This window comes from Quercus suber, unplaced genomic scaffold (assembly GCF_002906115.3).
Source record: "Quercus suber isolate HL8 unplaced genomic scaffold, Cork oak 2.0 scaffold_759, whole genome shotgun sequence".
NCBI lineage: Eukaryota > Viridiplantae > Streptophyta > Magnoliopsida > Fagales > Fagaceae > Quercus > Quercus suber.
Genome location: NW_027070195.1, coordinates 7,302 through 151,480, shown reverse-complemented (window position 1 = coordinate 151,480; position 144,179 = coordinate 7,302). Strand labels below are relative to the sequence as shown.

Sequence of the window (144,179 nt, the reverse complement as noted above, 5' to 3'; positions counted from 1 at the left end):
CGCGGCTTTACATCAGATTTTGGGCCGCGGTTTTAAAATGGGGCCATAGCTGGTCGCGTTTAAAATGCGGCCCAATTCCAAAAGGACCGAGGCTGGAGGATAGGCTATGGCCGCGTTAATAAACCGGGGCTTCAGGTTCGGTCTTTAAGCCCCGTTTTATGAAAACGGGGCTGTAGCACATCTATGGCCGCATTTTTTAAAACGCGGCCCAAGAAAACGCGGCCCAAAGGCCCCGCGTTTTGTAGTGTGCACTAGTGAAGAACAGTCTAAAAGTGAAGATTTGTTAAAGTCTAGCTCATAAGGGGATTAGTTTGTTAGTTTCCTTTTCTTATTTGTTTTAGAATCTCACGTTGGTTTGGAGATTAATAAAAATTTAAGATTGAAATTTATTAATCATCTTGTTGGCTTTATTCCGTGCCAATTTTCTTGTAATTTAAGCACTTAGTAACCCTGTATTTATGTGGGATTATTGTAAGGGTAGTGTGTGAGAAGATGTGAAGAAAAGCTCAAGAAGGTGCAAAGAAGCAGAGTTTCACGGCTAGGACTCGCGGGTGGCTCGCGGGTGCAAGCCGTCAAATGCTAGCACGTGAGATGTACACAGGGGAGCTGAAGGGTCACGCCAACTGTCGCACTACAGGACAAAAGGTCCAGACTGGCCAGGCTGTTACGTCGCGACTTGAATTCGCAACTTGGACAAGCCACAAGGTCAAGCCACGAATCAGCCCTGTTTGGCAAAAACTGTCTCTTCGTATTCCTTTCTCACCTCACTATATATAGACCCTTATACCCACTAAATTGAGAGAGCTTCCAGAGAGAATTTTGTGAGAGAAACCCTAGAGAAAAACAAGATTGCCTCATCCCCAATCTTTACCTTAGAGACTCTACAAATTCCTCTACTCTCTTTACCAAATCCTTATCTCACCACACCCACGTCTGTGAGAAGGTTCATTTGGTGCTAAGGGAAGCAGTTTGGAAAGAACCAATATACATTGATTGATGCTATGGTATAGTAGCGGAATCCGGGAAGCTAAAGAAGAAATAAGTTCGGCGTAACTTCATTGGAGCAAGAAGCTTGGAAGGCTTAGGTACTTGGGTAGATTAAGCTCGGAGGATCTTCTGCTGTTCATATATCCCAACTACATTGTTTAGTGGATTATTTACCGCTTGGAGGGCGGCAGAGAGGTTTTACGCCGAGGACTTCGGTTTCCTCTTCGATAACACATCGTGTGTTATCCGTATGTTTGCATCTTCCTTTCTTTTATCTTTGCCTTATATTTACTGTTGTGGATATGTTTAGATTTGGTTTAGATTTGTTATCAATTCTGTGATTGGCTTATGTTCATATTCCGCACATTAATTGTTTGATTATAAACTTGAATTGATATTTTATAATTTGGGGTCAAAACATTCAAGGGTGTTTTATACACATTTTGAACTTGCAAAAAAGATTGAATAATTCCTATTAAGAGTCAAAGCATGGACGGTAGCAAGAGAACTATCTCAAACTTGAGTTGAAAAATTTTAAAATGTTACAACCTAGCCAAATAAACCCTTAGCCCCACATCAAGAACAAAAGAAGTAGAGTGATATGATAGTCTCTATCAATATGTTAGAGAGACTAAAGAAACAAGGTTTTGTCTAGTCTGTTAGAGTGAGAACGTCTTTGGGTGTAGTGTAGTAGACTTTTGGGTTTTTTAGGTTTGCGAAAATTTATAAGTGTGGTTGTAGTCCTTATATTTGATAGTAGATTTTAATTGTTGTTTTCCATGAATGTAACATTGTTATTTTTTTTTTTTTTTTTGCAACACTTTTTTTTTTGTTGAATGTGATTTTTTCTTCTTAGTGTTATTGTCTTATTGATGAATTTTCCTCCTTGACAAATTTCTTCTACGTAGAATATAATATATAAATGACCCTACTATATAAACCCTCATTTGTAACTAACCTTTTAGTTTCAATAATTTTAAATATAAATATTGGAGAAAGTATGATAGGGTGGCATCTCATCAAAATTAACCAGGCCACACTTAATATATTATTATTATTATTATTATTATTATTATTATTATTATTATTATTATTATTGTTTTAATTGTTACAGAAGAATACCAGAGCTACTTAATTTGACTGATGAGGAATTCGTTGATTTGTTTTCTAATTTAATTGTATTCTTTTTCTTTACTTGGGTAACGTAGTTTTGGTGGATAACTTTAATTGTAAAATTTTGTGATTTCTTGAAAACAAACCTACGACCCAACAGATAAGACAAAGTGGCCATGATAAGTATGCCGGGGACTGATGTTTAAGCATCAAGAAGAAATTTACTTAATTTTGGTCAAGTGGCATCTCTATATATTATATTAACCACTCAGTTAAAGACCCCAATTTGTTATCTCTCCAATAATCCCATTTAATAAACGAAAATTTGGATCTACATATGAGAGAAATTGTTAAAATATTAGTTAAATAATTAAAAATATCATTTTCAAACAGTCTAACTTTTAGGGACAGACAATTATTAATCTTCCAAGGAGAGAGTAGATATATAAAATGTGTCCATTTATAATTTTTAAAATAGAGGTTGTCATTAAGCCATTCAAACAATTACATAGGTAAGTAAATCTACATAATATCTATCTATCAAAATTGTCTAAGAAAGTGTATATATTCCATTGCAAGGTTACTGTTAGGTTTTAAGACTTTAGGAACTAAATGTATTAGAACTTCAATATATAATGTGTTAGCAAACCATGATCAAAACTTAGAGTCTAGATTTAGGCTGCTCAAAGTATGGTTATGTGTAAAGTTGGAATCAAGTTATTGCAGAATGTATTAGACTAAATCTGCAAGGCTCAATCGATCGAAAATTAGACTTAATCAATCAAATCTCGTGCAGATTTTTTTTTCTATAGAATTTTCAACTCAGCCTAAGTCCATATGACATGTAGGGTTTTATATTTTGCTTCAAGTATAAAAGGAAAAACCCTAGTCACGTTTTAGAGGTTGTTGATATGCTCTGTGTGTGTGAATCTTCTATGAGATCAAAATGTGTTAACCTTCATACACACTTAGGGTTATCAAGATCAAGATTCATATCAAGAGCTTGGTGATCATTTCAATTGCTGCTTAAAGAACTTAAAGAATATCACAAGTGGGAGAACTTTTGATTGTAGAAGATCAAAGAAAGAAGTAATCCGTAGTCTCGAAGCTGTCACATGGTCGTGATAGTAACTTTTCTACAGATGTAACAATAAGATGTTAGTGGTCTAAGTCTTATTGTACAAACTTCAATTCTTTCATAGTGGATCTGTGTTACCTTGAAGATAACTAAGTTAAATCCTTCCCAGGTTTTTTACCAGTTTGGTTTTCTTGAATTATTATATCGTTGTGTTATTTACTTTTCTGCACTATTCATATGATATGATTTGAATGTATTTAACCTAAATCTTATTAATGAACTTGTTAATCAACTTGGCTTAATATTAGGTTAAACAACTTGTGTTTTAAGGGGTTTAAAAACGTACAGTTACATTAGGAACTGAAAAATTAAAACAAAGGGATTTGAAGAACAATTAGAAGTATAGCCACTTAATATTAGTTTAGCAACATATGATTATTTGATTTTTGAAGATTTATCTCTAATTTATAAAACCTCTTAAGGATTTGAAATCACATATTTTTCCTTATCATTTTAATATAATCGTTGAATGCTTAAATTTATAATTCACTAATTAATAATTTAGCCTTTTGGGATAGACAGTAGTTTATGATAATATTAAAGTAGATGGTCCTAAATTCGAACTATATCACTAATTTACCTCCCACTAAAAACATAAAAATTCTATGCATTAAGTTTCTGTTATCAATAGTGAGTCTAGGCGACTTAAAGATAAGTATAAACTCACTCGTATAAGTTTTTTAATTGATTTAATTCACCGTCTACCAACTTAAGATTTTGACCAACTTCTATAATGTTAGGACCGAGTCTTCTTCTTTCTTGGAGATTTTAGACTGTCAGGAATGTGATTGAATCAATATAAATCTATAATGTTAGGACCGAGTCTTCTTCTTTCTTGAGACGTACCAACATATACATCGTTGGTTGGCCAAGGAGAGACAATATACAAAATGCATCGATCTTATTTGTAGAAAAACTGGATTTTTATTATTAAAAAAAGTGATTATAATCTAGATTAGTGATAATCATTCAAAGTGAGATAATGACAATGATGGGGAAATGTATGAATATTAATTTGTATAAAACTTCAAATGTCAGAAAAGAAGCAAACGCAATTACTGGAGAAGGCTTCATTGTAAAAGATCTTCATATATATTCAACGTGTGATATATAGCCAAGGAACGTCAGCTGTAGACGTCAAACATGCATGCATCACTGTGACCAGTGGCAATTCCAAATTTTAATTGTATATATAAGCTTCATGGAATATGAAACCCTAAGCCAGGCTGGCTTAAACTCAGTTGGACCAGGTTATAACCCAGAATAGACAGGTCTTAAAAATTATAAACTAAATTGTAATTTAAAACAGCCACTTGAAAACACAATGATTTCTCTCCTAATTTCAAAATTGTTTATTCCTTTTCTATTTTTTTTTTTTTTTACCTGGTGTTTTTTTATATAAAATTTAAAATATGTGCATTATGTGAGAGAGAAAAGTATTAAATTGTGATGTGAAGTGTTAGCCAATTTGTAGTGGTGGAGTCAAATTTTTTTTCTTTTTTATTTTGTTTTGGATGCTGAATTATGGTATTGATAAATCAATATAGATAAAGTAAAAACAAACATATATATGTAAGTTCAAATATTTATTCTTGTGTATAAAAAGATATAAATATTAAAACATTCTCTAATACTTAAAAAGTCATCAATCATAAATATAGTGTATATAAAATTATAAACTTATGTGTGTGTGCCCTTAATATCTTTACCAACTCCGATTAGTATACAAAGTCAGTCTTCCATAAACATGTACAGAAAAATTCCAAAATACAAAATAGTCAATAATTCTCAGTTTTTGATAAATCCAAACATAATATATGATCCTTGTGATATATAGAAAATAATAGTTATATTGTTATAACAAAAGCTGAAATGGTAGATTTTTTTGGTTAAAATCATTAAATATTTTAGGAGTTTACTAGACCCTTTTTTTTTTTTTTTTTTTTGTTTTAGTCATTGGTTCGGCTGGCCAATGCCCTAGCCTTTTTCTTTTCTAAGAAGAACAAATACCAAAAAAAAAAAAAACACATATTATTACAAACAAAATTAAACTTTTCCAGGGAGGAGAGGAGGGGGTTAGATTATTTTGAATTTAAACTCACAAGCATTAGAATTTCCAGGGTTGACATTGATGTCGTTTAAATATAGTTGAAATTCAATTTATTATCACATTTTAAACAATATTATAATTGAAAATATAAATTTTAATTACATAAACCAATCTTATATAAACTTTTCGTTTAGCCACTTACATATGATTAATTTAAGCATAATGGAAATTTTTCTAGATGATGAGAGTACTCTTAAACCTTTATAAAAATCTTATTTGGATGAAAATAAGAATTTTATTTTATAAAATTAAATTTATGTAATTAGTTAATTTAAGGATAAAATTAGTGAAAAAGTGAAATATAAGTTTCTTATATATTCTATATCTGTATGTATTACAGCTGTAATACATACAGATATAGAAAATATAATAGACATCTACTATATAAAATGTGCAAGTTAGTATGGCACGTTTGACGTCGGAATTGAAATAGGGAGAAAATTGGCAAATGCCCTTTTTGCGTAAATTATGTAGTATTTTACCCCTTTTTCCAAATTAATTAGGAAAATGCTCCTCTTTTGAAATTCGATTTGAGATAAATCGACTTAGGCCCTATTGTAGCGTTTTTAAGGAGCTTATAGCGACGTTTTAAGGACTTATAATGGCATTTTGTAACTCGACCTCCGTGAACTTAAGTTATACGTAAAAAAAATTTTAAAAAAAAATTACCTATAACTCGAATTCATGGAGGTCGAGTTACAAAACGCCACTATAGATCCTTAAAACATCATTATAGGCTCCTTAAAACACCACAATAAGGCTCTAGAAATTTTTTTTTTTTAAACTCGATTTATCTCAAATCGAGTTACAAAAGATAGACATTTTCCTAATTAGTATGAGAAATGAAGCAAAATGCTACATTTTTTCCTCAANCCTTCCATTCTGCAGTTTGGTCATGAAGATTTTTCTTCGTGAAGGTGTTAGCCCTTCATCAGATGAGAAATTCGTGTCTCGTCCTCGACCAATATCTTAATACTCTCTAAAAGCAAGCCAGAGTCACTCCTCCAAGAATCCTAAGAGTGAGCCATTCACTCATGCTTTTCCAGTTGCTCATACTATTGCTACTCATGTACAATCAACCAGCACCCCATCCGTTCCTCTTGGATTCCAAATTCCAAGGCAAAGTTACTTCACTGAAAACGTACTTCAGCGGATCTCTGATTTGGAACGGCTTATCAACTCCTTTCACAGTCAAACTCAAATGCGTCTCGGAACCATTGAGTTACAGTTAGATAACATACAAAAGAAGCTGGAAGACAGCCTTTAGCTATTCGTGCCAAAAAGGGGGAGAGCAGCATAGTAAGGGAGAGTGAAGGAGCGAAGCTTAAACAGGAAAAGGAGGGTGCATACTGAAAGGGGGAGTGTTTTTATAGATGTTTATTCATACTTTATAGATGTTTATTCATGCTTTGTTGTTTTAGAGGTTTTATCTTTATTAATATGGTTTTATACTTTATACTTTTGGAAAACTTGTGGGTTCTCTAGTACAATTAGTTAAGCATATATTGATGATGTTTATTCAGCATATGTTTTGTTTAAGTTTTTTTTTTTGTACCCATGTTGCTTATGTAAGTTTTAAGGGTTTGGTTTCATGCACTCTTGTAGGCCTTTGTGGTTTGCGCCATGCTTTATGCAGCCTTTGTGCTTTGTTAAATCAGTACTTCTAACCTAATGCTATGCATTCTTTGTGAAGTATTGTCACTCTTGTGCCCGTGTAGAATTTTTCCTAGATGCACATACTTCATGTATTGTGCATTGGTTGAGTGTTGGTCATTCAAGTGATTTACCTTGTGTTTGTCAAATTGAATGTCCGGATGTTCATTCTAAGTGTGAATGAGCATTGTGATCACTTGGTTATAGTGATTGCATGTTTTGGTCTTGCCATGGTTTATTGCTTTACTCCATTGCGCTTGATCGTATTATGCTTGTTCCATTTGCATTACAAGTTTTCTACATACAATGAACTTATTGTGTTGTTATGTTTCAAGAGTTCTTGTTCTTATGGTTCTAAAGCTTCACAGATTTTAGAGTTAGGTGTGAGTGAATTTTCCAACTGTTCCCAACTCACGCGTTAAGTCTAGAGTTTGTTTTAGGGTTTTGTCACAGAATAGCCAAAGGGGGAGATTGTAAGGTTGAAATTTATCAACCATCTTGTTGGCTTTATTTCGTGCCAATTTGCTTGAAATTTAAGCACTTAGTAACCCTGTATTTATGTGGGATTATTGTAAGGGTAGTGCAAAGAAGCAGAGTTTCGCGGCTAGGACTCGCAGGTGGCTCGCGGCTGCAAGCCACCAAATGCTGGCACATGAGATGCACACAGGGGAGCTGAAGGGTCGCGCCAACTGTCGCACTACAGGACAAAAGGTCCAGGCTGGCCAGGCTGTTACGTCGCGACTTGAATTCGCGACTTGGACAAGCCACGAGGTCAAGTCGCAAATCAGCCCTGTTTAGCAAAAACTGTCTCTTCGTATTCCTTTCTCACCCCACTATATATAGACCCTTATACCCACTAAATTGAGAGAGCTTTCAGAGAGAATTTTGTGAGAGAAACCCTAGAGAAAAACAAGATTGCCTCATCCCCAATCTTTACCTTAGAGACTCTACAAATTCCTCTACTCTCTTCCTCTCCATTGTTACATCCTTGAGAGGCCATTGACCAAATCCTTATCTCACCACACCCACGTCTGTGAGAAGGTTCATTTGGTGCTAAGGGAAGCAGTTTGGAAAGAACCAATATACATTGATTGATGCTATGGTATAGTAGCGGAATCCGGGAAGCTAAAGAAGAAATAAGTTCGGCGTAACTTCATTGGAGCAAGAAGCTTGGAAGGCTTAGGTACTTGGGTAGATTAAGCTCGGAGGATCTTCTGCTGTTCATATATCCCAACTACATTGTTTAGTGGATTATTTACCGCTTGGAGGGCGGCAGAGAGGTTTTACGCCGAGGACTTCGGTTTCCTCTTCGATAACACATCGTGTGTTATCCGTATGTTTGCATCTTCCTTTCTTTTATCTTTGCCTTATATTTACTGTTGTGGATATGTTTAGATTTGGTTTAGATTTGTTATCAATTCTGTGATTGGCTTATGTTCATATTCCGCACATTAATTGTTTGATTATAAACTTGAATTGATATTTTATAATTTGGGGTCAAAACATTCAAGGGTGTTTTATACACATTTTGAACTTGCAAAAAAGATTGAATAATTCCTATTAAGAGTCAAAGCATGGACGGTAGCAAGAGAACTATCTCAAACTTGAGTTGAAAAATTTTAAAATGTTACAACCTAGCCAAATAAACCCTTAGCCCCACATCAAGAACAAAAGAAGTAGAGTGATATGATAGTCTCTATCAATATGTTAGAGAGACTAAAGAAACAAGGTTTTGTCTAGTCTGTTAGAGTGAGAACGTCTTTGGGTGTAGTGTAGTAGACTTTTGGGTTTTTTAGGTTTGCGAAAATTTATAAGTGTGGTTGTAGTCCTTATATTTGATAGTAGATTTTAATTGTTGTTTTCCATGAATGTAACATTGTTATTTTTTTTTTTTTTTTTTGCAACACTTTTTTTTTTGTTGAATGTGATTTTTTCTTCTTAGTGTTATTGTCTTATTGATGAATTTTCCTCCTTGACAAATTTCTTCTACGTAGAATATAATATATAAATGACCCTACTATATAAACCCTCATTTGTAACTAACCTTTTAGTTTCAATAATTTTAAATATAAATATTGGAGAAAGTATGATAGGGTGGCATCTCATCAAAATTAACCAGGCCACACTTAATATATTATTATTATTATTATTATTATTATTATTATTATTATTATTATTATTATTGTTTTAATTGTTACAGAAGAATACCAGAGCTACTTAATTTGACTGATGAGGAATTCGTTGATTTGTTTTCTAATTTAATTGTATTCTTTTTCTTTACTTGGGTAACGTAGTTTTGGTGGATAACTTTAATTGTAAAATTTTGTGATTTCTTGAAAACAAACCTACGACCCAACAGATAAGACAAAGTGGCCATGATAAGTATGCCGGGGACTGATGTTTAAGCATCAAGAAGAAATTTACTTAATTTTGGTCAAGTGGCATCTCTATATATTATATTAACCACTCAGTTAAAGACCCCAATTTGTTATCTCTCCAATAATCCCATTTAATAAACGAAAATTTGGATCTACATATGAGAGAAATTGTTAAAATATTAGTTAAATAATTAAAAATATCATTTTCAAACAGTCTAACTTTTAGGGACAGACAATTATTAATCTTCCAAGGAGAGAGTAGATATATAAAATGTGTCCATTTATAATTTTTAAAATAGAGGTTGTCATTAAGCCATTCAAACAATTACATAGGTAAGTAAATCTACATAATATCTATCTATCAAAATTGTCTAAGAAAGTGTATATATTCCATTGCAAGGTTACTGTTAGGTTTTAAGACTTTAGGAACTAAATGTATTAGAACTTCAATATATAATGTGTTAGCAAACCATGATCAAAACTTAGAGTCTAGATTTAGGCTGCTCAAAGTATGGTTATGTGTAAAGTTGGAATCAAGTTATTGCAGAATGTATTAGACTAAATCTGCAAGGCTCAATCGATCGAAAATTAGACTTAATCAATCAAATCTCGTGCAGATTTTTTTTTCTATAGAATTTTCAACTCAGCCTAAGTCCATATGACATGTAGGGTTTTATATTTTGCTTCAAGTATAAAAGGAAAAACCCTAGTCACGTTTTAGAGGTTGTTGATATGCTCTGTGTGTGTGAATCTTCTATGAGATCAAAATGTGTTAACCTTCATACACACTTAGGGTTATCAAGATCAAGATTCATATCAAGAGCTTGGTGATCATTTCAATTGCTGCTTAAAGAACTTAAAGAATATCACAAGTGGGAGAACTTTTGATTGTAGAAGATCAAAGAAAGAAGTAATCCGTAGTCTCGAAGCTGTCACATGGTCGTGATAGTAACTTTTCTACAGATGTAACAATAAGATGTTAGTGGTCTAAGTCTTATTGTACAAACTTCAATTCTTTCATAGTGGATCTGTGTTACCTTGAAGATAACTAAGTTAAATCCTTCCCAGGTTTTTTACCAGTTTGGTTTTCTTGAATTATTATATCGTTGTGTTATTTACTTTTCTGCACTATTCATATGATATGATTTGAATGTATTTAACCTAAATCTTATTAATGAACTTGTTAATCAACTTGGCTTAATATTAGGTTAAACAACTTGTGTTTTAAGGGGTTTAAAAACGTACAGTTACATTAGGAACTGAAAAATTAAAACAAAGGGATTTGAAGAACAATTAGAAGTATAGCCACTTAATATTAGTTTAGCAACATATGATTATTTGATTTTTGAAGATTTATCTCTAATTTATAAAACCTCTTAAGGATTTGAAATCACATATTTTTCCTTATCATTTTAATATAATCGTTGAATGCTTAAATTTATAATTCACTAATTAATAATTTAGCCTTTTGGGATAGACAGTAGTTTATGATAATATTAAAGTAGATGGTCCTAAATTCGAACTATATCACTAATTTACCTCCCACTAAAAACATAAAAATTCTATGCATTAAGTTTCTGTTATCAATAGTGAGTCTAGGCGACTTAAAGATAAGTATAAACTCACTCGTATAAGTTTTTTAATTGATTTAATTCACCGTCTACCAACTTAAGATTTTGACCAACTTCTATAATGTTAGGACCGAGTCTTCTTCTTTCTTGGAGATTTTAGACTGTCAGGAATGTGATTGAATCAATATAAATCTATAATGTTAGGACCGAGTCTTCTTCTTTCTTGAGACGTACCAACATATACATCGTTGGTTGGCCAAGGAGAGACAATATACAAAATGCATCGATCTTATTTGTAGAAAAACTGGATTTTTATTATTAAAAAAAGTGATTGTAATCTAGATTAGTGATAATCATTCAAAGTGAGATAATGACAATGATGGGGAAATGTATGAATATTAATTTGTATAAAACTTCAAATGTCAGAAAAGAAGCAAACGCAATTACTGGAGAAGGCTTCATTGTAAAAGATCTTCATATATATTCAACGTGTGATATATAGCCAAGGAACGTCAGCTGTAGACGTCAAACATGCATGCATCACTGTGACCAGTGGCAATTCCAAATTTTAATTGTATATATAAGCTTCATGGAATATGAAACCCTAAGCCAGGCTGGCTTAAACTCAGTTGGACCAGGTTATAACCCAGAATAGACAGGTCTTAAAAATTATAAACTAAATTGTAATTTAAAACAGCCACTTGAAAACACAATGATTTCTCTCCTAATTTCAAAATTGTTTATTCCTTTTCTATTTTTTTTTTTTTTTACCTGGTGTTTTTTTATATAAAAAATTCCTTTTCTAATTTTTTTTTTAATTTTTTTAATTTTTTTATATAAAATTTAAAATATGTGCATTATGTGAGAGCGAAAAGTATTAAATTGTGATGTGAAGTGTTAGCCAATTTGTAGTGGTGGAGTCAAATTTTTTTATTTTATTTTTATTTTGTTTTGGATGCTGAATTATGGTATTGATAAATCAATATAGATAAAGTAAAAACAAACATATATATGTAAGTTCAAATGTTTATTCTTGTGTATGAAAAGATATAAATATTAAAACATTCTTTAATACATAAAAAGTCATCAATCATAAATATAGTGTATATAAAATTATAAACTTATGTGTGTGTGCCCTTAATATCTTTACCAACTCCGATTAGTATACAAAGTCAGTCTTCCATGTTTCTCCAAAAAAAGTCAGTCTTCCATAAACATGTACAGAAAAATTCCAAAATATAAAATAGTCAATAATTCTCAGTTTTGATAAATCAAAACATAATATATGATCCTTGTGATATATATAAAATAATGGTTATATTGTTATAACAAAAGCTGAAATGGTAGATTTTTTTCGTTTAAAATCATTAAATATTTTAGGAGTTTACTAGACCTTTTTTTGTTTTTTGTTTTAGTCATTGGTTCGGCTGGCTAATGCCCTAGCCTTTTTCTTTTCTAAGAAGAACAAATACAAAAAAACACATATTATTAAAAGCAAAATTAAACTTTTCCGGGGAGGAGAGGAGGGGGTTAGATTATTTTGAATTTAAACTCACAAGCATTAGAATTTCCAGGGTTGACATTCTGCGGTGATTCGCTTGTTTACTTTGACATTTTCTATTTCTCCTATAATATATATCTAAAAAAAAAGTACACCTAGCCCCAAATTATTTCTTTTTAGAGAATAATACAGAAAGTATACCTAACGACAAATTATTTCTTTTTACAGGAGAATACAAGAATACAAGAGCAGCTTTGACTGAAGATGAATCCGTTGGGCCTTAATCCTCTTTTGTTGGGCCTTTTTCAAAGATTGTTTGTGCAAAATATCGTCTCTCTGCTTCAACAGCGAAAGCATTTGTTCCTGCCCCATTTGTGAAATAACTTGGGCTATGATATCACTCATTCGATAGATAAATATTAGGGGGTTTTCTTGAATAATTAATGTATGTTTTTAGATTTTTTATGAAAGTTCAAAAAAGGGTATAAAATATCTTTGAACGTTTAGACCCCAAATAACAAAAATACCAATTCAAGCTTTATATCAAACAATTTATGTGCGGAATATGATAACAAGCGTATAACTGAATTGATAAAACAATCTAAGCCAAATATAAACACATCCACAGCAGTAAATATAAGGCAAAGGTAAAGGGAAAGAAGATGCAAACACACGGACAACACACGATGTGTTATCGAAGAGGAAACCGAAGTCCTAGGCGTAAAACCTCTCTGCCGCCCTCCAAGCGGTCAAATAATCCACTAAAGAATGTAGTTGGGATACATGAACAACAGAAGACTCTCCAAGCCTAATCTACCCAAGTACCTAAGCCATCCAAGCTTCTTGCTCCAATGAGGTTACGCCGAACCTATTTCTTCTCTAGCTTCCCGGATTTCGCTACTTGACCATAACATCAACCAATGTATATTGGTTCCTTTCCAAACTGCTTCCCAAAGCACCAAATGGACCTTCTCACAGACGTGGGTGTGGTGAGACAAGGGTTTGGTAAATGACCTCTCAAGGGTATAACAATGGAGAGGAAGAGAGTAGAGGAATTTGTAGAGTCTCTTTAGATGAAGATTGGGGATGGATCAATCTTGTATTTCTCTAGGGTTTTCTCTCACAAAATTCTCTCTAGAAGCTCTCTCAATATGATGGGTATAAGGGTGTATATATAGTAGGGTGAGAAGGGAATGCAAAACGTCAGTTTTTGCCAAACAGGGCAAGTTGGCGACTTGATCTCGCGGCTTGCCAAGTCGCGAAATCAAGTCGCGACGTAACGGCCTGGCCAGACTGGAACTTTTGTCCTGTAGCGTGACAGCTGGCGCGACCCTTCAGCTTCCTAGTGTGCCTTTCACGTGACTGCCTTTCGCAGCTTGCCAGTCGCGAACCACCCGCGAGTCCTAGTCGCGAGACTCTGTTTTTCTTGCACACTCTTGAGCTTTTCTTCACATCTTCTCACACACTACCCTTACAATTTTCCCACCTAAATACAGGGTTACTAAGTGCTAAATTACAAGCAAATTGGTCACAGAATAATCCAATTAGATGATTGATTAAATTCAACCTTACAATCTCCCCTTTGGCTATTCCGTGACAAAACCTACAACAGACTCTAGACTTAAACGTGAGTTAGGAACAATTGGAAAACTCACTCACACCTAACTCTAGATTCTGAAAAGCTCTTGAACATATGAATAAGTAACTCCTGAAACATAATAACATAGCAATATCATTGTACGCAGAAAACTTAATAAGCATATGGAGCAAAATAAGCATGATCAAGCAAAAATGAACATAGGCATAAAAGCAATAATTCATGGCAAGATCAACACCAGTAGTCACTAAGCAAAAGTGATTACTATGTTCATTCACATAAGGAATGAACATCTGGACATGCAAAATGATAAACTCAATTGAAGAGAATCATTTGTGAAAGTTCAAAAATGGTATAAAACACCTTTGAACGTTTAGACCCCACAATAACACAAAATACCAATTTAAGCTTTATATCAAACAATTTATGTGCGGAATATGATAACAAGCTTATAACTGAATTGATAGGACAATCTAAGCCAAATGTAAACACATTCACAGCAGTAAATATAAGGCAAAGATAAAGGGAAAAAGATGCAAACACACGGACAACACACGATGTTATCGAAGAGGAACCGAAGTCCTCGGTGTAAAACCTCTCCGCCACCCTCCAAGCGGTCAAATAATCCATTAAAGAATGTAGTTGGGATACATGAACAGTAGAAGACCCTCCAAGCCTAATCTACCCAAGTACCTAAGCCTCCAAGCTTCTTGCTCCAACGAGGTTACGCCGAACTTATTTCTCTCTCTAGCTTCCGGATTCCGCTACTTGATCATAGCATCAACCAATGTATATTGTTCCTTTCCAAACTGCTTCCCAAAGCACCAAATGGACCTTCTCACAGACGTGGGTGTGGTGAGACAAGGGTTTGGTAAATGACCTTTCAAGGGTATAACAATGGAGAGGAAGAGAGTAGAGGAATTTGTAGAGTCTCTTTAGATGAAGATTGGGGATGGATCAATCTTGTATTTCTCTAGGGTTTTCTCTCACAAAATTCTCTCTAGAAGCTCTCTCAATATGATGGGTATAAGGTGTATATATAGTAGGGTGAGAAGGGAATGCAAAATGTCAGTTTTTGCCAAACAGGGCAAGTTGGCGACTTGATCTCGCGGCTTGGCCAAGTCGCGAAACAAGTCGCGACGTAACGGCTGGCCAGACGGAACTTTGTCCTGTAGCGTGACAGCTGGCGCGACCCTTCAGCTTCCCAGTGTGCCTCTCACGTGACTGCCTTTCACGGCTTGCCAGTCGCGAACCACCCGCGAGTCCTAGTTGCGAGACTCTGTTTTTCTTGCACACTCTTGAGCTTTTCTTCACATCTTCTCACACACTACCTACTTTACAATTTTTCCACCTAAATACAGGGTTACTAAGTGCTAAATTACAAGCAAATTGGTCATGGAATAAAGCCAATTAGACGGTTGATTAAATTCAACCTTACAACTCCCCTTTTGGCTATTCCGTGACAAAACCCTACAACAGACTCTAGACTTAAACATGAGTTGGGAACAGTTGGAAACTCACTCACACCTAACTCTAGATTTTGAAAAGCTCTTGAACATATGAATAAGTAACTCCCTGAAACACAATAACATAGCAATATCATTGTACGCAGAAAACTTAATATGCATATGGAGCAAAATAAGCATGATCAAGCAAAAATGAACATAGGCATAAAAGCAATAATACATGGCAAGATCAACACCAGTAGTCACTTAAGCAAAAGTGATTACTATGTTCATTCACACAAGGATGAACATTCGGACATGCAAAAATGATAAACTCAATTGAAGAGTATCATTTGCAAGTCAACACTCAACCAATGCATACAAACATATATGCATCTAGGAACAATCCTACAAGGGCACAAGAGTGTTGTACTTAGGGTAATGCAAAGTATTAACAAGTACCAAAACACAAAGCACAAAGGCTGCATATGCAAAGTTTTTGCAAATACATGGCATAAACCATAACAAGCCTATAATCATGCAAAAGTGCTAGAAACACCCTCAAAGCTTATAAAAGCAACAATGGTACAAACAATAAAGTACTTCCTATCATATCACTCCCCTATCATGAATCATGGGAGCTGTGATGAACTTGGAACATATATACTTGTAACCTGAAACACTTGCACAAAACACATTAGACCCTCAAGGTAAAGCAAGTAATAAATAGACAAGTATAATGTAACAAGTACAATTGCGAAATCAGTAAACATGATGTGAAACATGTGAGTAACTTGATCATACACCAAACATCAAAACAAAGTTTTCTTATTAGCTCAATGTCTTCTCCTCCTTAGTATATGCATCTCCCCTATGGAATATCTCTCTCCCTACGAATGTGCACGAGAAATGGAATTTCTCCCCCTAAGAATGTGCACAAGAGTCATATAGAAATGACAAAACTTTCTGGTATACTGCCTCTAGAGTTTACTCTCCCCCTTTTTGACACGAATAGACAAAGGGGTCAAGGAGAAAAGAGGGCAAGAGATGAAGGTATGAACAATGACAATGATGCATGAGGGGTGCAATGATGCATGAGAAATGAAGCTCAATCCTAAGACATGACATGCTAGGATGAAGAAACAATGTATGAACCAATGCATGACAAGGATAGCAAAGGTGTGTGCAAGAGGTGGCAAGTGCAATGCATGACCAATGTATGGAAAATGCACATGTGGAGCAAAGTGTGTAAAATACACAACCAATGAACCAAACATGTTCCTAATAAGGAAACATGAAACCCAAAGTTTGGTACTCATCAGAGTCCAAAAGTGAGAAAATGCCTAAGAGGCATTTTATCAAACACTAGCTGATACAATGAACAACAATGTGAAACAATGCATGAACATCATGAAACCACCTTAATACATGCTCTTTTTGCCACAAGGGGCCAACAACCAAAGCAAACAACAAAAGAAACCAATCCATACAAAAATTTTGAGAGAAATAAGTTTTCCCACCTATGATGAAAAACTCANAAAAACATTTGTAGGATAAAATATAGGGTTCAATTTTTGTTTATTAATTTTATTTTATTTTTTGTAATTTTCTAGAATATGACTTTATTTGTTATCTTAGGAGTATTTTAGTCGAAACTGAGTTCTTATGTAGAGAGTATTAATTAGGATCTCTTTAAGAATACTTTTTTTAGGTGATTTTTTGTTCTTTATCATTTTTTTTTAAATGCTGATTTTATTCCTGAATTTTTCCTAGCTGCCAAAGACATCTTTTGTGTTTTCCTATATAAATTAATTGTGTAGCCCCAGTGATACAAACTACAGATTAATAAAATATTAGAGAGGTTCCCTTATTCTTTTCTTGTTGATTCATGAATTTTTCTTATAGATTCAAGAAATGAAGGATTAATGGTTCCTTCTTGAAATAGATGTGTTATATATTTCTTATGGCTATTCCTATGCGTCAATTTGTATAAAAGCGTTGTCCTTTTCCTAGTCTTGTGACTAATGAATAGGATGGTAGAGTCTTCGCCACGGAAGAGAAATCCTTACAAGGGGAAAAATCCTTCAGTTTTAATGTGACCCCCAACAAGTATTATATATCATGCAGCAAACACTCACAACTATCTTTAATAGGATGGAGACAGACATTGAAGACATCTCAGAACCAGGCTAGGGTAACCACAAGCAATGCTATAACAATAATGAATAACAAAATTTGCTTGTTAGTCCAAAGATTAACAACAATAGGAGTTTTGAAAACCATACGGAGAAATATTGCTCACCAACAACCTACTGGCCGGTAATGATATTTCCTTTCATACAATTCATAAGGGTTATAGATCTTATGAAAATATCGAAGATTTTAATAGCTTTTATAAGAAGTTTTTCTTGATTGATAACTTGATCGTGAATATTTCTTTTACTGTATGGATATTTTTAAGGAGAGAACGGTTAAACACGCTTAATATATGCTTAGTTGTATGCCTTAGGTTAGTACGAACAAATATAATATTATAGAATCCAATGAGTAATGAAAATTTTATTTTATGCCAAGGATAAAAAATATGCTTGCAATTTAAATTTTCCCTCCATTATAATGTATTGTTGTCACATACACAGTAAATTTACTGACTAAAAAGTTCATACTCAATAAATTATATTTATGAGCTCTATATTTAACCAGAGAAGATATAACATTAGAGGTCAGCCATATAGGGCCAAGTTTTGAAGGAAATCTTGAACTGGTTGATAAAAATCAAGTCTTATAACAAGTTGATGAATTTAAGACTTGAAAATGATACTTTTGAAGAAATTGATGAAAATGTCAAAGAGAAGAAGTATTGAATTGATTCAAAAGAATGATGAAAATTAAGAGATGGAAATTGACAAGAATACTGTGGAAGAATAACATACTGAAAATAATACTTTTCCTGAAGATTTAAAGGTTTCTTTTTGAAATAAACATGTTCAATTTTTTATAGGTTATCCCTCAGCATCAAAGATCAGGGCAAGGTTACAGAGGGATTAACTTGAAATATTCATAATTTTTTGAGAACTAAAAAGAAATTTATAAATTTTGGAGACTAAAATAAAAAATGACAGAAATTTAAGGACCAAATATATATTTTTCCTACACCAATTGTTCAATCCAATAGTTGTACAATTCAGCTCCCTTAGAGCATTCTCATCAGGTGTGTCAAATGTGTCAAATGCCAAATATTTGGCACATTTGACACACCAAACACCAAAAACACTCTCATCAGATGTTCTAAATCTCAAAAAATTTGGCACACATGAACAATACGCTCTCAAATATGAGAGCGTACGGAGAGATGTGCTATAATTTTTTGGATTATTTTATTTGCTTTTCTCTCTCCTCCAACACACATCTCTCTCGTTTGCAACAGAGCTCTCCCTCTCTCCTTTCTGGTCTCCATCTCTCCGTGCTCTCTATTTCTTTCTCCTTTTTTTTTTTTTTTTTTTTCCTGTCATGAAGAAGAAGGCGATTCCGATTTGAAGCAGAGCTCGCCGATTGAAGCTCGCCAATCTGAACCTCTGCTCGTCGATCTGAAGCTCTGCTCGCCCAGGGGTAGTCGCCGATCTTTGTTCGTCGTCCTCCATAGTCGCCGATCTTTGATTCTTGTCACGAAGAAGAAGGCGATTCTGATCTGACGCAGAGCTTGCCGATTGAAGCTCACCAATCTGAACCTCTACTCGCCGATCTGAAGCTTTGCTGGCCCAGGGGCAGTCGCCGATCTTTGCTCGTCGTCCTCCACAGCTCTCGCCGCCGATCTCTCCGCCGATGGTTGGTTGAGTTTGGTCAGTGATTGATCTGTTGGATTGCAGTTTTGTTGAAGATTTTGAGTTTTTTTTTTTTAATTTTTTTATTTTGTTGAGGGTTTTGGATTTGGAATTTGTTGGAGGATCCAGTGATTATGGTTGTAGTTTGTGGCGGTGGTTGTAGCGGTGGCTGTTGTTGTGGCGGTGGTTGTAGCGGTGGCTGTTGGTTCTTGGGTGGTTGCGACTGCCTCTAGCTGTGCATTTATATATTTGCTAGGTTTTGGGTAAATATATTATTTTAATGTGTAGTAAATATTATTTTAATGTATAGAATTGAAAAATAGAACACCTGATAAATGAGATGTTGTAAAATGATGTGGTAAAATAGTAAAGTAGGTTTTTGGTGTGTTAAAATGGCATTTTTTATAGAACAGCTGATGAGAATGCTCTTAGGAGAGCCATTGACCTGTAAAAAAACAATAGTTATTGTTTGTCACAAGTCTTTTTTTTTTTTTTTTTTTCTGAGATTATTGTTTGTCACAAGTCACAACCTGGAAGAATGAGTTTGTCGCAAGTTACAATCCACAAAATTATATATATAGAAGAAAAGTCCATTCTCGAGCGGTCAGTCTCACAGACTTACCGGTGCTAAAAGTTAAAAAGTTGTGTAGTTTGTTTTAAGTCTTCGAAGAGTATGAAAAAAAATATTGTCTTGTTTGACAATTTAATAATATTCCAATTTGGAACTAACTTTTATAAAATATATAAAAGAAGAGAGTTCAGCTAAAAAAACGTTATGCTCGGAGTTGCAGCATATATATTATGTAATATTTTAACCATTTCATAATAATAATAATTTTATCGAATATATACATTCTAATTTTAATAAACCATATAGGATCTGCACTCTACAATATGAGAATACATTGCGTAAAATATTTGCAAAGACTATATTTTTAGGTTGGCAATCATGAACAAATTGTAACCTTTAGAACTATGTTTTTGTCTAGTGTTTAGTTTAGAAATATTCAAAAACAAGACAAATGAAGTTCCGCACAATTGAAGACTCAAGGAAGTAAGAAAAGATAAGTGCAAAAATAGCCTCACTTATCTCGACCAATCAAGATTCATGCAAATCTAAAATCTCACTTTCTTTCCTAACTATTGGATCTAGGGTTTTGATGGATCTTAAGGGTATTTAAATGAAAACCCTAGCGCATGTTTTGAACAATGCAAGAGGGAGTGTTTTGTACATGTACAATCTGGAGTTTTCCAGACCCTTTTAAAGCTACAGCTGGAAACTTTGTGCAAACAACAAATCTGGCTTTAGAAAAAAGTTGCTGAAATTAAATCAATCATAGTTGATCTAAACCTTTGAGTAGAGTCTCAAAGCCACAAACAGGTGCATTTGTGTGCAACAATTTCACAATAAAAGAGTCTATGGATTCGAAACTATATGTGGTCACGCCAGTGAGTACTACATGAGGTAGCGGTAGATTTAGGGTTAAGTTTATTGTATAAACTTCAATTCTATTAATGAAATGTTGCCTTGAGAATTATTTAGATTAAATCTTCTCCAAGTTTTTTACTTTGAAATCATAGTTTCAAAGTTTTTTTTGGGTCATCATTATTGGTGTCAATGTGGTTTTTGCTTGTGTGATGTTTGTTAATTCAATTCTAATTGCTTAATTAATCATTTTAATTAATTGGTTAGAAATCTGTTTTGAACTGAGGTCTAAAACCCTAACAATATCTTATCAATATTCAAGGTGTCCTAATAGAAAATAACATCAAATTTGCAATATATGTAAGGTATGAATTATGCTTATTTAGAATTTTGAGGGTAACTTTACCAAAGATTTTCCAAATTTTATTAGGGAAAAATGCCAAGAGACCCCCTGAACTTTGAGGTAGTGGTCATTCATCCTCTAAATTTTTATTTTAGCCAATTTACTCCACAAGCTTCACTCAAATATCAAATCAATGCACCTATTACTTGCTGTTTGAACTAACTAACGTTGCTCACGTGACACTCACATGCAACTAAATCACTAAAGCCAAATGCCCAAACTGATGGATAATCTTCCTACAACAAAGCCTAATTCAATTCAATTCACGAGAACCACTAAGTGAAATATCAGTAATATCTTCCTACAACAAAGCAATCATGCATTAAAGCAAGGAAACATTATAGTTGTGAGCATAGTTGTCAAAACGTGAATTGTATCATGAATCTTTTTTTTTTTTTTTTTCTGTATTGTGTATCGTATCATATGTCGCAAGATACATAAACACCTAAAGAAATTATAAATATACATATATAAAAGGTATATTCATTATAAATTCAAGATATATTCAACTAATACATAATTTAATCATTACTTATGTAATAATATTTAACAAGCTAATCAAATAAATCAGATTAACATATGCTTATGACATACATATTCAAATTAATAAATTCAAAAGTGATAATACATGACATATTACCCAAAATAAAAATAAAAAATTCACCATAGTCATCATTTTGCCTAATCAACTCCATACAAGTTAATGTTATCATCATGTTCATCATCTTGCAAATTTATTTCTCTTCCTTGAAATTTTATTCGCATCATCAACATTTACTATCTCTTGTTGTCCTAATTTCTTCTTTGCATTCTAGTTTCTTAGACTTATAACAATAATGACAAAAATAAAAAATAGCTATATTTTCATTTAATACCTTATTCATAGTATATTAAAAAAATTGCAAATATGAAAGTGAAGTTTCAAGTGTGTAATCCAAATTTTGAAATATATATATATATATATATAATCTATATCTATATCTATATAATAACTAATAGTCAAAACGTCGGACTTTTTGTTGACTATATCTCATTGCGCCATATGGCTACACAAATTATTGACACGTCATATTAAAAAACACCAAAACAAGATGTCTCTTCGTTTGGCCAAATGTACAACACGTTTCCTTTTAAAAACACTGAACAAAACAATTGTATCTATCAATTTTGCCTATTAAGTTATATATTAGAACAATAAAATAAAAAATAAAGAAAAAAAAAACTGCCAGAGAGATATAAACGTACATATGTCAATCAAGATTAGAGAGCACCCGTAAGACAAAAAGAGAGAAATTTGATAAGATGCAGAGACAATTGGAGAGAGAGAGATCTAAGGAAGCCACCGTCTTCACTATCAGACCGGTCTCCCTCTATCTTCCAATTCCACACAGTCATCAATAAATTTTATTTTCTTAAAATCTTCCTTATTTGAATTGGTTTTGGAGTAGGCTTAGATTTGGAGATGTGATTTTTACACCTTATTGTAATTTCTTTTATTATTATTTCGTTGGATTGCAGAACTACCGCACAACCATAGTACATAACATAAGCACGTTTATGACAAATCCTCTTCTTTCTCCTCAGTCCCACTAAATGCAGAACTCCCTCTGCCCTTTCACTAATTCGCTTCATGGTTGATTCAAGCCTTTGCACAGCCAAATTATTGTCCAACCTCCTGCCAACGTCAGACCCCCGAATGTCATCAGGTTTTTTTTTTTAAAAATTATTTTATTTAAATTTGGGAGTTTAATAGAATTTAGTTTTGGGTATTTTGGTTGGTTGGTTTTGATTTACCTAATTGGGTTAGATTCGGTTTTAATTAAGGTTTTCATTAGAATTGGCTTTTATCAATGGATGAAAAATTCTAAACCCTAATTTGCATTAGTCTTACACTTTGTTTGGTTGGACTTACCAGGTCTGTCTTTGTCTCTCTTCTTCTAATTTTTATAGGTCCTGTTCTATTTTTTCTTTTTCTTTTTCTTTTTCTTTACAAGATCTATTTTTGATGGTGGAATTCTTGAAATGAATAATAGAAACCAATAGGGTCTAATAGTTCTTCGTCACATGAGAAAAGAATAGAGGCAACCCCATTACCCTCAAAGTGTTCGTCAAAGTGCTAAAAGTGCTAAGGTATAATCTATACTCTATAATCATTTCTATTTGTTTTTGGCTATGTGATAAAAAATTATGATTTTAATTATCAAATATAAAAGTTGAACGCTTGTGTTAACTGTATATGATGGCTTATATTTATTTTATTTGATATGCATTATTTGTTTAAAGGGTAGTATTTGTAGTTTGTGGGGGGGGGTGGGGGGAATAGAGAGATATTATTACTGGAAAAAAAGGTCCATGTTTCCCTATAACTTATAACACGAAAAACTGTAGTGGTGACTATCACAATTAGATTGCAAAACTAATTTATTACTAGTGCCGAGTATGAGTAGATGGAATCCACCACCTGCTATATGATTTAAAGTATATTGGGTATATGACTTTCTATTGACTTCATGATGTATTGACACATAAGCTTTGTTGCTCTCATAATTTTACACATCATTTTATTTTTTTATTTTTTTTTATTTTTTAACTAATCCCCTACACGCAAGTTTTGAGAACCCGACTAAAAAAAACTAAACCCTACACTCATGTTTTGAGAAATTGACTACAAAACCCTTCACGCAAGTTTAGAAAACCTAACTACAAAATTACATCCATGAAAAACACGCAGAAGAAGAGTATAAGCATCCTAAGCATTGGGTATGACTCTTTCATTGTTTACCACATTGGTTATGCACTTGTGTAATAACATAGAAACATTGATTTCAGTTGCTGGGTTTGTTTTATATGATTTTGATATCCTGGTGAACGTGTACCCAGTAAATTTTACTTACAGTTTAAAGGAAAATCTATGGGAAGCAATGTATTCGAACGAGTGTGAGAAATTTTTTGTTAGCAATGGGAAGTGGTGTATCCCCTGATTATGGTTGAGGGTGTATGAAATTTTGTTTATACAAACCCATGTGTTTGTACAAAGACATAAAAATCTTGTTTTGAACACATTTATGACAACTGCAAAAGAACTGTTGGCTGAGTTCATCAGGTACAAAGCCAACTACATATCACACGAACTAACTCTATTGTTTTCATTGTTGCACATATAGGGGTAGAGTCCCTGTTGTACTTGCTGCATCTCTCTATAATCCTGATTTGATTTGACTGAGTTTTGGATAGATTTTTTATTCTTTGATGATGAACTTTTATTTGTTTAAGTCTATCTACTTCTCTAATTAAAGAATGAACTAATGATGGACTTTTATTTGTAAGCATATTCTCATAGCATCCCTGTTTTTCAAATTTATGCTTTGTTCTGTTTTGATATGCTTGTATTCTGCTGAAGTGAGTTGAAACATCTATTTTTTGAACATTTAGATTTTTTTTTTTCCCTTTATTTCTATCCTTGCTGAGTGGTTTTCACTATTTTTCATTTGAATTGGAATTTTTTGTTTTTCTTTATGAAGGAACTTGAGCATGCAAAAATACAAGGTGCAAAAATCTATGCAAAGATTCATGGCTATGGGATGTCAGGTTAACTATTAAATCTCTCATTATAATGCTTTTGTGGATTATTGGTTTCTGAAGATTATAATTAATGTAGTTTAGGTGATGCATATCACATTACTCAATCACATACTGATGGAAGGGGTGCCATTTTGGCCATGAAGCATGCCTTAATTCAGGTACAATCAAATTGATTGCATTAAACCTTTTATGTAATGTACACTAATTGTTGTCATGCATGTGTATTCTTGTATATGCATATATTATCATTAGCTAATTGTGCAAATGATATATGTAGATCAATATATGTTGTACCTGATCAACCAATTTTATTTTCATTTTGGTACTCTTTTGTGGTGGCAGCACATATCTAGGGTGTTGCAGACTATTAGTGGATATGTATTCAAATCTAATAAATTGTTATGTGCCTACAATTGATTTAAATGATTGTTTTAACCATCCAAATCTCATGTGATCAATTTCACATGAGAACACAAAAAAATTGGTGGATGTATGGTCATAATGGGTGCAAGGCTAATTATCTTGGGGACTAACTTCATTGCTGTTTCGCTCTTTTCATTTGTCATCTTAGTATGACCCTTAAAAATAGTTCTTTTGTAGGATTGATCTAATAGTTTCCTCAACAAAATGCTTCTAATTAAGTTAAATTTTATGTCAATGTGAATTAAAGGATAATTGGGGTTTGTTATAATATGCTCACATTTTTATAACCTGCAATCCAGCTTTCATCCTAACTAGGTTGATTATGTAAATGCCTATGCTACTTCTACACCTTTGTGTAAATCATATGGCCCTGTCTTTGAATCCCTTATTCAGGTGATGTGATAGAAGCCAATGTTATCAAAAATGTATTCTCAGAACATGCAACATCAGGTGCTTTGGCCCTATCCTCCACAAAGGTAATTTTTGGTACTTCAAACAGGTTGATAACCTATACATGATATCCATCCATTTTATTAGCTTAATTTATGTTCAGAATGTTGGCTGGTCTCCACAAGTTTATCTTTATTTTTATGAGAACTTTTATTTTGAATAAATGGTTTTATTTTCATATATTTTCAAGTTAATATCCTAAAGAATGTAATTATATTTAATTTCTATTTAACTATTCCATGTATCGCACGAGTTAGTGACTAGTAATAACTAATGGCCGAAACGTTTGATTTTTTGTTAACCACTACACAAATTAATGCCACGTATACATTTAAAAACATCGAACAATTGTGACTTTTCATTTTTCAATAGGCACCTTTTTCGGTTAATAGGAACATTTTCATTCAAGAGACACATTTTCAGCCAATAGGCACCTTTTCGATCAATAGGCACCTTTTGACTTTTTGTTATCCACTCCTTATTGTACCAAATGGCTACATAAATTAATCTATATCTATATCTCATGGCTATACAAATTAGTGCCTCATCTACATTTAAAAATACCGAAACATTATACCTTTTCGTCTAGCGGAATAAAAGCAACATTCTAAATAACTTTTTTTTTCGAACTCCTCTAGAAGTTGTTTGGTCTTGTAGATCCCTCTAGGTTTGCCCCCAAGCCTATAACATCCAAAAATCCCAAGTCAGAATCAAATTATTCAGAAGAGTTTTTGGATACATAGAATGTACTTATCAAATCTAACCGCATCATACCTTGAAAGGAATGCTAGCAATTCCTCTCAGTGAACACTGACGGTTTCATTAATCAATTCCATTGCTTCTGCGTGTAATAAACCTTTAAGCATCAACAAGAAAATAAGAATATTGATTAACTCTAAAGAAGTAGCCCAAAGAAAATAGAAAAGAAAAAGAAAAAAAAGACTAATCAAAAATGGACTGCAAAGAGATAAAGAAAAACCAGAGAACTCACAAGAGAAAATAGAGTTTTAGAGAAGAAAGGAAAAGCAATGGAGAAAAGGCGGGTAAGAAGGCCTTGCTTGAGTGAGTTTATATAGAAAATCTATGGTGTTTTTAAGAAAGATGAAAGAGAAGAAGTTGAGAAAAAGTCACCAAATGAAGAAATCATTCAATATTATTGTTGCTACCGTTTGTGTGGCTTGATTCCTAAACCTTTTCACTATTTAATAATAAAAAAACCTGATTTACAAATAGCAATTTTGGAAAATACCTACAGGTTTTTTGTGTTTCTAAGAAAAATGAAAGAGAAGAAGTTAAGAAGAAGTTACCAAATGAATATGAACCATTATTTATACCCAAATGATTATAACCCTTCAACAAGCACATTTTCATTCAATATGCACATTTTCGGTCAATAGATACATTTTCATTCAATAGACACATTTTCATTCAACATGCACATTTTCGGTCAATGGACACATTTTCATTCAATAGGCACATTTTGTTATATATACCACAATCTATCTTGTATATATTTATATATACAACACAAACTAAATTAGAGACGCAACATTATATCTCTTATTCATTCCCATAAAAAACTAATAAATAAAACATTGCTTTTTTTTTTTTCTTGAAACTCATCTAGTAGCTATTCCCGTGCATCTCACGGGTTAGTGACTAATAAATAAATAAAACTTATGAACATGTTATTTTATTGGGGCTCAATTAAGTAACCTAATAATTTTGTGTTTAAAACGAGTCTAACAATTTGTTGGATTCAAATAAAAGCACAAATTTTAACCCCCCAAAAAAAAAGAAAAAAAAAAATTCATTTTAGAGTCACATGTTTATATATTATATATATTATATGATACATATAATTTTAACTATGATAAGATACTGTTTGTTTGTTTAGACTACTATACACTCAGATTTTTTAACTTAATTATATATCAAGTTATTACTTAGTTCATTTAAACAGATCTAGGTTAAACACAAACAATCATATCACTTAATGCAGAAAAGTAAAGAAAATAAGCGATATGATAACCCTGGAAAACCAATAAAACCGCCCAGTTTCAAGGTAAAAAAACTGAGGAGGATTTAACCTAAACTATCATCAAGGCAACAAATTCACTAAATAGAATGAAAGTGTTTACAATAGATTTTTCCCTAAATTAAAGCTACCTCTTGTAGTACTTATTCATGTGACCACACGTAACTCCGAATCCACAGACTCATCTATCTGAATTTGTTGAACACAAATACCCACGTTTGTGACTTTGAAATCCCACTCAAAATTTTAGATCATCAGCAGTAGTTGATCTTGTATGTAGTAACTTCTACAACACCAGATCTTGAGTTTCTTCAAGGAATATTGCCGGTAGAAAGTTTAGAAAGATTTGGGTATAAAAACCCTAGATCTACAATTTAAGGCACAAGAAGCACTCTTCTCTCACTAAAAACCCCTAAAACATGCCTTAAGGTTTCCTTTAAATACTAGGAGAATTAAATCTAAAACTCTAATCACTTAATGGGTTTAATGAACGATTGGGTTGAAATTAAATTCTGCAAATCTGTGTCTCAATCGGTCGAACTTGGCATGTTTCAAATTCTTTGAACCTGCAGCTTCCTAATTCTTGTATTTTGACTTGTAATAATTTGAGCATTGTCTAATATACCCTATAGACTTAAAAATCTATATCTAGACAAATTTGTACTGACGGTTCGCCAATTGTTCTAAATTTTTAGAACCTAACAAATATGAACCACTATTTATGAGCACTTATGATACAGAATTTTTTGTACAAAATACGACATGTGTCATATATCATATGATAGTGACAACAATGATTGTGAATTCAAAAACAAATCATCATATATACAAGCGCAATGTTAAAATTTCAAATTTCAAAATGCCATGTCTTGCGTATTTCCCTCACAACGATAGTCACTCCCATGAATTGCTCCTATGGGATCGTATATTGCCCCCACGGTAGGGTTACTAAAAAGTAAATAATCATAGGCACGGTCACTTAAATTATTTCATAAGAAATGATTTTATTAAGGGAGTAGACAGCAACTCCAAAGTTATGAATCAAAAGGGTCATGAATATCAATAATACTATATGTAAAGAAGGATATGTCTTTCAAAACTTATGAAAATAGAACATCCAAATGGGTTTATTAAGAATACTTGTTAGGTTCTAAGATTTTAGGAACTAAATGTATTAGAACTTCAATTTGTAATGTATTGGCAAACTATGATCAAAACTTAGAGTCTAGATTTAGGCTACTCGAAGTGTGTTTATTTGTAAAGTTGGAATTGAGGGACTGCAGAATTTATCGAACTAAATCTGCAAGGCTCGATCGATCAAATCTCGTGCAGATTATTTTTTTCTGCAGAATTTCCAATACAGCCAAAGCCCGGTTTGACATATAGGGTTTTATATTTTACTCCAAGTATAAAAGGAAAAACTCTAGCTACGTTTTAGAGGTCTTTTGATGTACTGTGTGTTGAATCTCTTGTGAGATCTAGAGGTGTTTACCTTCATACACACTTAGAGTTATCAAGATTAAGATTATGTCAAGAACTTGGTGATCGCTTCAGTTGCTACATAAAGAATTTAAAGAAGATCTGAAACCTTTGAGTGGAGTCTTAAAGTCACAAGTGAGAGTATTTGTGGTTGCAATAGATCAAGGAAAGAAATAGTCCGTAGACTAGGAGCTATCATATGGTCATGATAGTAAGTTTTCTACACGAGATAACAATAAGATGTTAATGGTCTAAGTTCTATTGTAAAAACTTCAATTTTTTCATAGTGGATCTATTTTACCTTGAGGATAGTTAAGTTAAATTCTCCCCAGATTTTTTTACCGATTTGGTTTTCCTGGGTTATCATATCATGTGTTCTTTATATTTCTGCATTATTTACATGATATGATTTGAATGTGCTAACCTAGATCTGAATAATTTATCTAAGTAATCACTTATCTAAATAACCAGGTTAATCAACCTGCGTTTTAAGGGGTCTAAAAACGTACAATACTGATAACACAAAGGGAGTAGTGTGTAAAGTCTCCATATAATTAATTACCTCAATTCGCAACAAATAAACAACGCTTACTTTTGCACTAGTTTCATCTCCAAGATCCTTAGAGAGAGAAATTAGCATTGAACAAAATATACAAGCTCAAGAACCTCCCAGCAATATAATGGAGTTCAAATTTATTCGTTTACATTTTACAGATTCAAAAGAAAGCAACAGAAAAGCTTAACAAAAATATACAAACTCGAGCACGTCCCAGCAATATAATGGAGTTCAAATTTATTCATTTACATTTTGCAGATTCAAAAGAAAGCAACAGAAAAGCTTGACTAGTTGCACTTGACTGGCCATTGCGTGCTAGTAAAGTAATCGATGTCTTGCCTTAAACAGAGAGCTAGAGAAACAGGTAGATCGGACTATATCAAATAATAGGCGGTACTTCAGCAACACGTATAAGATCGGTACACAGGCAAATATCCCAAACACAACAGCCATCAATGGAAATCCCTGATGATTATGATATTTCAAATTGAAGGATGCACAAAATGCAACTATCATGCTGGCAATTGAGATGAAAAGTGATGCGACTCCAATCATCAACTTAATAGGTAATGACACAAGGAAGTCATTGTATGAATAACGTGAGGTAAGGATGGACAAGAACATTATTAGGGATGTTGATGAGCAAAATAATGCTATTGCACTTGAAACTGAAAAGGCCAGTTCAAGATTAGAATTCTCAGAACTATGTTTTATTCCATCAGTTGTTTGGCCAGAGAATATTATAGAACAAATTAGTGTAGCAACCACCATTGATGAGTTAGCTGTCTTCCTCATCCAACTCTCTCCATCCTTCCTTAGCTCCTCGTGCATCGTTGCAAATAAAACATACGGTGTTTCCCCTGCTTCATTTTTCATTTCCTTCAATGACGATTTAACAAACTTTTCCACCTCCTTTCCATTGCGAATCATGGGAAATATCGCATGAGAGACTTGTTAGTACTAGAATGCTTTATGTAGAAATTAAATCTAAATGTAAAAAATTGAAAAGACTAAGTGGATGCAGGCGAGAACTTTCTATGAAATGGTTATGTATAAATAACGAAGAGGAAAGAGAAAGAACAATGTTGTGAGTAAAAGATCCATATTTCTAAATACAAAAACATATGTACTGTATGTCTATATATATAGACAGAACAGTTAACGAATTCAAAACGAAGCAAATTATAAGTACCTCGAACCATAATAGTTCTTGTTGTAGTTGAAGAGCTGCTCCTGATATTGCATTGAGCTTATGCTGAGGTGCCAATTTTGCAGCTAAATGTAGCATGTTGTTTCCAACATTGGTTATATTTTCCACTATGAGGTCCTTAAATGAGCCTATTTCATGTAGTAAATTGAAGATGCTCTCGTGGCGTTCCTCAACAGCAATATGAAATATGCTTCGATTGGTTTGATCGGTTTTTAATGCTAGCTCAAGGTCAAAACGAATAAGCTCAATTAAGAATTCAACATTGCCTACTTCAGCTGCAACAAATAGTGATTGTGATAACTCTTGGTTTTCACTTGAACTCTCAACGTCATATTTGTAAGCGCGAACACATATTTCTTTAACCAGTTCATGGGCTTGAATTTGTTTTGAGTCCTGTTTTAACTTCATCCCTAGAAATGACAGTGATCGAAAAATTTATCCATACCTGAATAATAACTTATAAAAAGAATCGAGCAGCTAGATCATAAATAGATATATTGTTTGTTAAACATAATAAAAATGATGCGGCCCAATAGGGTAATGTATACTGTAGACACAAGTACCTGTAGAGTAACTAAAGTCTATTGTTAGCTCCTATATATTCAATATTTAGGGTTCATTTGTAATACAATCTTATAGCTAGTAAAAGTGAAGCCCTTGAAGGACTTTTTCTCCCCCTACATTATTTTTATTTTACTTCTCTCTTTGTTTTGACGAAGTATTAAAGTTATGTTTCAATAACTTCAACCTGGTATTAGACCCTTTTTTTTCGCCTTCAAATAGGATTCTAGGAGCCCACGGTCAATCATCATTCGTTAGCCCTAGAGTCTGCCACATGTCTTCTCCTCGACAAGCCTTGGTTCTCAATTAGTGCCTTGCAAGTACTGACTGTCTACCATTGTTGTTAACCATTGACCACCAGCTTTGATCATTGGCCATGCCTCTATTTGACCATTGACGCTGTCGTCTAATCATCGACCATTGTCATTTGATTGTTGATCATGTTGTCATTGATCGTTGAAAGTTGACCTCCTTTGTCAAGGCACTTCTGGACATTTTTTCTCTATGGGTAAGGCACTATCCTACTCCGTTTCCCAAGTAGATTTTGATTTTGGGACTGGTTTTCTCATTTAAGGCTCCAAAGTCACATTAATAGGTGTATCACTCATTCTTTTTTTGGTTCGATCTATGTGAAAATTTTCAACCTGCTAATGTGCTTCATGACGACATCTTCCATTGCCAATATTCCTCAGGCCATAGGCCACAGTGTTGTCGTCCTCAAATACAGTAGCCACTCTTTGGCCTCTAGTTTAGTTGTTCTTTGATCACAACCATTGTTGTTCATTGACATCGCTAGTATTTTGCACAATTCATTACAATTGTGACTAATCAATTTTACATCCAGTCCGTTCACTCGTGTCTATATTCACGACATCTCAGAAATGTTTATGAGCTTACATTCCAAGCTCAATGCATCTTTCAGATTCTATCTTGAATTTGAGAAGTGTCAAAGATGTGGCTAAAGCCCAAATACATTGTAGGCCCATAGGCTTATAAAACAAGCAAAGCAACTTATATCATACTTGTAGCTCAACTACTCAAATACTAGGGTTAGTCTAGGTTTGGCCTAGTCTTAGTTCCTATAATTAGCTCCTATATATACCTTATGGTTCATTGTAATATGAAATTTTTATAGTAAATACTTTCTATTATAAATATAGGCTGTTAGTACTAACCACGTTAATGCCTACTTTCTCTCTATTTCCCTTACTTTCGCTTAATTTGTTTCTCTATATTTTTTTCCCTATTTTAACGTTGTACCAAAGCTATGTTTTAGATACTTTAACAAATCACTTCAGCCTTTTCAAATCCTGTCTTCTATTAGAATTATCCTAATGTGAATTTGGGCTTAAGGGTACACAGAACATTTATAAGAAGTCTGTTAAAATATTAGTAAGCATATGATAGTTCATTCTTTCTACGTTTGATACCATTTGGTTGCCGAGGGAAGAAGTGTCTTTTGCTTTGTAACTGTAGTGATTTGTTTGAAAATATAGTGTCGATTAGTAAGAACTTTTAGTGCTGTGTAATGTACATTGTATTGATGTGCTATTTTTGTTTATCAATAAAAATCATCTCATTCATCCAAAAATTGAGTTGGAATAACTCACATGAATTGATGTGTCTCCTTAAAATTCCTTGTTGACTTCCGCTAACAAATGCCGAATGTTTGCGAGCTAACACATACAATGCAGTATCATTGAATCTGTTTTTAGCGGTAGCTAAATTAGAGTTGACCTCCATCATTTCCAAGGCTTGACCTGCATAAATTTTACACCAAAAAGAAATACTCAAAGCAAAGAAAATCATGACGGATTTTCTTCTTGCTTCTGGGTTTGTGTTCTAGCATTTACCATTTAGTTATACATTACTGAGAAAAAGTATTCTTGAAGGAACATTTTGATTATTTCTCTTTTGAAAGTTTATACCAGACAAAGAGAAAAAAGTAGTGAACTTATTTTTCCGTCATGCACTCAGTTCCTGTTAAACCAGCTATGCAACAAGACGAGCTACAATTCATTTGACTCATCATTTACTGAGCTACAAGTCATTCTGGATCATCTACAAGTTGCTGTGTATTATATATAGTACTCTCCTACTATACATGTCGTCCCACACTATGTTATAACAATTTAGTGGTATACTTGTTAGGCCAAATATTATATTTTATTAATTATACACGTAGCAAGACGAGGATAAGCCAAAAGAAAGACATTCTTAATAAAGTTTCAATGTCATTAGTTAATGGATAATTAAGAGTAAACTGTAGGTCTTAAAAATTACAAGTAGTATATCACTGCACACTTTTATCAAGATGGTCACTCTACAAACACAAATTCTTGTAAAGGTGGAGCACACGTATATACTTATATAGAGATTAAAGTAAAATATCTATCTCAAACCCAAAAAAAAAAAAAAGTTACAAGTAGAGTCAAGATATTGGGAATTAAATAATGACAGTTATTCCAAGAGTTATAGTTATGTCAAGTAATTCTTTTTAAATGAAGGGTAATGTTTCTTACACACACCATATTAAATACTCATTATTTTTAACCTAAAATCATGAGGTAAAAACATGATTTGAGTTTAACAGAACGTGTATAACAGGTTTTATCCTTAAAAGAAAACATATGATGTGTGATTATGATTTTTTTCTCATAATAAATAAATGTCTAAAAAGTCTTTTTAAGATTTTTTTAATCTCAAAAAAACTTTTTTCATAATTATTAACCTATTAATTTGTAAATTTTATATAGCAAAATTTTTATTACTCACCAATACGACTTAAGTAATAATAATAAGAAGAAGAAGAAGAAGATAAAAACCAAGGCAAGAAATAACTTATACTTACCGTAGTACCCAACCCTGGCATAAGTGACAAATAGTTCAGTCTGATCTATTATATCCCACTCCCAAGTCCTTGTCGAACGAGAAAGATGTTCCACCATTTGATAGTGTTCTAATAAAGCAGCCATGAGCAGTGGTTTCATCCCACTACCTAGGTTTGGCAGGTCTCTGTTTTTCTTCAGCATTGCCTTGGCAATATTCACATTTCCAGTTGCAGCAGCATAGGCCAAAGCAGTGCTCCCAACAGTGTTTACTGATCTCAGTCTCCTCTAAAGATCAACTTGCAGATATCTTCACCAAGTCACATCCTAAGGGACGCCTTCGTACTTTGGTTGACAACCTCAAGTTGGTCTCACATCCACCTTGAGTTTGAGGGGGGCTGTTAACATATATAGTGTTGTGGGCTTTAGGCCCAATTAGGTTACTTGTATAGCACACATATTTACTTGTACTGCACACATATGCCTCCTATATAAAGGCATCTATGTACATTCTTTTATACATGAAATACAGTACTACGTTTCAGTATTTCTAACACTTAATAAAGTTTCAATGTCATTAGTTAATGGATAATTAAGAGTAAACTGTAAGTCTTAAAAATTACAAGTAGTATATCACTGCACACCTTTAGCAAGATGGTCACTCTACAAATACAAATTCTTGTAAAGGTGGAGCACACATATATACTTATATAGAGATTAGAGTAAAATATCTATCTCAAACCCAAAAAAAAAAGTTACAAGTAGAGTCAAGATATTGGGAATTAAATAATGACAGTTATTCCAAGAGTAATAGTTATGTCAAGTAATTCTTTTTAAATGAAGGGTAATGTTTCTTACACACACCATATTAAATACTCATTTTTTTAACCTAAAATCATGAGGTAAAAACATGATTTCAGTTTAACAGCACGTGTATAACAGGTTTTATCCTTAAAAGAAAACATATGATGTGTGATTATGATTTTTTTCTCATAATAAATAAATATCTAAAAAGTCTTTTTAAGATTTTTTTAATCTCAAAAAAACTTTTTTCATAATTATTAACCTATTAATTTGTAAATTTTATATAGCAAAATTTTTATAACTCACCAACACGACTTAAGTAATAATAAGAAGAAGAAGAAGAAGATAAAAACCAAGGCAAGAAATAACTTATACTTACCGTAGTACCCAACCCTGGCATAAGTGACAAATAGTTCAGTCTGATCTATTATATCCCACTCCCAAGTCCTTGTCGAACGAGAAAGATGTTCCACCATTTGATAGTGTTCTAATAAAGCAGCCATGAGCAGTGGTTTCATCCCACTACCTAGGTTTGGCAGGTCTCTGTTTTTCTTCAGCATTGCCTTGGCAATATTCACATTTCCAGTTGCAGCAGCATAGGCCAAAGCAGTGCTCCCAACAGTGTTTTCAGCTGTTATGTCATCACTACTCATCCCCTCTACTAAATTCTTTACAAACTCTTCCTGGTTTGCTGCAGCAGCAATATGAAGAGTGGTTTCTCTTTTCTTAGTAATTTCTCTTTGAATGTTTGGCATGTCCTCGATAGAATTCCAGTCACCTTTCAACGCAGCCAGATGAAGCCTTGAACGCTCAGCATGGGCTGCTTCATGTTTGAAATTGGTGATATCTTAATTAGTAAGTAATGTGCATTTTGTTAAGAACTCAATGAATGACTACACTATTAAACGATGGGAAAGTAAAATAGTTACCGTCGTTTAAATTAACATCATGTGTTGCCATTGCAACTTAATTATCAATTAGCTTTTATGTACCCTGAAAATAAGATTTCAATATTAGATATAAATTGTGATGCAAGGCGCCATTTATGTGCACTTTCTCCACAGAAGTTAAATCAGCACGACAAGCACAGAGAGAGAATATTAAGGTTCAGCAAAAGAAAAACTATTCCCATCAATTTTTTCAACAATCCTTGTTTTGTTAACAAAGCACGTATCTTATTGAAGCCATGATCATTTTAGGTTGGCCTGAGTGCCATGTCGATGTGGGACCTTAATTATGTGTTTCAATTGTTGGACCTTAAGCCCAAAATTCTCCCTAGATTAATGGGCATGGAGTATTTACATCCAACAATTGCCACCCCCACCCTCTAAAGTTGGTAAAAGCTTGAGTGATACTCAAATCTTGCGGACAAGGCTAATCTGCTGAGGTAATCATTGAACCCCACAATCCTTTTTCACGCAAGATTATTGATCCTTCTCTAACTACCACATGTGAGAAGGCCTACTCTACAAAGTGCGGGGTTTAACTCGTCATGTGACTTGCTCTCAAGATTTTGCTTTTTTATTCAACAAAAAAAATATATGGGTTTATACAAAATAAAAATAGAAATATTAGAAGAAACAATCGGTCTTAATATAAGCCTACGTTCACAGGCAATATCTAAGAGAATATTCCACTAAGAAAATAGAGAGATTACACATGTAGCACAAAAATACTCTCACAGAGCCTAAAACCAAGACACACTTAAAAGAGAGTGACTCACAAAACACATAGCAAGACTATGAATTTAACCTCTGCCGTAGCTCGAACTACGTTTCACTCACAATTAAACATAGCTGGTGTTATAAGTCAAGACAATCACAAACCAATTCTCGTTGGATGGGGATTTCTAAGGCGCTTTGTGTGGCAGAGGATATGTGCTTTTTATAATAAATAAAAATAATAATAATAAAAATTGAATAGAATATGTGCACTTGGTGCACCGCATATTGAAACCTTTTTTTTTTAGCCACCCCCACCCTCTAAAGTTGGTAAAAGCTTGAGTGATACTCAAATCTTGCGGACAAGGCTAATCTGCTGAGGTAATCATTGAACCCCACAATCCTTTTTCACGCAAGATTATTGATCCTTCTCTAACTACCACATGTGAGAAGGCCTACTCTACAAAGTGCGGGGTTTAACTCGTCATGTGACTTGCTCTCAAGATTTTGCTTTTTTATTCAACAAAAAAAATATATGGGTTTATACAAAATAAAAATAGAAATATTAGAAGAAACAATCGGTCTTAATATAAGCCTACGTTCACAGGCAATATCTAAGAGAATATTCCACTAATAAAATAGAGAGATTACACATGTAGCACAAAAATACTCTCACAGAGCCTAAAACCCAGACACACTTAAAAGAGAGTGACTCACAAAACACATAGCAAGACTATGAATTTAACCTCTGCCGTAGCTCGAACTACGTTTCACTCACAATTAAACATAGCTGGTGTTATAAGTCAAGACAATCACAAACCAATTCTCGTTGGATGGGGATTTCTAAGGCGCTTTGTGTGGCAGAGGATATGTGCTTTTTATAATAAATAAATAAAAAAAAAAAAAAAATTTGAATAGAATATGTGCACTTGGTGCACCGCATATTGAAACCTTTTTTTTTTTAACATGATTCAAGGCATGTATTACACATATTTGCTTTTTCTTTTTTTTAAATTAGATAGTTGGGAGAAGTAGGACTTGAACCCTAATTGTCTATGTTTGAAATATTAAGACATACTAATCTATTGAACTATAAAGTTCTTCACCCATATATTTGATTTTTCCATTATTGGGTTTGAGTGTTTGAAAAATTCAAAGCAGAGCTAGAATATGGTTTGTCATTTAAAAAAAATGGGGGGGGTGGGGTGGGGGAGCGCAATGGTTTGACCGCTCGACCACAGAACAAGAGAATTACAAGGCATGGCAACAATATGTATAATCCAATACTCCCTTCATATCAAAACAGATTATTACTTCTTTTTAAAGGAAAATTATTATTTCTCCTCTTAAGCCATATCAAAATATATTAAAAGTATAAGTTCATACTTATCTTCAATATTATTACTCTCATCTTTTAACAAAAACAAACAATTTTTTTAGTTTCAATGGTAATCGAGTTATTTTAAAGGTTTAATTTATTAAGAAACGAAAAGAGTGTCTTTTTTTAAGTTAACTCTTTCTTTTAATTACTATCATTCATTCGTTCCTTCTTTTTTACAAACAAATTTTTTATCATTCATTACTTTAAAAAATAATTTAAAAAAAAAAAAAAAAACAAACAAACAAACAAACAACCAAAAAAACAAAACGAAAATCCATTCCCCCTTGCTGCTTCATATATATACAACTAAAACTTAACACCTTCACCTTAAATAAGAGAAATACAACTTAGCCAAGAGATTCAAAGTGCATATATAAAGGCAATATAATCTTTCAAAAAACATATATTTATACAAAACCAAATATTTTGAGAACCTCTCACCCAACAAGCTACAGGCCGAAACACCTGGCCAGGGAGATAAAGATTTTTGGGTGTCAACGCTATTGATGAAAGAATAGGGTTCAATATCCTGGAATAAACTGCAAGCTATTGTGATTTGCATTCGCTTTTATGAATAACAAAAGCATTGAGGTTGACATAGTGGCACAAAATAGTAGTAAATGTTTTCATGAAACAAAATATGAAAGAAGAGAGATCAGGAGAAATAAAAGAGAATGCATGCATAAATGTAACGCATGTTATGTATACCTGAAGAATGATCAAGCTCAAATGGAGTAAAGGAGTTTCTCTCAGGATAGACCCCCAAATAATGTTAAGGAAAATTACTTCGGACAAGAAGAGTGGAAATTATTGTTGAAGGGAAGAAAAGTTTGTGAATCAATTGAACGGCAGATGATTATTTTATAATGCCCAAGTTTAGTGAAATCTTCTGTAGCTAAAAAAAGTGCAATCATTTATTTAGTCAAGAAGTCCAAAAGGAGAATACGAAGACTAACTTTCCAAAAGGTGGTGAAAAAATTCAAAAGAACGTAGAAAAATAAGAATTTTCTAAAGCGGAAGTAGGTACCCATCAAATATTAAAAAACCAAAAGAGGCGCATTTACGTTGCAATCCAATTGGAATTAATGTAAATGATGTAACTTTGGAAACTTCCCTGTGAATCATCTCGGAGACTCTTTTCCTCGTTTATTCTACGTTATCCCAATGATCTTTGACTCTGGTCGCAACTCGCAAGTTCCTCCCCATTGCAAATATCAACACTATTAAATACACTAAATAAAATCTAAATCTAAAAATGATAAAGTTTTGCTAAAATTTGAGCCAAGAGCTATAACTCCCGCTAAAAAAATTAACATGACTGCATATCTTGAAATATTAACTATTAAATAGACAAAGTTTAACTACAAAATGACTTGTATTACATAATATATTTTTATTGAAAGTGAATTTTGACAAATCCATCATTAGATTACATCTTCTTCTTATATCCTCCATACTTGCAAAATTTCAAGAAAATTAAAGATTAATAGCTATGTCATCAATAAATTTTTTAAATTGCAAGGTTTTGTAATTTAAAATTATGTACAAAATATAAACTTATAGTTCATATAGTAAATAATATTCAATAAACGCAAAATTTAACATGTATATTAAAAGCATAGAGAATATGCAATTCAACGGTTAGATTTTTAAAATATGTTATAATATTTATTTCATTAAGTGAGTTTGTAGACTTAAGTTACAACCAATTTTGTAGATAAATTTTGTCCAATTTTATTGAGTGAGTTTGTAGCATATTCTTAACATATATATCAAATTTTATGTCATATTCGGATATTATTTACTTTTCGATCTATAAACTTATTTTTTATGTATAATTTTAGATTACAAAAACTTAAAATTTAAACATTTATTAATGACATTGTTATTAATCTTTAATTATTTTGAAAATTTTGCAAATATGGAGAACATTAAAAAAAAAAATATTATCCAATGGTGGATTTGTCAAAATTCACATCTAATAAAAAGATATGAAGTAAAATTCCAGTCATTGTCTACAACTAAATTTGTAACCAAACTTTGTCTATCTAAAAATACATCATCTTCATTTCCTTTAAAATGAAAAAATCTTTTAAAATGAAAACATCTTGTTGTGAAGACCATAGTCTATCCGCTAATCCTATAGAAGATGGATTTTTTTTCCCCCGGCTGGTTAGAATGGAGGGAAATTTTGAACTATGATAAAAACATCATGAAATCTTAGTTGATCTACAAAACTCTAGACTACAGAAAAAGAAATTACCCTACTTGTCACCGTTAACTGTCACCAACAACTATCACCATTATTTCTTTTTTCTTTTTCATTTTTTTCTTTTTTTGAGATTAGACTTTTTCTTTTAATACAAGAGATAAAAATTTTACTCTAACCTAATCTAAGGGTATATGTGTGTAAAACTCCTTCCTAAAAACTTGAACCTCAGCTTTTACCCTCTCATATTCCACAAGCATTTATACTTATACGCAAACAGTTTGATCACACTAATAGCAAAAGTAAGCCTAGAGAAAGCCATCAATACGAGCTAATCAGCACTAACAAAATCATTAAAAAAAAATTAACCTAGCCAACAAAAATCCAAACTATTCTTCCAAAAATTACTTCCATTTTACAAGCTGTTCTTCTTGTCCCGGTAGAATTACCCAAGACAATTCAATTCTTACTCATGCGATGCTTCACTCCATGAAATTTATTAATAATGGAAAAAAAGAATTTGTGGCTATAAAAGATCACATAGAACATGCCTTTAAAAATAAAAAAAAATAAAAAAATAAAAAAAAAAAGGAGAATCATGGGGTGTGGCTCACATCAAGTGCATTAGATGCAACACAATACAAACACGTACTCAAAATTAGCCATGTGTTTAGCCATGTGTTTACGTTGTGTCTTGTCTAATACAATGGAGAACTTGACAGAAGCTTTGCCCAATTTATTGCTATAAAATCTAACATGGTAGATTAAAAGCTTTGACTCTTCATAATATCAAAGAGCAAGTTAAACACAAATTTAGTGACATTAAATTAGGATTACAACAGTAACAACTAACAATACAAGTAGTATTAGAATTTCTTTACTCGCACTTTGAGTAAGATTTTTCTTTTATCGCACTCCAAGTAAGATTGACCACCATGCAGATTCGGAATCTAATTAATAAGAATTGGATCTTGATATCTTTAATGGATGGAAAGCTAAAATCCTTTGTCAAGCAGCTAAAAAAAACCCATAAAGTCAGTGGCCTTTGCATTTCCCTCATATTTGACGTCCTCATTCTTATATAAACTTTCTGTGATGCTTTTAACACCATGTTCCGTAGATTTTGGTGGGTTTTAAACAATAATATGCTAGATGTTCTGGCCCCTTTGCATAGGACAATGTAAAACAAAATTTCTCTTTAAACTAGTTTGAAAAGAAACTTTTCAAACTTCTCATATATCTTTATATTAATTGTGAATTTTGAAAATCTAACCATTGAATTGCATGTTCTTATCATCTCATTCATACTTGCAAAATTTCAAGAAAATCAAAGATAAATTACTATGCCATCAAAAAATGTTAAAATTTCAAGTTTTTGTGATCTAAAATTATGAATAAAAAATAAGTTTATTGATCAAATAGTAAATAACATCCAATTTGAACGAAATTTGATATACTTATTAAAAACATAAAAAACATAAAATTTAACAGTTAGATTTTCAAAATTCATACAAAAAAAAAAATGAGAAACTTAAAGACTTTATATTTCCAAAATAGTTTAGGAAGAAATTTTATTCGGCAAAGTAAGGGGGTTAAGCCATATCCTAACGACTTGAAGAATGGGACTAATCAAAGTTACCAACTATGACAAATCACTATCAGTTGGATAAGGCAAAGAATAAGGGAGATCATCCTACTGGTATCATCACATTATTAAATCCCTCGCCTAGAATGAAGTATCGACCGTAAAAGATAGCAGTCATCTTCACATTTATTGTGCCCCAACCTCTCATCACATTTAATGTGATGTGGTATATTCCCTCCGCCTTTTAAAGCAAGTTAGAACATTGAGCCACCAATTATCACTATTGTTACCTAACTGGGATGACAATTATCACTATTGTTACCTAATTGGGATGACAAACATCAAATCAATTAGAGAAAGCCGAGCTTTGAAATCCAATGGCGGGGAGAGAGAGAGAGAGAGAGAGAGAGAGAGAGGGGGAGCGATTGCTCTAACCAAGGAAAACAAAGTTTAGGTGCAAGCACTTCATGCAACGTACAAAAAGAGGCAAATCACCCATAATGCAAAACCAATAAAGAATGCACAGCAGGCCCAACATGAAATGATAAAGAACAATTTTTTGAATGGACGGCAACCTTTGCCTTATACGACATTTTATTAGCCCTTCATTGCCAATCATATAGTAGCTTCAACGCCTTAAAAATTAAGGCTCCTTAATCCTCACATTAAATTGACATTGAAATATGTTAAGTTGTGATTTTTTCATGTTAGTTTTGTTGACTTTATTCTGTGTCAATTTCTTTGTAATTTTTTTAATCATTTACTTGTATTTTGTAGGATTTATTGTCTATGGATTTAGTCTCAAGTTGGTGAAGATTTTCTCAAAACAAAGAATTTTCGCAACTGGCTCACGAGTAGGTCGTGACTACAGCACCTATGAAAGATCATGTGAGCAGCACATGTTAGAAGTTCAAAAGTCTATTGGACAAGTTGTCTTGCGAGTAGGTCAACCCATGAGCGAGCTGCAAGACACTCTGCCTGCTGGTTTTCATGTGGAGTTTTCTCTCCTTCACCTACACTATATGCCCTCATTACCCACGATATTGTAATTGTGAGCCTTGAGAGTAGATTTCATCCAAACACAATTCACACGCAATCTAAGTATTGAGAGTGTTTTGAACCTTGGGAAACATTGGAGCTTAGCCATGAATTCAGCCGATAAAGCGTGGTGGTGCAATCAGGCATATTGTGGGATTCAAAAAGCTAATGAAGACAAGATTTCGTCAAGTCTATTGGTAGTAAGAGCTTTGAAGGTTCAAGTATTTTGGGTAGTTTAGGCTTGGAGGGTCTTTGTGTATTCATGTACTCCAATTGATTTACTAATGGATCATTTCGGCTTGTCGAACCACTATGAGGATTTTCTGCTAGGTTCTTTAGTTTTTCTTTTCGATAACATATCCGATGTTATCTTGAGTTTGCATCCTCTTCTTCCTACTTCCCTTGGTTAGTTGCTTTAGTTAATTATGATTGTTCATGCTTTAATTGATAGTCTCAATGTTAATTACATATATTCCACTTTCTATATATATAATATATAACAAAAAAAGGTTCATTCGTACAGATTGTAATATTTAGATCTTTAAAATATTGTGTGGATAACCACTTGTTTAAAGAAGTGCATAAGGTAATATACATTTTTTTTTTTTTTTTAATCTTATCATGTTATTCATTTTATTTTACAACAGGAGACTCCAATCAATTCTAAAAGGAAGTTGTGCACCTTTTGTTCTCTAACATCAAAGGCTATTTATGTGATACTTTTGACTTAATATAAGTTTCTCATGAGAATTAGTATTTTTTTTTTTTATTCCATAAGAATTAATAATCTGATTATCTAATATATTTGTTATCACATTAATTTATACCTAAAAATTTTAGTGCTTATTTAATGGATTAAAAATTATATTGGTTTGATGCTAGACATATTATATACGTCTGTTTTATGTCCTCTTTCATGCGGATTAATAAAATTTATGTTGAAGATTTAGAACGAATATTGTATTGCTTAATTAGATTTTACATTATGTAAATACTTGTTCATTTAATGCTACCATTATATCTTTGTTATAAATTATGTCTAATCTTACAAAACTTGAATTCATCGCCCTAGATATCTCAGGCAATAATTATTTATCTTAGATACTTAATTTTGAGATCAATCTTGATGCAATGAACCTTGAAGATGCTAGAAAGAATGGTAAACTTAGCATCATATCAAAATCAAGTAAAAATAATGATTTTTATTCTCCATCATCACCATGAAGAATTAAAAAAATGAGTACCTAATATAGTGAAGGATCCCCTAATTTTATGGAATAATTTAAGGTTACAAATGGAAAACCTTGATAGGAAAAACCCTACAAATAATTTGCAGCTTACGACCAAACCAAAGAATCCACTAAGTAAATGGAAGACATCACAATACAAGAATATCCTCAATCCTGATATTGCTACCTGTGGTAGAAACCTACTTAAATGATCGCACTCAACTCCAACTCGACCAGACTTTCATACTTTACTTTCTTCAATACAGAAATACCCAATTTGTGTCTAAACCTACAACAACTTGATTGAAGTAGGTTCTTGACACACAAACTTCACTTATTGAAACAGTCTTTGGTCTTCAATTCGCTACTAAAGGCTTCACTTGGTGCAAACCCTTGGCACACAAATGTCCCAGCAACATCTCCCTGTATAAGTGAATCATGATTAGCTTAAGGCGAGTGGGGAGACAGGCTAGAAATCATTTATGCCCTTGCAGGGGCATATCTTGCCCTCACTGCTATCTATTGGATGGGGGGACCCCGATCTATCCGTTGGTCAAACATGGAAGTTTTCTTTAGATCCAAGCACATAGACAAGACTTGTGTGCAAAACACCTTTGCCTTTTCAAATTTTAAACATAAGATCAATGTCAAGACCAATTGAATCTCATTTGATTAAATGTTGGGCACTTATATTATGAATTTTAGTAAGTAGCTCAGAAAACTAGCAATAACTTAAAGGTATAATTAGTTGTCCGTATGCTTGGTCGAAGGGAGATTGAGGGAGAAGAGAGAAGAATAGAGGAAAAGGTGCTCGGAATGTTTTCCTTTTTATTCAAAACATACCCTAGAGTGTCATCTAAAATAAAAAAATAAAAAATAAAAATTTATGCACTGTAGCCACCACAATCACCATGTGCCAGTAATAAAATTACTTAGCTAGTTTATATGCTGCATATTGACAAATTTAATAGTAACTGGGAATGCGGTTAATCCCTAACCACTGAAACCACCATTAGTTGATGTCTTCCGTGAGTGTCTTACTTGATACTATATATCTAAGAGAAAGAAAAATAATAATGGTTATTTAGAATGAATTCAATACTCTCACCAAAAATCTTATTTATAAATAAAATATGACTATTTTGTTAGAAATACTGAATGCGAAAGTATTGTATTTCTTGATGAAAGAATGTACATAAGTGTCTTTATATAAAAAGTATATGTGTGCAGTACAAGTAAATATGTGTGCTATACAAGTAACCTAACTGGGCCTAAAACCCACAATATTATACACGTTAACAACTCCCCTCAAACTCAAGGTGGATGTGAGACCAACTTAAGGTTGTCAACCAAATCACGAAGGCGTCCCTTAGGATGTGACTTGGTGAAGATGTCAGCAAGTTGATCTTTGGAGGAGACTGAGAAGAGCTTGAGAGCACCATAGACAAGATGATAACGGATAAAATGACAATCAATCTCGATGTGTTTAGTCCGTTCATGGAAGATATCATTGTGAGTAATATAAATGGCACTCTGATTGTCACAATAAAGAGAAGTAGCAGAAAATGTAGACACACCTAAATCCTTAAAAAGTCATCGTAGCCAAAAGAGCTCAGATGTGGTATCAGAAAGAGCATGATATTCTGCTTCAGTACTGGAGCAAGCCACAAAAGTTTGTTTCTTACTTCGCCAAGAAATCAAAGAAGAACCAAGAAGAAAACAATAACCCGTAGTGGACTTGCAATCAGTGGGATCTCCTGCCCAATCAACATCAGAGAATGCACGAAGTACAAGAGGAGACTGAACTGAGTAGAAAAGGTCATGGAAGAGAGTGTCTTTCAAGTATCGTAGAATGCACAGAACAGCAGCATAGTGAGTTGATCGTGGAGCAGACAGATACTGGCTCACCTGATGAACAGCATAGGAAATGTCTGGACAAATAACTGTGAGATAAACTACGCTGTCAACCAATCGTCTGTAAAGAGAGGGTTAGACAATAGCTTCCCCGCCGAGGGTGTCAGATGCGCATTAAGTTCAACTGGAGTGTCAACAATCTTGCTATCAATGAGTCCAGCTCGAGACAAAAGGTCAGATGCATACTTGACTTGAGTAATATAAAGACCATCTGCGGAACGAGTGATCTCAAGACCCAAGAAATAGCTGAGATGTCCAAGGTCTTTCATCTCAAACTGCTAACTAAGGAAATCCTTGAGTTCTTGAATGCCACTAAGGTCATCGCCAGTTATGATCATATCATCCACATATAGGAGAAGCAAAATGGTACTTTTATCATTGCGACAAAGAAATAAGGCAGAATCATAAGGACTGGCAGTGTACCCCAAGTGAAAGATGGTGGAGCTGAACTTGGCAAACCAAGCTCGTGGAGCTTGTTTAAGGCCATAAAGTGCACGTCGAAGGCGACAAACCTTGTTTGTTTCAACAAAAAGATCAGGAGGAGGTTGCATATAGACTTCTTCATGCAGATCCCCATTAAGGAAGGCATTTTTAACATCCATATGAAAAATGTCATATTTACTAGCAACGGTAACAACTAAGAGGGCACAAACAGATGAGATACGGGCAACTAGAGCAAAATTCTCTTCATAATCAATCACATACTCCTATGTAAAACCTTTTGCAACAAGACGAGCCTTGTAGCTCTCAATGGACCCATCAGAGCAAGTTTTGATCTTATAGATCCACTTACAACCAACCACAGACTAACCAGGAGGAAGAGTAACCAGATCCCAAGTATAGTTTTTGGTTAATGCATCAATTTCCTCTTTTATTGCAATCTGCCATAAATGGTCAGTAAAGGCCTCACGATAGGTTTGAAGTTCATGGAGTGTAGCAAGGTCAATGTAACAATAATAGTCAAGTAAATGTGCAAGAATAGATCTTACCTGGGTTGAGTGGCGAGGTGGAATGTCTTGTGGAAGATCTTCAGGCGGAGCAGGAGTAGGGGACCCAGGCTCAAGGTGGGGTAGCTCGTCATCAACCTGTTCATCTATAACCTGTCTAGAAGAATCATCAAAAATATCTGGAGATTGGATAGAGAAGTCCAAGGGAGGAACAAGAGTATCTGTAGAAGGAACAGGAGACTCATCTGGAAAGATTTCTAAAACAAAGGAGTTAGTCAGGGAAGAATGAAAGTGAGAGAGTTCAACAAACAAGCGGTGTTTCCAAAAGACAACATTATAAGAAACATGAAAACGATGAGAGACAGGATCATAGCACCGATACCCTTTTTGAGTTTTGCCATAACCAAGGAAACAACAAAGTCTAGATCGAGGCTCAAGTTTGTTGTGCTCATGAGGCTGAAGAAGAACGAAATAAGCAGATCCGAAGAAGCGAAGGTAATGATAGTCAGGGGATGACCCAAAAAGGCACTCATACGGAGTCTGATTATGGATGACAGTGCTTGGAATGCGATTAATGGCATGAATAGCATGAAGCGCAACTTCACACCAAAATAGGGCAGGAATTTTGGCAGAAAGAAGAAGAGCACGGACAATGTCAAGAATATGACGAAGTTTTCTTTCGGCTCGACCATTTTGTTGAGAGGTACCTGGACAGGTTAGATGATGTACAGTGCCATAGGAATGTAACAGAGCTTGAAAAGCATATTGAGTATATTCAAGAGTATTATCAGATCAAAAAGTTTTGATATGTTTGGAGAATTGTGTTTCAACCATTTTTGCAAAGTTACTGTATATTGGTAAGATTTCAAAACGAGATTTCATAGGAAAGATCCAACTATAACAAGAATAATCATCAATAAAAACAACAAAATAATGTGATCCACCAATACTAGTAACAGGAGAAGGTCCCAAAACATCAGAATGAATTAACTCAAAAATACTATTAGAGATAGATTCACTATTATTGAAAGGTAAAGCTGGCTGTTTTCCTAAATGGCATGAAGTACAATCAAAATTATCTTTGAACACAGAACCCAACATACCCTTAGAAGCTAATTGTTGTACCCGAGAAGATGGTGCATGACCAAGACGAGAATGCCAAAGTGTGAGAGAAGGTAAGGAAGAAACTGCAGCAGCTGCAGCAACAACAGAGACAAGAGCAACAGGTGGAAGATGAAGATTGTCTACGGGAAACATATGCCCAACCCTAGGACCGGTCCCAAGCTCTTACTCCGTCCTCGGATCCTGCACAATACACCCAGAATAGTCAAAAATAAGGCAATATCCTAGTTCAGCTAATTGTCCCACAAAGCACAAATTATAGGATAGGTCAGGTACATGGAAGACCCCAGGAACAGAAAGGTTAGAGGTCGAAACAAAACCTAGACTATTCCCATGCATAGTGGAACCATCAACTATATGAATATTAAGAGGATGTGGTGCAGGGTCAAGTTTGGAGAATAAGAACAAGTGAGGTGTCATGTGATTGCAACAGGCAAAATCAAAAGTCCAAGTTTGAGACTTACCGGGTAGAACTGAGAGAGTAGTGGAAAGATATGCATTACCAGCCATACGAACAACCTGAGCTATGATCTCCTGTAGTTCAATGGGAGAGAGGTTGATAGTGGATCCAGAAAACTGGGACTCAGCTGAAATAAAAGGAATCGGCGGAGTCGGCTCAGTATTAGCAACAGCAACAGTAGATTTGTTGCGACAGTAACAAGTCTCAATGGTGTGGCCAGGACGCTTGCAATAATTGCAAAACTTTTTATTGGTCTGCTTGCGACGATTGCTAGAGCCAAAGGAATCACCTGATTGCTGAGGTTGCTCAATGGGAGGAGTAGAAGGAGTAATAGCCAAAACATTGAACTTATTCTGGGCTTGAAGGGTTGCAAGTCGAGCTTCTTCTCTAACCAACTTGTTTACAGCAGTATCAAGAGAAGGAGGAGGACTGCGATTAAGAAGCTGACCTCGGATGGGCTCAAAGTCCTTGTGAAGTGACATTAGGAATTCAAAGAGACGAAATTCATCTCTAACTGTAGCATATTGCTGAGCATCCTTTAAGCATGCCCAAATTGGATCAGAAAGGTCAATTTGGTCCCAAATGAAGCAAAGCCGATCATAGTAGCCATTGATGGATTGCCCTAGTTCTTGTCGAAGTTGATGTAATTCGACCACTAACTGATATTTCATGTATCCATCAGTAGTGGAGTACCTTTTGGCCAACATATCCCATGCAGATTTTGCATCATCAAAGCTGCCCAACAGATTGGAAATGGAAGGAATGGAAGTGTTCTGAATCCATATGAGGATCATGTGGTTGTGACTATCCCATTCAATCATGCGATTGAGGAAGGCAGCATCTTCTTCACTTGCCCCCTTGATAGGAATAGTAATTGCACCAGTACAATAATACCAGAGCATGCGACCCTTAAGAAAAACTGCGCATAGCTTGAGACCAAGATAAGTAATTCTTATTCCCCTCCAATATAGTATTGATAAGGCGAGAAAGAAAACTATCATTTTTATCCATTTAGAGACATAATATGCAAAAAAAAACAGATTGCAAAAATGAAATCTATGCGAAAAACTGGATAAGGAGAACCTGGACTACAAAGTCAACCCTGTGGAAAAGTCAACGGTCAAAGTCAACCCTCGGTCAAAGTCAACTCTAGTCAATGGTCAACGGTCCAGTCAACGATGATGTCAGCTGCACGTGGTGGGTGACTTCAGCAAAAAGGGTGGATGATGACGTCAGCCCTAAGTGACGTGGTAATATGACGTCACTGATGACGTCAGCAGGACCTGAGGGTGGCGCGTGGCTGAGGCGCAGCTTGTTTGGGCGGCGCGTGCGGGCTCTGATGCTTGCAAGACTTCCACGATTGTGTAGATCGAGGCAAGCCGATCACTGTGGTACCTGCAAAAAGGTTATCGGAGCAATATGCACGGTGAAGACGGTGATTGCAGTGGTCTGTGTGGTGCGGGACTCCTCAACGACGGCGGCTGCAGGCCCGAAACCCAAGGACAATGGCTGAGAGACGTCGGAAGTTCAACAGTGAGTGGTTGCAGCAGCTGTTATGACAGCGGAAACGATAATGGTGGAGTAACACCAAAAGAGACAAGACTGCTAAGAGAAAGGTCAGAGCAGTGGCTCTGATACCATGTTAGAAATACTGAATGCGAAAGTATTGTATTTCTTGATGAAAAAATGTACATAAGTGCCTTTGTATAGGAGGCATATGTGTTCAGTATAAGTAAATATATATGCTATATAAGTAACCTAACTGGACCTAAAGCTCACAATATAATACACGTTAACATATTTGATGAGGGGTACACCTATTATGTTGATCAACCCTCATTTCCATCACTGCTTACAGTATATTAATACCTGCAAGTACACATCTAACATTTCTGTTAATGTGAAAAGCTGAGAAAAGAATGTCAGTTTGTCCTAAATTTGTGAAATTGTTTTGTGTTGTGGGACTGTAAGAGCCAATATATATATATATATATATATCCACCAGGACCTAGAGAGCTAGACTAAAGTTTTCAAGTTGTAACGAAGAGGAACTGACACACACATACTTAGAGAATCAGTGGAACATAGTTGCTAAAAGATGATTGATGGTGGGTCAGTAAGAGAAGTGTGAAAAGCGCGAACAAGCCCGATTGATAAATATACATGCATGGGGCCTGTAAAATTAAGAACAGAAGCATGTGATTGTGGAGAGCGTTCTGGGGGTGACGAGACCCTCCGTCTCATCCACATAGAACTTCGCTAGAGTGGGCAAAGAATAAGTGACTCGTATGAGCAAGAGAAACTCAAATAAGATAACTTTATGCAAAGGGTTAAACTTTTTACATAAACTGTTTTACACAGTTTAACACACCTCCAAAAATAACTTAAATCATTTATACAATAGACGAAAACCCTAAAATGCAAAATCTTAGATTATTAACATCATCATCACCAAGAATAAGTATTTATCATCATCGTCGTCACCACCACCATCATTATTGAGATTATCATTAGGGTTGTCCAACCAAACCTACCAACTGACCCACCCAACCAATCCGATTCAAGAACCAACTGACCCAATGCCAGTGATAGTTAGCAGCAAGTCTCCACCCCAAAACTCAAGACCAATGGGTCAGTTGGTGGGTCTGAGCATAAAAAACTGATTTTCAACTAACCCAACTATATACACATTGGAAAGTAGCCATTCTTCGCCGATAGGAGTGTTTTGCCAATCAATTTTGTCCGATTAGTCAAAATCCAATGAGATCTCGCCAGATCCAGCAAATTTCATCAAAATTCGGCATAATTTCGCACATTCCAACTCTGATCAAGGACCAACCTGTACCCGAGGAGATCTAACCACCCGAACTAACTCTTTTTACCGATCAATAGCTGGTCCGAATATGGGAGACTCAAAGTGATCAGGTTGATTCTAGGTTGAGCATAAACCCAACCCATACCAACCCATGGATAGCCCTAATTATCATCACAAATCTACCATGAGTAAAGGAGTCACTTTTGTAGCTAGTGACGACTTGTTGATCAACGCAGTCATGAACATGTATGATAAATAATATTTATACAATAAGTTTAATACAAACTCAATGATAAATTAATGATTACATATAATATATAGTGTGTAATTTAGGTTTTCCAAATAAATTTAAATATGTGGTTGCATGAAACCAATAAAGCATATATGGTGTTTTTTTTTTTTTATAATAACAATTAAACTCAATACAACTATATGTTCGTACAGTAACATTGGACGGCAACTTCATCTTGGCAAAATGCTCATGCCAAGGTCCCAACACCCCCCCCCCCCCCCAAAAACACGACAAAATCAAAAATAAAAACATATGCCAGGAATGAAAACCACCATTAGTTGATTGATGTCTTCCGTGAGGGTATCTCACTTGAGACTAATTGTTGGAATGAAATTCCTTCCTCTTCAACACGTACACCTTCGTTAGTGTCCTAACAAACATTGACTATTTGAGTGGTTGCGTCTGTTCAGTGTATGAGGGTTCACCTAGCTATTATGGTGATCAACCCCATTTCCATCACTGCTTATACATATATTAATACGTGCAACTAACTCTTTCATTCCTGTGAATGCTGAGAAAAGAATGTGATAATTTGTCCTAAAATTGTTCTGTGATACTGCAATTATGCTCAATTTTTTTTTTTTTTTTTTGGCTAAATAATATTAGTATATTTACAACCATACAAGAAAATATCCACCAAGGCCCACCGTTTCTAAGTTGTATCGAAAAGGAGCACCAACATATATAGAGAATCAGTTGAGGGGAAAATGGTTATTAAAAGATGATTGATGGTGCATATGATCTTATCCACATTAAAGAACTGTTAGATTGAGCTGAGTTATAGCAAAGAAGACTGCTTTCACCAAAGCATAGTGTGTCATAACTTTGAAATTTAAAGGTATAAATAGCTTGATATGTATGGTTTAAATCTATTCACAAATTTCATCAATACAAATAAATAAAAATAAAAACTTGTACTACATTTCTTGTTTCTCTCCTAAAACGAATTAGATCACATCTAGTGTCATGTGACTATCCTAAAGGATATTTTATTATAATTAACTAATATAAATAAGTTGTGAAATTTAAAAAATAACCTAGATAGAGATAAGAAGTTTTTTATATCAAGCACTATTGAGCAGCTTGAAGCTGAGATGTAGAGGATGCTGCAACCTGAAAATGACAACAAATGCAAAAAGCTATGGTTTCATCTGCAAAATCTGCAATGGTTAGAGGAAAAGAATGAACTCAATGTAAAGGACGAAAAACCTCATATGCAAGTCACCACCACCAAATAAGTACCAATGGTAATTATCATCATTGTCACCACCACCACCACCATTGAGATTATCATCACAAATCTAGCATGAGAAAAGGAGGCAGTTTTGTAGCCAGTGACGACTTGCCGATCAATTCATTCAAGAATGTGTATGATAAATAATATGTATATGATAATTTTAATATAAACTCAGTTATAGATTCATGATTATACGTAATAAGTTCCTTAATTTTGCCGGCAAGTCATCCTTGGCTGCATTACATAAACTCCTTCCCACATGCAAGACTTTAGATGAAAAATACCATGACAACATAGGTCCAAATTATAGAGCAGCCTTACTCACCCATCAATGCATGAAGCTACAAAAGAATCAATCTTTTGTTCCCCAGAAAAAGACAGACACCCAACAATTAACCCAACCAATCAAATAGAACCCAAACTATCATATACTCAAAGAGGGAAAGAGATAGGAAATTTCCCAAAAGAGAAGGGCAACATTCCCTAGTGAGATAAAGAAATCAAGCCCTCCCCCTTTATTTTTCACAAAAAAACAAGCATTGTCCCAAAGAGAGACTCTGTAGAAATAGTCAAATAGGTAGTGGGGAAGAAGCCTATTGGACTGAATACCCTCTTGGCAGGGAATGGACGAATTGGGTTTGAAGCAATCAGTGAACCTACAGTGGTAGTTTTATAAGGAAATTTACTCACTATTGGCAATGGCACATGGGAATCCTAAGTAATAATGAGGTTTGAGTTTGCTCAGAAGAGATACGTCTTAAACCGTCCAACTTCTGCTCCTCATCTAATGGAAGTGAGAGAAAAGAAAAAAAGATGAATAATTTGTAGGGTTGAGAGTGTTAGATGTGACACTGCATGGGTCCAAGGACCAAGAGACATTAAACCTATAGGTTCATCCCTATCAACTTAGTTCTGTTCTGACTAGATTTTTGAGATCACCCGCTTTCACTAGTCATTTAAAACATGGCAATGGCAGAGCTTTCATTCAATTACTAGAATTAAATGTTTGTTTCATCAAAACGTACCATTTGGCTAAAGGAAGTTGAGTTAGGTGGGTGTAGTTACTACATTTGTGTGAGAATGTGTCGTTCAAAGGGAATTTCTATCATCTAACATTCTTACCTCTACTCAATCCTGGGTTTGGTTAGGGAGAGACAAGAGTTCTTTTAAATAAGAACATGACCAACTTTAGGTATGGCTTTTTAGTTTATTGTACCTTAAAATCCAAATTAAAATTAACAGTAAGATTTTATTGATATCAATACAATACTTTTTTTATTTTTTAAGAGGTAAAGTTTAGATATATAGCCTCCGTTGTTCATGATTGACTTTTATTATCAGACTAAGAAACCAATTAATTTTTAGTGTAAGCTAAGATAAAAACTCAGATCTCTTATTTAACAATACAAAATTTTACCAGTTAAATTAACTGAAACCTGCTATATCAATACAACACAAACAACGCATTATCTCTATCCATTGACAATTATATTAAAGAGATTAAATTATGTAAAGATATGGTGTAAAACTCATATTTTACCACTCCAATCCCAGCATGCCATATCATCTTATCGCATATTTAAAAATAAACACAACCACGCCTAATCAATTCTAATATCCATATATAAATTCAACCAAATTGAAAGTTTATTAAGATATTATGTGTGGTAAGATATGTTGAATTTTAATTAAAATACCGATATAACAATCTCGTATTAAATAGTGTAAAACATAGGTTTTACATTCCATCTTTATTAAATTTAGACTCTATATTAAAACATATGACTTATTAACTGTTATATGATTGAATTTATCAAGTAACCAAAAGTATAGCATCTAAATAAGTAGATAACTATATAATGTAGTTAGGTTTTACCTATAAAAAGAAAATTGCCTCCCTACCCTCCCACAAAGCTTTTTATTTAAATGCATTTTTTAACTTTAAAATGAAAAAAAAAAAAAAAAAGGTATAGCATCTAAATAACTATATATTGTACTTAGATTTTGTTATAAAAAGAAAATTGCCTCCCTACTTTCCCACAAAATTTTTTTATTTAAATGAAGTTTTTAACATCAAAAATGAAAGATTAGTGATACCAATTGTTTTCCTTTTTTTTTTTTTTTTTGGCTGAATACCTTTTTTTTTTTAAGTTGCACGTGATAATGTAAAACTTCATATGTAAAGTTAAACAATAATAGTATGGCAGGTGTATTAAGCTCAATTTGGATCTCCTCATTCAACAATCCTAATGCTCTTTTGGTTGGGGAAATGGAAAAGGGGATAGAAAAGTTTTCCTTCATGTGTTTAGTTGGACTTGGAAGTACAAAGAATGAAAACCTTTTTATTTTGTTGAAAAAAAAAAGGAAAAATATAGTTTATATAAATTTACTTATATGTCTTTGTTACATAAAAATAGTTATAAATATTTTTTTTTTTTTTTAAATTTAAAAACCCTTAACTTTTCAATTTAAAAAATAAATAAATAAATAAATAAAACTTTTAAATGATAATGTGTAGGGAGGAGAGGGAGGTAGATGGGTAATTTCCCATCCAACCTCCTTTCCTCCCAGCATTTTCTCTCCAAATCAAAGGAGGCAAGATTTTGGTAAGTCGTGGAGAAAAAACACGTAACCCCACCAAATCTCTCCCATTATTTCTTCTCAACTAAACACCAAAACATACCATTTTCTCTTATTCATTTTTCATCCCCACCAAATGCACTGTAAAGTTGCAGGAAAGTAACTGCATGGTCCAGGATAGCCAAGGTCAATCGATTAAAAGATTCTCTAGAGCAATGAGATGGACCAGAGTGATTGTTGTGGGGTCTTCTTGAGAAGTCTCCAAGTAGCTTTAACCATAGGAATGGAAAGTTAACAAGTCAAGTTGGATATGAACGTGGTCGTCAATTTGTTAAATTTTTCCCATGGTCAATGATCGTAGCCAATCTATGCTGCTACGAACTTCTTCATCAGTTCTTCAGTGAGGTAAATCATTGCACAGATATTTGGCTAAACTAGATTGCATCAAGCTCACCACTTTATTATTTATGACGTATTCTCCGTGTATTCTTCTAACTCACAACGGCTACAATTATTAATATAATTTGTTGTAATTTTTTTTTCAGAAAAATATATGTTGTGATTAATATATATTAATTAAAAGTAGTATCAATATAAGTCCAATGATATTATTCAAATCACAACTTACTAACTAAAGAAATTATGAAAAATTGTAATATTAATATGCCTATGTTATGCTAGAGAGAAAAAGTTCACACGGCAGAATTAGCAATTGTAATTATCTCTATAAATAAAATAAAAAAAAAAATAAAAAGACGTTAATTTTTTTGGAAAACTACTAATTTTAGTTGATTGTAATGCCATGCCCTTCTGAAAAGAATAAATGTTAAGCCAGAATATGCATATGTTAACTTCTTAAATTATATGTAAGTAGCTTTTTCTTGTTTTCTTTCTTTCAAGCTTTTTTCTTACTTCCTTTATTTTTGTTTAATTGTATTGTACAGTCCAGAAGTGAAGAGTGAGGGCAAAAATAGAAAAAATCACAATCAAAATCAAAACAAGAAAGTGGAAAAATGATTTAGGAGTGAAGAGTAGTCAGACATCAAATTTCTGAAAATTATTCTAGTATGTTACCATAGATTTAATACTTTCACGTGGATTTTTTGTATCTTTAAATTTATACTTATTTATTTCTAGTTTTAAGTTTTATTTTGATTTTTTTTTACCATTATTTCTAGTTTTATAGAGTTATAGACTACAATAATGCATCCATCCTTTTTATTAGCTTCTTGATAATGAGTAAGTCATCCAGTGGCTTTAAAACATGAAATGTCCCCACATGAAGCTGATGGGTCGGTCCACATAGAGTTACAGACTACAACAATGATCCCTTCTTCATAGCTTGTTGATAATGAGGAAGTCATCCAGTAGTTTTCTCTTGTGAGACGGACCACACATGAAGCTGATCAGCCTTCTGATCATGACATATCAAAATACTTCTTGACTATACCTGGAGCCTGGAAAAGAAGGGCTCTACANTCCTAATGCTCTTTTGGTTGGGGGAAATGGAAAAGGGGATAGAAAAGTTTTCCTTCATGTGTTTAGTTGGACTTGGAAGTACAAAGAATGAAAACCTTTTTATTTTGTTGAAAAAAAAAAGGAAAAATATAGTTTATATAAATTTACTTATATGTCTTTGTTACATAAAAATAGTTATAAATATTTTTTTTTTTTTTTAATTTAAAACCCTTAACTTTTCAATTTAAAAAATAAATAAATAAATAAATAAAACTTTTAAATGATAATGTGTAGGGAGGAGAGGGAGGTAGATGGGTAATTTCCCATCCAACCTCCTTTCCTCCCAGCATTTTCTCTCCAAATCAAAGGAGGCAAGATTTTGGTAAGTCGTGGAGAAAAAACACGTAACCCCACCAAATCTCTCCCATTATTTCTTCTCAACTAAACACCAAAACATACCATTTTCTCTTATTCATTTTTCATCCCCACCAAATGCACTGTAAAGTTGCAGGAAAGTAACTGCATGGTCCAGGATAGCCAAGGTCAATCGATTAAAAGATTCTCTAGAGCAATGAGATGGACCAGAGTGATTGTTGTGGGGTCTTCTTGAGAAGTCTCCAAGTAGCTTTAACCATAGGAATGGAAAGTTAACAAGTCAAGTTGGATATGAACGTGGTCGTCAATTTGTTAAATTTTTCCCATGGTCAATGATCGTAGCCAATCTATGCTGCTACGAACTTCTTCATCAGTTCTTCAGTGAGGTAAATCATTGCACAGATATTTGGCTAAACTAGATTGCATCAAGCTCACCACTTTATTATTTATGACGTATTCTCCGTGTATTCTTCTAACTCACAACGGCTACAATTATTAATATAATTTGTTGTAATTTTTTTTTCAGAAAAATATATGTTGTGATTAATATATATTAATTAAAAGTAGTATCAATATAAGTCCAATGATATTATTCAAATCACAACTTACTAACTAAAGAAATTATGAAAAATTGTAATATTAATATGCCTATGTTATGCTAGAGAGAAAAAGTTCACACGGCAGAATTAGCAACATATTGTAATTATCTCTATAAATAAAATAAAATAAAAAAATAAAAAGACGTTAATTTTTTTGGAAAACTACTAATTTTAGTTGATTGTAATGCCATGCCCTTCTGAAAAGAATAAATGTTAAGCCAGAATATGCATATGTTAACTTCTTAAATTATATGTAAGTAGCTTTTTCTTGTTTTCTTTCTTTCAAGCTTTTTTCTTACTTCCTTTATTTTTGTTTAATTGTATTGTACAGTCCAGAAGTGAAGAGTGAGGGCAAAAATAGAAAAAATCACAATCAAAATCAAAACAAGAAAGTGGAAAAATGATTTAGGAGTGAAGAGTAGTCAGACATCAAATTTCTGAAAATTATTCTAGTATGTTACCATAGATTTAATACTTTCACGTGGATTTTTTGTATCTTTAAATTTATACTTATTTATTTCTAGTTTTAAGTTTTATTTTGATTTTTTTTTACCATTATTTCTAGTTTTATAGAGTTATAGACTACAATAATGCATCCATCCTTTTTATTAGCTTCTTGATAATGAGTAAGTCATCCAGTGGCTTTAAAACATGAAATGTCCCCACATGAAGCTGATGGGTCGGTCCACATAGAGTTACAGACTACAACAATGATCCCTTCTTCATAGCTTGTTGATAATGAGGAAGTCATCCAGTAGTTTTCTCTTGTGAGACGGACCACACATGAAGCTGATCAGCCTTCTGATCATGACATATCAAAATACTTCTTGACTATACCTGGAGCCTGGAAAAGAAGGGCTCTACAGCTCCCTAAAATTTCTTTCACACTCCCTCACCATCTTAATGAGAGTTAAAGACTCTGGATATCTCTAACTACCAATATAGGATCAATAGGTAGTGGTTCAAACATCAGCTTATTTCCAAGACTGTACTCCTTAGCCTAGGACTAGGACTTTGATTGGCCGTTCTAATATTGAATTATTGACCACACAATTTGAGCTATGAGATCCAAAAATGAACGAATGCTCTACAGACTCCTAGCTTGTACTCTTCTGTTTCTCTCTTAATAAATTTCTTATAGTTTCCCTTCAAAAAAATCAAGTGCTCTACTAACTCCACGACCCCACGCATATCAAAGCTTGAGTCCTCTTCCATTTCAAATCTTTCCTTAATTTTTTATTGAGTTCGAATAGCATTCCATGCAATTTTTCGCAAGAAGATCTTGGAACGTTCATGGATATTTGAAAGTTGAATTCCATTGTCGATTACAATCTGCTCTTTAGCCGGTTGTTTAGCCATGTTTTCTCAATTAGAATTCCAGGTCTAGAAATAGTGTTGCCGAAGTGTTGTTTGAAATTTGGAATACTATACAACCAAATATGTTTTTATCATTAGTTGATGATTTTTATACAAGTTATCTTTGCTTGCATAGGCTCATGCAAAACTCCGCAAGTGGACAGAAAGTTTGGTAACAGGCATTAAATGTAAAACACCCAAAACACGTGAAACCAATAAGATATACTTTTAAAGCTGGAGATTTATGTGGAAAATATTCTCAAGATCCCCAAAATCAGAAGATGCAGAAAACGGTAATTATATTTTGTCCACTCCAATTAAACACATGATTTGAGGTCACAGATCTTTGTAGGTATAAGTCCACATGGATACCAGTATTACTCCAACTCAATTCCTAGATTGAGAGATACGTATTATAGATTTGCTTTTGCATGGAATAACCTAAACCTCTTTTACCAATCACATTTATTAGAGATTTAATTTCTATACGGTAAGCGTCTAAATTCATTTAATTATATTACTAAAAAGATCATTAGATAATAACCATCTTTCACATTTGGGATAAGGGAAGCTTTCCTTTGTATTTTTTTTTTTTTCTTTTAAAGACTTATGGGAGAGAGCTTTGTGACTCGTGACCTCTCATTATAGAGAAACAATCTTAAGAACAATAAAATAAAAAAGAGAGCTTCGTGACCTTTTCACTTAAGCAAAGAATCTCTAAACTAAACACCGTGCTTTCATTATTTTAAATGCTAGTTTCAATCATTATTGCAAGCTCAAAATCTTGATTGATTGAGGTTCGAGCGAGCAGCTAGGCTAGAGGTCTTGCTATTTTCAAATCTCAATTTTCAGTAATACACACTAAGACCAATTAGCAAAAATAAATGTGCAGATGTTCTAAATTGAGAGCTTTTAGTACTTTTTCTGGCCACAGGGAAATACACTCCTTCCTTCATTTGCAATGCACTCGTGGGATTTTTAAATTTAACCACAAACCGAGAAAAAACAAAACAAAAAGTCTGGAGACACTTGCATAAAATCACAGATTGACAAATTTTTCAAATGGTGAATTGATTAATTTTCACGAGTGCCAGTGATTGTCCAATTGTATAAGTGATATAATCCAATCACAAATTGACTAATGTTCAAGTTTGTGTCAAAGTGGCAAAAATGTCCCTAGAAGAACCGCTGTGTATTAACTCAATAATGACAGTAAAATTAAAGAAGTTCAAATATAAAAGCACCCCCATTTCTGAGACCACTCCCAACGTACTCCCTCTAGTCCTTTGGATCAATATGAACCAAACCCAAACATTGTCACTGTCAGGCAGGCAAGCTCAATGGGCAAGCCTACCTTTTTACTTAAATAGTACACCATGACCACTCTCAACTCAAGACCTCTCTTTCTTAAAATTAAGCTGAGAGTTAAGAAAATAATAATTTAAATCATAAAACTCATGCAGTGAGACATCTGATACTATATATCCAACATATGTCCCCAAAATCAATAAATATCAAGCAAAAACAATAGCGTGTAAGATTACAAAAGTATACACCATCACCAATCAATGTGAGATTCCATCACATTCCAACCCAGATTTGCACCCCTCTCTGGCATGGCTCATGACACGTGTGGCCCCACCAATAACTAGGACACTGCTTTGATACCATTTGCAACACTAAGGTCCTTCAAGCCTAAAATGCTAGCCCAATGAGGAACAAGTGCTCAAGAGTCATAAACTTCTCAACCTCAACTAGTGAAAAACTCTTACACTCCTGCATTGGGCTAGCCTTTCGGCCTTGAAGGACCCTGTTACAAAAATTCATATATGCGCGCGTGTTTGCTTCATTCCCATCATGAACATCAAATATAAGATGCTCGACTAACAACTTCATCTATAAATTCTTTAAAATTTTACTTTGAAATGTTTTTAAAATAAAGTAATCCATGAATATATTAACTCTTTTTAAGTAAAAATATAAAAACTCATTTATGTATAGGATAGTAAATGGCATTCAATCAACATGAAATTTGCATGCATGATAAACATTGGTAGGATTGAAAAAATATATATTAAGGCTAAATTAAAAATTAAAACCTAACTTTGACATGTTTTCCATTCAGTGCTTTCCCTCCATCTCAGTTCTTTAAACTTATATTCATTTCCAATACAGTCCTTCCATCCATCTCCGTCCAATCCACACCGTTAGGTCCACCAAAACATCATTTGGAAAGTGAAAAGACCTAAACAATCAACATGATTGGACAAAACTAGAGGAAGAACTAAACTGAAAATAGAATAAAGTTGAAGTACGGAGATGGGGAAAAACAAAACCTGAAAGACTGAATTGAAAACAGGTCAAAGTTAAGCGTGTAATTTGTATTTTAACAAAATATTAATCTATCTAAAATAAAATTAGAGAGCAGCGTATAAAAATGAAATAAAGATAATACAAGTAACATGCATAAAGTGGAAGCCAGTTTGAATTCTCTCCAAACTAAAAAGGAACTTGCCTGCTTAAGATGTTCTTAGCCAGAGATTTTACCTGCCTCCTATGAAGAGGATACTCATAGAACCTGCCAAATGAACTGCACATGAGACTTAAATAACATTCAATAATCTAGCCCACACTGTGTGTGAAAAGAAGTAACCTACCCCACAAATCATAAAGTATTAATTACACCCAAGAATCTCCCAATCTGCGTCCAATAGTACATGAAGTTCCAAGAATCCATCAAATGGCATGCTGTTACCATTCAGGTCAACCGTCAACTTTCAATCTTACCTGAACACGCACAAAAAATTGCCAGACAACCAGACCCTTAAAAAATTTGTGCCTTATATAACGTCCTTTAGTTATGAACTCCAGTATTTCAATATATTTGATTTAAAAATCAAGATGCTAGCAAGCCAATGAAACTGCCAAACACAAAATTCTATGAAGCATTCATCTTTCTGTTTCTACCACATACAACTAAAGCCAGAAGAGATACACGATAAGGTACACACCCAATTGGCTATACAGAGAACAGATGTCTCCATAATCAACTCCCATCCCTAGGTAATGTTAGTGACACACGGGTTCAGTTATACATTCTTCTGTATTAGCATTATTTGCTCTTCATAATGCTGTTCCAACTTCCAAGCACTTCCATTGGCTCACAAAGTCACAGAAAATCAAGAAAAGTGATACCAAAACACAAATAAGAGATTATATAGCCAAAAATAGCAGCCCATGGATTTCTGCTTTTAGATGGCACAAGAATATCAATCCTGACATTGAGATAACATGAGAGTTCCTACTACATTTTATGTGGATCAACTTAATTCCAGTTAAATTAAAACAACCACAAAAGATCAGACTGCATATCTGAGAGCAGTCAGTAAATAAATTCCAACACTAATACAACTACTGTAGGCAGGAAGCAACAAGGTTTTTTGTTTAACGAAATGTGAACTGGAAAAAAGCAGCAATAAAGGCAATCCGGATATATAGGTTCTTGGGTGCACAAGATATTGAGCTTGGTAATTTTGGTGTCATGGACATGGCAAATCTAAATGTGTACAAGATCTCCACTCTAAGTAGTTGCATCAAGGTAGGCCATGAGTATGTCAAACCCTGGTTCATCTGGTCTTCCAGTTTAGGCAGTAGGCTGGCTTCAGGCTTCATAGATCTCAGCTGTTTTGATGGGAAGGGAAAGGCAACAAAGGGAAAACAAGAGCATCAGAATTCTATAGAGGGGCATTGGACAGGTTACGATATCATACTGTCATATACTAATATGAGATTGGGCTAGAGGAAATTGCCAGTTATAACAATAGACATGAAAAAGGATGTGAAGGAAAACTAGAGTCTACCTGAAGGTGCCCCCATCACCAAAATCTAGTATCCATAGTTTCTCCGACGAGAAACAGGGGCCTGACCTGACAACCTGGAAACATAAGCTAAAATCAGGCTCCAGGAACATCAATACCCAACAATCAAAGCAGTTACCATAGCTAACAAAATCAACACTTGAAACTTCCAGCACGCATGCATTGGGAAGAATAAAATTATAGTATGCCGATGTTAATTTTGGGTTTCAAGGCATCTGATCAGAAACTTTACAGATTTATATTCATATAGGATTAACCAGAAGGTTTAAATTGGCTGTCAACCTGAAACATCCTTTACACTGCTGTCAGAACAGAACCAATATACCAATAAAAATTAATTACTTATTTAGGAAAAAAAGGCACGGGCCAAGTGCATAGAAAGAATAGTGAAGAAAGAAAAATTCTTACCCAGAGCTACCAGTACGTCCTGAAGAATAACCACCATAAGCTCCATAGGCATTGCCACTGCCTCCAATCTACAAATAATATGAACATGTATCATTCTAACCATAGGAAGCAATAGAAAAGCATTTGAATATGAGTGCAAGTGATCAACATATTCCATCCCATGAATAAATTGAAAACACATGGCACAGCAGGGAAAATATATGAAACGAATGGCAAAAGACAGGAGGTATTTAAGAACAATGTGCAGATTGCCTGGAAAAAAATGCAAAAATAAAGGTAAAAAAATTATCATTTTTTCTTTTCAAATGGTCAGTAAACATCTATGAAACCAGTTAACAAAATACCTGTGATCCACCATAACCTCCATAATTGTCAGCGGCTGCCAAATCACTTGAGCCACCGTAACCACCAGAATAAGAATGCACACGACCATGTCTTTTACTATCTCTACTTTCATAGTTTAAACTATCAGAACCATCTGCTGACACAGGCAAATATGGAAGAACTGGCAGAAATGCAGACACTGCACCCTCCCTATCAAAAAGATTTGCTCTTAACCGTGTAACTACTTGTATAAGAGCATCCTTGGCAACATCAAGGTCTCCGGAAATCTGATTTTCAACATTAGACCAAGCATCCATAAGGACCACATAAGCAGTGAGATAATAACTAGAAAAATAAACATTTCCAAATACTACAGTGATGTCTTACCTGCACCATCTCATCATCATCAGATGCAACTTTGGGAAGGTTTTCCTTTGAGAGTATTCGAATATTAGCTTTGGTGAGTCTCCTCATTTCAGTTACAATAGCTCCACCCTTACCAATAAGACAGCCAATTCGTGAAGTCGGCACAAGCAGGCGGGTTGTAAATGAGATAATTCCTGAATCTCTTTCAACTTTCTCACTACACCTGGGTTGCAAACGCACAGCTGCTTCTATAGTTGGAGAAAATGTGTCTTCAAAAAACTGAAATGGCAGAGTTTAAAATTTATCAAGACCACACAACACCCAAATTTATATGCCCAACATATACAAACACATTAAAAAACTTACCTCCTTTGCTGAAATAGTTATTAAGCAATCATCTCCTTCAGAAGTTGAACTGTCAACTTTAATGACAGCCCCAGATTCTTGTCTGATCTGATTGATAATGGCACCACCCTTGCCAATCACGCCTCCAATATTGGCAGTAGGACAAACTACACGAAGAGAGAATTCTTTTGAAGATGCATCATCCCTAGGAGCTGAGTATAAGGAGCGAGACCAGTCCCCAGTATCACCCTTGTATCCTCCATAAGGACCCATCAGTGGGGCTATGCCCACAATCGGGGCACCACCAGCCGGACCCATAAGTGAGCCACCAGATTGGTACACATTGGGTACAGAAGAAGTAAGCAAATGCTGAGAACGTGAAGGATTATCATGAAGGCGAGATGCAATTTGATATAGAGCCTTTTTCACAACTGGGGCTTCCCCAGATACCTAAGCACACAATTAAACAAATAAGTAAACAAAGTTATAAGACCATCCACGCCAAAGAAAAATAGTTACATGCATTCAGCTGAGAAAATCTTAGTGATAAACATTTAAAAATGAATAAATCACCCTCAACAGATGAATTCAAACATCTGGCATAAACATTCAACAAGGACAAAGGAAGACAAACAAATTAGTACACAAGAACCATTAAAAGCCCCAGCATATTTTCTAATATTTAAATATATATTGATAAGTTACAAAAGTGACCAATGGATTTTGAACCCAGGACCCCATCCATTCTCTTGGAATAAGGAAGTGTCATTTGAACTAGAGCTCATTGGATAACAACCCCAGCATCTAAGAATGACCAGATGGCTGCCCTCCAAATCCAAGATGACATGCTCTTCCTAAAAGTAAAGCTACTTACTTTTTTCTATATAGATAAAAAGTATAACTAATTACAAGTTTACAACAAGTCAATCAGTAAGATTTCAGATCTACCCATTAATCCCCATTTCCAATAGCTATGGGATTTATAACTTCTTGCCACTGATAACCTAAAACGGGTCCAGAAAAAAGCCAAGGAACAAAAGCAATGGAATTCATAGATAACGTAAAAAGCCAGGCAGTTGCAGTTCTAAGGGAATTTTCAATGAAAATTCATCCAGATTACCTGTACCAGCTCATCAGAGCTTAAGGCGCAAGGTGGCAAATGATCATCCTTAAGAATGCGAATTTGGGCTCCAGTCTCACTACGAATGTTCTGAACTATCTGTCCACCCTTTCCAATTACGCAACCAATCTGATCAGATGGAACAAGAAGGCGAGCAGTAACTTGGTGACCTCCATCAGATTCCTCATCACCATGCAAATCTTCAGCAATAACTCTGTCATGCACCTTGAAAAGAGCATCTTGTGCTGGAGAAACATAATTACCAGTATCTTCGAAAGCATTAGTCTCATCACTGGAGCTGTAGAGAGTAACAACACGCTCCTCGCATCCTGGCACTGTCTCCCCAATCCTAATCTTTGATTTAGTGTCTGCCCTCAACTGCTTGACAATTTCCCCACCCCTACCAATAACACTTCCAATCTTTCTTACGGGGCACAAATACCGATATACGGTGTCCTCCGAATCAATGACAAATTGGTCTCTATCATCACCAGGATTTCTCCTTTTATTACCGCCATTGTCAGAATGGTCGGATTGAGAATACTATCAAACCTAAGCTTTACAACAAAAAGAAAGCTTATTTTCTAAATGACACTTTAATTTTGTACATTGAATGAGAAATTACTACTAATACAGATTCAATCGTAGATGATTTCCGAAATTTAATCGAACCCATTTCAAGAAATAATTGATTTTTAATGTATCGAGAAACTTAACTAACCAATTATTTTGTCTAAGTCCCAAATCTTTAATTTATTTTTCGTTCTTAAATTCCAAAAAATAAAACTTGGTTCTTTGAACCCCAAAGCTGAAATTCTGATTCAGATGGAAAACAACAATCTCTCAAAATCAAAATACAAAGAAAAAACCAAAGTCTCAAAGAAAACCTTTTTCGTCAACGCCAAGGTCAAGCAAGCTCAACCCAGTAACAACTAAGACCGTCAAGTAACAGAAAAAACCGCCATGAATACGTAATTACTATCAATTAAAACGTAGATCTGAGCAAATAAGTTCCACCCAAACCCTAATTCCCTAACCTCCAAAAAAAAAGGTGGGTAAGATCGTAAATTAGAGGAAGATTGAGGGGTAGAGTTTGAAACTGTAGGGAAATCTACCTTAGATTTGGGTATGGCAACGTGTGAAGAACAGGTCTGAGAGTTGGTGACGATGATTGAGTTTGCGCGAACTCGAAAGCCGTAAGCGTGAGCGAAGAAATTCTTGTACGAGAGCTCTCTCTCTCTCTCTCTCTGCGTCTCTCTGCGTTTTGGATTTCTATTTCTAGGGTTTTGACCTGACCACGCTATTTTATGTTTGGTGAGTATTAGATTTTGCTCCCTATAGATTCCGCAAATTACTTACTAGTCCTTTCTTTAACCCTTTCTTCTGCACCAAGTCTAGGCATTAAAAAAAACACACTTTTTTTTCTGTCGGTTTAACTAATTTTTTTTTAAGAGTTAAGTGATTGTTTGGATATCATTTATTTTGCTAAAAATTAAAAATTTATTATCAAAAATATTATAGCAAAATATTTTTTATTGTTACATATTATTGTTCATCCGTTTTTAGCACTTGACTGGTCCATGAACAGTGCCATGGACTAGCCAAAAAATGCAACTTACACAAACGCAAATACAATAAGTTCTACACAATGGTGCGTTTAGATACCACTTATTTTGTTAAAAACTGAAAATAATAAAAAATAATAATAAAAAAGTTACTGTTCACGCGTGAGTTACTGTTCATTTTCCTTATTGCACTATTCATGTCCCATGAACAGTGCAAAAAGCGCTGGTAACAAAAAAAAAGGCAAAAACGCGTCTGCGTTAAAACACAGACACAATCCAAACGCCTTCTAAATGTTTGTTTGAATAGCTTATTTTTTACCAACTTATTTTACTATTTAGCTTATTTTTGCTACTATTCATAGCTCCACTGCATTTTTTGGTACTATTTATGAGTCCTACTATATTATTTCAACTAACTTTTACCTTTTTCTACATTAATTTCAGAAAAAAAAAAATCAATTTCAGTAAAATAAGCGAATTCCAAACAGACCCTGAATCTGTGATTTCTGATTTGTGTATTAAAAAAAAATGGTATTTGTGATGGGATCATGTGCAGTTAATATTACATTACACCAATCATGGCTCCACTGCATTTTTTGATACTATTTATGAGTCCTACTATATTATTTCAACTAACTTTTACCTTTATCTACATTAATTTCAAAAAAAAAAAAAAAAATAAGTTTCAACTAGTTTTGATCCTTGCAACGAGTTCACTCCTTAAAACCTGATTATTTTCAACAAAATGCTTAATAGCGGTCTGATTAGCCAAAACCAACTAGTCAAACCTATCTCATTGAAGGTAGGCCAAATTGAGGTTGCACCACTCACCACCACTATCATAGAAGGGCATATTGTAATCATTGGAAGCCAGATCTAGCATTGTTGTGCCTCCCTATGCATTGTAGTCCCTTATGGTGGGTTTCATCCTTCCCCTTGCCGTGTTATGCTCCATTTCCTTGTCAATAATGCTTTCCTCATTTGATAGAACAATAAAAAGTCAAAACAAAAATGGGATCAATTATGATTTGATTTTCTCCTTGTTTTTTGAATCATCGGTTAATGCTTATAGGAGTTGATTTGGTGAGCGTAAGGAATTCAACCGAAATTCCAACCTGTGAGAAACAAAAAAAACAGAGAAAACACACGTTGAAGAAAAAACAATCATACGCACAATATAGTATTTACATGGTTCGGCAATTTGCCTACGTCCACAGAGTTGCACGGATTTCACTATTATCAGGAAAAAAAAAAATACAAAGTGCAACTACAGTGTTTCTCTCTCTCTCTGAAATACGACAACAGTAACCAACCCCAATCACAAAAACGACTTCTATATCCTGCGCACAGGATTACAATGGGCTACAAAACGGGCCAAAAACCTGTCAGCCCAAGCCTCCGCTCCATGGACTAAGCCTCAGAAAATCTCCCATTAAAAACCATGTAACATTATTCGAGCCGGGTCGGGTCGTCAACCGGATCAAATATAAATTAGGCTCCACAAAGCCCAACAGTGTGTGTATGTGCGCGTGAGCGCACGTGTGTGTTTTGGTCAAAGATTTAAAATTTCTTAAAACTAGACTAATAAAACCTCATGTTTTAAAGGCACGTTTGGTAGATTTTAATAAGCACTATAATGTAACAACTATTCTTATGGTTTAACTATTCAATAGTTTGGTTATGTTTTTATTACAGATAATAGTCATTCTTTATAAATAGTTATTCTTTAAAATGGGGAATAACTATTATTCCCTAAAAGGGTTGTAATAGCTATTCGTTAGTAAAAGTAATAATTTCTAACATTAATATATTCCTTTCTACCATTCATCTCAAAAAAAAAAAAAATCCTAAATAAATAAACTATCCATATCCACCTAACAATTATGGAAATAAAAAATCATCAAAAAATAACTCATCTCTCTAAAATTTAAAATATATTATTTTCTAGAAAATATAATTGTATGAATGAGATATTTCCTAAAATAGACCATAAGTTTTATTCTAATGTTACAACTCATAACCAAAGTAATGAATACATTTAGTTATTTCATTACAACACATTTTATTTCCAGCAATAAAGATTACCATTCCTGTTGTAATCTACGTTCAGTGTACCAAATATACCCTAAATGATATAAAATGTAGGGTACCTTTGTATCATCATTTTGTATAAAAGTGCAATAATCACCAATACCTATAAAACAATATTTAAAACATTAATAACAAAGCCCCTTCCCATTATTTAAAAAGTGATCATTCAATAATACCAAAACGCATAATAAAAACAAAAAATATTTAACATAAATGGTAAAAGCATATTATATTAATTAATTTAAAGAATGGTCAAGGGTAGAATTCACAAGATACAATGAAAGAATGGAATTTCTAGCAACATGAACCACTAACATTTAGCTGCCATGTACTGTACCATTGTCAACAGTGGCGACGCCACGTTGTTGTCAGGGTGTTCCCAGGAACACCCTAACTTGAAAAAAAAAAAAAATATATATATATATATATATATATATATATATAATAATTAATTTTTATTTTTATTTTTTTTACCTTCTAAAAGAAAATTAGGAACACCCTCAATCAAACATAAGAACACCCTCAAATNTAGTTCAAATTTTTTTGGGCTTGAAAGTAGAGCAAATAATTTTTATTTTTATTTTTATTTGAGGGTGTTCCTAATTTTCTTTTAGAAGGTAAACAAATAAAAAAAATTAATTATTATATATATATATATTTTTTTTTTTTTTTTTCAAGTCAGGGTGTTCCTGGGAACACCCTGACAACAACGTGGCGTCGCCACTGTTGACAATGGTACAACACATGGCAGCTAAATGTTAGTGGTTCATGTTGCTAGAAATTCCATTCTTTCATTGTACCTTGTGAATTCTACCCTTGACCATTCTTTAAATTAATTAATATAATATGCTTTTACCATTTATGTTAAATATTTTTTGTTTTTATTATGCGTTTTGGTATTATTGAATGATCACTTTTTAAATAATGGGAAGGGACTTTGTTATTAATGTTTTAAATATTGTTTTGTACTATAGGTATTGGTGATTATTGCACTTTTATACAAAATGATGTTACAAAGGTGCCCTACATTTTATATCATTTAGGGTATGTTTGATACACTGAACGTAGATTACAACAGGAATGGTAATCTTTATTACTGGGAATAAAATGTGTTGTAATGGAATAACTAAATAAATTCATTACTTTGGTTATGAGTTGTAACATTAAAATAAAACTTATGGTCTATTTTAGGAAATATCTCATTCATACAATTATATTTTCTAGAAAATAATATATTTTAAATTTTAGAGAGATAAGTTATTTTTTGATGATTTTTTATTTCCATAATTGTTAGGTGGATATGGATAGTTTATTTATTTAGGATTTTTTTTTTTTTTTGAGATGAATGGTAGAAAGGAATATATTAATGTTAGAAATTATTACTTTTACTAACGAATAGCTATTACAACCCTTTTAGGGAGGAATAGTTATTCCCCATTTTAAAGAATAGCTATTCATAAAGAATGACTATTCTCTGTAATAAAAACATAACAAAACTATTGAATAGTTAAACCATAAGAATAGTTGTTACATTATAGTGCTTATTAAAGTCTACCAAACGTGCCTTTAAAACATGAGGTTTTATTAGTCTAGTTTTAAGAAATTTTAAATCTTTGACCAAAACACACACGTGTGCTCACGCGCACATACACACACTGTTGGGCTTTGTGGAGCCTAATTTATATTTGATCCGGTTGACGATCTAACCCGACTCGAATAATGTTACATGGTTTTTAATGGGAGATTTTCTGAGGCTTAGTCCATGGAGCGGAGGCTTGGGCTGACAAGTTTTTGGCCCGTTTTGTAGCCCATTGTAATCCTGTGCGCAGGATATAGAAGTCGTTTTTGTGATTAGGGTTGGTTACTGTTGTCGTATTTTAGAGAGAGAGAGAAACACTGTAGTTGCACTTTGTATTTTTTTTTTTCTGATAATAGTGAAATCCGTGCAACTCTGTGGATGTAGGCAAATTGCTGAACCACGTAAATACTATCTTGTGCGTATGATTGTTTTTTCTTTAACGTGTATTTTCTCTATTTTTTTTGTTTCTCATAGATTGGAATTTCGGTTGAATTCCTTACGCACACCAAATCAACTCCTATAGGCATTAACCAATGATTCAAAAAACAAGGAGAAAATCAAATCATAATTGATCCCATTTTTGTTTTGACTTTTTATTGTTCTATCAAATGAGGAAAGCATTATTGACAAGGAAATGGAGCATAACACGACAAGGGGAAGGATGAAACCCACCATAAGGGACTACAATGCATAGGGAGGCACAACAATGCTAGATCTGGCTTCCAATGATTACAATATGCCCTTCTATGATAGTGGTGGTGAGTGGTGCAACCTAGATTTGGCCTACCTTCAATGAGATAGGTTCAACTAGTTGGTTTTGGCTAATCAGACCCCTATTAAGCATTTTGTTGAAAATAATCAGGTTTTAAGGAGTGAAACTCGTTGCAAGGATCAAAACTAGTTGAAACTTACCAAATTGTCTTGACTTGAAGGGGGGGGGGTATGAGTAAGGGTGTCCACGGGTCAAGTTTGGCCAAATTGTCCACCAACTCACATTTTACCTAACTTTATACTAAAATTCCATGCTCGCTATTGACTAGTGGAGCATTCCGATTGAAAATAACTAGGTTTTAAGGAGTGAAACTCATTGCAATGGTCAAAGCCAGTTGAAACTTACCAAATTGGCCTGAGTATGGGGGGCATGAGTTAGGGCATCCATAGGTAGAGTTTGGCCAATTTGTCCACCGACCTACACTTTACGTAAATTTATACTAAAATTACATACTTTGTTATTGACCGGTGGAGTATAGGTCCAATCCTTAAGCCCTCAAATTTTTGATTGTTAGATTGATTAATGACGATGCACAAAATCGTGAGTGAATTGGATGTCCACACGCAAGATGAATGAGGTACCTGAAGAACAAAAAGGTGAATAACCTACAGAGAGCACTAGTGAGATGCCGGTCAAAGTCCGCTCGAAGGTTAAGTTAGTGATAGGGGAATCTCCAATAACTCAAAAGTGTAAGAACTAGAAAATTACACGTACATTGGAGAAGAGGAGACTTGGTGCTTATATAGCGGTGTAGGGCTGACTAAGATCCCATGAACATAAGATCTTTCCTTGTAGGGAAGATATAGAGTTAATGTTCCGAGATCTTACAGCTTTACTTCCTATTTTGGGAGGATACGAATATGTAGAAGGATCTTTAGATGTGGTATGCAAGTTCTTTCCATATAGGGATGCATGAGTGGAGAACACACAAAGGTGTGTGACTAAGTGTAATCCACCATCGGTATCGGATAACCTGACGAGTAATTCTATACCTGATGGGAGAAATGGATAGGGGTAGGGAAGTTGCCTTTCATTGGTATCAGACTTGAAGAGGGAACTCTAACCCAAAAGGCATCCTTACCCCGAAGAATACTCTAAACCCGAAGGGTACTTTGCTTGCTCACTTCCAAGTGTAGGAGATTGTAGTAATATAATTCTCGGAGTACCGAAGTTGAATCACAAGGAGCAGGATAGATTCAAAGACAATATAATTAAATAATAATTTGGGTGAAGAAGAAAAATACATTTGCTTGGTAATTGTTAACAAGAATAATAATAAAAACTAATTTAAATCAATAATGTAAATATGAGAGTATCGGGGTGTTTCCCTATATCGATATGAAATTCTCTATGATCTAAGAAATTATATATTTTATAATTGATTGTTCTTATACAATTAAATACTTATGATTCGGTTGAACTGAGATAATTCAAGAACGCACGATAACCTAAATTAATAATATAGTTAGAAAAGTTTTCAGAAAAAACTCATTAACTTTAAAACCTGATTTCTATTTGAAACTTTTATAAATTCATCTAAACAATAAGAAAAACATGATTGAACTTATTGAAAGTATGGAAGAACTAATACATAAAAAAAATAAAAAATAAAAATTCTAATTGAACAATCAAATATGTTGATAAAATTCTAAAAAGAATCACATTGAATATTTATACCATATAGAATAAACATAACCCCTAGCTATAACAAAGAGTTTAGGTTGCCATTAGAGAAAGGAAAATACAAATTTTTCTCTGCCAAATTCATTCTACACAGCCTCCCTTCAAAACCCTGACGTCTAAGTGTCCAAAGAAAAATAACTTTTACTATTTTAATTTTCGTCCAGGTTTATAACAGTAACTTGTGAGTTAATTTCGATCTTAAAAAATTGAGAATTCTAAAAGTTCAAAACTGGAAAGTTGTAGATATTTAAATCATGGTTCCAACCCATTTGGCCTTGTGTCAATTGGATTTTTGAGGAGACAGATACACCCAAAATACTGATTAGTGCTCAAATCTGATTTTTCCTTTTCAGATTCTATCTCTTTGATTGCTTTCCTTATTTGAAGCTTCCAAACATGGTAGATGACCTAAGCACTCCAGCTGTACCTCCTTAGACATTTAAGCATGGTCCTTTAGCTCCACTTTAATTCTAGTTTGGCCTCCATTCCCTCACAAATTCCTATAAACTCATCTTTCTCACATGATTTCCTAAAAGTATAAATATACACACAATGAATGACACCTTATTCAAGAAATTACAAAAAGATAAATAATAGGGACTAATGCAAATCATGGTTTAATTATTCAAATTAAGCATAGTAATAAGGAGATAACACCTACATAAATATATAACAAGTATACATATTAAGGCGTTATCATACTTTTACCCTAAAAGGTGAAAGGAGTTAGAGAATTTCTTGGTTAAAAATACTCCCTATCAATTAAAGTTGCCATCGTCCTCGACGATGGTGGCGCATGGTAAAAAGCTTGAGATGTCCATCAATTTTGGAGGATATCTCACTATAATTGGAAGAAATCGGGCAAAATCGACAAGAATCTTGCAAAACTGACAAGAATCAACAAGAATCTTGTAGGGAAGATATCGAGTTAATGTTCCAAGATCTTAAGGTTTTATTTCCCATACTCGGATGATATGAATATGTAGAAGGATCTTTAAATGTGGTGTGCAAGTTCTTTCCAAATAGGGATGCATAAGTGAAGAACACGCAAAAGTGTGAGACTAAGTGTAATCTACTGTTAGAATCAGATAACCCGACAAGTGATTCTATACCCGACGAGAGAAATGGATGGGGGTAGGGAAGTTTCCTTTTATTGGTATCAGACCTGAAGAGAGAACTCTAACTCAAATGGCATCCTTGCCTCGAAGGATACATTAAACCTGAAGGGTACTTTTACCCTAAAAGGTGAAAGGAGTTAGAGAATTTCTTAGTTAAAAATATTCCCTATCAATTAAAGTTGTCATCATCCTCAACAATGGTGGCGCGTGGCAAAAAGCTTGAGATGTCCATCAAGTTTAGTGGATATCTCACTATAATTGGAAGAAATCTCGCAAAATTGACAAAAATCTTGCCAGATCTGGCAAATATCTTGTTATCTGGTGAGATATTTGCCTAATATGACAAGATTTGAATAGTGAAGAGTAGCGTTAAGGCTTAAGAGCAAATGATTTATGACAAGGAGTGAAATCTCAATCGAAATCAGATTTTTTGGATGTGAAGAATTGCCATTAGAACCAATGGGTATTGGTTTCCTCAATTTGCAATCATCATCAATAGACACAACAGTTGTATTAAGTGATTTTTTATTCTAATAGCTCTAGGTGGGCGGTTTGATTAGTTTAGGCAAAAAGTATAGGATTACACACTTTGATACAACTTTGACACATGAAAATACATGATTAAATTACATTCCACTAAGTACAAGGGGTGAACTTGTGTGCAAGTAATGTCTCACACATTAACAAAAGTGCAAACCCCCACATAAGGTGCCCGTAGGTAAGGAAAAGTGTTTGGACTTCGAACTAACTATAAACCCATAAGTCTTTGGTTTGATTTCTAGTCGAGGCATTTCACGATTTACTTTATGCCTGCTTGGTGGGAGTGTGTAGCCATCCAAGGTTTGCCCTTTAGGGGAGGTCCATTTGACTATATCTCGAGGGGTTTCAAACAAATATATAAGTTTTGTCAAAGTGTATGGGCATATCTATGTAAAAAATATGATGTTTTTTTTTTTGGGATAAGAAATATATGATGTTTGGCTACAAGTTCATTCATTTATTATTTATACCATTTATAAAATAATTTTCTTCTTTCAACTAGACTTTTATGTGATTCAAAAATATAAGAGTAACTTTATTTAGAAATAGGTTCATAAATGTTAAATAACAAATTTTATTTTGAATGCAAAAAAAAAAACTCCTAAAAATTAGGATTTTTTTTCCTTCATGTTTAAAAAAGAAATTACACTTATCTATAAAGTTTATATTTTTATTTTTTGAAAAATAATAAAAAAAATTCTAAATTATAATAGATGTAAATAAGGGTCATTAAATAGCTCATGGCTCACAGCCCGATCTGGAAACCGACGCCCATCGGGCTAATGGCCGGCCAGCCTGTTGTTATTGAGGCCCATGGGTAACCCACTAGTCTAGTGGGTCAAGCCGTGGGCTAGTTTTTATGCCCATGGGTACCTGGTGGGCTAACTCAGCCCAACCCATTGCCTAGCCCATTGGTCTAACCCGTTGGTCCGTCCAATAACTCATAATTCATAAAAAAAAAAAATATATATATATATATATATATATATATATATATATATATATATATAGAGGAAGTGTATGAAAGATTGATCCAAAGATATTAGAGTGGATCTTAAGAGAACTCTCTCAACCACTAAGATACTCAAATTAATTGTGCTAAACTTAGTTTACTAAATATATATTTTTATAGTAGTCTAGAAATTTGAATTAACCATTTGACATTTTTTTTAATTAAAGATAAAAATAAAAAACTATTTAAAGCTTAATAAAAAAATTAAATAAGTTTCCATCAACAAACAAAAATTTAAATGGATTTGACTGTAAATTTTTTTTAATTAAGTATTAAATTCTTTAATTATTTCTTAAAAAAATAGATTATTATTCCCTTATAAAAAATTGATTTTTCCTTATAAAAATAATAAAATAATATGTTAACACAAACCTCATTAAGCCCAACCCATAACCCACCTCACTAAAGATAGAATGATATAATATGCGATAGGAAGTAAATATATCCATATGTGCTATTGTGCCCTGGCCAAATAAAAATAGGCCAGCGCACCAATCGCTCCATTGACGACTTAGATGTAAATTATTACCTTTTACAAAAAAAAAAAAAAAATAGTAGAAGAACTTTCCAGTTCGCTCTCTACTCTCTAGTTGTCTTTAAGCATGTTGCCGCCAAGGATAAAACGGTAAATTGACAAAAAGCCAACACACACTACTCTCTCCATCCCATATAAAAACTTTCAGATTTACTCCACGTTCACATCGACCTCTAGAGCTTTCAAATCTTTCTCGGAAAATCTGTGCACTTTCTCGACAGCCAAACACCGAAGAAAACCCTAGATGTCGACCTCCGGGCAGCCCCAGTTCCGGTACACCCAGACCCCATCAAAGGTCCTCCATCTCCGCAATCTCCCCTGGGAGTGCACTGAGGAGGAGCTCATCGAGCTCTGTAAACCCTTCGGCAAGATCGTCAACACCAAGTGCAACGTCGGCGCTAATCGCAACCAGGCCTTCGTCGAATTCGTAAGCTCTTTTATACTCTTCGTTCTCTTTGATTCGTTTCGTTTCCGTTTCTGTATAGTATGTGATTTGAATTCATGAATTAAGTTATTAAATTTAGGGTTTTTGGTAATGGGATTCATTTCCCTTTTTTTTCCAGCTCAAAATTGAAGTTTCTTCATTGTGTATAAGAAGATTCTGTATATTATGAGTGTAAATTCAAGAATTGTGATCTTGTATATGGGTGTAAGTGTAGTTAACCTACTGTGGTCTAAAGGTTTGGGAAATGAAATGTTTGATTATAATAGGAAAGTATATGGAAGAGAGCAAGGGAATTGAATTGGTTCTAGGGAAGAAGAAAAGGAGATTAAGAAGATAGCATAGAAAGAATTTGCATAACTTTCATAATGAGAAGGAATACACGGGTGCCTAGTTCATGTCTGATCTTCCACACTTGTATTATGCACTGCTGGGCTGGTTTGCAGCCTTGGGCTCATTACATTAAGTTGATAAAATGGGGCTTTGGTGAAGAGGGAATTTGAGCTTGGGTGGAATGGGGTTTTGTTGAGTTGCTAAACTGGGGAATGGATGTTTAATGAGCACTGTTGGTGTTGATTGAAGGCCAAGGAACTGAGAGAGAAGTTGCGGTGGGTTTAAGTAAATTCTCTTTGGTGTTTTGTGTTAATGTTGTTTGCAACAGTTTGTCTAGGATTGTTTTGGTTTTTATTCATTTGCAATGGTAGAAAACAGTCAAGTTTTTTTTTTTTTTTTGGGGGGGGGGACCATGTTTTAGTGCCTTTTCATAAGGTTTATATACATCAGAGTTGATAAGCATGTAGTTTTAAATGCTAGAAACTTAAAGTGGCAATTAGCAGCCTAGAATTGAAAGAGTATGTTGATGATGGGATTTTCTTTTCCCTGTAATTTACTCTTCTAACAAATGCCCCAGGGATTGGAAATGTATTATTTTTCATAGAGTGACTTTAAGCTGTTTTCTAGACATGCATTTTTCCCTCTCCTAAGTGCAAATAGTATAGTGTTTGTTTCATTATTATTATTGTTTATACTGTACCTATGTATCTTCGGGTAGGGACCATGTATTTATGATAGAGATAAAACTTTGCAGGGTGATTTAAATCAAGCAATTTCAATGGTTTCATATTATGCATCATCTTCAGAGCCTGCACAAGTTCGTGGTAAAACTGTGTATATTCAATATTCAAATAGACATGAAATTGTCAACAACAAAAGTCCCGGAGATGTTCCCGGAAATGTCTTATTGGTAACCATCGAGGGTGTAGAGGCTGGGACGTTAGCATTGACGTTATTCACTTGGTAAGTGTGTTCTAACTTAAATTTTTTTGTCTTTAGATGTTACAAATTTTTAGTTTGTAAAGGGGCATGAAAAGCTGAAGTGATCTTTTAAAATTTTTAATTTTGTAAAGCATATGTTGGGTTTATGTATGTTTTTTTTCCCCTGAATAAGTATTTGATTTTTTGTGTGAATATGTAAACAAAGTTGTTTTCCTCCATGCAATGGCAGAAGCCTTTAGGCAAATAGTGTAAGCCTTCTAAGATCTACTTTTATTATTTAAACACGACTTTACGGGAAAAGGTTAAATAGAATGTAGAGAATGTTGGTTCTTCAAAGGAACTTAGCAACATTTCAATACTCTTTTACGGACATTTTAGTAGTTGTCAAATGGTTAATGAAATGTGGTTATCAATCCATTAGACGTTGAGCTGTATATAAAGGACAAAGCAACGCGAGAATGTTGGTTCTTCAAAGGAACTTAGCAACATTTCAATACTCTTTTACGGACATTTTAGTAGTTGTCAAATGGTTAATGAAATGTGGTTAACAATCCATTAGATGTTGAGCTGTATATAAAGGACAAAGCAACGCAAGAAACTGGGCAAAATTTTGTGTAAATTTCTAGAATAAGAAATATTGTGAATAAAATATGATTTTCTTTTTCTTGAGCTTGTGACGTTGTACATATATCCTTTAGGTGACTTCCATTTTGAGTTTTTCTCCTATCAATGTCAAGAGCCTTGTAGATCAACTGGTTGGCCTAGTGTTTCCAATGGAGACATCTACAGCTCAAATTCCCCCCTCCCCAATTATTGAATTATAAAAAAGTTATCCTCCTATCAATAAATTTCATTATTACCCATAAAATAAAATTTTATTTTGGACATGCATGTACATTCCTTATTGGTTGGATGCAACAGAATCATTTATCTCAAGAACATAAGTGTGCCTAGCTTTGAACCAACCAAAAGAATTTTGTTTGACATATTAAACTGATAAGAACAGATACTACACTTCATCTTAGCCAAAAGGCCGAGTGAGGTATAAGAATTTTGTTTAACACAAAAAACATGTAATCTTTTTAAGAATTGAGAAAGATTAATCAGTTTTATAGTGTATGTACCCCTTGGAACCGAGATCTGAGGTGTGCAAAAGTCACACTTTTGCCTATGCTGGTGCCTTCTGTAGCACATGCTTCGTTGGTATTTTGAAAAGCCTAAAGGGGTTTCTAGGTCAGATTGCACGAAGGTGGGACTGGTGAGCTCTGGAAATGAATTGCAGAAGTTGCCCTTTGTAATGTTTGATTGTTGACAGATTTTGCATGTATTGGTCATTCTTCAGTCTTATGTTAACAAGCTCTTGTATAAAAGTCGTGGATGATGTTGATTTTGACTGTTTGACTGTACTTGGTTTCTGCATGCCTCATTTTAGGCATCATGTGACACGTTTGAAAATGTTTTTTCTTTTTTTAGGCACAGCTCCGAAATTTTACAATCCTCATAATTGGTACTCCACATTTTCTGTTTTTGGTTGAAATCTTAGTATTTGGGTTTCATACCTTTCCCTAGTACATATTTTTGGAAATATTGGTTTCATATTTCACCATTGTAGTTTAATTTTTTTTTCCCTGACATTTTATTTAGGGTTAGCATCCTGATTGAATTATGTGGTGATGTCTCTTATTTAAATTCTTTTGTGTGGAGACAGTTTGGAATTATAATCATGTACGTCATACACCTTTCTAAGGTCACGCATATATGTACAGGTCTCATTCTGCACTTATTTCTCATCCATTTGGAATTTCCTTTTTTTTTTTTTTCCTGTCCTGTGGACTTGATGTTAGATCAGTGTGTGCAGAATATGAAATACGCAAGTGACATGAATTAACATGCTCTGGAAGCAGATACCTGAATGTAAATCATTTTAACATGATTAGCAGTCATAAACATTAGGGCACTTCCACTTATTAAAGTCCAAAAGGAGATGGTTCTTTTTTTTTTTTTTTTTTGGGGGGGGGGGGGGGGGGGGAGTTTAATTGGGGGGACAAAAGCTGGGTATACCTGGGTATGCTTCTTTCATTTAATGCATTCCTTGCTGCAGATGCAGTCTCAGCATCAGAGAACTGGATTAATGCCTACAAAATGCCAAAAAGTAAGAATGATATAGCAAGACAAATGAAATGTCAAAAAGATCCACTGGCTGTTGACATCACACCTGGAAACCTGCAGCCTTCTCAAAAGTAGCAATTTTATGCACAAAGCCAAATGCAGAAAATACCTGTTAAAAAATTCCAACAATTATGACCCCATCATATTAATATCATAAAGACAATAGATAAGATAACTATTAGAAACCGGGCCAGGTGTAGATACTACAGGACAGGAAAAAAAAAAAAANGACATCAACAAATGCATTAAACTATTATCAAAAGATTGAGGAGATTACTAAGCGGCCATGACAACACATCTGTGTTCTGCCTACCAGCTTCACTAACCCCTAGATGACAAAAATTGCAGACATCAATTAGCAGATTTCTAAAGCCAAAATCAATAGCATATAAGAACAAAGGCAAAGATTTGGTTAACGAACAGGGTCGACAACAAAAGAACTTAAGAAGGTAAATGAACAGTTTACAGAATCTCGAGTCCATTGTTACCTGCTTCTGTGAGACTGGAACTTGATGTTCAGATCAGTGTGTGCAGAATATGAAATACGCAAGTGACATGAATTAACATGCTCTGGAAGCAGATACCTGAATGTAAATCATTTTAACATGATTAGCAGTCATAAACATTAGGGCACTTCCCACTTATTAAAGTCCAAAAGGAGATGGTTCTTTTTTTTTTTTTTTTTTGGGGGGGGGGGGGGGGGGAGTTTAATTGGGGGGACAAAAGCTGGGTATACCTGGGTATGCTTCATAGTAGTGAGAGTTCCTTATTTATTATTTTGGAAATGCATTGGGTGACACAAATGCTTCTTGATGGAGACAATTTTTTGTCATCTTGGACAATCAGTCCCAAGAACTTCATATTTATTCTTGCTATAGTTTACTTAGAAGAGAAAAATAACTTCATAATTATTTTTACTAGAGCTTATTTTTAGTCTTGTTTACTAGTATCTTGATCTTTTCTATATGGTATTCTATTCGAAACATGGCAAGGATAATTATTTTCTATATCTACATTACTTTATACTAAAATTTTGGTGTCGGCAAAAGGTGCATCCAAGTTATTTCCTGAAGAATTTATTTAGAAACATACAGTTAAACATCATCATGTATCTTTTCAGGAGAACAATTTGTTCTAATGTCTTAGGGCCCGTTTGGATACAGCTGAAAACTGAAAACTGAAAAATACTGTAGCAAAATAATTTTTAAATGTGTGAATAGTACCGTGGGACCCATTTTTAATGAAAAAGTTGTTGAAAAGTGAAAATTGTGGGTCCGTGAACAGTAAAAGTTGGGTGAAAAAGTCACATGTTGCGGCTACTGTTCAATGAACAGTATCCGCAATAGTGTTGCTACAGTAACACTTTGTCGCTAAAAAGCTGGGGACGCGTGAAAAAAAAAGAAAAAAGAAAAAAAAAGGCTGAAAATGTAAACGTGCAACGCCAACGCTCCAGCCAAACGGTCTCTTAATCATCATTTTAATTGCTACATTTTAAATCTAACTATATTGATGTTACTTTGAGAGAATATGTAGCAAATGGCATGGCTTGCTAGATAACTAAAGGAGAAATATATAATGTATCAATATGCTTCTTTTCCTGATATGATCCATTTTTATTTTATGAAACTGGACCTTTTTTAGTCTGTCAGATATTATCACCATTGTCACCCCTTGACTTTTACCATAGTCTCTCTGGAATCATGAATTTATCTGTCACAAATTATACTTTAATATAGTCTTAATGTGTTGCCTTTATTTGTTCATTTTCAGCTTGTTTGAATGTACATATATCTACTTGTCAGCCTTTGCTTTAATATGGTTGTATTTATACTTATTTTTTTGATAGGTAATATGGTTGTATTTATACACGGTAACAGTTTCAGAAAGTTGTATACTAGTATTAGTGTGTATAACAACATTTGATTGGCGTGGACTTTATTTGCATGATCCTGCAGGGACTATACAAATCCATACCTTCCTGTGAATCCTACTGCAATTGAGGGAATTGTGCAGGTAACTTCTTGTTCGTGAAACATCCCATTGTATTTTGCAGTTGAGTGTACACTAACAAGCTGTCGTGTCCAGCCTGCGGTAGGGGCTGATGGAAAAAGGAAAGAACTCGAGAGCAATGTGCTTCTTGCTTCAATTGAGAACATGCAGTATGCTGTCACTGTGGATGTGCTTCACACGGTGAGGGTTATATGTTTTCTTCATGTGATGTGATAATCAACTAGGTGATTTTTACTTATGCATTTGATCTGGTATACTTGTTACAGGTATTCTCTGCATTTGGTACCGTTCAGAAAATTGCTATATTTGAGAAGAATGGTCAAACTCAGGCACTCGTCCAATATCCCGGTATATAACCTTTTAGTCTGGCGATTTATTAGTTTCCCATGAATTCTGTAGTTCTTTCATATCTCTTTGCATTAATTATGCATTCTTTTACCATAGTGTCTGTCAACTCTCTGGTTCATGCATTTTAAGATGTTTCAAATGCGTGTTTTTTCCTTGGGCTTTTCACTTTGAACAAGAGCTGAGAAAGGGAACAATTCTTCATCTTTTGACCATTTGATTCTCTAATTTTGGCTTATCATTTTTAGGTCCTCTCTCTCTCTCTCTCTCTCTCTCTCTCTCTCTCTCTCATGATTAAAAAAAAAAAAAAACCCAAGAGTCCCTCCAACATGCCCCACGTTGCTTTCTAGGTGCCATTCCGACCTGGTGTCATTACTGTGCCAGTGAGTTTAGAGACCATTATAATCATGGAATATGTGATCACTAGAAAATGCAGTGTACATTTTAGTAATTCTTTACCTGTTTTCCTTTTAATTTTTAATTTTTTTTTTTTATTTTTTTATGAATATAGAAACTTCATCAAAATGAAAACAAAATATCAGTATGCAAGAAATGTACTGAGAGAACAATTAAGGAAAAGAACAAGTGTCAATGAAAGTAAGCAAGGAAGGAGAAGAAGTGCTGGACAGTGCAGCCTTGTAATCAAATGTGTCTTAGTATTTGGGTTTCATTCTCTGTTGTGGATGTCTCATATACCTTTTTTTTAAAAAAATTTCACACATACCCAATGTGTCTTGATCCCAGGATCTCACCTTCCATCTCATTATTATGGGAGGAGGATGTGCCAATTGAGCTATAGCTCAATTGGCACCATAATACCTCAAGTTATTGGATAAGAAATGTAGAACTGCTGAGGCTTAAAATTTGTGTATACAAAATATGAACATAGTTATCCTTCTTTTCATATGAAGTTATGGACTTGAGTAGATTAAGTCTGTCATTTCACGCTAAAAAGAGTCAAAATAGCTTTACTTCTCATTTTCTTTAAGCACCTTTTTTAATTGTTGAATAATATGGGGCAGAAATGAACTTGAGATCTGTCTACTTGTTTGGTTTAACATATTTTACCTGGGTTTATTGTAGAAAGTCTAATTTTGTTGCCTTGCATATCCACCATTTTAGCTTGGTTTTGTCTAATGTTTTTTCAGTCATTAGGGGTTTCTGTGATTCTTGATGCTGGCATTAGTATCATATTATGACATAATTTTTAGTGCTTTGTTCCTATATTTCATTTCTCCTCTTTCTAGAATGAATGTGTTATGTTCCCATATTTTTTGTGAGAGAAAAAAAAAAGGGTAACATAACACATTTTTAAGGCCTCAGTTGTTGATGGCTCAGTTCCTTTTCGATGTTATTTTGATTTTTTAAGGCTGTTAGCTGATAACTTACCAAAAAGAAAAAGAAAAAAGAAAAAAGAAAAAAGAAAAAAAGCTTTTGGTTGACTTGTTAATTGTTGTGTTCAGATGTTAATACTGCAGCAGTTGCCAGAGAAGCTTTAGAAGGACATTGCATATATGATGGTGGCTATTGTAAGCTTCATCTATCATACTCTCGTCATACTGATCTCAATGTAAAGGTATAAATATATGATTTTGAGTTAATGTTCATGAGAAAAGATAAAAGGGGAAATAATGTAAAGACGTCCTTAGAAGAAAAAGTGGATCCATTCTAGATCAAATTTGGTACTTAAATGTATGCTTCTTGACACTTAATTGCCCTTTTATAATGAGTACTTATATTTTATTACATGTTTAAGAAAAGCTTCTGAGAATCTGACCTTTTGTTTTACATTTTTTGTAGGCTTACAGTGATAAAAGTAGAGATTATACAATCCCAGATATAAGTTTGCTTGCAGCACAACAAGCGTCAGCTCTCCCTGCTGCTCAACCGGTTTGGCAAAATCCTCAGGCTGGTCCAATGTATCCTGGGAATGATTTTACAGCTCCAGGTGCTGGTCCTGCTCAGTATCCTGGTGGACAGGTAGCACCATGGGATCCTAGCATGCAAGCGGGCAGACCTCCATTTGTCTCGGCTCCTAGCACTTATCCTGGTCAAAGTTATGCAGCATCCTCAGTTTCTTCATATGCCTCTGCACCAATGCCATCTAGTTCTTCCCCTCATACACCAACCAGCCAAATTCCTTCTCCTGGGGCATCCATGGGATTATCTCCTGGGGTTCAAGCCAATTTGCGACCTGGTGGCGTTTCATCTCCCAGTCATCTTCAACAAGGGGTTTCTCCAAATGTGCGACCTGGTGGCGCTTCACCTCCTGGTCAGCCTGCATATTATGGCCAGTAGGTTGTGTCTTCTCTTCTTTATCTGAATGCAATTTATTAGCATCACCCTCTCTCATAATACACGAACGCATTGTCTACCCTGCCCTGAAAGAAACCTGTAACTACTTAAAATTTTTTCTGTGTGACATACTTCAACAAGTTCTAATCTTTTTAATTTCAGCCGCATTTGGGGTTTTGGGTGACTATTTTGTCTTGTACCCTTACCTTTTTGAATTTTGATTTTTTGTGTTTTATATATGATGCTTAGATGTAATGGAAATTGAGTGGTTGACTTGAGAGTTGAGACTTCACAATCATGGAAACCTCATAAACAGGGTATGACCTGAGATTGGACCTGGTTGGTTAATAAAACTGAATATTTGGTAACGAGAACTTAACCTCGTTTGTATAGAAGTAAAAGGTATGTAAGAAGTTAACGTATTAAAAAAGAAATTAACCTTTGTTTCATCAAGAAGCATTACCATTAAGGGCTATGCATTAAGAAATGGAAAGAAAATTAATAGGTGTGATGCTCAAATGATAAATTCTGGTAGCCTGAAAATTTGATTATGCCTCCAATTTGGTGTTAGAACTTAGAAAGGATAGGAGGGCAATTGTCTATACAATGTTTAATCAATAAAATAAGACGACTTTTAAAACTGGGTGAGAACCACCAATATAGTTCAGGTTTGGTATCTATCATTATATGATATTCGTTTTGGATGGCAAACGAATTATAATTTTGGTCCCTAAATTATGTCATATTCAATTTGTCCCTGAATTGTAATTCGTGTCAATTCAGTTCTTAAAACTTTGAATCACAAAATCTTGAAAACGAATATACTGTAAATTGTTTAGGTGTGGTCTTTTTCAGTGTGTAAAAAAAAGAAAGAAAAAAAAAAGAAAAAAGAAAGAGAGAAGAAGATGCTTTCCTGCATTGAAGCCATTAAACCCATCTTTAACCAGTTACCAACCTTACGATTGTTACTAACACCAGAGGGAGTATCTTTACTCCACTAGGAAGGGCTGGGGATTTTAATAGGAATGCCTCTTGTGCAAATTAACTTCTGCAGGGAATAGGCAAAATGAGTTTCTCTATTTAGGGTCATGTTAGAGTGTACTTTTTCTTTCAGCTTGACATTGTACTTGAAATGCTTGAATTGAAAACTCGGATTCACATCCAGTGCAATTGCTAGGGTATTGCACGGTGTGCAATTCACCCATTTCCTTCACATTTTTTTTTACTTTTTAACTTTAACTTTTTTACTTTGTTTTTAATATATTTTATTCAATAGTTGAGATTGAAAGTTGCTTTTCTAACTTTCAATCCCAACCATTCATTTGGTATTGCATCAGGTGCAATACTCTAGGTATTGCACCTTATGTGAATCCTGAAAACTCACTTCTCGACTGTCCTTCTTTTCTGTGAAATAGAAAAAGTGTTGCCATAGTTCAGAGTATCTAATGTCTCCATGTGCTTGCCATGTGCTGGTGTTAACCTTGAATCAGTCAAACCAAAGTTCTGGCTCAAGGGTGTTGTTTAGTGTTAACCTTCGGGAGTGTTAACTATCAATTCAAACCGCAGTTGGTTTTTTTAGTGTTCTAACATGGTGAGATTTTCACCATTTAATATACTTGATATGTTGATAAAATTTTATGTAAGACAGAGCATAAAACAACAGGTAAACTAAATAATTTAATCCAAATATGATGGCCACAAATATAACATTCTAATTTACTTTTTTTCCTTTCTGTGAGGCAAAAATTTCACATCAATATACATATATGGATTAAATCCTTGACTTCTACTTCTAGCATTTTTCAAATGATATTTGCTAGGGTGTTATAGGGCTTTTCTTAAGGAAAAATTTATTGGATCTCACTGCATTGAGAAACAACAAAAACAAATAAACAAATGCTTCTTTAACTTACTAAAGTGTGTCTACACTCAAAAAACTGATTTATTATAATAAAAAATTCAACATTAACTATTGCCCCCAAGTAATAAGAGAAAGGTGTGACCAAGTGGCAGAGAGTAGAGGGGAGAGAGAATTTATAATAATAAAAAACATTTTAAAAGTGCTATAGTATTTGTGTATATTTAGACAAGTTGTTAATTTTATTGTTATTTCAAGGGGTATGCATCAAGACTCAAGAGTGGCGTAAAGCTGTATTCTATTGGGAAACAGATACAATCTGTTAATAATAATACCATGTCTTGCCAATCAATCTCCATCCATGGATGCAGTTTTTTTTAACTATAGCTCGTAGATGTCATTTTCTTCTTTGAGTTCATCCGAAGAAAAATTGTGCCCTCGTGTGAGATAGCGGGCATTGGTCCATTAATTCATTAGTTATGCACATAGTCCTATAAAATAAAAATAAAAATAAAAAAGCAAAGAAAGAAAAAGGAAAAGTTGTGCAGTAATGCTCATCTCGTAATGTTTCTTCACAATCTGTATCATCTTTTATATAGCATATTACAATTTTCATGCCTGTAATTGATTTTAATGATAACCTGCAAATTAAAGATAATTAATTGTAAAATTTTGAAGTCCATAGCTTTTAATGCATTATAATCTCATTAAATTGTAACCCAATGCATATGCATAAATACACTTAAAGATATACAATAAGATGCATAATATAATTCTTAAAATATATAATTTAAATACTATTGATAGTCATTTTTATATTTTATTAACTCTTTAAAAAATTTTGTAAAGATATTATTAGGTATAAATTGTAAATTATCCATTTTTTATTATTATTATTGTGAAACACTTTTTTTTTTTTTTTACGATTCATTTATTCTAGACTCTTTGGTTTTTGTATTTAATAATTCCCTTAAATGAATATTTATAATATGGTTCCATATTTGATTATAAAATTAAGAAATAAAAATCTTTAAGAATAAATAATTTAGAATACATGGCGCAAAATTAGAACTCTAATTTGAAATTTTAATTTGAGTTTCTCTCCATTTTACCTATTATTTATATATATAAATTGCAGAAACGTTATTTTACACGTACTGTCGATTTAAATGTATGATATCTTATAGGTTGTACAGTACTTCTCACATTAAAGCTTGCTTCATTGATGTTGGCAGGTGGGTAGACCACATGCAATGAAGACATGATCCTTGATGTTGACCCTAAATATTACATGGAGATGGTTATTCCAACCTGCTTGAATTGTTGATGATCCAAATTTGCAGACAAAATAAATCAATGATGCAAAAGGGTCACAAATGTGTCAGTTGTCACAGCTATATTGATTGTGAAATGGTGCAGATAGATATAACGTTCATTTCTTTTCTAAATTGAATAAAAATCTTGTCATACTTAGTATTTCACTTAATACTTCACCAATCATTAACTATTGTATGTTCTTCGTTTTTATCTTGTAAAGTAATCAAAGTTTAAAATTGACTAAAATTAAACACATGACATATTGCATTTAGTGAAACATAAAATGAAATACTCAAAAGTGGGCAGAGGGTTTTTAATCCTTCTAAATTGAGCATGGAGAAGCCAAGAAAGGATAAGTTTGTGTATTGGCTGTATAATGTTGTCTAATGGTGTGTGCAATTTGATTTAGGTTGGGTGAGGTGCTATTAATGTAGGTGTAGATTTTTGTGGACAAAAATTGAGGATAATGAAGAAAGAGAGAACGAAATTATTTCATCACTCTTGTTTCATTCAAAGCATGTATCTGTAATACTGGTCTGAGGCAGACAACTTTGCAACAAGGGGACGGTGGTATTTTCTGATCACACATTAACTGCATATGGAAGGACAATTATGAAAACGTTTGTGTATGGCCTATTTAGGTTAAAAGGGTATCTAGGATTTGAAATACATTCTGGACCTTCCCCTTAAGTCTTCATCTCATAAATAAGGATCATAGACATTAGGCAAATTTCATGGAAAGGTAAAATGTTTAAGCAGTTACTTCCTAATAATTAACTAGGTTTCAGTAATGAGATGTTGGAGCCCTAATTTGTACATAGTGTACTTGTCGGGCTGATGCATGTGTGCTACAATCATTGATATAAGTAACATTACACAACAACCACCATAGCCATCACCTAGCTTTAGTCCCAAAATTTTAGAGTTTGTTATTAATGTTCAATAGATTAATAAGGATCGACCACATTATTTTTAGCTATTCTATTTTATTTGAAATTATAGTACTCCTTGTTATTATTATTATTTTTTAAACAATAAGAGTCACCCATATATTTAAGTGAGTTTTTTTTTTTTTTTTTTTTGAATCTTATCATTGCTCTTGTATTCTCGCTTATTTATCTAAAATTCTCATTTCAACTACCAATATACACTATTCAACTTTTTAATAATAGAAATCTCTTTGCAACTTCAATGAAAAAAGAAAAAGAAAAGAACTAGTGCATATATGTCAATCAAAACCCCTGCGATAGATTTTGAGGAAGTTAGAGTTGATGTGAAATTCCAAGTACGTTCTTTAACCTAGGGTTTTTAAATTTTTTATTATTATAGAAATTGCAGTAATTGATGATAGATTATGAACTGAAATTTGAGGAATTTGTACAAGACTGGTAGTAACATGTTGATCTTGTCAATATAATAAAATTAGACTAGCATTAGCATGTTGATTTTGTCAGTCGTCAAGGCTAAGGTAGTCCCATTTGTGAGAGACTTTTTGAACCAAACCCATCTGAAAGAGACTTTTTGTGCTTTTCACATCAACTTTGACATCCTCAAAATCTATAACAAGTGTTTTGATCGAAATGGTAATCAAAAGTAATGATAGAAATTTCACATGATGATCTTGACGGAGTGGCTCAATCGAGGAGAGAGGGAGTGAAGGGTGGCCTCGAGTTTATTCTCCGGGATTCAGTGTGTTTGATTCAGTTTATAATATGTTTTTCGATTAAAAGGTGTTAGAGTAACGGTAAGTGGATACGTGGGCAACAGTCTGTTAACAGATAGGATTATACGTGGGTTAAGTGCCAATTTTTAAACCTCAAAGAGGTGATGTGTTTTTTGGGCAAACTATAGGTGGGCAAAGTGTAATTTGTTTGTTGTTTTTTTTTTTTTTTTAAATCTTATCCTTACTCTTGTATTCTCACTTATTTACCTTAAAATGCTCATTTCAGTCACGGATATACATTATTCAACTTTTTAAATAATAAAATCCTTTGAAACTTCAATGAAATAAAGAAGAATAAAAAACTAATGCATGTATACCCATCCATTTCAACATGAATTATGCATATATACACATCCATCCATTTCAACAACGAATTATGCACCTTAAGTGTTGCTAATTTTGTGGTGCACTTGAGCAAAGCAAGGACAGTGATGTATCTTATATACAAAAGTTGAAAAATTTGTGTGTAACATAGACCTAATTGGATCAAGAAATGTACTTTATGGCACATTCTGTATGAGCTCAAATGATTGTCGGTATCACATGGTTTACGCAAATGCTGATGCATGTGAACATGTAGGTGCAGGTATCTACTATTACTCTATGTACTATATATAGTTAGGGTGAGTTTGGTTAAACTTTTTGTAAAAGTGCATAATGAAAAAGTGGAGTTTTCAAAAAGTCCATAATGAAAAAGTTGAGTTTCAAAAAGCTGAGTGTTTGGTAAAACTGTTAAAAAGTGCTTTTTAAAAAAGCTGAGTGTTTGACTAGCACTTATAAAAGTGGCTGTTTAAAGGGTAAATTACCAAAAAAGACAATGTATTATAAGGGAGTTTATTTCATACTTTTTTTTTTTTTTTTGGGATGTGAGTTTATTTCATACTTAATTAAAAATCAACTACATCATATACTTACTAAATAATAATAATAATAATAATAATAAATATATTATTGGTATTATTTTAATAATGTTGGGGCAATTTTTCTTTTTTAGTGTCATAATTATTTGTTATTACCATTAATGANTAAAGAAATTTGTATTATTTGGACAACATGGAACCCACGTTCTCATGAGTGGACATCTCCTATTTTAAAAATTGTGCAAAACCACATGAAATTCGAGCCCCCGTCCCTTTTAGTGAAATTCCCACAAGATCACATTTTGAATTTAAATGTTAAAAGACATTTGTAAGAAAGAAGGGAAAAAAATGCATTTATGTTGGTTACACGTCATTTGGAAAATAGTAAGTCCAAGGATACACAAATTTCATCATTATTTAGGGTCTATTTGGATACAGCTTATTGTTAAAAACTGAAAATTTATTGTTAAAAATATTGTAGCAAAATAATTTTTAAACTATAAATAGTGCTCGTGGGATCCAAATTTTTTGTTTTTTTGTTTTGTTTTGTTTTTTGTTTTTTTTTTTTTTTTTGTGTTTTCCGTACTTGTGGGTTCTGTGAATAGTACATAGAACCCAGGAAAAAACGCAAACACCTGCCGCAGGATGCTATCCAGACTCACACTTAGTGTTGGAGGCTGGAGCTAGAAATTTCTGATTAGGGGGACAAATTATGGTATCAATAAACTGATCAAAATAAATTTTAAAAAAACACACACACATATATATTATATTAAAAAGAACTTGTTATCTTACTGAACTCTAACGAGTATATATAAAAATTTTCTAGTTTGTTCTAAGCCTGTATAAAAAAAGAAAATAGCGATTCTCTACTTTTGACAAGACAAAACATAATTCGTGATTTTTGTGCACATTAAAAAAAAAATCATGACAAAAGAAAATTTTAATATAAAAAAGGATATTAAATTTTTTTTTTTGGGAAAATTTATTAGGGGCCACCCAATTGTTTTTCAGGCCACTGCCCACGTCAATAGTTATTTATTTATTTATTTTGGAAGGTCATTGTAAGATTAACTCAAAATTTGAGAGCCAAGTTAAAACTTTGAATGTTTAAATGGTAAAATGTTAAAAAAAAATACATATCTTATAAAATAATTTAAATGGGGATCGCTTGAATGACTATGCCACTATAACTATTGACGTGGCCTGTTATGATTAATATATAATAAAAATAATATGTAGAAGTGATATTATTCTAATCATAACCTACCACTTTCAAATTATGAAAGATATTATGAAAAAAGTTTGTCCCCCTAACATTCCACTTTGAGAGAAAAAAAGGTCTTATTTTCCAAAATAAATGGGGTCTAATTGACTATCTTATATGGCACATAACTAGCTTTTTATTCTTTGTTGACTAGGAATCCACGTTCAAAAGAAGGGACTTGATAAACATTTTCATTCTTGTCCACCATAAAGGAACTTTATACTTTATTACATAATCTATCGGAATTTACTCCATTAGAAGCCTCAAAAGCATTCCAAAATTATGAAAATTTCTCTCTCTCTCTCTCTCTCTCTCTCTCTCTCTCTCTCTCTCTCACAAAAAGACAGCAAATATATATCTTAAAATCCATAGCTTTGATCTTCAACAATGAATTTTAAGTACTCCGTTGCTCCTTAGTTGTCAGATAAGTATTTAGGACACTAAAGAAACCTAATTTAGTCCAAAGGCACACCCTTTGTCCTCTGTACTAGATAGGGTTTCATGAATAATATATCCATTACCTTAAAAAAAAAAAAAAAAAAAANTAAAAGGTATGTAAGAAGTTAACGTATTAAAAAAGAAATTAACCTTTGTTTCATCAAGAAGCATTTCCATTAAGGGCTATGCATTAAGAAATGGAAAGAAAATTAATAGGTGTGATGCTCAAATGATAAATTCTGGTAGCCTGAAAATTTGATTATGCCTTCAATTTGGTGTTAGAACTTAGAAAGGATAGGAGGGCAATTGTCCATACAATGTTTAATCAATAAAATAAGACGACTTTTAAAACTGGGTGAGAACCACCAATATAGTTCAGGTTTGGTATCTATCATTATATGATATTCGTTTTTGATGGCAAACGAATTATAATTTTGGTCCCTAAATTATGTCATATTCAATTTGTCCCTGAATTGTAATTCGTGTCAATTCAGTTCTTAAAACTTTGAATCACAAAATCTTGAAAACGAATATACTGTAAATTGTTTAGGTGTGGTCTTTTTCAGTGTGTAAAAAAAAGAAAAAAAAGAAAGAAAAAAAGAAAGAGAGAAGAAGATGCTTTCCTGCATTGAAGCCATTAAACCCATCTTTAACCAGTTACCAACCTTATGATTGTTACTAACACCAGAGGGAGTATCTTTACTCCACTAGGAAGGGCTGGGGATTTTAATAGGAATGCCTCGTGCAAATTAACTTCTGCAGGGAATAGGCAAAATGAGTTTCTCTATTTAGGGTCATGTCAGAGTGTACTTTTTCTTTCAGCTTGACATTGTACTTGAAATGCTTGAATTGAAAACTCACTTCTCGACTGTCCTCCTTTTCTGTGAAATAGAAAAAGTGTTGCCATAGTTCAGAGTATCTAATGTATCCATGTGGTTGCCATGTGCTGGTGTTAACCTTGAATCAGTCAAACCAAAGTTCTGGCTCAAGGGTGTTGTTTAGTGTTAACCTTCGGGAGTGTTAACTATCAATTCAAACCGCAGTTGGTTTTTTTAGTGTTCTAACATGGTGAGATTTTCACCATTTAATATACTTGATATGTTGATAAAATTTTATGTAAGAGAGAGCATAAAACAACAGGTAAACTAAATAATTTAATCCAAATATGATGGCCACAAATATAACATTCTAATTTACTTTTTTTCCTTTCTGTGAGGCAAAAATTTCACATCAATATACATATATGGATTAAATCCTTGACTTCTACTTCTAGCATTTTTCAAATGATATTTGCTAGGGTGTTATAGGGCTTTTCTTAAGGAAAAATTTATTGGATCTCACTGCATTGAGAAACAACAAAAACAAATAAACAAATACTTCTTTAACTTACTAAAGTGTGTCTATACTTAAAAAACTGATCTATTATAATAAAAAATTCAACATTAACTATTGCCCCAGTAATAAGAGAAAGGTATGACCGAGTAGCAGAGAGTAGAGGGGAGAGAGAATTTATAATAATAAAAAACATTTTAAAAGTGTTATAGTATTTGTGTATATTTAGACAAGTTAATTTTATTGTTATTTCAAGGGGTATGCATCAAGACTCAAGAGTGGCGTAAAGCTGTATTCTATTGGGAAACAGATACAATCTGTTAATAATAATACCATGTCTTGCCAATCAATCTCCATCCATGGATGCAGTTTTTTTTAACTATAGCTCGTAGATGTCATTTTCTTCTTTGAGTTCATCCGAAGAAAAATTGTGCCCTCGTGTGAGATAGCGGGCATTGGTCCATTAATTCATTAGTTATGCACATAGTCCTATAAAATAAAAATAAAAATAAAAAAGCAAAGAAAGAAAAAGGAAAAGTTGTGCAGTAATGCTAATCTCGTAATGTTTCTTCACAATCTGTATCATCTTTTATATAGCATATTACAATTTTCACGCCTGTAATTGATTTTAATGATAACCTGCAAATTAAAGATAATTAATTGTAAAATTTTGAAGTCCATAGCTTTTAATGCATTATAATCTCATTAAATTGTAACACAATGCATATGCATAAATACACTTAAAGATATACAATAAGATGCATAATATAATTCTTAAAATATATAATTTAAATATTGTTGATAGTCATTTTTATATTTTATTAACTCTTTAAAAATTTTTGTAAAGATATTATTAGGTATAAATTGTAAATTGTCCTTTTTTTTTTATTATTGTGAAACACTTTTTTTTTTTTTTTTTTACGATTCATTTATTCTAGACTCTTTAGTTTTTGTATTTAATAATTCGCTTAGATGAATATTTATGATGTGGTCTCATATTTGATTATAAAATTAAGAAATAAAAATCTTTAAGAATAAATAATTTAGGATACATGGCGCAAAATTAGAAATCTAATTTGAAATTCTAATTTAAGTTTCTCTCAATTTTACTTATTATTTATATATATAAATTGCAGAAACGTTATTTTACACGTACTGTCGATTTAAATGTATGATATCTTATAGGTTGTACAGTACTTCTCACATTAAAGCTTGCTTCATTGATGTTGGCAGGTGGGTAGACCACATGCAATGAAGACATGATCTTTGATGTTGACCCTAAATATTACATGGAGATGGTTATTCCAACCTGCTTGAATTGTTGATGATCCAAATTTGCAGACAAAATAAATCAATGATGCAAAAGGGTCACAAATGTGTCAGTTGTCACAGCTATATTGATTGTGAAATGGTGCAGATAGATATAACGTACATATCTTTTCTAAATTGAATAAAATTCTTGTCATACTTAGTATTTTACTTCACTAATTATTAACTATCATATGTTCTTCGTTTTTATTTTGTAAAATAATCAAAGTTTAAAATTGATTAAAATTAAACACATGACATATTGCACTTGGTGAAGCATAAAATGAAATACTCAAAAGTGGGTAGAGAGTTTTTAATCCTTCTAAATGGAGCATGGAGAAGACAAGAAAGGATAAGTTTGTGTATTGGCTGTATAATGTTGTCTAATGGTGTGTACAATTTGATTTAGGTGGGGTGAGGTGCTATTAATGTAGGTGTAGATTTTTGTGGACAAAAATTGAGGATAATGAAGAAAGAGAGAACGAAATTATTTCATCACTCTTGTTTCATTCAAAGCATGTATCTGTAATACTGGTCTGAGGCAGACAACTTTGCAACAAGGGGACGGTGGTATTTTCTGATCACACATTAACTGCATATGGAAGGACAATCATGAAAACGTTTGTGTAGTATGGTCTATTTAGGTTAAAAGGGTATCTAGGATTTGAAATACATACTGGACCTTCCCCTTAAGTCTTCATCTCATAAATAAGGATCATAGACATTAGGCAAATTTCATGGAAAGGTAAAATGTTTAAGCAGTTGCTTCCTAATAATTAACTAGGTTTCAGTAATGAGATGTTGGAGCCCTAATTTGTACATAGTGTACTTGTCGGGCTGATGCATGTGTGCTACAATCATTGATATAAGTAACATTACACAACAACCACCATAGCCATCACCTAGCTTTAGTCCCAAAATTTTGGAGTTTGTTATTAATGTTCAATAGATTAATAAGGATCGACCACATTATTTTTAGCTATTCTATTTTATTTGAAATTATAGTACTCCTCTTTTTTTTTTTTTTTTTAAACTAAGAGTCACCCATATATTTAAGTGAGTTTTTTTTTTTTTTTTTTTGAAACTTATCATTGCTCTTGTATTCTCGCTTATTTATCTTAAAATTCTCATTTCAACTACCAATATACACTATTCAACTTTTTAATAATAGAAATCTCTTTGCAACTTCAATGAAAAAAGAAAAAGAAAAGAACTAGTGCATATATGTCAATCAAAACCCCTGCGATAGATTTTGAGGAAGTTAGAGTTGATGTGAAATTCCAAGTACGTTCTTTAACCTAGGGTTTTTAAATTTTTTATTATTATAGAAATTGCAGTAATTGATGATAGATTATGAACTGAAATTTGAGGAATTTGTACAAGACTGGTAGTAACATGTTGATCTTGTCAATATAATAAAATTAGACTAGCATTAGCATGTTGATTTTGTCAGTCGTCAAGGCTAAGGTAGTCCCATTTGTGAGAGACTTTTTGAACCAAACCCATCTGAAAGAGACTTTTTGTGCTTTTCACATCAACTTTGACATCCTCAAAATCTATAACAAGTGTTTTGATCGAAATGGTAATCAAAAGTAATGATAGAAATTTCACATGATGATCTTGACGGAGTGGCTCAATCGAGGAGAGAGGGAGTGAAGGGTGGCCTCGAGTTTATTCTCCGGGATTCAGTGTGTTTGATTCAGTTTATAATATGTTTTTCGATTAAAAGGTGTTAGAGTAACGGTAAGTGGATACGTGGGCAACAGTCTGTTAACAGATAGGATTATACGTGGGTTAAGTGCCAATTTTTAAACCTCAAAGAGGTGATGTGTTTTTTGGGCAAACTATAGGTGGGCAAAGTGTAATTTGTTGTTGTTGTTTTTTTTTTTTTTTTTTAAATCTTATCCTTACTCTTGTATTCTCACTTATTTACCTTAAAATGCTCATTTCAGTCACGGATATACATTATTCAACTTTTTAAATAATAAAATCACTTTGAAACTTCAATGAAATAAAGAAGAATAAAAAACTAATGCATGTATACCCATCCATTTCAACATGAATTATGCATATATACACATCCATCCATTTCAACAACGAATTATGCACCTTAAGTGTTGCTAATTTTGTGGTGCACTTGAGCAAAGCAAGGACAGTGGTATATCTTAAATACAAAAGATGAAAAATTTGTGTGTAAAATGGACCTAATTGGATCAAGAATTGTACTTTATGGCACATTCTGTATGAGCTCAAATGATTGTCCGTATCACATGGTTTACGCAAATGCTGATGCATGTGAACATGTAGGTGCAGGTATCTACTATTACTCTATGTACTATATATACTTAAAACGACTGTTCATATACCAATCAAGCTCAGGCTATCTTTCAATGGTGGGTCCAATCAAGTAATTGAACTATGATGCATTGTCATTTTCCTTGACAATATTGCTAAAGCTTAGAAGCAACATTTCTGTGTGCAAAAGAGGGAAAGCTCGATATCTTGCTAAAGCTTAAAAGCAATGCCTTCCACATTTCTGTGCGCAAAAGAGTGAAGCTCAATTAAATTAGCAAGCCTCAGTGTTTTAAGGTTCATTTGGTAAGAGATTTTTAGTAATGTTATTTGTATTTTTTAGAAATACGCGTGGATAAAAAATGTGTGAAAAAATGTGTAATATTATTTAAACATTAAAAACTGTTGTTTAAACAACGATAACAAACGAGTCCTTAGACTTTCAAGTGTAAAAAAAATCCACAAAAGGAAGCCTCTAAGCTTCAAACAAACACAGCTTCTAATTGATAGTGCACTTTGATCACCATGAAACCAACCTAACCAAAATGCCATTCTCCTTATTATTAGCTAAATGGTTTACTTAATTAAGGGACTAGATTCTCTGCTATATACTTACATTCTAGATAAAGTGTCATAAATGAAAATGATAGAAGATTTTATGTACTTAGTATAAACTAGGGGACCAAGTGAATTCTTTGTTTAATGTTAAAGAAATTTGTATTATTTGGACAACATGGAACCCACGTTCTCATGAGTGGACATCTCCTATTTTAAAAATTGTGCAAAACCACATGAAATTCGAGCCCCCGTCCCTTTTAGTGAAATTCCCACAAGATCACATTTTGAATTTAAATGTTAAAAGACATTTGAAAGAAAGAAGGGAAAAAATGCATTTATGTTGGTTACACGTCATTTGGAAAATAGTAAGTCCAAGGATACACAAATTTCATCATTATTTAGGGTCTATTTGGATACCGCTTATTGTTAAAAACTGAAAACTTATTACTAAAAATATTGTAGCAAAATAATTTTTAAACTATAAATAGGGCTTGTGGGATCCAAATTTATTTTTTATTTTTTGTGTTTTCCGTACTTGTGGGTCCTGTGAATAGTACATAAACCCCAGAAAAAAATGCAAACACCTGCCGCAGGATGCTATCCAAACTCACACTTAGTGTTGGAGGCTGGAGCTAGAAATTTCTGATTAGGGGGACAAATTATGGTATCAATAAACCGATCAAAATAAATTTTAAAAAAACACACACATATATATTATATTAAAAAGAACTTGTCATCTTACTGAACTCTAACGAGTATATATAAAAATTTTCTAGTTTGTTCTAAGCCTGTATAAAAAAAGTAAATAGTGATTCTCTAATTTTGACAAGACAAAACATAATTCATGATTTTTGTGCACATTAAAAAAAAAAAAAATCATGACAAAAGAAACTTTTAATAAAAAAAAGGATATTAAAATTTTTTTTTTGGGGGAAACTTTATTAGGGGCCACCCAATTGTTTTTCAGGCCACTGCCCTCGTCAATAGTTATTTATTTATTTATTTAGGAAGGTCATTATAAGATTAACTCAAAATTTGAGAGCCAAGTTAAAACTTTGAATGTTTAAATGGTAAAATGTTAAAAAAAATACTGTGGGGCTTGAGAACTTGGTAACCTCGGCCCACTTTACATTCGACCCAAGACCCATGCCGAGGAGGAAGGAGCGTCCGAGGACGAAGTATGAAGATCTAAGTTGCTAGGAGCCCCGCTGAAGATGACCCTGTCCTCAAAGGACCGAGACCAATACTAAGTGGGGGAGTTAGCCCAGAATAGGTTGTCACCTCCACACTAAATGCGCTCACCTAACCCTCTGGCCGCACTAATGGAGATGTGACTTCTGGACAGGGCAACCTTGGTTGCTGCAACTCACATGAGTACTGGTAAAACGGCTGATGGGATGGACGGTCAGAAGAGGGGGGGTGTGGATGATCAACAAGTGGAAGAGAGAGATTGTGAGAAGAAGGGCTATATAAGGGGAAGAAACAGATGAATGTGGAGGAGGATAATGGGCAGGGAGAAGGAGAGAGACCACTGTCAAGCTCCTCGGATCGGTGTCGAGGAGCGACCTTGGAGGGTAACCCTGGTGTGCTAGCCTTTAACGGAGGGAAATTCTACATTGGGCGTTGTTCGTTTGCTAGTGCCTAGTTCTTGAACCCGCTCTTTACAAATTCATTGTACTGGGCTAACTGGACTTGAGTCCACTCTCTCAACAGCAGAAGTGCTCAAACTAGGTCCCTATAATTGGCGCCGTCTGTTGGAAGAACTAGTGCGTTAGCAAGCGCAACGGTTAATGATTCCCGCGTTGGGGGCTTGTGCGAGGTTAGGCAGTTTTTCATCACCATCGGCGACACCGATCCCAAATCCCATCAAAAAAAAAAAATAAAAAAAAAAAGAGAAAGAAGGAACAACTAACAATGACGCGTTTGCACAAGAAATAATCATTACAGAAAAGTAAAAGATTCAGAGAATAGGAAAAGGAAACAAACATCGCAGCATGTTATTAATCAAAAAATAAGTACAAGATACAAACAGAGGCTCAAACAGGCTTGTTTTAAAGCTAATTCTACAAACAGAGGCCTAGAAGGGCCTGTTCTAAAGTTAACCCTAGGGAAGGGGGTTGAGGCAGGTTTGTTTTAAGGCTACCAATAACCCCCGAGCCGGTGCGAATGGTGCCGTTGTGAATAGAGGAGCAGATGCAAGAGCGCTTGACAGCCCCTCCCCATGACGTTCCCTTGATTCTCTCCCAGCCCCATGGTGGTTAACCATTGGAGGCGGCAACACCAGGGCACCAGACATGACGTAATCTTACGAGCCTCCACCGGCGGGTAAGCCAGGCGTGAGTCACTACTAGTTTGAAGGGCAAGTATGGATACGCCCCGGAAAAAAGCATCATGTACCTCATGGGCCTCCCTCTTGACTGCTATACACAACACCATCAAGATGATGCCCAAAACTTGCCACGCCGGAAGTTTGACACGAACTATAGCTGCAACGGCTCTCAATCGAGGGAGAAGGACCTTTGGACTGCGTGCCCTCACTCCCATCCAAAGCCATCCTATTCCTCAAAACTTTTATCACAATCCTGGCGAGGTTATTGAAGGGGCTCAAAGAGTTGAAGGGCCATGTTTCCTGTTTAGCTAGAGGGTTCGTGGAGTGTGGAAGGATGTTCCCCCCCCCCCCCAGAGAGCCTTTTATAGAGGATGGAGGTTGGTGGGAATTGATCCACACAGAATTTGAAAGAAGGATTATCAGCGACATTAATCCTGACCGAATTCCAAGAAGGCCATCGACCGTTGGATCTGCATTAATCCACAAGAATATTAATGAGAGCGTGCCTCGCGCATCGAAGTGTCAAGCGTGGAATGCCAACGGTCGTGGGACGCCTCGTGATTGAGGAGGGCGGAAACTCAGAGCGAAGGCAGGGCTACTGCCACGCGCAAGGATAGAAGTCTGAACCACCCCCGCCTAGGGCACTACGAGGTCAAGGGTCCGGCTCGAGGAATAGCCCACTTTCGGTGAAGTAGGGCCGAGGCCGTCATCACGCCAAAAACAAGCTTCCCAGCGCCGGGGACAAACCCCTTCACCCCAAACAGAAGAACACCTGGATGCTAGACTGAGCCAAGGTCTTCTGCGGTCCTTGGACCCAAACCTTCGGTGAAACTAGTTACTTACAGAAGAACACCTGGGTGCTAGACTGAGCCAAGGTCTTCCGCGGTCCTCGGACCCAAGCCTGCGGTGAAACTAGTTACTTACATAAGAACACCTGGGTGCTAGATTGAGCCAAGGTCTTCCACGGTCCTCGGACCCAACAGCCTATGGGGAAACTAGCTACTTACAGAAGAACAAAAGCGTTAGACTGAACCAAGGTTTTGCATGGTCCTCAGACTCAAGACTATAGGGAAACTAACCACTGTAAGGAGAACCTGGGTACTAGACTGAATCAAGGTCTTGCATGGTACAATGACTCAAGCCTATGGGGAAACTAGCTACTTACAAAAGAATAAAAACGTTAGACTGAACTAAGGTCTTGCATGGTCCTCGGACTCAAGCCTATGGGGAAACTAACCACTGTAAGGAGAACCTGGGTATTAGCTTGAACCAAGATCTTGCATGGTACAAGGACTCAAGCCTATGGAGAAACTAGCTACTTACAGAAGAACAAAAGCGTTAGACTGAACCAAGGTCTTGCATGGTCCTCGGACTCAAGACTATGGGGAAACTAACTACTGCAAGGAGAACCTGGGTACTAGACTGAACCAAGGTCTTGCATGGTCCAAGGACTCAAGCCTATGGGGAAACTAGCTACTTACAGAAGAACAAAAGCGTTAGACTGAACCAAGGTCTTGCATGGTCCTCGGACTCAAGACTATGGGGAAACTAACTACTGCAAGGAGAACCTGGGTACTAGACTGAACCAAGGTTTTGCATGGTACAAGGACTCAAGCCTATGAGGAAACTAGCTACTTACAGAAGAACAAAAGCGTTAGATTGAACCAAGGTCTTGCATGGTCCTCGGACTTAAGACTATGGGGAAACTAACTACTGCAAGGAGAACCTGGGTACTAGACTGAACCAAGGTCTTGCATGGTCCAAGGACTCAAGCCTATGAGGAAACTAGCTACTTACAGAAGAACAAAAGCGTTAGACTGAACCAAGGTCTTGCATGGTCCTTGAACTCAAGACTATGGGGAAACTAACTACTGCAAGGAGAACCTGGGTATTAAACTGAACCAAGGTCTTGCATGGTCCAAGAACTCAAGCATATGGGGAAACTAGCTACTTACAGAAGAACAAAAGCGTTAGACTGAATCAAGGTCTTGTATGGTCCTCGGACTCAAGACTATGGGGAAACTAACTACTACAAGGAGAACTTGGGTAGTAGACTGAACTAAGGTCTTGCATGGTCCAAGGACTCAAGCCTATGGGGAAACTAGCTACTTACAGAAGAACAAAAGTGTTAGACTGAACCAAGGTCTTGCATGGTTCTCGGACTCAAGCCTATGGAGAAACTAACCATTGCAAGGAGAACCTGGGTACTAGACTAAACCAAGGTCTTGCATGGTCCAAGGACTCAAGCCTATGAGGAAACTAGCTACTTATAGAAGAACAAAAGTGTTAGACTAAACCAAGGTCTTGCATAGTCCTCGAACTCAAGTCTATGGGGAAACTAACCACTGCAAAGAGAACCTGAGTACTAGACTGAACTAAGGTCTTACATGGTCTACGGACTCAAACCTATGAGAAAACTAGCTACTTATAGAAGAACGAAAGCGTTAGATAGAACCAAGTTGTGGTATGGTCCTCGGACTCAAACTTGAGGGAAGGCCAATTGCCTCACGAGACTAAGTCCTAGACGGAGCCAAGGTATTGAGCAAAACATTAAAGTATAACAAGTAAAAGGAAGCATCAATCGAAGAACTAAAAGTGAACAACTGAATATATTTCAAAAAAGTATGTAGTTTCGTTACAATGTCGCCAAGACAAAAAGCGAAATAAAATGAAAAAGAAAACAAATCAGAGTGGCCCAGGCCATCAAAACGGGGTAGCCCAAAGAGATGGCCTACTTCCCCAACTCGGTGGACAGCTTGTCTTGAGGAGCCTGTCGGGAGGCTTCGATTGACACCTCGGGACCCTGGCTCGGAGGGGCTACTTCGGAGGACCCTTCCTCGGTAGGAGGGATCTGAGGGACAACGAGTGTGGCTTGGGAGTCAGCAGGAGGTTTCATCCCATCCTAAGGCACTTCTTGACTATCAGTTCCTACTCCCTCCAACGCTCCATGGCACTCAGCCTCCTCAACAGGCTTATCAGCTGAATTTGTGTCCTCGGCAACATTAATCTGACCTTCATCTGTCCCTTGTAGAGCGGAGCCCACCTTGGGAGAGACGAAGACAACTTCGCGAATTGCAGGGGGATAATACCTCTCTCCACCCTCCTAAGGTCAGACGAGGCCTCAACCCCCACCTGGTTGAGGGCCTCACTTTAAGTCTAGGAGCAGAAGCGCCTGCATACTTCAGGGACTTGGGCCTTAAGGGTAGCCTCAGTCTTAGCCACCCCCTCAGCGAAGGCCTCTTCCTCTGCTTGCTCTATGGAGCACTCGGCATCTATTCTCATAAACACGGTTTCTTTTTTAGCCCTCACAGCTTCGTCCCTCGCGTACTCAGTAACGCCTTTCGCCCCCACCGCCTTAGCTAACTTCTGCTTCAGGTCGGCAATGTCCTCTTTAGCAGCCTACAGTTGGCCTTTGACATCCCGCAAGCGCTTTGTCTGGTCCTTGGCCTGTTTCATAGCATCGGCTAGGTTAGAGGTTGCGCTATCTCTAACCCTCGTCATCTCCTTCAGATTTTCGATTGCCTTCTTAAGATCTGCCTCAAATCTCTTAAGGGTACTCGTGGCCTTCAAGTACTTATCGCGCTCCTGCCCCAGAGTTTTACTCTGGCTGTCGGTCTCCTGGTCCAACCTAAAAGCAGCCTGGATAGCCTGCCAACTAAAACAATTACACCGTAAAGGAAAGAGGGGGGGAGGTGCTAAGCAATAGAATCTAAACGAAATAACAAGTATCAGAGGTCCTACCATGCTCGGGTATCTCTTGAGGTTGCGGGTAACCTCTTGCCTCCTCATGCCCCCCAGCTCAGCCATATTGACGAGGAGGAGGAGGGACCTTTCCAGGGCATTGGTTATGCAAGCCCCCTCGCCTCCTCAAAAATCCCTGAGAGTGGCGTCGTCTATTAGAGGTTTTCCGTGGAGCATGGCAGCGGGCAGCCAAGCTTGGGGCTTGAATTGCTGGAGGACTTCTTTCCCTTTACTCTGACCACTAAATCTCAGCTGCTTGGAAGGTTGACGGGCTTCATTTTCCTCTTGAGAAGAATGGGATCTGCCCTTATCCACTGGGTCTTTGCCCTTGGAAGGCCTCTTCCTCTTCGGGTTGGAGGACTCAAGCCGAGAGTCCGAGATTGGCAGAATGGAGGACAACCTAGTCTACGCAGGCAAAAGCTTGGGTAGAGGAGGAGGAAGCCTAGGTCCGGATGAAGGAGGCTTGGGCTGTGACTCCCTCGGCACGCCCTTCCCGGGCCTGCCCTCAAGCAAGTCAAGCAAGCTGGTTTGGGGCTGTCTCTTGGAACCCATTTCAGCCTGAGTACCAACCTTTGGGGACTGAAGACCGGCATTGAACAAGTGGGGGTCCCCCAAGTCAGCAGAGGGATCCTCGGGCTGATAGGCTTGGTCAAATGCACCAAATTCGTCCTCGGACGAGCCCAGATCGACCACTTCTCCCTCCTTCTCCAAACTCCCTCCCTTGGCCTCTACTGCTTGATAAGACGAGGAAGAACCTGCCAATAGGACGCCCTCTAGAATAGAGGACCCTTTAGAAAATGAAAACCCATACTCCACCACAGTGATTTGCCTAAGCTGAGGATCACGAGCCCTGATCACGTGCTTTGGGATTGGCAACGATTTTTGGGTCAGATCGTATCCGAGGATCTTGTGGGCGGCTCTAACTTGGTTATCGGCCTCATTCAAAAAGATCTCCGCCCTGAGAACTGCTTCCAAGTCCTCCTTGTTGACCAGGTTAAAATGACGCGCGAAGGCGTGCGAATCTGCAGAAATAGAAACAAACTCCTATCATCAACCAAACAAAGAAGGTTTACAACAAAGAAAAAGAAAAGAAGCTAGACCCTCTCCTACTCCAAGTACCCTACCTGACTCTCCTTCTACTGTCGGGCAATGGAGACCGTCGTGCCATTCTCTTGACACAATGAGAAAATCATGAGTCAACCCCTTACTAGAATCGGGGAAGTACTGGATAAGCCGAACCCTATCGTCCCTCGTCTTTATATAGTACTTCTTACCCTTCAGGTGTTGAAGATTATAGCACCAGTTTACATCATGATGGGTTAACCTCAACACCATATTCTCATTCAAGACGTCTACGCACCCTAGTATCCTAAACATATTGACAACGCACTGGGTGGGAGTTAGCCAAAAATGCCTAAGGTAACCGCTCGTCACCGGCCCCATAGGGATTCTCATGCCTCCCTTTACGAAGGCGACTATGGGAATCACAACTTCACCCACGTTCCTCCCAATATACCGATCCCTTTCCTCACAATACCTCAAGCCCACATTGCAGGGTATCCCGTAATCAGCAATGAACTTCTCCATCATCTCTTCAGACTCAACTAACTTCTTAAATTTACCCATCCCTAGCAACGACTAAAAGACCCGAGAGAGAGCGAAGGAGAGAGAGGAATCAGAGAAAAATTTGTGCTACAGAGAGAAGAAGACTTACAGAAATGAGGAAATTCTCCTCGGACAGGCTTTTTTTGCTAGAAAGGAGCGCGGGTTGGTGTGGAGATTTGACCGGATTCAGAGTATGTGCGCCGGAGTTCTTGAATGCACAAATAAGGAGACAAAGCGGTCCAAACAAGTATTTATATCCCCAATTAAAAATAATCGTGTGAAATTTCTCGCCTATAAAGGCAGGAAATCCCCATCGGCTGATTGCCATCACACCGTTGGACGTGGGGAGCATGGAGCCGCCAAAATTTAATGCGGGCACGCACCGTATATCGAGGCGCCAGAAATGTGCATTGGGCAGGCGAAAAGACTCCAACGCTGACGTAGGCCGAGGTTGGGCAAATCATGACGAAGGCCCGAGGATATCAAAACCCTCCTTCCCGTCTAAGGATACGGACAACAGGATTTTGAGGGGCTATTGTGGGGCCTGAGAACTTGGTAACCTCGGCTCACTTTACATCCGGCCCAAGGCCCATGCTGAGGAGGAAGGAGCGTCCAAGGACGAAGTATGAAGGTCTGAGTTACTAGTAGCCCCGCCGAGTATGACCCTGTCCTTAGAGGACCGAGACCAACACTAAGTGGGGGAGTAAGCTCAGAATAGGTTGTCATCTCCACACTAAATGTGCTCACCTAACCCTCTGGCCGCACTAATGGAGATGTGACTTCTGGACAGGGCAGCCTTGGTTGCTGCAACTCACATGAGTACTGGTAAAGCGGCTGATGAGACGGACGATCAGAAGAGGGGGGGTGTGGATGATCAACAAGTGGAAGAGAGAGATTGTGAGAAAATGGGCTATATAAGGGGAAGAAACAGATGAACGTGGAGGAGGACGATAGGCAGGGAGAAGGAGAGAGACCACTGTCAAGCTCCTCGGATCGATGCCGAGGAGCGACCTTGGAGGGTAACCCTAGTGCGCCAACCTTCAACGGAGGGGAATTCTACATTGGGCATTGTCCGTTTGCTAGGGCCTAGTTCTTGAACCCGCTTTCTACAAATTCATTGTACTGTGCTAGTTGGGATTAAGTCCACTCTCTCAACAGCAGAAGTGCTCAAACCAGGTCACTACAAATACATATCTTATAAAATAATTTAAATGGGGATCGCTTGAATGACTATGCCACTATAACTATTGGCGTGGCCTGTTATGATTAATATATAATAAAAATAATACGTAGAAGTGATATTATTCTAATCATAGCCTACCACCTTCAAATTATGAAAGATATTATGAAAAAAGTTTGTCCCCCTAACATTCCACTTTGAGAGAAAAAAAAAAGGTCTTATTTTCCAAAATAAATGGGGTCTAATTGACTATCTTATATGGCACATGACTAGCTTTTTATTCTTTGTTGACTAGGAATCCACGTTCAAAAGAAGGGACTTGATAAACATTTTCATTCTTGTCCACCATAAAGGAACTTTATACTTTATTCCATAATCTATCGGAATTTATTCCATTAGAAGCCTCAAAAGCATTCCAAAATTATGAAAATTTCTCTCTCACAAAAAGACAGCAAATATCTTAAAATCCATAGCTTTGATCTTCAACAATGAATTTTAAGTACTCCGTTGCTCCTTAGTTGTCAGATAAGTATTTAGGACACTAAAGAAACCTAATTTAGTCCAAAGGCACACCCTTTGTCCTCTGTACTAGATAGGGTTTCATGAATAATATATCCATTACCTTAAAAAAAATAAAAAATAAAAAATAAAAAGAATAAAATCCAAGCTTTTGTAACAATGTAACTTTTATCATCTAAGAAATCTAGAGAAGATCTTGTGCTTTACGTCTTTAGCCACTTATCCTATGTTGTGCAAAAAGGACATGGGTCCATAGTTAGGGGGCAAGACATGTGGTCTAAAAAAAATTGTACCAGTAGTTTTTCCGTAATCATGACAACTTTCGGCAAGGAAATTTGTAAGATCAATGAAAAATCAAAGTATCATAGGTGCTCTCATATGTAATGCAAAAAAGAAGAAGAAGAAGAAGAAGAAGAGGGAATTAGATTGCTTGTTTTGATTGAATTCCCCAAAAAGAAAAACAGAACTTACAAGAGAGGCCAACCACTGTTTGGAAAATTGGCAATTTTTGGTCAGTCCAGATAACCGGTCGTCTTTTTCTGAATGATAAAAATGAACATGAAAAGGGAACATTCTCTCTATGAAAAAAAATAGTAACATGATTTATTAAAAGAATCAGAATGGCTGTACCGCATTTCTATGTATGTTCCAGGTTTCAGTCAAGTATATTATGGCAATGAGAGACTTAAAAAAAAATGTTGATGGGTAAAGGATGACAGGTTAGATTGTACAATTTTATACATGGTATAGTGGTGTGAACTTAGTAAAAATTCTTATCGCCAACTAAAGCATAAACATTCTTTTAGTGATTACATTTCTAATATGAGATGGGTTCAAGATACACCTGGTGTAACTCCATAAGAGTTACACATTTTTTAAATCGTAGATTTATGAGAGATCCAACGGATAAAGATAAGACACCATTATCATTACAACATTAAATACTTACCTAATTAATAGTCTCCCCATTATCTCTCTCCTTATTAAATATTTTTTATATCTAATATTTTTTATATCTCTTTTTCTCTCTCCTTATTAAGTCTTTCTTTCCATTTTCTTCGCAATTTCTCATATGTTTCTACTTTCTTAGTTTTTCCCTCTAACTGAACTCCAAGGCACTGATAAACCTTGTTAAAGTCATTTAAACTGATTTCACAAATCTGTATCCATGCCTTAAGATATTTCTAATCCCCACCCTATAGAAAGTTAATTAAGCCATGAAAAATTAGTAAAAGAGAAACTCAACAGACATACTGTGAAGCCTAGATATTCAAAATTTTAATAGTGACCTAAGATTTTGCATTATCTGAGAGATTAACCTCAGTCCATAAGTTACAGAAGTAAAAAATAAAAAAATAAAAAATAAAAAACAAAAACAAAAAAACAAAATCACCTGGAGGTGAACCACTGCCTTCTGTGCCCTTTTGTTAAATCAGTAAAAAGCTATACATTTACCAATTCTATATTTTTAAATAGTTGAAATCCCTTAATTCATGTCATAGGCTCTCAAAAAAAAAAAAAAAAGATAATAAAAATTAGAAAGACTAGCGAATTAAGCTACTAGATGATTCCATTACTTCTTATTAAAATGACTATGTTTTTCATAGCACCAGTGTCATTGAAAGAGATGACTATGTTTTCCTTGCCGACAATAACTACGTATATGAAGATGAATTTTGAATAACTCTTTTCTTTTGTTTTTTTAGTTTAGGTTATTTATTTATATATTGTGCGATTGATTTATCTTTTTGTTAAAACTTATTTGTTTAATTGTTGAAAAATAATAGAATTATTAATAGTTCAATTTAGAAGAAGTGAAGTTTTGAAAACTTTTATATAGCCAAATAACTTAGAAAGCTAATAATCATATCAGGATGTTTAGCAAACAAAATATGGGAAACATCTTAATAAAATTTTGGATAACCAATTATTTTTTTTCTTTTATTTTTTTTTTTGGCCAAATAATCCTTTTTTATTTCCTATATTTTCAAAGAAATGAATCTTTTTTTTTNATAAAGCATAAACATTTTTTTTTGTGATTACATTTCTAATATATATATATATATATATATTTTATTTTTTTTGAGAAAGAATATATAGTTATGTTGGTGGTATATTAGTCACGAGCATGCACATACACATGCATAAATATATTGGTTTTTACCTACCGAGACTGTAACGGCATGTATGCCTTGGATATGAAAATTACAACCATATATATTCTGGACCACTTGAATGCATTTTCATTTCTGAAAACGGCTAGCTTAAAATTATATAATTCTAAACTAAATGAATAAACTAACGGTATTGTTGCCAAAGACTTTGTAGCTGAATTAACACCTCTCTATATACAAAGTGCTTGAGAGTCTGGGGGGAAAAGATTCGAGCTACGAAGTTAGTAGCATATTGTAATTATCTCTATCTAAACAAAAAAAAAAAAAAAAAAACCAACGGTATTGTTGAGCATTATGGACCTATACAATTTACTGAGAAGTAGATTTGGGGGGAAAAAAAATTCACACACAAACTTTACTTGCATGGTTTGGTGATATATGCCAACGTCCATCCAAACAAGTGGTTAATATTTCTACTATTACAATTGAGTACTGTATAATTTACATATATGAACTACCATCTATAACTCATATGTTATGAGAAAGTTGTGAATAATTAATTTGTCGGTTGTGAGATAGGAGATTTAATTCTTATATCGACATTCTCCATTCTCCATTCTCCATATTTGTAGGGATTATGTATTTTGGAGGTCAATATTCCACAAAGGGTTTCAAAAACCATAAAAAAAAAAAAAAAAAAAAAAAAGTGTTGTCCCTTGTTAGTAAAAATAATTAGAATACCCTTTAAGCCCTTAGGTATTTTAATAAGTCAGGCAAAACCTTTTCCTTCATGAATGCCCATTAATATGATTGACATTAAATTAAAAATAAAAATTTTGGCCACTGTCTTGAAGAAATCTAATTAACCGAATTGATTTGGGCAGCAATTCAGTATGTGATAACTTTTCTAAATTTTTAGTATTCTTTCCTTATTGCAAAAATATATTGTTGAAGAAGAATATAAGATGATTCAAGTTGAGGAAACGAAAAAAAGCATGTAAAAATACCTAAATAACACTAATAAAAGCAAGTAAAGAAATTACATGTCAATTAAGTATGTGGGATATTATATAATTTTGAATAAGATTAAATGACAAAAAAAAAAAAAAACTATATGTGGTCAACTATGATTAGTTTGTTAATGATTAATAATGAACTACAAAGTTTTGGTACTGGTACTTGGTAGTTGTTGTTGTCCTTGTCTCAATATTGTACAATGTTGATCTGGAAAGCACTGAAGCGGCTACAAGGGTGCCGCACCAATGTTCGACGCGGCTACAGGGGTGCTACATCGGTGTCCGATGTGGGGTGCAGTGGGTGACGCTGCTACCCGCGCATTGGTGCCTCGTCAGTTTTTTTTTTTTTGGACTTGTGCCGACTCAAGCCAATTCGCACCAAATCACTCCATTTCGGACCGTATCAGCCGGCCGAAACCGACCAATATAGATTGGTACCGGCTGATTTAGGCCGATACCGGCCAATTCAGACCGATACCGGCTTTGAATCAGGCTGATTTAGACGGCCTCTTTGCTTTCTGCTCTCCGTCTCCCCTCTCTCACAATCTCACTCCCTAAGAACCCTTGGTCACAATCTCACAGTCTCAGTCTCCACTCACCAACAAATGTAGCAGCAGCATCAGTCGTTCCTTCAAATCTTATCTTGCTGCCCAAGATTCCCAAGTCCGCGCTGTACGCTTCTCACCCTTACTTCTATATTATTATTATTATTATTATTATTATTATAAATCTTATAACATCGTTATTTTTTCTGATTCACAATTATTAGTTACTTTTGAAATTATAGGATTTTTATTTGTTGAACTCCTAAATTATAGGGTTTAAAAATGTATTTTTCCCCTTAAAAGTTAATATACTATTGCTCTTAAATTTGGTATATGTTTATATAATGTGAAAAAAATATGCTTAGCAATATATAAAAAATATAAATAAAAATATTTTTAATAATTTTTTAATCGCCACATCCCGCTGCACCCGTATCCTACTTTTTCAAAAATTGCCGAGTCCTGCACCCGCACTTGCACCTACACCCGAATCTGGAAATGCACCTGTGCTTCATAGATGCTGATATCTAAAGGATTTGAAGTTTTTTATTTATTTATTTATTTTATACAAGATAGAAATTTTACTCTAACTTAATCTAAGTGTATATATGTGTGAAACTTTTTCTTGAACCTTAGTCTTTTCCCTTCACACTTCACAAACACTTACACTTATGGAGTGACTATCGCACTAAGGATTTGAAGTTTTAAACTGCAATTTTTTTCTGGTTATTAGATATTCTTCCGACCTCTTAATGATACATGGGACGTTTTAAATGCTAATAGACAGTAAGTTGATAGACATGAAGAATGAAATTAAATAAATGTGTTAAACTTGATCTAAAAACAGGCAAAATGATAGTAGTTCTCACAACTTTTTGCTTCATTAACTACCTTTGCAGAGTTATTAATTTACTGCACTGAAAAATTCCCATCCTGTCTTCCTCATGCAGCCATTGTCGGTTTACATAGTAAGTGCTATACAGAAGAAAAAAAAGTTATGAACTCAGGCAATTCCTTTCACCGTACCCCACTTATAATACAAGGATATTTATTTGAAGTCCACGCGGTTTCACCTCTCACAACTGCTTTTATCTGCATTAAGATGAAAATAAAGTTTCAACGCAATTAAAGAGTACCAAAAGGTTCAAAGCCACTTGCTTTATACATTCCCTTACGAATTGCATGGTCCCCAACAGCTCAAAGATGAGTCAGGTTTGTCGGTCAGGTTTGATGTTGACTCACGTCTATTTATTCCTGCCTCTCAAACCCTCCCTCTTCATTTCTACAACAATTTCTTCTTTCAAGGTTTGAATTTTCCTTATGCTTCTTCTTCTTCTTCTAAGCTTTTCTTCTAGATTTCTAGTGACTTTTAAGGATAAGAATTAGTAATGTTGTTGCACTTTTTAGTCTTTGTTGTGCTTTAGAAGAGTTTACTTACATACATAATGCTAAAGAGCTAGTTTGCTTTTGTGCAGGAAATTACAAAAAAATGGCACTTTTTGGTTTCTTTCTAGTGGGGTTTATCTCAATGGTCACATCTGTTCATGGGAATTATGGAGGTTGGATAAATGCTCACGCCACGTTCTATGGTGGAGGTGATGCTTCTGGGACAATGGGTATGTAAATCTTGCTAAATTGATCTCAATCTAGCTTTATAATGTTTGTAGATAAGAGGTACTCACTTTTAGGTCAAATGGCATTACTTGGTATCTTCAACGAAGATGTTTAGACTTCAAAGTTCCAATATGTTATTTCTCTCTTAAAATGCATCAAAATTTTATTTTTCTTTTTATAGATGAAAATATTTGTTATAATAATGTTCATCTCTTTTTTGACTCTTTTTTTGTTTTATAGGTGGGGCTTGTGGATATGGAAACCTGTACAGCCAGGGTTATGGGATTAGCACTGCAGCACTGAGCACTGCATTGTTCGACAATGGCCTCAGCTGTGGAGCATGCTTTGAAATTAGGTGTGTAAATGATCCACAATGGTGTCTTCCTGGCTCCATTGTGGTCACTGCCACAAATTTCTGCCCACCAGGCGGCTGGTGTGACCCTCCTCAGCACCACTTTGACCTCTCTCAGCCTATCTTCCAACATATTGCACAATATAGAGCTGGGGTTGTTCCTGTAATTTACAGAAGGTAGTCTATAATGGGCATTTAACTTACAAGTTTTCTTCTCTTGGTTTCTATAGAGTTGTGTTCATAAATTACGGTTGTCTCAAAATCTTAACATGTTACGTGAGATTTTTAACTTTTTTTTTTTCAATGAGAGATAAAGTAGAGATAAGGTTCAAACTCAAAATTATACGCTGTAATTCTATGATAAATTACTAATTACCTTTAAAGTTCAAACTGTTAAGAGAAATTGTGAATTTAACTATTTAATCAGAATTTTAACAGAGTCAAGTTCTATACCGTGTTTTGTAGGGTGAGGTGCAGGAGAAGAGGAGGTATTAGGTTCACCATCAATGGCCATTCATACTTCAATTTGGTCCTAGTCACTAATGTCGGTGGGGCTGGTGATGTGCATTCTGTGGCTATCAAGGGTTCAAGAACTGGCTGGCAAGCAATGTCAAGGAATTGGGGCCAAAACTGGCAGAGCAATTCATACCTCAATGGACAAAGACTCTCATTTCTTGTCACAGCAAGTGATGGCCGCAGTTTGGTTTCATACAATGTTGCTCCAGCTAGTTGGTCCTTTGGACAAACGTACACTGGCAGGCAATTTCGTTATTAACCATCCCAAGCTATAATTAAGCTCTATTAAGCATTGTTACATATATAGTGTCTACTAAAGTATAGTATAAGGCTATAATGGTCAAAAAAATCTTAAAGATTTTAGATAAATATTGGCTCAAAATGAAAGGGGTTGCTTTAAAAGGGCCCTTTCCAATTTGAAATATGAGTGTGAGTTTTTGTAGTTCATGTTATGCTTTGTTTTGAAGCCTGTAGAACTTGTTTAATTAGCAATTTAGCAGAGAGAGAGAGAGGGAGATATTCTGTTAATGGAAGTTTGGTAGTATAATTATTTACTACATGCCGCCAGACATCAAATTATGGAAGTATTCAATAGTGCTTTATATCAGAAGGCATCCGTGCTTGCTTCTGTAAGGTTATAGTCACACGCTTTAATAAGCTGCATGTGCCTCTGTCTGTATTTAAGATATTATTTGAATTTAATAGTAGAATTTTACTTTTTCTACGCAAGGATGATGTATTCTCAACTATTATTGAAGTCATCATTTTTCAGAGACATTATTTGAACTGCACGTGCAAAGAGTGTATTGCTAAAAGCCCTAAACCCTTTTATTTTTTATTTTTAATAAGAAAAAATTGGAACAAGGAGTAACCAAAGTAACTTCCCCACCTAAGTATGATCATAGTAATACCTTTTATCTACGACCTCATAATAACAGCAGACAGCAATTGCACGAGTAGAAATTGGTAATAGTAATAAATTACTACTAACGTAGATTGTTAACAAATTGGCTTTTACCCATAGCTTTCTTATAATAGTGTAGATGTGCCCTCATGGCTAATGTGTAACTATATATGGCTGCATAACTTTAAAGTTGTGATAATTTAGATGTATCCTCGTGATTCATGACAAATGTTCCTTTAAAAAAAATGACTGTTGTATAATATTGGCTGTTTAATACATTAATCTTAATACTCCAAATACCATTATTTGCATCACTCAAAAGGGTAATAACCATTACTATTTTCTTTTTTTGAGTAATACTACCATTGCATATCTAAACAGTAATCTATAGTTGGCACCCCTAATATTTCATTTATCCATGGTGGAAATAAAAGAAATTAGAAAGTAGTATTATTTATAAGCAAATACCATTTTCCTTTTACTCATGTATAGTAGTTTTCTTGACAGAACTTAGCACTGGTTAAGTAAAAACCTAAAATTCAAAAAGCAAGAAACGATCATATTGTACCCTATAACCATGTCCCATTAATACTTTAATTGGTTGAGAAAAACTAACACCTATTAATCAGTAGTCGAGTCGGGATTTTCTTTGAGCGGGTGCACATGTAACTCTAACTAATCAATACATTGATTCTATATTATTTTAATAGAAAATTAAGTTCATATTTCAATTATTATCGTTCATATTTTGAAAATGTTGTGTGATTATCTTATCATTAAAAGCGGTGGTTGTTACACACATTGTGTGTAGTAGATTTTACCCTATCAATAATGTTATTAAAAAAAAAATTGTTTCTCTCATTGTTTGTAACTCTGCATACACATGACACACATGTTTTACCGGATAACTCATATTAAGGTAAGGCAGAATTAAATAGGAGTGCACGACCTCTTGTGTGTTTTAATTTTTAATAGATGACTTTTATATAATATTATATTTGTATATACATACTATTTTGATAGGAATAAATAACATTAAGAAAATAATTCATATTATTAATGAAATTACTCAAAAAAAAAAAATGATGACTTAACAAATATATTTGAGCATTTATATGCATTATAACCTATGGTATAGAGTTTGTTTCTCAAAAAAATAAAAGTGTCCACATTTTGGAATAAAACAAAACTTAAGTATAATACTTAGGTAATGTACCTTAAATTCCTCTCTTAAAATTCAGTTATATGACTTTTGTTTTTTATGGGATGAAAGTGTATTTTTAATTAAATACAATCACATGACTGAATTTTAAAAATGAAATTTAAAAAACAGTACTTAAATACTGTTACTAAATTTTGCCTTTTAGAATATAATCTACATATCGGATAGTTTGCTGTATGGATCTTAAGTTGAAGGGTACCTTCTTCTTTCTTTCTTTTTTTTTCTTTCTTTTTTTTCCTTAATAGTTGGAGGGTACGCTTTGGCGGCAGGTAGGTTCACCAGTTCATGTTTTGCTTGTCTCCATTATGATGAACTTAATTATTTTAGTGTACGTGTAAGAAAGTAAAACATTAAGATATGGTCATACAGTTTGGAAATGATATCCGAAATCCACCGTAAAAGACAACAAGGTACGTGTGCATAATTTAACCTTTTGTTTTACTGTCTGCATGCACGGTCCATATTCGAAACAGAGGACAATGATTTTACTAAAGTAAAATGTTCGTAGCAGATGGAAAAGTAATATTATGGACATAATATTTTTGAGTATTGTTGACTGGTTTTTTTTAGGATATTTGTTAAATGATAATTTTAGAAAAAATTTGATATTATTTTTATGAAAAATATAAAAAATTATGAAAAAAAAAAGTTTTTTTTTCATTTTTTATTAATTTTTTTATAAATCAATATACTTAGAATATTTGTCAACTTTTCCCAAGGTATTTTAGCCTACTAACGTCACTTATTGAATTTGATTTTTCTTTTTAAAAAATCATATTCTCTCACACATATATTTATCTCAAAGCCATGGAGTGAAATATTTGGCCGAACAGTTGGTGCCATGGACGGAAACATGGTTGGGCCCCAAATTTTTAAAAATATATATTATTATATATGTTAATACTAATTTTAGCAATTTTGTTTTATAAAATTACATTTTTGTCTCCTTAACAACATCATTGATTTTTTTTAAGAGTATGATTATAGTCACAAATTTTTCTACAACATTTTTACAAATTGTTAACATAACAAATTCTTATTGGTTTGCATTTGGACCTAACATTTACATTATTTTTTTACTTACTAATAACTACTCATCATATCAACAATTTGTAAAAAAGTTTGTAACTCTAACATTTTCTCCATTTTAAAGACCAAGTCTAAAACAAAATATAAAAGTCCAAAAAAGTTAGTCCAACAACAAAATTACCAATAGTAAAACTAAAAAAAAATTAAGCCTAGTCAAACAATTTTACCCAAAACAAACAATCTGACCTTTTAAAAAATTTTAAACTACTAGCAGCTAAGTTGCAGCAAAGTCGAAAGCCGAAATCACTGCACATAACTAGCATCAACGCAGCCCCCTAACTCTAAGTTTTGGCTCTGTCCCTGGCTGGTGCTAGTAGATTTTTTTCATAATTTGTTTTTTCAAATATATATATATATAATTTTTTTTTTTATTTATAAATCAATATACTTAGAATATTTGTCAACTTTTCCCAAGGTATTTTAGCCTACTAAAGTCACTTATTGAATTTGATTTTTCTTTTTAAAAAATCATATTCTCTCACACATATATTTATCTCAAAGCCATGGAGTGAAATATTTGGCCGAACAGTTGGTGCCATGGACGGAAACATGGTTGGGCCCCCAAATTTTTAAAAATATATATTATTATATATGTTAATACTAATTTTAGTAATTTTGTTTTATAAAATTACATTTTTGTCTCCTTAACAACATCATTGATTTTTTTAAGGGTATGATTATAGTCACAAATTTTTCTACAATATTTTTACAAATTGTTAACATAACAAATTCTTATTAGTTTGCATTTGGACCTACCATTTACATTATTTTTTTACTTACCAATAACTACTCATCATATCAACAATTTGTAAAAAAGTTTGTAATTTTAACATTTTCTCCATTTTAAAGACCAAATCTAAAACAAAATATAAAAGTCCAAAAAAATTAGTCCAACAACAAAATTACCAATAGTAAAACTAAAAATTAAGCCTAGTCAAACAATTTTACCCAAAACAAACAATCTGACCCTTTAAAAAATTTTGAACTACTAGTAGCTAAGCAGCAGCAAAGTCGAAAGCCGAAATCACTGCACATAACCAGCATCAACGCAGCCCCCTAACTCTAAGTTTTGGCTCTGTCCCTGGCTGGTGCTAGTAGATTTTTTCATAATTTGTTTTTTCAAAAATATATATATATTTATATTAGTGCAACATCACCTTTATATTAGACTACTATTTTATTATTTTTGTTATATATTAATTACTTCAAATCATGCCAACAATAACGAAAAATTGTGTCAATAAACTTAATAAATATTCACTTGGAATTGGATCAAAAAGCTCCATGGGAAAGCAAAAAGCCCCATAACGAGTTAGAGAGATGTAGCTAGAATTAGATAATTGGGGTTGGGATATTATAGAAATGGATTCCAAGTGATAAATAAGTTGGGAGTTTCGAAAGTTGAAGCACCACCGACACATATGGTAGCTGTGAAAGCAGCGAGACAGTAAAGGGAGCCACAAATATTCTGGTCCCAAGGCCAAATGCCCTACTGCAAGAGTATTAATTTCATGCGAATTTTATTCATCTGGACAAAATCAACGCAATGAAAGTGTACAGTTTTTTTGGACCTTCTTTTTATTCCCTGTTTGGCTTCAAGTTGAGCACTTAATGTCCCAATAATACGCCTTGTTTTTTAGCTTCAAAGTACACGTGAAGACACAAACTAGGCTCTACAAGACTAAGAGTAAATAGGAAAAACCAGAACCTTATGAAATAGGAGCTCTGGCTAGTGGGAAAGTGATATGTGGCAAGAGATAAGGTGAACAGTGTTTTCTTTATTTAAAAAAGTGAACAGTGCACACATATAAGGTGCACCACTCAAAAGAAACTCTTTTCTTCAAAAGAATCAAAGGTTGAAATTAAGGATCCGTTTGGTTCCCGTAAAATATTTTTCGGAAAATACATATTTTTCGGAAATGCTATTTTTCGAAAAAGAAAAATATTTTTAAGTGTTTGGTTGTATTATGAAAATTGGTGTGGAAAATATTTTCATGTGTTTGGTTCAATTAGGAAAATGCTATTTTCCTACAACAAATTCCGGCAGCAAATTCCGGCCACAACAACAACAACAACAATAACAAAAAATTCCGGCAACCACAACACCACAACAACAACAACAACAATAATCAGTTCATCAAAAAAAAAAAAAAAAAAGCTGAGAGATCGAGGAAGAGGAAGCGATCGAATTCCGGCAACCACAACACCACAACAACAACAACAACAATAATCAGTTCATCAAAAAAAAAAAAAAAAAAGCTGAGAGATCGAGGAAGAGGAAGCGATCGACGGCGCGGCACGGCGACGACGATCGACGACCGACGACCGACGATCGACGGCGAGGCGCGGTGTGAAGAGCGCTGGGTTCTGGGTTCGACGGCTTCTGGGTTCGCTGGTGGGAGATCGAAGGCGAGTCGCGATATCGAAGGCTAGATCGCGAGATCGAGCGAAGGTGATCGAAGGCGATCGCCGGGGAGACCGGCGATAGTGCGATCGAAGGCGAGATCGACGCGGTGCTCGGGGTTCGCCAGCGACGTCTCCGGCGTGTCTGGGCTCCTCGGCGGGGTGCTGGTGCTCTCTTTCTCTCTTTCCCTCTCTCTGTCTTCATGCTCTCTCTTTCTCTCCATTTTCTGGAACTCATTTGAAGTGAAAATGATTTCGTAAATCATTTTCACCCTTGACCGTGAGTCAACTGAAAATGATTTTCGGAAAATTGCTTTTTCCGGCGCAACCAAACACCCGAAAATATAGAAAACCATTTCCGGAAATGAATTTCACCCAAAACAAACGCAGCCTAATATATCTAAAAGAGAATGTTAAGACAAAAACAAATTGTAGTATATTTGCATATTGTGATTGGTGTAACATTACTTTTATATAATCTTACTAATAAAAACATATTATCTCACTATATAAATATATGTTTGTCACTAATATAAATTTTATTATATAGTAATCACAATATTTTAATAATTGTAAAAGAGGTTGTAAAACTTATTGTGCCATTAAACTTATTATATCTTAAATGGTGAGTTTATACTAATTGTGGGGAAAAAAGCCCAAGTTCGTATATTGGGCCTTGGGCCCTATTTGAGGATGTGAGTATGTCCAAGGAGGAGTAAATTATTAGGAAAAGCCCCATAGTGGAAAATCACGTAAGGAAAGGATAGGGGAATATAGGAAAGGATGGGGGAATATAGTCCGAGGAGTGTATCATTCTCGGATATGAGGACTATCGGTCAAGCAAATACTTGGGCTGTTTAGGTGACCTTCCAAGAAGTTCCAACGATAAGGATGAACTTCAGGTACGTATAAAGATGATAAGAATAGAGAAATATCTAAAGGAAAAGCTGCTACCACCGCATTAAAATACACTGCAGCAACTTTTCTGGCCTATTTATGTAGAAAAGTCTCCTGAACAGTGTAGAAGCTGCCATCACTCATGGAGAACCAAAGAAGATACATGATGGGACATATACTCAAGTGAATGCTTAGATGAAGAACAAGTGTACGATCGAGATGGTCTGAAAGAAAACTATATAAATGTAAAAAACCTCTCATGAAAGGGGGATCGGAAAAAAGATAGAGGGAAGAAGAAGGAAGAATTACTGTAACTTTAAGAATTATATTAGTTGTTAAAAACAACAGTTTGTCACCTCGGACATCAGTTTATTCAAGCTTCAAATGTGTTTTTGTGCTTGTTAATTTTTTAAATCTTTATTAACCGTTGTTTAATTCACAAATAGCCAAACTCTTTCATCCACTCTTTACAAATTCATTGTATTGGGCTCGTTGGGCTCATATCTCACATCTTTTGGGCTTGGGCTACAAATCTTGACCCTACACTAATAAATAATGGATATAGTAATTGTTGGCATAAATTTTTAAGTGATGCTAGAGATACCATGTATTTTATTATGTAATGCTTACAAATTGATATGTTATTTGTGGGGGGACAAGGATCAAAAGTGGCTAATGGGGGCAGCGAGAGTAAGTCCGAGGAAAGGAATTGTTTAACTAGTAAGGAGTTCGGGATGATTTCGCTGATGACGATGCCAAGGGTTCCTACTTGACCTCGAGAAGGCCAAGAATTAGAAATGAAGGAAACCTGGTGCAATCCCCAAGGAGAAGAAGAAAAAGGAAGAACAATACAGTCATCCCCTTCGCATTAAATGCATTGCAAACTACTTGCCTAGCCACATAAACGGCGAAATGACCATGAATAGTGGCCACACAGCTAAAAACTTCAATAGGCCTGCTAAGTAAGGCCTTGATGGGACAAGTATCAAGGAAGTGAAATCCTAACCCTTCAAATGTAAAGTACAGATGCATTCCGGCTAACTATATAAAACTAGGAAACGTCTGAATCAAAAAAAGAAAGAAGAAAGAGAAATAGGAGAGAAAGTGAGAGCGCAAGGATAGGTGAACTGACCAACTGTAGAACCCTTCCTCAGACTAGCCCGAGGACAAACACTTAATAAAAATAGAATTTTTCTTTCTCTCTTTAGCTTGAAATTCACATACTATAAATTGATCTGTTCATTACTTGTTGTGTTAGAGTCGGGGTACTAAAAAGGGGGATCTCGCTTTCCACCTCTAGAAATATATTATTTGTGCAAAAATAACACGTTAGCGTCCACGTGATTTCTTTTTAGCTGTCCATTTTTTGCCCGCTACATTATCAATCATAAAAAGTAATTCAAATATTATTTTATTATGTTGCTAAAGTCCACCAATTATATATATTGCCACATCAATTTATAAATATTTTGTAATAAAATTTTAATTCTAACTTTTATATTGACTTATCATTTACGTGCATTATATATAGTATCGATCTCAAGCTTGTATAATATTTAGAAAAAAATTTTTTTGATAGATGCATCATGTAACAAATAAATGATGTGTGACATTACAAATAGCCATGTAAATGGGTAAAGAATTTCAATAAAGGTTATGATAATCATAGCTCCTGGTCAAAATATTTTTCGCTATGATGATTACTTCTTCTTTGAAGTCATTTTTTTGCTGGCATTTTAGTGAGAGGATTGGCACTCTGGCCTTGTTCCCTCATAGTCTTTTGTAACATTAGCGAGGACTTCTTCTGTTAAGTTTCCAAACAAATTTGTCGCAATGGCTAATGCAATTCGCTTTGGTTTCGTTAAAAAGCAAAGAATAAAGTTTGAGTGTGCATTGTGCAAGCATTTCCCAACTTTAATGAATATACGTTCCTGCAATAGGAAGAAATGTATATCAAAGTCAACTAGTCAAGATTCTACCCATTTATATATAGTTGCTTTGGATCATAAAAAAAAATAATTCTATCATTTCTAAGGTACGTCGTTTTCGTTCACCTATGGTTAAATTGTTTTATACACCAATACCCAGAATCATGCTAGACATAGAGACCCCATATCTTTAATTAGCATTGGCATGCTACTCACATCTATGTATGTAGCCAAGCTGTATCCAAATACTACAGTAATTGCACCGTCACAAGCTAGACACTTCTGTTCCATGTCACAAGAATATTAACAGTACAATCAAACGCGGTTTCCTAATAATTAATTTAATTTGGTTTTCACAAATATAGCAGTGAGCCCCAACTATGACTTTAGAGCAAATATTATATCTTGTTTAATTAAGAGGCGAGGTCTTGGGGCGATAATAAGTGCTTCCATATAAGTGATATGATTTGAGTTTGAGTACGATAATTAAACTCTCCGAAATTATGAATAAGATTGTTTATCAATCATCTATTTAAAACCCCCTTAGACGTGAGAGTCATTTGCACTGGATATGTCATTTAAAAAAAAAATTATATTCTAATTAAATAAGGTGATTATAGAGAAGATTAGTTGGTCAATTCAGCCATTAGGAAGCTAATTTTGAAATGGTGTTAACCTGCAAGTTGGCTAAATTACTAGGGAAAGTGATGGGGCCTAATGAGGACATTGGGATAGATAACGGACCCACGTAACGGTTCTTTACGAGACAACATTCTTAATTGAATTTTGGTAGTTACAATTACATCCCACGTTGTATATATTGATCAGACAGAATTTCTAGTTGGCCCATGTTTCAATGGGTGGCCACTTCATTGATTTGCCATAGATTTAAGGTAGTCATGTTTCTTGGGCTCTAGGACAAAAGCCCAGATTCATTATCACATTACCTAGGCCTATTGGCAAACAATTTTTTTATGGCTGACCAGTAAAGAAATGGTTTTATGGTTCTTCCAAAACTGAAAAAGTAATAATCTTATTGAAGTTTTTTAAAAGCAAAACGTAATTCATTCATTAATCAACACTGCATCCAAATACAAAGCTTCGAAGGCTGGAGGGGGGATTCCTCAATCCATACAAGTTCATCAACTAAGTTACTAGCAAACCGGCAAGGCTATGAGCCACGGCATTGGCACTTCTCTTCACACATCCAAAGTTACAGCTCCTAAACCCAGCAGCAAGTGTGCGGATATCATCATATATGTGTCCTAGCCGTGATCTATCCAGCCTTGCAGAAGTAATAGCCTTCATCACCGCTGCATTATCTCCTTCAATCACCAGGTCCATGAATCCTGCATCCATGGCAAACTCAACCGCTTTCCGACACGCTAACGCCTCTGCTTCTTCGCTATTTGCCACTGCTGGACCACGAGCTGACAGAGCAGCCATCACTTCTCCCAAACTGTTCCTCACGATAGCGCCCACTCCGGATGAATTTGTACCATCAAAGACCGCCGCATCGAAGTTGAGTTTGAACGCCATACCAGTGGGAGGTCGCCAAACGTGCACCAATTCTGGATTTGTCAACACGGCCAGATGAGACTGCGACTCCTTAAATTCATTCACATACTCCCTTGCACGTTTGGTTCAAGAGGGTTGGGTTCTGAAATTTGCCACCATGCAACACCGAATTGCGTTGGTTCCAGATAACCCAACATTGCACCCAAAATAATTCTTGTTCTTCACGGGATAGGTTGTTGATGACCTCAACCACTAGCTGCAAAAAGTTAGTTTGCCCGGTTCTAGCTTTCTGCAGCCTCCTCAAACTTCCAGCCCATACATCTTGCGCCACCCCGCACTGCCATAAAACATGAAGAACAGATTCCGGGCTCCCTTTACAACCCTCACAGCCATCATCCATTATTATTCTACGTCTAGTCAGATTCTCCCTAGTTGGAAGAACATTTTGACAAGCCCTCCACCCAAAGACTTTTATTTTATTTGGGATGTGTAGCTTCCACAGATGCCTCCAAACTAGACTCCCATATTCTTCCCTAGAGCACTCCTCCATTCCAGCCTCTTGTCTTACTATCTCTCTAGCAACGTGATATCCCGATCTGACAGTATATTCACCATCTTTTGAGTGCATCCACATGATCAGATCAGCTGCATTTCTACGGCTCAATGGCATACTCAGAATTGCTCTAGCATCCTCCATATGAAATTAGCTTCAATAAATTCCCGGTCCCGTATCTTGCTCCTCCAGTCAATGAGATCAGCCACTCTCCATTCCCACTCCTCCTCCAAAGGTGGATAAAGAACCTTATTTGTTGGTGATTCAGTATCCACCTATCCTTGGTGACCCGTATGGAAGACCCATCTCTCACCCTCCAACAACACCCTTTTTTAGGATAGGTTGAGCAGCCATTAGACTCTTCCATACATAAGAGCTATTTGGCACATCTGAAGCTTCAAGGAAACTACACCGTGGGAAGTAACGTGCTTTAAAGCACTCATATAACAAAGAACCTCGGTCTTGGAGCATTCTCCACCCCTGTTTTGCTAGCATTGCAAGGTTAAAATTTCTCAAATCCCTAAACCCCATCCCACCTTCCTTTTTAGGTTTAGATAATGCATTCCAACTTTTCCAATGAATTTTCTTCTCATCACCAACCTGACCCCACCAAAACCTAGCACACATTGCATTAAGTTCATTGCACAGCTTGACCGGTAACAAGAATACTCCCATTGTATAAGTAGGAATTGATTGGGCCACTGCTTTAATCAAAACCTCCTTACCAGCTCTAGAAAGTGATTTTCCTTTCCAAACTTGGATCTTCTTCCACACTCTATCCTTCAAAAATGAAAAGGTTTGATATTTTGCTCTTCCAACCAAAGTAGGCAATCCCAAATAAGACTCAAACCTCTCAACCTCTCGTACCCTTAACTCCCTCTTTATTTGTTCTCTTACCTCCTCCTTCGTGTTGTTGCTAAAGTAAATTGAGGACTTCTCAAAATTAATACATTGCCCAGAAGCGGCAGCATATAACTGAAGAGTATCTGAAATACACCTCACATCCTCCTGGGTGGCCTGACAAAATAGTAAGGAATCATCAGCAAATAAAAGGTGGGAGATGGTTGGAGCTCTTCGACAAATGGACACCCCATGAAGTCGACCCTCTTCTTCTGCTCTATCCAGTAATGCTGTGAACCCTTCAGCACATAAAAGGAACAAGTAGGGTGAGAGTGGATCTCCTTGCCGCAAGCCCCTTGTTGGGACAATATGTCCATAAGCTTTGCCATTGATAAGAACTGAGAAGGATGAGGAGGACACACAGCACATCACCCTGTCAACCCACACCTCTGGAAAACCCAACCTGAGCATAATGTTCCTGAGAAACTCCCACTTAACCCTGTCATAAGCTTTACTGATATCCAGCTTCAGTGCAATAGAGCCTTTCTTTCCTGATTTCCTGCAATGCATAGCATGGAGTGTCTCGTATGCTACAAGCACATTATCAGTGATAAGACGGCCCGGGACAAAAGCACTCTGTGAAGGAGAAATTAACTGGGGAAGAATCTGTTTAAGCCTGTTAGCCATCACTTTGGATATTATCTTATAAATAACATTACACAAGCTAATGGGTCTAAAATCCGACATTTTTTCAGGAGACTTAACTTTTGGAATGAGAACAATATGGGTATAATTTATATCAGGATTCATGTTACCGGAATTTAAAAAGTCTAACACAGCATCAATCACATCATCACCAACCACATGCCAAAATTTCTGATAAAAAAGAGCATTCATACCATCGGGTCCCGGTGCTTTGGTGGGCCCCATTTGGAACAATGCCACTCTGACTTCTTCAGCACTAAACTCCCTGGATAGGTCTTCCTGCATTCTTGAGGTCATTTTGTGTTGTACCGCATTGAGGCACTCTTCCATCCTGTCACATGAACCTGATTTAAATATATTCTCAAAATATTCTGTCGCTACTCCAGCAATGTCTTCAACATCTTCCACCCAATTATTTTGATGATCTCTAACACCCTTTATCATATTCCTCCGCCGCCTTTGTGAGGCCTTAGAATGAAAAAACTTGGTGTTTTTATCGCCATGCTTCAACCATGAGATCCTAGATCGTTGAGCCCAATAAATTTCTTGTTTGAGAAGTAAGTCATCAAGTTTCTTACTTGCTTCCACCATGGCTGACCCATTTTCCACCGTTGCCTCCCTCCTGCTAAGCTCCTCCATCTGCTTTTGAAGTTTTTTTATATCTTCAGTGGCTGGCTGTGTTTTAACTGCCCCCCAAGCTGCCAATTCTATTCCACACTTTTTTATCTTCTCCTTTGTTCTACAAAGACCTGAGAGATCACTTCCAACAGTTTCCCACGCTTCTTGTACCGTTTTTTCACAATCCTCCCAAAGCAGTCATGCCTCCTCAAACCGGAAGCCACGAGAGTTTCTATGTTGCTTCCTCCCCCCCCACACTAGTATGTAATAGCAGCGGTCTATGGTCAGAAGAATGAGAAAAGAGGTGGGTCACTGTGCTTGCATGGAATTTTTCTCTCCACTCCAAATTAGCTACAGCTCGGTCCAATCGCAACCTTGTATTTGCATCACCTGGACGTTTATTATTCCATGTAAACGGGTATCCAATGAACCCCAAATATGCTAAGTTACACTCGTCCAAAGCCAACCTAAATTCTTCCATCTGATTGAAATGAGGTGGACACCTGCTCTGCTTTTCATGAGAATGAAGAATAGCATTAAAATCATCGATACAACACTAAGGCCCCCTGACAAGCGTTGAGAGATGGGATAGTAGTGCCCATGACTTCTTTTTCTGGCTTGCCTCTGGCCACCCATAGAAGCAGGTCAGCCACCATTCAAAGCCATCTTCTTCCACCACTTTCGCTAGTATGTGATGCTCCGTGTAATTCACTACATCCAACTGAACATGTGTCTTCCATAGTAAAGCTAACCCACCACCACTGTTTGGCTTCTTCTCAATAAACTTATTCTGAAACGGAAGTTCACTACACTTTTCATTAAAACGATCCTTATCTAACCGTGTCTCCATTAAGAAGCACACGGTGGGAACTTGCTCCCTCACCAAATTGTGGAGGCTACGAACTGTCCAAGGGTTCCCAAGCCCTTGGCAGTTCCAAGCTAGTAACTTCATTGTGTTCGGCTGGGGTGTTCCAACACCCCTGCCGTTTCATTTTTTTTAGCTTCATTCTGTGTCCTGCTTCTCTTCTTCTCCCTGTTTTCAGTTTCTGGTACAGCCTCTGCTTCCTCGCATGGCGTTGTTCTTTTCCCCAACGTAAGTTTAATGGCTGTCCCAGTTGTGTTCTTCGGCCCACACTCCATCCTTGATACTCTTGTCCATGTGGGCTTGTTTTAATATCTATCGGCCCAGAACCTGCATGGTCTTTAGTAACCACATGCGCTGCACATGACATATTTAAGTTGGCTTCCACAAGCTTCGGTTCAACACTAACAGGTACGTTGACAATAGCTGACTCTATACCAGCTGTAGTAGTAACCGTTATGGGCACATGATTGCTTTCCTTAATTGGTCCTTCCGTTGCGCCTCCTACTCCCACCAAATCCGGATGAATCCCATGCGTTACGGTCACTGGTTTTGTCTGTCCCTTGATTTCCGCTTCACGTTGGTCCACTAAACCATCGTCTTCTTGCCGTCCACCATTGTCAGCCCTTACTCCTTCAGACTCGCCGAACTGGTGCCCCTGTTCAACCGGTTTTGTCCTTGGCGGAGACCTGTTTCTTCCTCCGTTGGCCTTAAGCCAGTCCCCGTACTGACATGCCCCTTCTTTCCTATCCTTCTTCAGCGCAAAGAACGTGGCACAGTGTCTTATATCGTGCCCCAACAATCCGCAGCAATGACAGAATAATGGAAGCCTCTCGTACTTGAAGGATACCCACGTGCGTTGTCCTTCCAAACCCCTCAAGAATGCACCTCTCCTTAAAGGCTTTGCCGTTGGTAGCGCCACCTTAACTCGCATGAAAAAATTCTGTGTGTCTTGTGACTTCCTTCTCTCCACCTCCACCACCTCACCCAATCTACTCCCTATCTCCGCCGCCACCTTAGGAGACGCCATATCAAATGGCGCACCCCATATTTGAATCCATAATGCCACAGATTCAAACTNTATTCTAATTAAATAAGGTGATTATAGAGAAGATTAGTTGGTCAATTCAGCCATTAGGAAGCTAATTTTGAAATGGTGTTAACCTGCAAGTTGGCTAAATTACTAGGGAAAGTGATGGGGCCTAATGAGGACATTGGGATAGATAACGGACCCACGTAACGGTTCTTTACGAGACAACATTCTTAATTGAATTTTGGTAGTTACAATTACATCCCACGTTGTATATATTGATCAGACAGAATTTCTAGTTGGCCCATGTTTCAATGGGTGGCCACTTCATTGATTTGCCATAGATTTAAGGTAGTCGTGTTTCTTGGGCTCTAGGACAAAAGCCCAGACTTCATTTATCACATTACCTAGGCCTACCTTGGCAAACAATTTTTTTATGGCTGACCAGTAAAGAAATGGTTTTCTGGTTCTTCCAAAACTGAAAAAGTAATAATCTTATTGAAGTTGAAAGTAAGCTTAATTAATAAAATCATTCAAGTCTATAAACTTGTTAACACGTTTTGGGTTTGACATTTGCATATAAAATAATCAGGACTTTTCTGTAGAGCTCTTTGAAGTTTTATTTAAAAACCAGCGTGAAAACATTGCTCCTTTAAAAAGAAAAGAAAAAGCAACGCACTGTAGTGTTTTCCCAAAATCTTAAGGGGCACATCAATCTAGAAAGGGTCTAATTGTTTGATAGTCTAGTCGATCAACACATTCATTCAATTCAAAGCACCTGAGATTAAAAAAAACACACACACACACACAGCTTGTCAATGTAAAACTCTCCTTTAACCCAAAAAAAAAAATGTAAAACTCTCCTATATATAAATACTAAAATCATAATAATATTTATGACAATGCCGGTCATGGTACGCTAGTCCCAGCACATCGATATATTCATTTGAACATCATGGTTTGGTATTAATCCCAACAATGTGTTACATGTACATAAAATTTTATTGCAACAAAAGGATAAGTTACGCACGGTCCATCCTATCCAATTATACAATACTAAAAAGTTATTAATTTTTTTTATGGTATTATACTATACTAAGAAAAAGAGTTCATTCTACGGTATCTCTCAAAAAAAAAAAAAAACCACAAAAAAAAAAAAGTTAAGGGCCCGTTTGGTACATGTGTAAAAAAAACTAAAAATTGTTATTTAAAAACTTTTGTGGAAATACATGTGGGTGAAAAAATGTGTGGAAATGCAAGAAATGTTGTTTAAAAACTAAAAATTGTTGTTTGTAAACACTCACCAAACACCCCCTAAGAGTTTTACGATTTAGTTGCACTATTTGATTTCTCTCATTAAAAAAATAAATAATAAAAAAAAAACCAGTAGATTTAGGGCCAAAAAATTACAAGAATGAAAAGTCAGAGAATTGGAAGTTAAAGAATGGCTTACTTCCAAGAACAAGTAATAAAATAATAGGTTTGACTTATTTTCAGTACTTTTTTAATTGGATATGTCATTTTTTTTAAAAAATTTACAATGACAAGTGGTAGTTGATTTTAATCTCCACATTTTATTTAGTTAGTGGAAAATATGGCAGTTTCTCATTAAAAAAAAAAAAATGAGGTTCCAGTTAAAAAAGTACTGGAGAAAAGCCAAACCCTAAAATAATATAAAATGATACCATGATAATGTTAGACTATAATACATACCTTAAATAAATAATAATAGTCACTCATTTTCATGGAAGAGCCTAACAAATTTGACCATCTTATAATAATTTTTAGTTTTTGCATCTAACAAATCCAATTTTTCAATAACCTGTATTAAATTATTTATGTCAAAAGCCTTATAGTTTAAATGAATTAATTTTTTTTTTAATTTTTTCAATGGATACCCCATTAATTATCAAATCATTAAATTGTTTTTTTTTTTAATTAAAAAAAAGGCTACATAATTAAGTTTAGCATTGGGCAATTGGTGTGATTACAAATATTGCATAATTCTAGCTTGGATAATATAAAATTAGCATTTTCTAGATTGACCATTCTTCTTCAAAACCACAAAGCTGTTCATTTTATAATTTTTGAAAATTCTTTTAAAATGTCGCTATGTCTAAGAAAACTACTTAGCAAAGCAATATTTTGTGCTTTACGTTCTTCAGATTTTTTCTTATGCTTTTGCCACTGCAAGATGCCAAGATGGGTGCACTTTTTTTTTTTTTGGTGGAGAAAAAAGATGGGTGCATTAAAGTTACTAGCCAAAACAATTTATCCAAAAAAGGAAAAAAAGAAAATCAAGTAGAAAAAAGTCTAAGGACCATTCACCTTGCTCCCAGAATACCTAAGGTGTAAATACATGACATAACGGAAGTTACAGAATTATCTAACATACACATTTTTTAAATTGTATGAAAGATGATCCATGCCATGTTCATCACAAGCAGTCAACACTCCAAAAACGGTGACGTATTCAAACAAACTCATTGATCAATATCTGTGCAAAATGTGATAAAATATGTACTACCCACCAAGTGTTTTTGATCAAATGCTTGAAAGGAATATCATGTCAAGAATGCACTTAATTGTTAAATCACATGTACTTGAGCTGTTCGGATGTGGATGGCGCTTTGCAGGTTAATTTTAAATAATATGCTTTGATGAGATAAATTTTGTTCCCTTACAATTTAGTCATTAGAATACATGTGATCGACCTTAATTAGTCTATTTAGAGTTCATGTCTCCCAAAAGTTTTGAGACAGAGACTTTGTTGTTTTTCTCTTACAATTCGGGCATTAATAGACTCATAGAACCTAGGTATCTATGGGAAGCTATGCAAGTTTTGGATAAGTGCGGTCTGAGATAATGTCGCTTATTTAACCATTTTTTGGCCTTGTTCTTGTCTTAAAGATTTGAGGTTTGGTTAGCACGTTCATGGTAAGATGGTGAAGAGTGTGACCTTAAACGCGATGTCTATTTTAGTAGTGCAATTGTTGATATGTACGGGAAATGTGGTAAAACTCTGAATACAAGGGAAGTTTTTGATTGTTTGCTTAATTGAATGTGGTCTCCTGGAAATAAATCATGACTGCTTAATTGCAAAGTGGTTATGAAAATTGTAAACGTTAAGCCGAATGAGTATGTATACTTTTTCTATTTCGGTGAACTCCAGTGCAGGTTTTTCTGCATCAAGACTTGGAGCTAATATTACTTTGCCAAGAAGTCAGGTTTCGAGGACAATATGATTGTTGGGAATGCTTTGGTCATTGTGTATTCCAAGAGTGTGGCAATAGGGGTGTTCGCAGTGCAGTGCGGTGCGATTTTGGGCCATTTTTAGCACCGCACTTTGCAGTGCAATTTAACTAAAATCATAACTGTACCACACCTTATTTTTGTGGTCACATGTGAGGTGTGATGCGGTTTAGAGTTTAGCTAAAATTATAACTGTATTATACCTCATTTTTGCGGTCATATGTGCGGTGCTATGTTTAAGATGCGGTTTAAAGTTGGTATATCTTTCAAATTTTGGGCATTTCTTACGAGAAATTATAGAGTCCTTTAGTAGACCTCGTCATTTGTCCACCATTCCACTTGTTTAAAATTGCTGAGTCAGTAATTAATTTTTGTTTAAAATTTTTTTTCTAACTAACAATTTTAAACAAGTGGCAATTTTTTAGTGAAATGGTGGACCACATCACTTGTCCACCATGTAGATCTTATAATTTCTCCTTTCCTACCCAACCCAAAACTAATTTTTTCCTTTTTTTTTTTTGCCTAATTTTTAAATTATTTAGCTAGTTTTTTCTTTATTTTGGGTTGGCTTTTCTAGTCAACACTTGCTAGAGTTATCAAACTTTTTTTTTGAATACTAGGGTTATTAAACTATTAATAATATATTTAATATTAAAAATAAATAAATATATTAATATATAGAGAGGGTGCAGTGCGATGTATTGTTACTTGCGGTACGATTATACTATTTTGCGGGCGATTTTGATGCGGTTTGTGCAGCTTATGTGGTTTGGTGAATGCCCTTAAGTGGCAACATCAATGACAACATCAATGAAGCAAATAAAGAGTTCTCAGATATGATATTTCGGGATACTATTACCTGGAATGCAATGATATGTGCATAATTTTATACAAATTATGTTAGAGGGAAGCAAATTGTAGAATCTGTCAAGCAGAAGAACCCTCATGATGTGAGGACATATATACTATCATCAAATATGTATTGCCAAGGCAGAGAAGTGGGATGGAGTCATAAAAATTCGAAAATTGATGAGAGAGAAACACCAAGAAAGAACTTGGGGTGAGCTGGATTTAGATTAGCAATATTAACCATTGCAAAAACATAAAATCTAGTCAAATATATGAGAAAGTAGGGGAATTGGTGGCTAGGATTAAAATCATTGGGGCATTCGTCAGATATTGCGGCAGTACTGCATGATGTAGAAGATGAGCTGAAGGAAGATAATCTTTAGTTATCTCAGTGAGAAGCTGGCCATAGCATATGGTCTCATGAACACACCTTTAGAAGCACCCATCTGTGTAATTAAGTACCTTAGAGTGGATTATAAAAAAAAAAAAAAAAAACAGAGTACCTTAGAATGTGCAGTGATTGCCATAGAGCTCGAAATTACTTTTGAAGGTCACAAACAGGTTGATACTTGTTATAGATACCAATCATTTTCAAAATGAGTGGGTTCTTGTGCAGATTACTGGTGACACTACGATGATTTTTTAGTCCTATGTATGATTATTATGGAACCTTGTGGTCATTCTCTCCTTGCCTCCTCCTCTGCTGAAGAATATTGCACACAGCCTATGTAGATGCATGCTTCTGGGACCTCATGTAGGTAATTAACCTAGTTATTTAAGTGGTTTGTGATATTTTGATCCTATTTCCACTTTGTTGATGGTTAGAAAGTCATTTTGAATTAGTTTTCACCTTTTGGGTTAAGAAAATCGAGCATTGGTCTCTTGAGTCATCCTGATTAGTCTGCTACAGCCTTTAGGCAAGGTCAGGTGGGAACATTATACTCTGAAATATAGGATTAGCTACAGAAAAATGGAGAGTGAGCTGAAGCTTTCAACTTTTCTGAAGTTATGAATCTGGGATTGTGCCCAGCTACTTTTCCTTTTTAAGCCGGATGAAGTAATTTCACTAACCCCTGCATCTTTGATATATAGCATCATGTAGAAGATTTAATTTCTATCAAAGCACCACCAATGTTTGTGTACTTGCTTAAAGCAGTATCTCGACAGGGTTATAAAGAAAAAGTTTTGCCTTGACGTTGAATTGTGTTTTCCAAATAACATGTTTGCCAGATAGTCTTTCTGTGTTATCTGGTAGGACTATAAATTTGCTACAGTTGCTGGCTCGACTTGAACTCCATGGTTTGAAGAGAAAAGTTCGGAGTTGTTAGTACCTATTTTTTTTTTTTTTTGGNGAAGAGAAAAGTTCGGAGTTGTTAGTACCTTTTTTTTTTTTTGGTGGTCTATTTTAGTAAACTTCACCATAGGGAAACCATTTCAGTTAATAAGAACTACGGGAGAGAGAAATTATTTCTAAATTGATATACTTCTCATCAGGCAGGAGTTACAAGATAAATAAATAAATAAAATTATGGGGTGAAGTAATTACTAAAGGTGCTTTAGGGTGTCATGTCAAGGATTGGTCCCATTTTGAGTAAATCAAAATTATCACTTCTTGTTAGGTAAGTTCTTTTAGTTGATATTAAGTTGAGGAGTGTTTTGGTGTCCTGACAAGAACCCTTTGCCCAAGCAATGTATTGTGATTTTGAGTTCGGGAATCAACCTCTTCAAGATTGGAGGTAAAGCTCCTTACAAATCACCGTGTCCATGTTCTACATAAATTTTTGTGTACTGAATATGAGCTTTTATTAAGTTGAAAAGAGTGGCTGTAATGTTTGGTTTAGCACATGAGAACCTTTTAAGATCTAAATTATTATAATAATAATAATAATAATAGAAATCCATACTGGAATTACACACTAAAAAGAAAAGAAAAGAATTACAAAACATTGATCGATGGAAGTGAAAAAATGAGGAAGTTTGATATATTTTATTATTGTTTTTAATGGTAAAACGTAGATACAGTTCTTTATGTATAATAGAACTGTACCTAAATTTTGCCATTCAACTTAGACATTTTTCCATGAATTTTACAAATCCATTGAAATCTATCCTTCCATCTCCTTTTTCATTGAATGCCCTGATCATTTTCTCACAGTTATGTAGCTCTTCTCCTTCCTTTAAGCCTAAATTACGGAGAACTCTCTGCAATTCCCTTGCATCAATGAACCCATCTCTGTTCTCATCAAACACATCAAAAGCTTCCTTCACCTCCTCCAAGCTTGGCTCCTTCTCATCAAACAGCCCTGAAAGCTCCTTGGAACTGAACCTCTGCTGAGGGTCTTCACCTTCTGGGCTGCAACAAATTCCCAAACTTTCCATGATCGTTTCAACATCTACTCTGCTTAAGCTTTCATCATCTTTCTTTTCACTTGAGCAAGCAACAAAAGTCTGTTGCTGGCTAAAATCAAAATCTGAATTCTCCTCCTCAGGCGAATCGTTTGAGTTACCAAAGTTAAGTCGGGATAGGAGAAAACACCAAAACCTTGACAAAAACTTTTGTGTGTTGCCCCCAAAAATTGTCAACGAAAGTACATCAACCAATAAACACATCAGGCAGGAGGAGCTGCTCGATGATGGCTCTATACAGTTATGGATCAAAGGCATAGTCATAGATATTTATCAAGTGAAGTCTCTACCTAGTGTCAAGAATGAAACGTTATTCGGCAAAGTATAGAAGGAAAAGATGAAAGAATTATTTGCAACTTAATTTGCAGGCAAATGATGTTGAGGAATGGTGTAGGAGATTGCTATATATAATATACGAACCTTTTGGATTCCGTCTTGTTTTTGAAGAAATCAAAATAGTCAGACATGGAATTAAAGAGGGAAGGTGCTTGTGTGGTTCTGTAAGTCTTTTTAGGTGAGGTTGGAATGAGAATGAAAAATTGTTTAAGAAATGGTCATTTGGAGACATGTCATGGTGGGAACTTTCTTCTCTACTCCCACTAATTAGGAAATTTTTGTTGTTGGAAGCATTTGAAATTAAAAATAAATGTGGATCAGGCTGGCCTGCTTTTCTTAGTCTTTGTTTATTTATTTCTTTATAGGATTTACAAGGAATCTGCCTGTTTTCCCAAGCTTTGGTTGACTGCACTGATCATGAAGAGAGAAGGAAATTGTAGTGAAGTTTCTTGGAAGTGACCTTCTTGTAGTGTTTGTGGGCGGCCTGGCCTATTGTCTTTGTTTTCCATTCCATGCAGTGGTTTTTATTTTAATGACATACATTTTCCACGAAATAGTTGACCGGTTTCTCTAAAATAGATAAGTTGACAAGGCTTGAGAATGTATCTGCATTATCTCTGTTATAGTGTATGTACCACCCTGAGGTCATTATAGACCTATGGAGAGTGACTTGATTATGAAATTGTCACTGTAATTTCCTCCGTGAATGCTTGGAAAAGTAGTAATGATACGTATAGCCTGGAATTTGGAATTACTAGAACAATTTCTTTTTCGTTCCACGCACGGCACGTGTGAGAAGGGAAACAAGCATAGTCATGCCCACAAGATAAGCATCTGTGATTCATACCGTGTCCTGAGTCTGGGTCTAGGTCTAGGTCTAGGTCAGGCCTGGACCTTAGCTGATGTTGCTAACCTTTCTCCACGTTTTGCACTCTCAAGTTATTGAGTAACACATTCAATGTAACAGTGAGTTCTTCAAACATAGGACGAAAATGTCACAATATTTTCACGATAAGTGAGATGTGAACTTATCATAAGTCAAAATAAAATAAAATAGAGATTTTATTAGAATCCATTACAACTTAAAATAATAATGTTGTGAAAATGTTGTGAAATTCTACTATGTCTCTAAGCATTCTTGCTTTCTGACAGTATGATAGTAAAATGAAAATATTAGATTAAGACTTCTTCTTGTGGTGTCCCGTCAGCTCTTAAAAGTCCCAGTTTTTCCACATCTATGTTCTAAATTTTAAAACTATAAAATGACTAAATTATTATATCATGGTTGGAATTAGTTAAAAGTTGCCTATCACACATGATCGAATCAACTACAACAACTCAAGATTAAATAATTTTTTTATCATAAATTTTGATTAAATTATGTTTGGTCTACTCTAATTAACATTTGATTGGTTTTCTTTAAAGGTTACATTTGTAGGTGCTGAGAATTTTTGACATGCTTTGGTTGATTAATTTTTTTGAATAGATTATTAAATCTTAGATGTTTCATTTCGTCTCTGTTCAAGTTCATGGATAAGGATAACCAAATCACCCCAGATGTTCACAGTTCACTAATCATACAGGTTTAATGCAACCTTTGTTGGGTACTTGGGATCCTCATAAGTCTAGTTAAGTAACTTTTATTTCACTATTACTATTATATAATAATATTGTTCAATAATTGAGAGAAACATAAGTACATAACCCTTATTTTCATTATAAAAAAAAAGTACATAACCCGTATCTAATATAAGATAAATGATGTTAATTTGGTTGAATAAATTTATTAATATTATTATTTACTAATCATGCAACAGATGCCCTTAGAGCAATGGTTAACAATTCCTTTTAAGAAAATTTTGACACCACTTTTATGGGAAATAGAAAAAGCTGTCAAAACATTAATTTTTTTTTTTCCTTTTCTCATAAAAATTTTCTTTGCTTTAAGGGCATTCATTAGCATTTTCTTGTATATATATAATATATTTTTTTAATTTTGTAATTCTATTCCCACAAATTAATGACAAGTAATATTATAATAGAATGGAAGTTCTATATATAAATATATATATATATATATATTTTGGAACTTTTGACAAACTCTGTAAGGAGTACAAATTGTTGCCTACTAGTTGAAACTAGCAAGAATTCACCTATCGCAACTTCTATTAGGCAAAAACAATTCAACATTAAACAAATACTAATTAAATTAGATTTAATGTTTTCTGAGAAAATTCAAATAGAATTGCATTTACTCTTTCTACAAATTCTTTGATTTGACCTTTTATTTGTTTCTATGCCTCTCTTTTTTATTTATTGGTCTATGCCTCTCTATTGGTTGTTGGTAGGCAGTTTTTAACTTCTACTATGGTTTCAATTTGTAGGCAGCTTTAGTTCGTCAAGATTCTATTCACATATAATTATAAAAAAGTTGTAAAAAAAAAAATCAATTGCTTTTTTTCTTTTTTTATAAAAAAATTTTGAAAAATATTTACCAAACTAATGCTCCCTTCAAGCATCTATTAACTTTTCTTTACTCAATTAATAAAAAGAAAGTAATACTTGGTTTTAGTTACAAAGAGAAAAACTCATTATCTCCACATACTTCAACAAAGTTATAATAAAATATCTTGTTAACCAGTATTTTTAGGACATTTATAAATATATTAATTAAAAAATATTAATACGACTTCAATACAAAATATAAAAAAAATATAATAAAATTTTTATTCTCCTATAAAAAATTTTAAAAATATTTTTTAAACTAATGAAATTAAATATCCAATAACTTTTTCAAATCATAAAATACATGATTCAAATGACTTCTTTGAAAATTATAAGGAGGATAGTTGGAAGCAATTAATGCTTGTGGGTGGATGAGTTGGACCGCTCCTTCCGCAAGTTCACGTGCTCATTTGTGAATGGCATGTGCTTTGTGACCTTTTGTTGTCTGTAGCCAATCGGTTTGTCAGGCCCTTTAGAAGATCATTTGTGATGGACAATGGATTTGGGCCTTTCGTTTTAGAATTTGGTTTGTAATAAAAGGACTTATTAGGGAAGATCCATGAACTTAATGGCTTGATCTCACTTGTCCACGAATTTGGGCCTTTAAGGCCCGGATATGAAGTCTGCAGAAAAAGGGTCTCAAACATTTCTTTTTTTTTTTTTTTTAATTTCTATTAACCCATTATATATATTTATAAAACTATTTATATGTATTATTTAAACAAATTACATAATTCATTTAAAAAAATTATGTGATAAAAACTACATATTAATGATCTCTTTAATTACCACAATATAATAGTTTGGAGAAAGATAGTTGTAGACTAGTTAGGATGCTTTGCAACCATGTAGGGCTCTCTCTTTCGCTGTATCTTAAAACTATTACAATAGATGCCCTTTATGTAGAGCAGCGGAGTTTCTAAGTTTTGAAATTACTCATAGCCATATGGTCCATTTGGATTGAAAATAAGGGAGAGAGAGTAGAGTAGAGTAGAATAAATTTAGTCCAAAATTAGTCTATTTTTAGCCAACTCTACTATACTTCCTCTCCTTCATTCCTCCATGCAAGCGGAGAAAATAAAATCATTGAAATTTCTTCTTCTCTCAGAAAAAATTATTAGTCAAAATTTTAGCTTAATATGAAGGTTCACGTAAAAAAGAAAAAGAAAAAGAAAAAGAAAAAAAAAAAAGGGCCCCTTTTTATTTCCAAATGGAATATTCTATAAGTGATAGGTGGATACAACACGGTACTAGACTTAATCTAGTAGCAACACGCCAACACGGCATCGTCGGCATGTTATACAATTTTTCTGCTTTGCTGCCATCTCTTCTACACTCATCCAAACCAAACTGCTACAAGAACCCACTTAAAGCACTAGCTTAACTTCAAGGTCCATATAAATTAGCCTCTAAGAAATGTATCTGTCAGATATTCTTTTCATTGACATTTTGTAAATGATTATCAATTTCGGTAATAAAAAAAAAAATGTCCTGAGCCTTTTCAATTTTGCATTAAAAGAAATTAAACTACTGCCACCAACTCTTGGATCTGAATTAAATTCTTGCTGTTTCAACAAAACAATAAAAAAAAAAAAAAAAAAAAAAAAAAAAAAAAAAAAAAGATGAAAATGTTACCGTTAGAATTGAAGAGATTTGAAAATGAGATTTGGGTTGTGGAAAATGTTACCGTTGAACAAATAATAAAGAAAGAATAAAATAAGAATTAAGAAATAATATTTTAATGAAGTGATAAAAATATAGAACATCTGATAAATGGGGTATTGTAAAATGATGTGGTAAAATAATAAAGTAGGCTTTTGGTGTGGTAAAATGGCATAAATTTTGCAACGTCTGCTACGGATGCTCTTAGGGAAGATCCATGAACTTAACGGCTTGATCTCACTTGTCCACGAATTTGGGCCTTTAAGGCCCGGATATGAAGTCTGCAGAAAAAGAGTCTTAAACATTTCCTTTTTTTTAAAAAAAAAAAAATTTCTATTAACCCATTATATATATTTATAAAACTATTTATATGTATTATTTAAAAAAATTACATAATTCATTTAAAAAAATTATGTGATAAAAACTACTATTCATGATTTCTTTAATTACCATAATATAATAGTTTGGAGAAAGATAGTTGTAAACTAGTTAGGATGCTTTGTAACCATGTAGGGCTCTCTTTTTCGTTGTATCTTAAAACTATTACAATAGATGCCCTTTATGCAGAGCAGCGGAGTTTCTAAGTTTTGAAATTACTAATAGCTATATGGTCCATTTGGATTGAAAAGGAGGAAGGGAGAGTAGAGTAGAGTAGAGTAGAGTAGAATAAATTTAGTTCAAAATTAGTCTATTTTTAGCCAACTCTACTCTACTCCCTCTCCTTCCTTCCTCCATGCAAGCGGAGAAAATAAAATCATTGAAATTTCTTATTCTCTCAGAAAAAATTATTAGTCAAAATTTTAGCTTAATATGAAGGTTCACGTAAAAAATAAAAAAAATAATAATAAAAAAGAAAAAGAAAAAGAAAAAGGGGTCCCTTTTTATTTCCAAATGGAATATTCTATAAGTGATAGGTGGATACAACACGGTACTAGACTTAATCTAGGAGCAACACGCCAACACGGCATCGTCGGCATGTTATACAATTTTTCTGCTTTGCTGCCATCTCTTCTACACTCATCCAAACCAAACTGCTACAAGAACCCACTTAAAGCACTAGCTTAACTTCAAGGTCCATATAAATTAGCCTCTAAGAAATGTATCTGTCAGATATTCTTTTCATTGACATTTTGTAAATGATTATCAATTTCGGTAATAATAAAAAAAAATGTCCTGAGCCTTTTCAATTTTGCATTAAAAGAAATTAAACTACTGCCACCAACTCTTGGATCTGAATTAAATTCTTGCTGTTTCAACAAAACAAGAGCCACAATGGATAAGAGAGCAATGAAGAAACCACTTGAATCTAAAGCATATGCAAAGATTGAAACATATTGAGTTATTGACAAAGGAAGAAGAGGAAGCTAATACATCAAAAGCAAATTAACAGATTACATTAAATCTCCAAAATAGCTTCACCAATTCAAATCATGGGAATACATTGAAATTTAAGAGGGAACAACACTTAGATTAAAGAGATATGAAACCTTCTCTGACAATCAAGGCAAACATGAGGACAAGGAGGCCAACTGTGACACACTGAGTGGGAGAGATGAGAGTCTGTGAATAAGAAGACAAGGTGATGGCTGCACCTACTACTCCAATCACAAAAGCTCTCAAGTTCTGGTTCATTATTTGGCTCTTCACTTATTATTTCCCCTTTCCCTTGTGCTTGAATAGAAAAATATAAGAGGAGACTTGTTACTCCTTTTGTTGATTGAAGATTGATGAAAGATTGGAAATTTGCTATGTGTCCCTTCGCTATGTGTCTCTTCAGACAAAGCTTAAGCCAATCACAGGTCAACGGTCAACCCTTATGTTTTGTTGTGCCAGTTGCCAGTTGCCATCATGTATATTCCAAAAAAAAAATTATATGAAAATAAAAACCTATAATAATGCTTACCAACAAACCTATAATAATGATTATAAAACTTAAAATAGAGAAAACTGATAGTTTGATTGAAAGCCTGAACTACTGTTGGCTGACTGAAGCCATGCATGAATACAAATGACTGAAAAGTTTGAATAATTTTTTAAATTATTTTACAATTGAAATGGCAAAGTATTTAAAGGCTAGAGGGTTCTCTTATTTTGAACTCTGGATGGCTAAGAAAAATTGAATGCTTTAGAACAAAGACTAAACTTCCAATTTATAAATTGGGGAAACTTTACATTTCCTGAAAATTCCTCCAAAATTAGGAGAGACATCTGTTTTTACTGTAAGAGTTGAGTTTGCAGGGTACGAATGGGATTTGCTTTTATTGTTGAAGTTGAGGACAAATCTACAAGGTACGACGCCACTACTCATGAATAGTATTTTGTTGGTGTACTATTAGCTAAATTCGTCAATTTACTTCTATCTTCTTCCTAAGAGATTTTGCACAATGCTCTTGATAAGTTCAATTACCAAAAAATAAGCTTATATAGGGCAAGCATGTGTCATCTTGACGAAAATATTTCGCCTTTAAAAATGTTTTACATAAAATTAAGAAAATGTATCAAGTATACTCGAAATACAGCTGAATGATAGGCCAAACCATCAGAGCTTTCCACAATCATATGCTCCAATTCCCTCACAGGCCCTTGCATCAAACAGGTTTGGTGTATCTTCTCCCACTTTTAATAATGTTCCTCACTACAAGATTAGTAGGCAAGCCATAACTGATCGTATAGGGCAAGCATGTGTCATCTTGACGAAAATATTTCGCCTTTAAAAATGTTTTACATAAAATTAAGAAAATGTATCAAGTATACTCGAAATACAGCTGAATGATAGGCCAAACCATCAGAGCTTTCCACAATCATATGCTCCAATTCCCTCACAGGCCCTTGCATCAAACAGGTTTGGTGTATCTTCTCCCACTTTTAATAATGTTCCTCACTACAAGATTAGTAGGCAAGCCATAACTGATCGGCAGGAATTGGAAGGAAATTGGATGTTGCAGCCAATTTGTTTGAAACATCATCACCATGCTCCACATTTAAGCCACTCATCCTGCACCAGCATTCTGGATGCCTGGCACCATTCCTTGCAATAAGAACAAGCTGTTCCTTTGAGAATAAGTCTTTGGTTGCACTATCCACTAAAATCATATCTCAAAGAGAGCCTGAAGTTCCTGATAAGGCTTGATAATATAATGATAGCCAAGAGTCGGAATGCTTTTAGTCAATCTAACAATATTCACCATATACGTCGGAAGACTCTTCGGCATTTGTTTGTTATCGGTATAAGTTATTATGGTCACATCCAGATAGAATCTTCATCATTTGCTGGCCATAGCAAGGATTAACAAAATCCATATATAGGACTCAGCCAAAATGCCTGAGGGCTGAGGCTTAAAGGAAACAAAAGGTTCCATTACAAAACCATTCTGCAAAGGACAGAGTCACATGGTGATTGATCAGAGAGCATAATCAAGGGCTCCAAAGAATGTTTACGGCGATCGAGGACACAAAGGTGAATAAGGCTGAACAGTTTAGGCCTAGAGTGGACTGTCAAACACGAGCAAAATTGACAAAATCCATGCATTTAGATTCTCCATTTGTTCTCTTAGAAGAATTTCTTGGTCTTGCACGAATTGTTGAACCTTAACGTATCAATTGAAAGCAGACCTTTCAAAGTCAAGGTAGACTGTAGACATCCGACGTTGACAGCTCTTCGTCACCTTTGACAAAGATTATACAAACATATCCTTTATGACAAATTTATACTACTTGAATTCAAATTTAACATAGTTGTGGGCACGTCTGGGTAAATGTACAGATAATAGAATCTAATTTGAGGAGAAAGAGAAAGAGAGACCACACAGTGACACCAACTCCGTCCACTATAACCTCCTCCTAAATGCTCAGATCGAGTGGCTTTCAAGAATTTGAATTTCACTATATTTTTATAGGTGCTCTTTATGGCATGTGAATCTTGTTAATGACTAATTACCATTAAGAACCAAAGTATTTTGAGATGATCCTATTACGAACCTTACTTATATGATCATTATTCATTAACATGGATTTCTAGTTTATTAAGTTGTCAGAATTGCTAAATGGTCCAAATCATAAAAGATTTCAACCGCTAATAGGGAGAAAACATATTATCCATTAGTTGTGCACCTATAGTGATTGTGCATAAAAGTTGAACTTAGAATTATACATATCTAGAGATCCTGCAAAGCAGCTCTAATTAAAAACTTGATCAATTGATTGATGAGGTAATTAAAAAAAATTGTACCTCACTGTTTGCTAATTTTTCTTCTCTCTCTCTCTCTCTCTCCCCCCTTTTTGTTCAAGTCTCACAAATGGGGGGCGGGATGCAATGGCGGCTCCGAAATTATTTTTTAGGAGGATCAATAAGAAACATAAATTATACAAAATTTTAAATAAAAGAGAACTTGAATATATTGACATTACAAAAAACTAAACAAAAAAAAATTAAAATACATAAAATTTTACAATTACTTTCTACAATATTTCATATTTTGAAATCATTACAAAATATTTTTATTATCAATTCTATGAGTTACATCTCTTTCAATGTACATAGTCAAGCAATTATTCATCTATTGATCTCTCATTTGATTGATTTATTTCAATTTTTTTAAGATCAAAATGTGTTTTTTCTAATATTTAAGATTAACAAATTTCTACTTTTGTTTATCGGGCTTATAAAAAAAAAAAAATCCCAGATTTTAGATCAAATTAGTTTGTTATTGAGCTATTTTTGTGTTTGAAAATGCCAAGATATTGTTAATATGATCATATTCAAACTTCTTTTATCTAGGCTTAAAAAAAATCTAGAATTAGGGTATTCAAAATTTTATTTTAGGAGGGTCAAAACAAAAACAAAATTAAAAAAATATTATACACAATTTATTTGGAGCCTCTTCAGGGGGTTCAAATGAACCCCCTGGGCTCC

The 144,179-nt window shown here is 34.6% G+C and overlaps 8 protein-coding genes, 3 long non-coding RNA genes and 1 pseudogene across 11 annotated transcripts; 4 read left to right on the top strand and 8 right to left on the bottom strand.

Annotated features, from left to right (window-relative positions):
* Positions 1-29,857: 29,857 nt before the first annotated feature.
* On the bottom strand, positions 29,858-34,771 carry LOC136064768 (uncharacterized). Its single transcript, XM_065766940.1, has 5 exons — positions 34,736-34,771; positions 34,294-34,558; positions 33,053-33,202; positions 30,864-31,291; positions 29,858-30,583 (listed from the first exon to the last, which is right to left on the bottom strand). Exons 1-5 carry the CDS (start codon positions 34,769-34,771, stop codon positions 29,987-29,989), a joined length of 1,476 nt encoding a protein of 491 aa, XP_065623012.1. The 3' UTR covers positions 29,858-29,986.
* Positions 34,772-35,344: 573 nt separating this feature from the next.
* Positions 35,345-38,929, bottom strand: LOC136064773 (uncharacterized). The gene is made up of 3 exons (XM_065766944.1): positions 38,825-38,929; positions 36,004-36,067; positions 35,345-35,894 (listed from the first exon to the last, which is right to left on the bottom strand). Exons 2-3 carry the CDS (start codon positions 36,032-36,034, stop codon positions 35,377-35,379), a joined length of 549 nt encoding a protein of 182 aa, XP_065623016.1. The 5' UTR covers positions 36,035-36,067; positions 38,825-38,929; the 3' UTR covers positions 35,345-35,376.
* A 6,841-nt stretch (positions 38,930-45,770) lies between these two features.
* On the bottom strand, positions 45,771-46,360 carry LOC136064767 (uncharacterized mitochondrial protein AtMg00810-like). The gene is made up of 2 exons (XM_065766939.1): positions 46,217-46,360; positions 45,771-46,085 (listed from the first exon to the last, which is right to left on the bottom strand). The coding sequence occupies exons 1-2, from the start codon at positions 46,358-46,360 to the stop codon at positions 45,771-45,773; spliced, it is 459 nt and encodes a 152-aa protein (XP_065623011.1).
* A 9,084-nt stretch (positions 46,361-55,444) lies between these two features.
* Positions 55,445-56,756, top strand: LOC136064771 (uncharacterized). Its single transcript, XR_010626378.1, has 2 exons — positions 55,445-55,949; positions 56,489-56,756. It is a non-coding gene; the product is annotated as an uncharacterized LOC136064771 (long non-coding RNA).
* A 502-nt stretch (positions 56,757-57,258) lies between these two features.
* On the top strand, positions 57,259-58,575 carry LOC136064770 (uncharacterized). Its single transcript, XR_010626377.1, has 2 exons — positions 57,259-57,763; positions 58,308-58,575. It is a non-coding gene; the product is annotated as an uncharacterized LOC136064770 (long non-coding RNA).
* A 3,970-nt stretch (positions 58,576-62,545) lies between these two features.
* LOC112037066 (KH domain-containing protein HEN4) lies at positions 62,546-66,449 on the bottom strand. The gene is made up of 8 exons (XM_065766938.1): positions 66,408-66,449; positions 65,774-66,316; positions 64,675-65,103; positions 64,330-64,587; positions 63,963-64,229; positions 63,619-63,686; positions 63,193-63,266; positions 62,546-63,013 (listed from the first exon to the last, which is right to left on the bottom strand). The coding sequence occupies exons 1-7, from the start codon at positions 66,447-66,449 to the stop codon at positions 63,218-63,220; spliced, it is 1,656 nt and encodes a 551-aa protein (XP_065623010.1). The 3' UTR covers positions 62,546-63,013; positions 63,193-63,217.
* A 10,354-nt stretch (positions 66,450-76,803) lies between these two features.
* On the top strand, positions 76,804-85,482 carry LOC112036022 (polypyrimidine tract-binding protein homolog 1-like). The gene is given in 10 exon segments (XM_065766937.1): positions 76,804-77,095; positions 78,198-78,375; positions 78,378-78,406; positions 79,575-79,692; positions 80,487-80,625; positions 82,510-82,567; positions 82,640-82,744; positions 82,831-82,912; positions 84,373-84,485; positions 84,710-85,482. Coding segments are annotated over 10 exon segments (1,503 nt in total). The 5' UTR covers positions 76,804-76,912; the 3' UTR covers positions 85,208-85,482.
* LOC112036102 (U2 spliceosomal RNA) lies at positions 79,327-79,431 on the bottom strand (annotated as a pseudogene).
* On the bottom strand, positions 80,225-80,704 carry LOC136064766 (uncharacterized). The gene is made up of 3 exons (XR_010626376.1): positions 80,601-80,704; positions 80,447-80,520; positions 80,225-80,293 (listed from the first exon to the last, which is right to left on the bottom strand). It is a non-coding gene; the product is annotated as an uncharacterized LOC136064766 (long non-coding RNA).
* A 27,194-nt stretch (positions 85,483-112,676) lies between the features above and the next one.
* On the top strand, positions 112,677-114,316 carry LOC112015784 (expansin-A15). The gene is made up of 3 exons (XM_024048220.2): positions 112,677-112,822; positions 113,061-113,349; positions 113,638-114,316. Exons 1-3 carry the CDS (start codon positions 112,696-112,698, stop codon positions 113,945-113,947), a joined length of 726 nt encoding a protein of 241 aa, XP_023903988.2. The 5' UTR covers positions 112,677-112,695; the 3' UTR covers positions 113,948-114,316.
* Positions 114,317-134,312: 19,996 nt separating this feature from the next.
* On the bottom strand, positions 134,313-135,182 carry LOC112015825 (probable calcium-binding protein CML46). The gene has a single exon (XM_024048271.2). The coding sequence runs from the start codon at positions 135,026-135,028 to the stop codon at positions 134,420-134,422; it is 609 nt and encodes a 202-aa protein (XP_023904039.2). The 5' UTR covers positions 135,029-135,182; the 3' UTR covers positions 134,313-134,419.
* A 5,409-nt stretch (positions 135,183-140,591) lies between these two features.
* LOC112030425 (uncharacterized) lies at positions 140,592-141,068 on the bottom strand. The gene has a single exon (XM_024063112.2). It carries the CDS (start codon positions 140,897-140,899, stop codon positions 140,738-140,740), a length of 162 nt encoding a protein of 53 aa, XP_023918880.1. The 5' UTR covers positions 140,900-141,068; the 3' UTR covers positions 140,592-140,737.
* Positions 141,069-144,179: the final 3,111 nt, after the last annotated feature.

What these genes read in the sequence shown, in the direction of transcription:
- LOC136064768 (XM_065766940.1), bottom strand. Translation starts at nt 34,771, where the DNA reads ATGCCTTTATATAGGAGGCATATGTGTGCAGTACAA. An exon ending in TGCCAGGGTTGGGTACTACG is followed by an intron (nt 33,203 to 34,293) that starts GTAAGTATAAGT and finishes AAATTTATGCAG; the next exon opens with GTCAAGCCTTGGAAATGATG. An exon ending in AAGAACTATTATGGTTCGAG is followed by an intron (nt 30,584 to 30,863) that starts GTACTTATAATT and finishes CGCAATGGAAAG; the next exon opens with GAGGTGGAAAAGTTTGTTAA.
- LOC136064773 (XM_065766944.1), bottom strand. Translation starts at nt 36,034, where the DNA reads ATGGCAACACATGATGTTAATTTAAACGACG. An exon ending in TGATGTTAATTTAAACGACG is followed by an intron (nt 35,895 to 36,003) that starts GTAACTATTTTA and finishes AACATGAAGCAG; the next exon opens with CCCATGCTGAGCGTTCAAGG.
- LOC136064767 (XM_065766939.1), bottom strand. Translation starts at nt 46,360, where the DNA reads ATGAAAGACCTTGGACATCTCAGCTATTTCTTGGGTCTTGAGATCACT. An exon ending in GCAAGATTGTTGACACTCCA is followed by an intron (nt 46,086 to 46,216) that starts GTTGAACTTAAT and finishes GCTGTTCATCAG; the next exon opens with GTGAGCCAGTATCTGTCTGC.
- LOC112037066 (XM_065766938.1), bottom strand. Translation starts at nt 66,449, where the DNA reads ATGGGTTCGATTAAATTTCGGAAATCATCTACGATTGAATCT. An exon ending in TAACTATTTCAGCAAAGGAG is followed by an intron (nt 64,588 to 64,674) that starts GTAAGTTTTTTA and finishes CTGCCATTTCAG; the next exon opens with TTTTTTGAAGACACATTTTC. An exon ending in GGACGTACTGGTAGCTCTGG is followed by an intron (nt 63,267 to 63,618) that starts GTAAGAATTTTT and finishes TTATGTTTCCAG; the next exon opens with GTTGTCAGGTCAGGCCCCTG.
- LOC112015784 (XM_024048220.2), top strand. Translation starts at nt 112,696, where the DNA reads ATGGCACTTTTTGGTTTCTTTCTAGTGGGGTTTATCTCAATGGTCACA. An exon ending in TGATGCTTCTGGGACAATGG is followed by an intron (nt 112,823 to 113,060) that starts GTATGTAAATCT and finishes TTTGTTTTATAG; the next exon opens with GTGGGGCTTGTGGATATGGA. An exon ending in GTTCCTGTAATTTACAGAAG is followed by an intron (nt 113,350 to 113,637) that starts GTAGTCTATAAT and finishes CGTGTTTTGTAG; the next exon opens with GGTGAGGTGCAGGAGAAGAG.
- LOC112015825 (XM_024048271.2), bottom strand. Translation starts at nt 135,028, where the DNA reads ATGACTATGCCTTTGATCCATAACTGTATAGAGCCATCATCGAGCAGC.
- LOC112030425 (XM_024063112.2), bottom strand. Translation starts at nt 140,899, where the DNA reads ATGAACCAGAACTTGAGAGCTTTTGTGATTGGAGTAGTAGGTGCAGCC.